General features: G+C 48.6%; 5 protein-coding genes and 1 long non-coding RNA gene across 11 annotated transcripts; 3 read left to right on the plus strand and 3 right to left on the minus strand.

The window, feature by feature from the left end:
• Positions 1-4329: 4329 nt before the first annotated feature.
• Positions 4330-10712, minus strand: Slc35e4 (solute carrier family 35 member E4). The gene is made up of 2 exons (XM_038309602.1): positions 9790-10712; positions 4330-5288 (listed from the first exon to the last, which is right to left on the minus strand). The coding sequence occupies exons 1-2, from the start codon at positions 10406-10408 to the stop codon at positions 4855-4857; spliced, it is 1053 nt and encodes a 350-aa protein (XP_038165530.1). The 5' UTR covers positions 10409-10712; the 3' UTR covers positions 4330-4854.
• An 8530-nt stretch (positions 10713-19242) lies between these two features.
• Tcn2 (transcobalamin 2) lies at positions 19243-34595 on the minus strand. Of its 2 annotated transcripts, none has more exons than XM_038339474.1 (10): positions 34441-34595; positions 33932-34109; positions 30623-30815; positions 28662-28831; positions 27353-27514; positions 25179-25351; positions 24870-25056; positions 23276-23447; positions 20734-20849; positions 19243-19718 (listed from the first exon to the last, which is right to left on the minus strand). In XM_038339474.1, the coding sequence occupies exons 2-10, from the start codon at positions 33993-33995 to the stop codon at positions 19657-19659; spliced, it is 1299 nt and encodes a 432-aa protein (XP_038195402.1). In that variant the 5' UTR covers positions 33996-34109; positions 34441-34595; the 3' UTR covers positions 19243-19656. The 2 variants fall into 2 exon arrangements, with proteins under 2 accessions (XP_038195402.1, XP_038195409.1); XM_038339481.1 differs by having other exon boundaries at positions 34445-34589.
• A 13490-nt stretch (positions 34596-48085) lies between these two features.
• Pes1 (pescadillo ribosomal biogenesis factor 1) lies at positions 48086-64860 on the plus strand. The gene is made up of 15 exons (XM_038314696.1): positions 48086-48188; positions 53081-53160; positions 54054-54207; positions 55230-55339; positions 57866-58037; positions 58115-58204; positions 61020-61136; positions 61231-61305; positions 61509-61595; positions 61748-61878; positions 62222-62347; positions 62465-62649; positions 62967-63136; positions 63225-63386; positions 64440-64860. The coding sequence occupies exons 1-15, from the start codon at positions 48165-48167 to the stop codon at positions 64521-64523; spliced, it is 1767 nt and encodes a 588-aa protein (XP_038170624.1). The 5' UTR covers positions 48086-48164; the 3' UTR covers positions 64524-64860.
• A 26495-nt stretch (positions 64861-91355) lies between these two features.
• On the plus strand, positions 91356-93393 carry Gal3st1 (galactose-3-O-sulfotransferase 1). Its single transcript, XM_038312597.1, has 2 exons — positions 91356-91486; positions 92195-93393. Exons 1-2 carry the CDS (start codon positions 91356-91358, stop codon positions 93333-93335), a joined length of 1272 nt encoding a protein of 423 aa, XP_038168525.1. The 3' UTR covers positions 93336-93393.
• A 15279-nt stretch (positions 93394-108672) lies between these two features.
• On the minus strand, positions 108673-123678 carry LOC119827605. 5 transcript variants are annotated; one of them, XR_005287701.1, is made up of 6 exons: positions 123383-123678; positions 118027-118116; positions 114402-114503; positions 113758-113854; positions 113007-113080; positions 108673-109130 (listed from the first exon to the last, which is right to left on the minus strand). It is a non-coding gene; the product is annotated as an uncharacterized LOC119827605 (long non-coding RNA). The 5 variants fall into 5 exon arrangements; XR_005287700.1 differs by having other exon boundaries at positions 113007-113083; positions 123383-123677; XR_005287695.1 differs by lacking the exon at positions 113758-113854 and having other exon boundaries at positions 113007-113083; positions 123383-123661.
• On the plus strand, positions 123180-136625 carry LOC119827597 (SEC14-like protein 4). Its single transcript, XM_038349414.2, has 12 exons — positions 123180-123334; positions 125610-125685; positions 129449-129492; positions 129781-129840; positions 129954-130142; positions 131638-131733; positions 132036-132096; positions 132980-133063; positions 133356-133462; positions 133541-133680; positions 133759-133928; positions 134698-136625. The coding sequence occupies exons 1-12, from the start codon at positions 123281-123283 to the stop codon at positions 134853-134855; spliced, it is 1239 nt and encodes a 412-aa protein (XP_038205342.1). The 5' UTR covers positions 123180-123280; the 3' UTR covers positions 134856-136625.
• Positions 136626-140705: the final 4080 nt, after the last annotated feature.

A 140705-nucleotide genomic window follows, 5' to 3' on the forward strand; every position in this document is an offset into this window, starting at 1 on the left:
CTCTGTGTAGCCCTGGCTGTCCTAGAACTCACTCTGTCGACCAGGCTGGCCTACACTTGCTCAGAGATCACCTGCCTCTGCCTCCTGAGGCAGAGGATTAAAGGTGTGTGCCACCACACAAACTTCCAACAATTTTTAAACAATGTACTACTCTATTCTGGCCCTAACTCTTTCCCCATTGTCTTCTGGCACTGGGCCATAAGGCTCAGCTCCTCCAGTTAACTGGCAAGATGGCTCAGCGGGGAAGGAGGCTCGCAGTGCCTCCTGGGGGAAGGACACACAAAGGAAGAGTCCTTGCTTTGTTTTGTTTCTACTGTTGGTTTGATTTAGATTTTGTTCCCATGTATCCCAGCCTGGTCTCAAAATCACTATGTAGCTGAAGATGACTGACTTTCTGAACCTCCTGCCTCCACCTCCTGAGTGCTTGGATTACAGACATAAACCTAATACTTTGTATGTGCATTCTACCAATGGATCCATAGCCTCAATCCCAAGCCCTCTTGTAGGATTAGAAGGAGAAAGCCTGCCTAACAGGCACACGACCCTTGGGTTCAGTTCCTAGCACTGAAAAAAAGGAGTCCTTGTTTGCCCCAACCTTCTCGAATGACAACCCAAGGGTACCAGGGCAGGATGGGAGGGGAAGCCTGGTAGCTAAGGCTGAAACAAGGCTTTGCCTGAAGTCCACAATGGCAGGATGCCCAGCACAGCTCCAACTTCCTGGCTTCCCCCAAGACCTGGCAGGAAGCCTGGGGGCCTGGGCTACACCCTGTTCTGTCCAGTAGGAGCAGGCCTGCCCTGAGGTGGTCAGTGTGCAGGTGGCCACAGAGGAAGTGGAGAGACCAACTCCCTAGCATCTGTGACAGTGACTCAAGACACGTGGGCTAAGCATTTCCCAGGCAGCTCCCCGGAGCTGCAGGGTTAGGTTTCACTGCCCCATTTACAGCACAGAGGCAGGGGAAAGGAAGGCCCTGGTTCCAAGTCACAGCATGTGAGAGCCAGGATTCAAACCCAGTTCCCACTCCAGAGCTCCTGTTTGTCAGTAGTGCAATAGCACACCACTGTCCCCACTTTCCAGGATTTCTGGTACTGATCTTCGTGAAGGGTAGTCTCAGTTGTCACCCTGGGGCCTCTGGCCTTGCCTGTGGTGTGTTCATTATATCTTGACTAAGCTAACTGAGGTGGGAAGCTCTGCCCACTGTGAATAGCACCATTCCCTGAGCTGGGTCCTGGGCTGTCTGAAAAAGGAGAAACTGCCCTGAACACGGGTCCATCGCTCTCTTGATTCTTGACTGTGGATGTGAGGTGACCAAGTGCTTCAGGCTCCTGCGCTGGACTTGCCTGACCCAAGGGACTATAACCTCAACCTCTGAACCAATGTAACCCTTTCTTCCTTCAATGTTGCTTTGGTCAGGGTGTTAGCAACAGTAAAAGTGACTAATGCCACTGTCAACTACAGTCTGAAAATATCAAATGGTAAATTCCAGACTTCTGGGGGTGCACCATTGTGATGTCGCACATGTCCTGCTTCTGCGCACCCCAGCTATTGGTCTTTGTTACAGTTATATGTGGGGTCACCATGGTTGTATGTAGGTGACTTATCTTACTTACTAATAAACACAAGGATAGCAGAGTGAAGTCTGCATTTTGGATATGCCAAAAAGAAGCCTTAAAGCGCTTGCTTTACGTGGAAAGGTGAAAGGCATCGTGCAGTAATTGCTAAGATCAAGACTCGGAAGCTCGAGTCTGTGACACTGTGACACAAGAAAGTTATCAGTGCTGGCTTGGTGCTGTGCTTCAGACCGCAGAAGCTCAGGCCAAGTGTGTGGTAAGGGCTCAGTTAAGATAGAAATCACAAAAAGCACACGCCTAAAAGAACATGGCAGTAGAGGGCTGTTTCCGCGTCGCTGGGTGTCTTGCTCCCTCCTGCCACACCCTTACTCCTCCCCCCATGCTGGAGGCAGGTCTGGTGAGGAAGACGAGAAAGGCTGACCTAGATCTCAGGTGGAGTGTGACTGTGTGACCAGGGCCCCATCTGGAATGGTCACATTCAGTTGGGGCTTCAGACTTGCTGCGGTGGAGAGAGGCAGGCAGTGGAGAGGGAGAAAAGAGCTTCCACACACACACACAGAAGACAACATTTGTTATCCTGGGCAAACCAACCAGCAGTGACTGGATACAAAAATCATGAAGCCTCAGAGAGGTGAGACACTTGCCCAGGACAACAGAGTCCCAGAGGGACGGTGGCCTTGCAATGGGATTCCTGCTGCTGTGGTCATCATTAGCAGTAACCGTGGGGTCAGGCAAGACTAGCTAGATTTCCTGCTGTGAGTAGTGTCTTTCTGCTGCTGGTCTCTCTGCATCTGCTGGAAACTGATTGGAGGGCCTTGGGGACATCAATTCAGTTACTGGTGATAAGCCAGCACCTAAGTCCAGCACAGAGCCATCTAACCTGTCCCCACACCACCAGGCTTTGATGTGTGTGTGTGTGTGTGTGTGTGTGTGTGTGTGTGTGTAGGGTCAGGGAATGACTCCCCAGGCAGCAGGCATCTCCTGAGGCCAAAGAGCCTGGGTGAGGGCCAGTCAGGGACACTCCTAGAGTGGTGTGGAGTGCCTCCAATAAGGAAGACAAGAGTCACCAAGGCGGCTTTCCCCAGCCAGAGCATCTTTTCTCTCCTGCCCAGCTCAGCCTGAGCTTGGAATCCAGAGATGGGCAAGCTGCTAAGGGTGGGACAGACCAAACCAGTGGCATCTCTGAGTCATAGAGAGGTGGGTGGCAGTGACTCAGCAAGGTCCTCTATAAGGCCAGCCTGGGTGAAGGCTGAGGCTAGGAAACCCTATGTCAGTGTTCCTTGCCATTCACCACCCGTCTCTCTCCCACCCAGCCTCAGGTCACCCTCCACATGCCCTGGCACAGGAGCGCTTTATGAACAAATAAGTAGTTCCTCTCTTGATCCCAGCCCCTCCGCCCCGCACCTGCTCTAACTCTGTCCTCACTCAGAAGGACCCTATTTCCAGGTGGATTTGCAACTGTGGTGGGGAGCAGGATGTGCATGACTAGCCATCTGAGATAATGATGGTCATTTGGTACTGGTTACCCCTCCTTCCTCGCCACTGGGCTCCCTATCCAAATCCGCCCCGCAGGGACCATTACAACCCTGAGCATCACTTACTGGTGCTCAGAAAGGGAAGGGAAGGGGAGGGGCTAGAGATGTAGCTCAATTGGTAGGATGCTCTTTGCCTGGCATGCTTGAAGCCCCAGTACTGCATAAGCCCAAGTGTTGTGATAAACACACCTGTATCCCCAGCCCTCTGGAGGAGAGATGGGAGGATCAAGAGTCCTGAGTCACCCTCAGTACATGGTGGTTTTCCAGCCAGACTAGGCTACATGAAACCCTATCTCAAAACAACAGCAGAAAGAGAGAGAAGGGAGGAAGGAAGGAAGGAAGGAAGAAGAGGAGAGAGAGAGAGAGAGAGAGAGAGAGAGAGAGAGAGAGAGAGAGAGAGAGAGAGAGATAGAGAGAGAGGAAGAAAAAAGAAAAATGCAGTCTAAACAGGGAGAGCAGTTAGGGTGATAGAGCAGGGTCCAGTTCCAGGGCCTTGTGCCCCAGGCTAGGTTCTTATTCATTGTAATAGGTATAGGGACTTAGCTGTCTATCACCAAAGACTGAGAGATGGATAGACAAAGCTGGGGCCAACCAACTGGGGCGCTCTTGGCTAGCTCGAAGGTAGGGATCTTGCCCTAAGTTCACGGCATGAAAGGCCTACTCCCTAGGCCCTAGGCTAGCCTGGGTGCTTCCTTGGTGCCTGCTCCTCCATGAAGCTGTCCTTATGACTGATGCTGTGTACCCACAACCCTAGACTCAACCCCTCTCACCGGGCCTCCTTGACGGGAGGGTAGCATGCCGGGGTCTTTCTCTTACAGGTGAGGATGTGTCCGGGAGAAGGGAGGAGGGCATACAGGAAAAGGGATAGCACAAGTGAAGGTTCTGGTGGGTGAGCTGGCATTGTACTCAGCGAGACTGGTGCCCAAGAGAAGTAAGATAGGTACCTGGTAAGGACACAGAATAAGGGGGACTTGTGGTATATAGCAGGAAGCCCTGACTTTGTCCTCAGAGCAGAGTGGGACTCCAGAGCACTCTGGGAGGGGAGAGGAGCAGAGCCACTACCACCATCCTGACGCTGGACAATGGTAGCCTGGCCAGTAGAGGGCCTCGTAGAGAGCAGTGTTAGGCTGGAGGCTAACACAGAGTCAAAGGAGTCAGAACCATGCGGTAGCCAACCACTCCCTTTATGTTCCCTTGACTGTAGCCCCAAGGAATGACACACATGTCCAAGCAAAAATAGTTTATTTGAGGATGGAAGACCTAAATCCGGAGGAGGAGGAGGCACTGGAGTGAGGCTACGGAAGCTACCTGAAGTTGGCACAGGCTACCCCAAGTCTTTAGAGGAGCCCAGCAATGAAGAAGCCTTCTGTGGTGTGCCTCACGGCCTCCCCCACCGGAGGAAGGATTGTGCAACCGCCGGGCATCGTCTTCATAACACACTGAGGTTTTCTAAGTTTACCCAGCAATTTTCATCGTAATACTTGACCCTAATCATAATGACTCATCTGACAGGCACACATGCCAGCCTTGGACCCGCCATCCAGTGGCAGGCCTTGCTGTAACAGGTGAGGCTGTCAGGGGCGGGGGAGGGGTGGCTCTCTGAAGGTCCCTGGCCTTCCAGGCAGCCCTTCTAGAAGGCATCTCCTTTCCCCGGCCTGGCAGACTTAGTACCTCTCCACCTAACCTCATTTTCCATGGTTAAGAGTCAGGCTAGGGCTATCCAGGAATGGCTCATGTGCTCCCCCAAGTCTCAAAGACCTTTGCCAGGCTGGTCCCTATGCCACAATCCCCGACGGGTAGCCCAGGAGGCCACGAACTCACAGTTGTGGTAAAGAAACATTCCTGAAAGGGTGAGCGCGATGCCCAAATAGCTGAGCGCGCTGAGGTGACTGCCGAACAGGAGCCGGGACAGGATGAGGTTGCCCACAACTGTGAGGTTGCCCAGTACGTGGACGGTGAGGGCGGACGTGAGTGCCAGCAAGGAGAAGCTGGCCAGGTTGTAGACCACAGACAAGAAGCAGCTGAGCAGGACACAGGCCCAGAGGCGACAATCAGTGGGAGCCAGCGGTGGGGCCACTCCAGCCTCCATCACCAGAGCAGCACCTGCCAGCAGGCAGAAACTGGGCATAGAGGTGGCATACAGCAGAGTCACCGCGTCCAGCCTCTCTTCCTGAAGCAGAGCACCTGCAACCAGGAAAGTGGCTGTCATCACTGGGATCGAGGCAGCACCCAGAGCCAGCCCTGAACACCCAATCCTCATGATCCAGCCTCCTGGAAGCCGGCCCTCACTCAGCAGGGTTAGTGGCTCCTGATGTGAGATGTCACTTGCAAGGCCAGCTGGGCTTGTGACCTGTGCCCACTCCTCCTTTATAGGTAACAGCTCACAAAGGTAACATGTACAAAAGCCTTAATGTGGTGAGTGCATAGGAGATGTAGAAAATAAAACTTATCCCTACCACTCCAGCCGGGAAGCAGGGACTGAGCACGGAGCGCCCGGCTCTACCACTTACAGCTACAAACGAAAGAAAGGGCGAAGGAGCTGGGGGCTGGGCGGGGAGGGAGAGTGTGCTGAGGAGGAGGGGGAAGGAAGAAGGAAAGAAGTTCGATAAAATAGTTTTGAGTCGAAATGGTGAGACTAGTCATCAGCCCATTTGCTTATGACCGCAGGGTGACAAAGGACCAACAAGACAGTCATTGTTGGCTCTTGGCAGCCACTCACTGTTTACGATTTCAAATCAGGGTGTTTGGTTGCCTTCTTTTTTTTTTTTTTTTTAAATGATTTTATGATCTCATGCAGCCAAGGCTGGCCTTGAGCTCTCCATGTGGCTGAGGCTTGCCTTGAATTCTTCATCCTCTTGTCTAACACTGTATTTTCTACCCCACCACTTCCAAATGCTGGGATTACAGGGGTGCACCACCATGTCTGGCTTGATAATCTGTGTATAATCTAAACAAACAAACAAAAAAAACCCAAAAAACTACCAACAGTGGGGCCTGTCAAGATGAGTCCAGAAGCCTTTTAGGTTTCCAAGGAAAAGAAGGGCTCCCGCTGCCCGCATGGTTGTACGTGCCTATGTCCATACCACTGCGACCATCAAAGACCGACCCAGGGTGAAATGGCCGTGTGTACCCAAGGACAGAGACCAGACAGAGCCTTCTCCAAGTCTTAGCGGAGGAGAGATGACAACTGGGTACTGGCGTCCTCCTGGGCCCCTAGAGCTCTGTTTCCTGACACACACTTTCCAAAGAGCCCCACAGTGCTTACTCACAGCCCATGTTTAGAACAGGAAATGGCATTTATTCCCCTCTCCGTTCATCCTGCTGTTTGGGCTGGGTTCTCTAGGCAACAGTCTCTCCAGCTCAAGCCTTTTTCTAGAAAGGAGCAGAGTGCCTCTGCTCATTCACTCCAAAGTTAGTACCTGAGGAGCTGTTTGAGGCTTGGGCCTGAAAGACACCAGGACAGGAAGGGTCTGGTTTCAGGTGGACTTCACCCTCTGGGGTAGCCCCTGCACCTGTCCTGCATCCTGCCAAACCTCCCCTTCCCTGCAGCCCACAGAAGGGCAGTGATTGCCGTGGCAGAAGTGACTAACTCGCAAAACGTTAGCCTGTTGTGCTGACTCCTCAGTAACCCCACCCTTGCCAGCCCATCTACACCATCCTCTGCTTTTCCAGAGACCTTTCGTTGTTTCCTTCTGGTGCTGGGACCCAGCCCAGGGCCTCCCTCCCTAAGAAAGCTCTCTAGCGCTGAGCTACCCAGTCCCAGCAACCCCACCAAAGGCATTTTTATTTATGGGGTTTTTTGAGGGGGGAGAGGTTGAAACAGGATCAAGGTTTAAGGAGGGTCTTTAACATTAAAAAAATACATCATGTGTATGTACGATGTGTGTATATGTAGATCACACATACACAATTTGTGTGATGTATGTGTGTGTATATGTGGAATATGTGGAGGTCACAGAACAACTTTCAGGAGTTGGTTCTTTCCTTCCACTGTGGGTTCTAAGCATCAAGCTCAGATCATCTGTGCAGCAAAAAAACCGCCTCACCAGCCCTGAGCCAATGGCCTTCCAGGTAACTCATGCAGGCCCAGAACACTCTACAGATCCCAGGCTGGTCCATACTAACCTAGCCCTGAGGCACTCCTACCTCAGTTTCTAAAGTTAATGGGATTACAGGCATGTGCCACCATGCCGGGCTGAAAGGTATTTTATTTTTCTGCTTCTAGACAGAGTTTGACTTTGTGGCGCCAGCTGGCTTTGAACTCATGATCCTCCCAGGGTACTGGGATTGCAGTATGCACTTCCACGCCTGCTTCAAAGGCACTTTCACGTCAGCATCTGAACACACGTCACCCCTGCTGCAAATACACAGCAGTGATCTATTTGTAAACCCTCACCTCCTGTCCTGTTTCCACTTTGTCTCTTCCCTGGATGTGTGACACAGTCAGCTCCCTGTCTCGGTCTCCTCGTGGATAGCATGGGGAGGAACAGCATACACACCCGGTGTACATTATCCAGCACCGGAGCTGACCCCCCAGCTCTCCTCCCGATGACTGACAGCTCTGCTACAGCCTGTGTCCCATCTCAGGATGCCCTTCCCTGCTCTGTTGCCATGGTGGTGGCTGCACAGCTCCCTCCGCAGCCTTCTCGAGCCCACACCACACCTGTGCCCACCTTGCTCTACAGCTTCCCTCCTGCAAAGTGTCTTCCCTCTGCGGGCTCAAAGGATGAGGACCAAGTGAGGTTCTGAAACACAGGTGGGTACAGATGACAACAGGCTTGGCAGGCTGGCACCTCACGTCCTTGCCTGTCTAGGTATGAGGGTAGCATTTCTTCACTGAGCCTGTAGCTGGCCCACATAGGAGAGAAGGGGCTGTCTGGCTGCCTGCGCTCACTCTCTGGATTCCCTAGCCCTTGTTCTCGTGGCATCTGCTCTCAGGGAAGGATCCAGCACCAGGGAACACCTGTATCCTCTAGTCTGAATCTGGCCCAAGAGTCTCTAGCAAAGAGAAACTTCCTCTTTTTAAAAATCCATTCCAAGCCCTGGATGCAGCCCACTCTCCCATCTCAGCGAGGCTCCCGTTTCTGTTAGTGGAACCGTTAGCTTTCTTTAGCACCTGGCCCAAATGCATGCAGCCTAATCTGTTTACCCATCTGATGTCAACTGATAGCAAAACCACCAATTAAAGACATCGTTTTCTTCTCTATGCCAGACCCCAGGTCAGGTGCTGAAGACACAAATGCCCCAAAGCCTATCGGGTTGGGAAGCAGATGGGTGACCAATAGCTCTGAATAGCCCATAGCTGGCGAAGAAGAGGGCACCCAACACACTCACTGTAAGAAACTGAGCCTTGAAAGGGAAGAAGGGAGCTGGCACAAGCCAAGAGGAGGCTGGGTGTCAATAACATGCCTCTGTGAACACGCCTGAATGCCCTGATGCCTGGCTAGTCACAGCCCTTCCTACCGACAGGAGCTGCCCAGAGCCCAGCATGAAGAGTTCTTGGCTCTGACAGGTGCAATGTGGGCCTAGAAGCTGGGGCCTTTTCTGCTTGGTGTCCCTGACCAGGAAGGCCCTACAGGGTCGGATTTCCCAGAACCAACTCAAGGCCCAGCTCAGGCCTCAGCTCATGTAACCTGAGGGCTAAAATAGACTGCGCTTTCACCCTGCCCATGGGGGTAGGGTGAAGATGGGGATAGGACCTTTGGGTCCCGGCTGAAGATGCCAGGCAGGACAGAGTCCACACTTCACCATTCCTCAGCTGGAGGCTGCCCCAACCATACTTGGCGCCCCGGAAACCCCTTACTTTCCGTTCTTGACTCTCCTACTTCTTCCTTATGTTAAGGTGGAGGGAGGGTAGGGCTATGACTCAAACGCCCCTCAGCTGCCCAGACAGGAAGTCAGCCTCCACCCCAGGCATACTGGAGCTGGGCAGACAATTGCACCTTACTTCGACTCTGAGTCCTGCTGCCCACTCCCGATAGCCACCACCCAGTCACACAAACCAGACGTGGGAGTCCGGGGAGCCATGTGACCCTGGGACAACCATACACCTCTTTGGCAGCAGTTGGAAGGCTGAGACAGGAGGATCACAAGTTTGAGGCCAGCCTGAGCTCTCCCCCTCCCACTGTAAAACACTCTCTTATCAGTACTGTCCCTTGTACCGTGAAGATGGAGGTGGAAATGGTTGTGACAACTGATGATCAACACGCAGTATCAGACTGTCCCACCGTGGCCACTAGTAAACGCTTCCCTGGCTTGGATAAACTGGTGTTCCCATCAGCTCACAGCCTGGCTGCTTTCCCTTTCCTTCCCTAGGTCACACTGGCCTTCTGGGTTCATAATCTTATGACGTACAGCTTAGGCAGCATAGACTCTGAATGCCATGTTCAAATATTGCCTTTGCTGTTCACTGGCGCAAGGCCCAGGCTGAGACTCCACAGCTGTCAAGTGGGGATAATAAAGGACCTGACTAACTCAAGGAGAGGCTGTAGGAGGACCCAGTGGGACAAAAGGCTTGCCAAGTTATAGAGCACACTTCACCAACAACTGTTATTAACTATGCCTCTAAGGCTTAAGTTTGAGGCCTGAACTCCCTGAATTCCGTCAGAGAGGATCACTGCCACCCCCTTGACAAGAACATCCCAGCCACACACCCCACCTCCTCAGATGGAGACCAGGCACTTACTCTGTTGAACGGACTTGAAGCCTCGGAGACAGGTGGCCACCAGCAAGAAGCCACAGCCAGCTGAGGGTGCCCGGATCTCTCCAGCTAGGCTGCATGCAGCTCCCAGGCAGAGCGGGCCCATGGCAGCAAACTGTAAGGGATGGTGTCTTCGGCCAAGTAGCAGCGCAGACAAGGCCAACGTGAACAGCGGTGTGGTGGTGGTGGCCAGCTGTGCTAGGTCCAAGGGTACAGTGCTCAGGCCCACATTGCCGCAGGCCATGGAGGTACCAAAGGTGAGGCTGAGCAGTAACACTCTGCCTTGGATGCTGCGGGGCATGGGCCGCCGGGCCCCCCAGTGGCATGCCAGGGCAGCTGCCAGCATGTGCAGTGCTGAGAGAAGCAGGGGCCGTCCGAAGCCATGCACTGTGAAGATCCACTTGTTGAGACTTGACATGCTGGCCCCTGCCAATAACCACACCAGGGCTGCCATAACCACTCTGACCCGAGCAGGCTGCCCAAGGACCTGAGGGCTGTCAGGAGGCCACTTGGGGCGGCCATGCTCCCGGGCACTTCCAGCCACAGCCACTGCTTCGGCTGAGGTCATCCTGCCTTCATGGCGCTCCAGTGGGCAGCGGCACATCCGCACCAGAAGGGCTGGGGCAGGAGGCAAGCTTTCCAGGGACTCGCTGGGCCAGGTCCTGATTCCTCAGACAAGAGAAGGCACCGCACCGCTTCAAGAGCTAGACCTAGGGCCACCCGATTATTCTAGCTCCCTGAGGGCAGAACGGAGGTCGTGGCTGCTGGGATGCCGAACTGCCTGGTACCCTCCCAGTAAGCCCTGGCACCTCCCGTACCAGGGGAAATTTTCACTCTCCTCCACGCTCCAAGCTCACGCGATGCTCTTACATGGAATCCTCTTGGTTTTTTTCCTCTTCGGCCCCCAGACCGTCAGAATGGCCCCGACCTACGTATTTGGTGCTCAGGCCACGACCAGACAGGACAGGGGCGATCGCGCTCCGAGCTTGGAAGCAAAGGTGGCAGCCGCCGCTCCCCCAGTCCCCCTCGCCTCCGACACCGCGAGGAATAGGGGAGAACAGACCGGTGGTCGCGGATCTGCGAGCTCGGCCTGGCTGCAGCTGCTCTAGCTGCTCTGGCTGCTCTGGCTGCGACTCGGCTCCGGATCTGGCAGCGTAGAGCGCGGGGCTCCAGTCCGGCCCTGCGCGCCCGCCGCTCGGCACTCCCGACCCCGCCCTCCCCGCGGCTACCGAAGCAGCGCTCCACCCGGAAAGTTGGGCTCAGTCGGCCCCGCCCCACGAGGCCCCGCCCCAGAGCCCAGAGGACGTCTAGCCCCTCCCACAGCCTTTGCGCCTTCTGGCTCCGCTTGCGCAGCTGCGGGCAAAGTCCCTTAGTGGGGAGTGTCGGCCGTACCCGCCACCAACGGGAATCCGTGCCGTCACCAGCACCAACAAGAGTCTCCTTTAAAGACCAGTATCCAGCGCTGGAAACCCTGGTGTATCCTTCAGAGATGTCCCAAAGCTGTCGTCAAGGCCGGGCGGTAGTGGCGCACGCCTTTAATCCCAGCACTCGGGAGGCAGAGGCAGGCGGATCTCTGTGAGTTCGAACCCAGCCTGGTCTACAAGAGCTAGTTCCAGGACAGGCTCCAAAGCCGCAGAGAAACCCTGTCTCGAAAAACAAAAAAACAAAACAACAACAACAACAAAAAAAGCTGTCGTCAAGAAGCAGGGCGATGAAGAGGGACTCCTGATCCCAGACCACAAATGTCTCCAAGAGACCTTGGAATTTAGCAGAGCTGGACCACGTGGTCCCTTAAGACTGCCTCATCTTGTTATCTCTCCACTCCCCTCTAAATCTTTTCTCCCCTGCGAGGCCAGGGCGGCGCCCCCTCTGGGCCAGCAAAAGGGGAAATGAATCACCAGGGCTAACCACAGCTACAAGAAGCAGGGTACCGCGGGCTGACATCCATCCCGGGCTAGCCGACCCCGTATGCTGCTCTCTGGGCACTCTGGGGTGACTCACAGCTGGACTTCCTGGGGCTCACACGACAGAATCCTGGGCCAAGAAGCAGAGCAGCACTAAAATCTTGTTCCTGGATGGGTCTCGGATTTCCCAACAGGAAAAGAGATGTTCTCTGAATTCAGTCAGGATAGCTTAAGCCCCTCACCCCAGAGGCCAATTCCAAGCACAGCTTGCTCCAGGTGATTAAGAATCAAGGCTCATCCTGGAACCTAGCTTCTTTCCAGACATTGGATTTCTGGGGAAGCTCCCGCCCACCTGAACAGGCATCACCTGGCTCTGTCAGCTGACTAACAAGTCCTGGACGTCAACCTGCCTAGAAAAACAAGATCGCAAAGCAGGACCAATAGCTCGGCCCGCAGCACCCTCTGGTGGTCATAACCCCGCATGGCCGTAAGTGTTCCAGATCCCTTCACAACCATCAAAGGTGAAAATAAACCAGTCCCACTGGAGACCTGAATCAGACCTCTGTCCCGGATGAACCAGGAATCTACATTGTCACACTTGCCTCTGATGACTCTGATGCCGTGGGAGCTCATAGATCGCTGCTGAGTAGCCCAAGTTGAAGGACAGGGACTGTAGAAAGGGGACTTCCAGGCAGAGGACCAAAATCTGAGACATTTAGATAATTTCTCCAAAAAGAGTTATGGGAGGGAAACTGAATCAAGCACACATTCTCTCTCTCTCTCTCTCTCTCTCTCTCTCTCTCTCTCTCTCTCTCTCTCTCTCTCTCTCTCTCTCTCTCTCTCTCTCTCGGAGGAATTTGGGCTTCTTGTGAGTTATATTCCTCTGGGATTTTTAAAAACCTATTATCCACCAAGCTTCTTTCAATTAAAAAGTATTACTTCCAATTTTAAATTTGTTATGGGATAATCTTTTTGTATGCTGTAAAGATGTGTCTCTGCCTAAGTCACCTTCTGATTGGTTTAATAAAAGCTGAAAGGCCAATGACTAGGCAGGAGAGAATAGGTGGGACTTCCTGGCAGAGAGAGGAACTGGGAGGAGGAATCTAGACCCATGGATTTCACCAGCAGACTCTAAGCAAGTCAGATGTGCCACACTGGGGAAAAGTAAAGAGCCACGAGGCAGAATGTAGATTTAAAAATATGTGTTAATTAGATAAGAGCTAGTTGGAAATAAGCCTAAGCTAAAAGCCAAGTGTTCACAATAAGAAGCCTCCGTGTCATTATTCAGGGGCTGATGGTCCTGACAAGAAAGTTTATTGTTTGTGGTGTGTGTGCATGTACAGGAGCACTGAGATTCCAAGCATGTGCCACTGCCCACTTTTGAAGCCCATTTTAACCTGTCTCAACAGCATAGACAGCAGGGCTCTCAGTAGGAGGGTGTTTGCATGCGGGAGAATGGGGGGCCAAGAAGCCCAGATTCAAAGAGCACATCGCTGCAGCGGAGGGCTTTCTCATTCCTTCAGGTCTGCTCAAAATTTCACAGCGGCCTTCACTTCCCACTCACATGCAGGGTTCCACAAATCTGAACCCTGCTGTTTGAGGGGCCCAGCAGCTCTTCTATGAAGCAGGTGGTGCCAAAAACACTTCTGAGGGAGGCTGGAAAGGAAAAAGGAACTCATCCCTGGTGACTGGGCTGCAGATGTGGAGATCTGAGCTTTTTTTCTTATGGTCGCAACCCTGACCAGATCATTTCTCTACCGAAGCTCTAGTGTCCTATATGGTCACAAACACCATGAACCAGAGAACACCCTCCAACAGTGACACAGACTGGTCCCCTTGAACTGGAAAAGGGGCTTCTTAAAGCTCATGGTGAGACCCTGTACCAAATATGACTTTCTTCTCATCCCTGGCTTCTCTGGGTCCCTGCTGAGTGTGACAGACTTGACACCTGCTTTAGGTCATAAACTCAGAAAGAGAAACCTGGGGTCTGGAATTGGAGGTGGCAGCCATCGTGGCTGGCCACACCCGGAAGAGGAAGAGATGCAGAGCCCTAGTGTGGAGATGAGGCAGGCTGCCGCGAACCCCCCTGGCCAGCAGGGAAGAACGACCACCAGTCGATGATTCTTCTCAAATCACGCTTTATTGGAGCCTCTTGGTTAAAAGGAGAGCAGGAAGCGAGGGGCCCCGAGAATTAAATGGCAGCCGCTTATATAGGGAGAGCGGACACGGGTCATGCCTGCGGGAGGTTCTGTCTAGAGCCTTGCCTAATATGGAGTTGTTTACTCGGCACTGCAGGGGCTTGGCGCCATCTTGTGATGGCAACCGGCAAATCGGCTCCCTGCAGTTCCCCCTTTTTGTTTTTGTAGCAAAGTAGGCAACAAGGGGTCTTATTCCCGTTCTGGCTCCCACCTCATGATGTGGGGGCCGATCAAGGGAAGCCCAGGCTTGTGGTACTCCTTCTGTGCAATGGGCCAAACCCCTAGGAGGTGCAAAGGCAGTATCTCAAGCGTTGTCTCAGCATACCTTCCCTGGTGCAATGGGAACAAGCCCTACAGGGGTGCAAAGGCTATGCAGGACAAATGCCTACTGGTTCTTAAGAACCGATAACCATATTTGGGGAGAGTCACCACACTCCAAGGTGGCTAAGGCCTGTAGGACAGCAACCTTATCTCTATTTGTTTGAGCTCGAAGATGGTAAATCAGCCACAGCAGACCATGCATCCTCCCAGACAGCATGCCAGAAATATCCCAACACCCACCCATTCTTTAAAAAAGGAGAGAGTGGAATATAGCCAATCAGAAAACTGTTTAAGGGTAATGGGCTGGACATGAGTATTATTCAGGATAGTGATCTGGAACAATTGATTCTGGAGTAACAGCTCCGCTTCCCGCGAACAGTTCCCTACCAGATACTCCCCAGTTCTTCGTGACTCATTCCTGGAATTGTTAAAGACAAGAGAAGTAATGCACACATGTTTCTGATAGGAGACACATCCGATCTGGACCAGACGGGTCAATTCATCCACCTGGGTCTGCACATAATCTATCCTCTGGTTGGCAGCTATTATGCCAGAAAGGATATGATTGTTGATTTTATTCTGGGTTTCTAATGCATCGGCTGTTTTTGAAACCACGTCGTTAATTGTGGTCGCCATTTGCACCTGATTAGCCATGGCTATGAACTCTTATATTTTTGGTTGTGAGCCTAGCCTTTAACGGCTGAGCCATCTCTCCAGCCCCAGTGACTCTGATATACTACCAGAAACATTAAGGAGCCAAGTCCTAGTTAATTGTAGCGTAGCCAGGGCTGAGATATCTGCAGTGACTCCCATCTCATTAGAGAGCTTTTGATTGTTGTTTGACACTGTTGCAGCTTGCTTGCTGGCAGGGACCTTGAAACGCCATAGAGTTGTGGCAATAAAAATGGCTACAAGTGGTTGGCCGTGAGGTTGGAAAGCTAAGGAATGGGCTGGATCTAGCCGGCAAAGCCGCGGCTTGAATTCTACTCATATTGCTCAGTAATTTAAAGGCTCATATGGTCAGAAAAAGAGAGATACAGTAAAGAGAGATTCAAAAACAAAGCAAACCTCTAAATGATTTACACTGTGTTAAAAATATGTGCATGCTAAAGGTTAAAGTTCTTAAAAGTAAAAAAGAAAAAAGGAAGTAGCTAGGGTGTGGTGGTACACACCTTTAATCCCAACACTTGGGAGGCAAGGTAGATTGACTTCTGTGACTTCAAGGGGCAGAGGTGGATTGACCTCTGTGAGTTCAAGGTGTGGTAGCACACACCTTTAATCCCAATGCCTGGGAGGCAGAGACAGACAGATCTCTGTGAGTTCAAGGTGTGGTAGCATACACCTTTAATCCCAGCACGTGGGAAGCAAAGGCAAGTGGATCTCTGAGAGTTCAAGGACAGCCTGGTCTGCAGAGTTATTCCAGGTCAAAGATATACAGAGAACTTGTCAAAAAATAAAAGTAAAAATAAATGAAATAGAGGTTAAAGTAAAGTTGTATAAAGATGGAAAATACACAGAAAATCTTGATACTTTATGCTATTATGATCTCTTTGAATTGTTTGAATGCTGAGGAAGAAGCAACAGATGCTAAAAGATATTTGTTTATAAATGCTGCTGAACTAATCAAAGATAGACATTTTGAAAATACCTTGACTTCAGAATTTGGATCTAAGGATATGATACTTTGGAAAAGAGATTTTTCTTTTGTTTTTACAGAAAATGAGACCCGTTGGATTGCTTCTATCCCAATATGGTATGATAGACCACGCCCTCCTAAAAGGTTGCTGTGAGCAACTTCAGAAAATTACTTCACCCAACTGATGACTGAGATGAACCTGGCACACAGGTTACACCATGAAAGATCTGATTAACAGCGTCCCCATTCAGCAGGAAGCAGTTTGGAGAGAGATAACTGTGCCCATATTCCCAAATATTGTTTATAAATGTTCTTTTACATTTAAAGGGGGATATGATATAGATATGAATAATTTGCATTGATATGTATTTTGTTTTAGTGATTTAAATTTAAGGTCAATTTTGTTATATGTATATGTATGTCTGATCTTGATTAAGGTATCGTGATTGTATAGTTCATTTAAAAATGTAATGTATAATTAGGAAATATAGGTTGTTAATGGATAATCATTGATAATAGTTAAGCTTGTAGTCGTGTTAGTTAGATTTCTAGATATATAGAGATATATTTCAGTTAGATAGGCATTCCTAATATCTTTCAAAGACTTCAGAATATTCCACTTAAATGTTTTAATAACTTAGGGCTTTTTATGACAATGAGACACGTCTGCTCCTGGCAGCACCAATCTACTTCAAGAAGAAGATGGGCATCGAAGAGGATCCTTATGGAGTTTGATAGCCATTTGGGCAAGAAACTGCTCTTGCCTGGACTATTGCATAAACTGGACATAGAGAACCCTCAGAGAGAGGACTGCTGAACTTGCCTAAAAGTGAGATGATCTTTCGGGGTTCCTGCTTCATGAAAGAGTCTGTAAGACATTCTGCAGGACACAGCAGATACTGACTGAACTGCCTTTGAAATTTCCTGCTTCATGGAAAAGTCTGCTGGATACTATGGGCCTATAGGCCGAAGATGGATGCCCCAACACTACAAAAGAACTTTGGGTGACTGTTCAGGCAGTGAGATGTCTCTATCATTTCTAGAGTTTGGAAGTTGCAGATATATTGTATCATATATTATATATATTATATTATATTATATTTCTCTGCTCAAGGGCTCTCTTTGGCCCTTTTCCCTGGGCTTAACTTTTGGATCCTTTTTCTTTTCCTTTTTCTTTTTCTTTTAGGCCTATCCAAGTCTCCCCCTTTTGATTCTGATTCTGATAAGCTGTCCTGGTGTGCCATTAATGTCTCTCTACCTTTTTTAATTAGATGTGTATTATCATCCTCCCATAAGCAGTTCCTCACTAGTCACCATAGTGGCATAGTGCCGCGGCCTATTTTGTCCTCATGTTTGGCTCCTTTTAAGTCCCGTCCTAATTTTTCCCATGAGGGCAAGGTGAAATCCCCAGAGACCGAGAACCACAGTGCGTTTTGGTCAATGTCCTTCACGACCGTCAATCAATCGTGCTCCGAGAGACCTTCAGGCCACACTGTTTAAGCAGTGCCTGCAAGGGACTAATCAGGCTGATGGTACCAGGATCAGCGCCATGAGTGTTGCCCATAATGCGCACTTATGTACGAGCGCCCTACCAGGGAGCCACTTAATTTACAGCGGTCTTATCCCCCTCTTAGAGAAAAGCCTCTTTACCTACAACGGACTTACTTTCAATTCTAACTAGGCGCGGTCGCAACAACAAAGGCACTCTTGACCAGGCTTATGGCAGCGCGACCAAAAACAACACAGGAACACACAGATCACAATCACCACAAAAGCGAGGCAGAACACTCCAGGGCTCAACTCCAGCAATCATTATATCTGGGAGACTTGCTTACCAACGCCACCGCTCCGCGTGTCGAGTTCTGAATACTCTTATGGCCCCTCGCCTGGTGACCGAAAGGTGTCCCGGCGTCCCAGGGTTCCGGCACCAGTTGCGGTGAACCCCCCTGGCCAGCAGGGAAGAACGACCACCAGTCGAGGATTCTTTTCAAATCACGCTTTATTGGAGCCTCTTGGTTAAAGGGAGAGCAGGAAGCGAGGCCCCCCCCAAGAACTAAACTGGCAGCCGCTTATATAGGGAGAGTGGACACGGGTCATGCCTGCAGGAGGTTCTGTCTAGAGCCTTGCCTAATATGGAGTTGTTTACTCGGCACTGCAGGGGCTTGGCGCCATCTTGTGATGGCGACCGGCAAATCGGCTCCCTGCAGCAGGCAAGTCCCAACTTCAAGTTTTTGATTGCCCTTAGCTATCTCCAGGTTGGTGGGTGGGATCTTTTGGGCAAATATGGCTTCATGGATTTGGGGATTTAGCTCAGTGTTTGCAGAGTGCTGGCCCAGCAAGCGTAAGGCCCTGGGTTCGGTCCTCAGCTCAGAAATGTGTGTGTGTGTGTGTGTGTGTGTGTGTGTGTGTGTGTGTGTGTATACATGTGTATATGTATGTGTATATGTACACCACACACACACACACACACACACACACACACACACACACACCTTTGTTTTAGTTTTTTGTTTTGTGACAGAGTTATATTCCAGGCTGGCTTCAAATTCCTAATGCAGATGAAGATGACCTTAAACTTCTGATACCTCTGCCTCCCATGCACTCAAATTTCAGGTGCTTCACCAAGCATGGCTTAATGTGATGCTAAACTCAGGGCGTTGTGCATGCCAGGCAGAGACCGTAACAAAGGAGCACTATTCCCACCCCATCAAATATCACTTAGTTCTCATTTCATGCAGTTCTGGGATGCAGCCCTCTCTCTTGACAGCTGAGATTACAGGTGTACAGGTTCCTTTTAAACAAGCATGTTTTGGTATGACTGTGTGTCCCCCAAAATCCATGTGCTTAAATCTAACCTCAAAGTGATAGTATTAGAAGGTGACTGGGCAGTGATTAGGTCTTCAAAGCCAGGTATGGTGGGGAATCCTAGGAGGCTGAGACATGAAGACTCTGAGTTCAACGCTAGCCTAGGCTACATGCATAAGGCTTTGTGCCTGATAAGCGAGTGCTCTACTACTCAGCTACAGCCCAGTCCGCAGCAAATATCTTCTGTCCATCAGGAGTCAGTAGCTGCCTCTGTCTCCTAAGTCATGTCTCCTGCCTGACACTGCCTCCTACAGTGTGACTGCCTCGCTGTGACTGTCGTGAGTCACTTTTACTTTTTTACCACCGGTTCCCTCGTCTTCCTAGTGAGAGATGAAAAGGATGAACAACCCCGCAGGGCTGTTTCATGTGATATTTATAAAGGTGTGTGTAGTCAGCTCTGTTTGTGCCACTTCATGCCTGATACACGGGAGAGCGCTCACAAGTCCTGCTGGACTCCCAGACACCTCTGCTCCTCACCCCAGGCGATGATTATGAGACGTCAGAACACTGCAGCTAGGAAAGGGAAATCAAGGCTTTAATTATTTTGGAAGGCCCCGCTGAAGGCTGGAGGCTGGCCAGCAGCTGCCTTATGACCAGCTCTGGGAACACCACCCTGACAATAGAGAGCAAAAGTTGTGGGGGAGGGGGTCAGAACCACAGCCCCTGGGCTGTGGAGGCCTCCTTGCAGGACTCCAGTCCCAGAGCCCTGAGTGGTTCGCAACACCTACAGACAGCAGACTTCTTGTGCGGAGGAAGTCAAGGGCAGCCTGTACTTTAGACTGCTGCAACCTTCATGAAAGGCCTCTGGGTTAGGCAGGGCTAGCTTAGGATTCTCTTTGCTGAGATAGTGGAAGTGATCTGAGGGACATTGCTCCAAATGCACTTGAGGTGGCAGCAGGGTACAAGGACATCAGGAGGGAGCCCAAGACTACCAGCTAACTAGGCGAAGCTCAATGGTTTCCCCATCCTGGGGTTTGTAGTCAGCAATGCCTGCAGAAACAAATGGAACGAAGAGAATTAGCAAGACAACGTTCCACTCCCAACCACATCAAGTGACCACTACCCTGAAGCCACATCTGTAAGACCCACTCCAGATTTGGTGGCCGGAAGCTGGCTGCTGTACAGAACCAGTTGGTGACTCTTATCCAGCCTTTGCCACAGGCTCATACAGCAGAGAGAGCCCCCAGTGGGTAAAGGTGGAACTAACAGGCTCATAGAGCAGAAAGGGCGCCTCCAGTGAGTAGACATGGGAGTAATAAGCTCACAGCAGAGAGAGCGCCCTCAGTGGGTAGATGTGGGACTAACAGCATGAAAGAAACTAGCAGCATGAAAGAAACTGGGACAGGATCACCATCTTCAAAATAGAGTTGTCAGACAGAGGGGCTATCTCAGTGTAGTCCAGGGACTATCACTAATGAATGTCCCAGAAGTGACCTTTGAGTCCAGCAGAGACCTGGCTTCAAGTCCCAACTCTGTCTCTCACTAGCATGGGGAACACCAGATTCTCATTAGAGAAAACTGGAAGATAATAAAATCAGCCTTCAGGCTGGGTGTGGCTCAGGGGAAGATCATTTGCATAGTGTAAGATCATCAGGTGGCCCAAATCATTCCTTGATCTACAAAATTAACCATTTAGAAACAATATCACAAACTTGGAGGAATTAAAAGGGTCCCTTGAGAACCCAGGTGTCCAGAGTCAGTTCTATTTGTGACTAATTTTGATTTGGTAGGGCCAGTGGCTGAGACAGGGTCTGGCTGTACAGACCAGGCTAGCCTCAAACTCACAGCAATCCTCCTGCCCCAATATCCTGAGGGTTGGGATTACAGGTGTGCATCACCAGTAGAGATTTTCTTTTAAATACGCATGCTTTGGGTGCATCTCTGAAGCTGCAGCCCAGGAAGGCTCAGGGGAAAGGCTGGGCTGGGTTGGGTTGACACAGCCTTATCTCAAAGTGGGTGAGGATCGGGGTGGGAGGTATCCAGGGCGGCAGGCCACCAGACTCACCTTGCTGCAGGGGGGTGTCAGGGTCTCGGAGGAGCTGCCAGAATTCTCGATCCCCAACTTCTTTCCCCAGTACGGATGTCAGGTAGGGGCCTGACAAAGAGGGCTGTGTCCCATACCTAGAAAATAGAAAAGTAGAGAGGAAGAGACTGCTGTCTCCAAGGAGGAAAGCAGGGGGCTCACCCACTCCAGCAGAAACCTGCCTGCCCTCAGGCGTCGTTCTCCTAGCCCTTCCGGTGCTGGTTAGTTTAAATTAGCTTGAAACAAACTAGAGACCCCTGGGAAGAGGAAATTGAGAGATCGCTTCCATCGGATTGCCCAGTGGGTGTTCCTTGGGCAGATTGGCCAGTGGGTGTTCCTTGGGCTATGTCTTGATTGACAATTGACCCCCACAACACACCCTACCAGAGTGCAGGTGTTCTGGGTTCCTGTCTCCAAGTTTCTGTCTCACCTTTACTCAGTGATGGTCTATAACCTGCAAATCGTATAAACCCTGTCCACCTCCAAGTTGCTTTTGACTGTGGGGTTTTTCACAGCAACAGAAGGCCAACCAGGCCACTTTCTAGGCCATCTCACTGTAGGTCGTGGCTCCCCCCCATAGCTCTACTGACGCTGCCCACCTGGGTTTTATCCTCCACCATCCCTCAGCAGTTACTGGCCTCTTGGCATGGGTGTGGGTGTTTGGGACTCATGGAACTGAGCTACCAGAGTGTGAGACCAGAGCTCAGAGATACGGGGACAGAGGCAGAGAGCAGTGGCACTGGGTCTCATTCCAGTTTCCTCACTTGGTAGTGTTCCCTTCTTTGAGGGCGCAGGCTGCCTACTCTGCTATCTGGTTCTTCTCTCTACTCTGCCCTTTTCTGGAGAGAATGGAGTTAGATTCAGGGTGCTGGCACGGAGAGGCGCTTTTCTCACTCACCATGTGGCCTTCTCTGAGCCTCCTGCCTCCAACTTCACATTTTCCAACCCTCCTAGACACCATTCATCAGTGACCCAACCAGCACTCCATGAATGTGCGCTCCTAGACACCACCACCAGCCGCCTGGCCAGCACTCAGTGGATCGTGTGCTCCTAGACACCACCACCAGCTGCCCGGCCAGCTCTCCATGGATCATACACTCTGTCCCTCCAAAGGGCTCATCAGCAAATTCCATCTTAATCAGGGAGGGAGTGCCTCCATTCCAAGAAATATAAGCCAGCCAGGTTTGTAACTCCTGCCTGTCATCCAAGCTACTTGGGAGGTTGAGGCAGAGCACTGTGAGTTTGAGGCCTGCCTGGACTATAGAACAAGGCCAACCTGGGCAATTTATATAACCCTGACTCAAACTTAAAAACACAATAAAACAACAAAATACTTCTGTCTCAGATTTTTTTTTTAAATATGGGGACCAGAGATGTAGCTCAGTTATCCACCACGATGAACTATTTTCCCCAGAACTCTGAGCCCACACCGGTCCTTCCCTCCTCAGTTTGCCAATGTTCGGCCTTTTGTCATAGCAATGAGGTTTGTGACTAGTACAGACTTTGTTTCCAAATGAGGAGCAAAAATCTAATGGTTCAGTGGTAGATCTCCGCTTAGCCTGTCAAAGCTCCAGATTCAGTCCTCAGAGGGGATGTGGGGAGGAGAAGTCACTTAAACTGAAAACTGGGACCATTTTTCTCAGATGCATGCCTTTAGCCCCAACACTCGGGCAGCAGAGGCAGGTGGATCTCTGAGTTTTAGACCAGCCTGGTCTACAGAGCAAGTTCCAGAACGATCAGTGCTGCACTGAGAAACCCTGCTTTGAAAAACCAAACTAATTAATAATGGTGGTGGTGTTGACGCAGCTCTGGTCTCAGAGTTGCTGACCCAAATAACCAAATGGTCCCCATTGTCAGCCTTCCCTGGAACCCTTGTTGGGAACAGAAAGCACGGATTTCTCAAGATGAAGCAAGAATCCAGGGGTGAGCAGGCCAGCAGGAAGAACTCAACCTCTCTGAGCCAGAGGTGTCCCCCCCATGAGCTATGTCCACCTCCAGGTATAGCCAGGGCCCAGCAAGGAGCAGCAATTGAGATATGCTCGTTCCCAGGCCCATCAAATCTCAAGGGGACAAACACGTTGTCTAGCTTTTTAGGGTTATTAATGGCAAAATTCTATCAAGATGAATTGATACTATTAGTCTTCCTAGAGTACTCACTGCTGCCAGGCGTTAGACCTACTCAGAGCATGTCACCAGTGACCGTAGGCTCCTCACACTGGCCTATGAGGAGGCGGGATATCTCAAGTCCAAACTAAACAACTGTCCTGGCTCGATAGCTGGGGTGGGGGTAGAAGAACTGGAATTCCTAGGCTGGGTCTCTGCTTCTAGAGCAAACTCTCGATGACAGTGGTCCATAGCTCACACCACAGGTTCAAAACACTGGCCGAAAAGGAGTGTAGATGGCAGAAGCAGAGATTAAGCCAGAACTTCTCCCAAGAAACCTGTCTGTTCCCATCCTTCCCGTGATTCCATTCCAAGCATGGAGGGCTGAGGGGAGTGAGGGCTGGAAAGTGGAAAGTCTCACGTGAATCCTCCTATGTTTTGAGCCATCTTCAGGACATCTTCCAACGAGGACCCCGAAAGGATAAAAAATGTTTGTTTGTATGGTGGCAGGACACTGGAGACCTTCAGCGTGACACTGATGACCCCTGGGAAATGGGCTGGTGAAGGGTCCTCAACAGCTGGTACCAACATGACTGTGCCAGGGAGACAGGAAGAGCAGCGGTCACGAAGATGGGGAGCCAAGTTCTCCTTTCCTCCCCTGCACACCGCAGCCCATGTGGTCATGGCCTTCCCCCATAGTGACTCAGTCAATGAGCATCCACCTGGGGAATTCTGCCTCTTAACCCAGTCCCCCTGGCCCTTGCTGGTGTCTCTGCTTCTTGCCTCCCACCTATCTGCTACACCGCACCTCAGAGGACCTTCTCCCTTTGTTCATGCCACTTCCTGGTGACCTCTAATGGACGAGCTGATCTTTCTGTGCAGTATTCTCCTTCTCCTGCTCACTCTCCCAGACCCACTCAGTTCCAAGATGATGCCCCTACCTCTGCATCACCGGTCTCTGCGCATTTGCCTTTGCCCTCTCCTCCCGCTGCTCTGGCAAATCCCACTCACTCCTTCAAGTTCTTCACTAAGATGGTGCCCAGTGATTCAGCGCTGGGAATTAAGCTCCTTGGGTATCAAATTGAAGCAAACGTGTCTCTGTCTACTCATTCATTCACACATCTCTGATGACCCCATCTTACTGGTCAACCTGACTGGATCTAGAATCAACTAAAATGAGAATCTCTGGGTATTCTTTGGAGAGATTTTTCTTTTTCTTTTCTTTTTTTTTTTGGTTTTTCGAGACAGGGTTTCTCTGTAGCTTTGGAACCTGTCCTGGAACTAGCTCTTGTAGACCAGGCTGGTCTCGAACTCACAGAGATCTGCCTGCCTCTGCCTCCCGAGTGCTGGGATTAAAGGCGTGCGCCACCGCCGCCCGGCTGGAGAGATTTTTCTTGATCAGATTATTCAAAGTGGGGAAGACCCTCTGTAAATGTGGGTGGCACCTTCTGATGGCAGCCCAGTTGAGGGACATGAAAAAAGCAGCCTCTGTTTGTCCTCACTCTCAAGTTCCTCTATCCTGCCACTACAGCATTCTTTGTCAATACTGGAACCATCTTCTTTAGACTTCCAGTGTAAACAGAAGGCCAGAAGCTGTCCAGAATCCTTTGGGCCTTCTGTACCACGATGGGACTGCCGAGACATCCCATCACAGACTGCAACACTCTGGGATTTCCAACCTCTCCAAAGTGAGACGGATGCTGTCAGACTATCTGGACCATATGCTATAGGTCAGTCTAATAAATCATTCTATAAACTTTGCTCCTTTAGAAAACCTTGGCTAATACATCTCTCCTTCCATTCACTTAAAACATTTCCACAGTGGGTACCACTCAGAGGGCTTATTTGGTATCTGTCTCCACACCATGAGCATCAAAAAGCTGTGACCTCATTTAAGCTGCCGTGTCCTATGCAGACCCACACACTCCTGTTGGCTCAGCAAAGCAGGACCAACTGACTGCCCATTACTGGGACCCACAGATAGCAGATTACTCAGAAAACAAGGGTTCAGCTACCCCTGGGTGCTTGGCAGTCTGGGAAGATAAGATCCAGGTAGGTCTTGTGGTTCAGCACCGGAAGCAGCTGTGAAATCATCAGAGGATTCTGGAAGGCCCCGCCCTGGATACTGGCCTGCAGAGATGCCCTTGCCTTGAGGCATGCTGCACCCAGTCCTACCCCAGAAGCAGGGGAGGTCATCAGAAACTGTGGGGAAGAGGAGGAGGCAGTAGGTCAATCACTGGGGAGGAGCCAAGTCTTCCAGCCTCTGACCAGCCCACCCTCCATTGACTTGTTGAGTGGTCATGGTTCCAGGATCTCTTTCCCACCTGTAGTGCCAGTGGGGTGCTGTAGACATTCCCAAAGTTGCCGTCAGGGGTCTGGGCCTTCAGGATCTTCTCTCGCACTGTCTCAATAGCCATGGTGATTCGTGGTCTCAAATCAGGATTGAAAAAGAAACGCTCCAAACAGGTGAAGGCCAAGCCAGCCATGGCTTCTGTGTCTGGGGGGTAGAGCCTAGGATGAACTGGATAGCTTGATGGAAACAGGCTAGGTGAGTTTTGGGGTTCAGGAACATCTGGGGTACCAATCCAGGACTCCTCAATCCAAACATTGGACATACTAAGCCCCAGGAAACCTCTCAAGTCTAGACAAACAGATTTGCTTGGTCACTGAGTATCTTGAGAGCAGCAAGTCAGACAGACAGACTGAAGAAGAGAATACAGGGCTGGAGAGATGGCTCAGTGGTTAAGAGCACTGGCTGCTCTTTCAAAGGTCCTGAGTTCAATTCCCAGCAACCACATGGTGGCTCACAACCATCCGTAATGAGATCTGGTGCCCTCTTCTGGCATGCGGGCGTACAAGGAGGCCGGATGTTGTATACATAATAAATATATAAATAAGCCTTTTTTAAAAATATTTATTTATTTATTTATTATGTATACAATATTCTGTCTGTGTGTATGCCTGCACGCCAGAAGAGGGCACCAGACCCCATTAGAGATGATTGTGAGCCACCATGTGGTTGCTGGGAATCAAACTCAGGACCTTTGGAAGAGCAGGCAATGCTCTTAACCTCTGAGCCATCTCTCCAGCCCCTAAATAAACCTTTTTTAAAAAATAGAAGAGAATACAAGAGGATGGATCCTAAAGTACCTGCTCCCCAACCAGGATTCACAGAGGGAGCTTTATTTTATTAATTAATTGATAATTTTTTTTTTTTTGTAGTGCTGGATATTGGATTTAGGGCCTCAGACATGCTTGGTGCTGTGCTACTGGGCTAAATCTCCTGCCTCGCAGAGAATTGGACAGTAACAGCTGCCTTATCTACCTTCAGGCAGTCTGATTTAATTGATAGGAGGAGCAGCCAGGGCCTGGGAGGGAATCTTTAAGTTCTTCTCCTCCTACAGGTAATTTGTTCACTGTTTCTCTGCAAGCCTTTGAGACAATTAAAGCATCTTATTGACAAAGGGCCCTGTGCCCTTTTCTCTCTGGGCAATCATCTACCAAACACCACCACCACCACACGGCCCTCCTGCTTCCTATCCTCCCCCAAAGAAGCCCTACTGTGCGGACCTGACTTTGCAAACTCCATCTTAAAGAAGGGGATTCATCTTAAGCAATATAATGAGCTGGAAGGTGGGGTGGGTGGGCGTTCTCAGCTCCATAAATGTGCTGCCATAGCAGAAATTTGAACAGATACCCAAAAAATGGCCAATTAAGGAGATAGGTAGCAAGGCCATAAAATTTAATGAGGTCCAAATATTCTTGGGAGGCATCCTGTCCTTGAAGATACCTTGTCAGTAATTTATGGATCTTTGTTAGGTTTTCACACCCCAAAACTGACCAGTACTCTATGCCTTCCTTACCCAATCTCAAGACGACAGGATATGAACTCCCCTGATCATAGCATTTCCCCTTTAAAAGTTCTCCCCTCCCAGGGCCCCTGCCACATTTTCTGCACCCACCATGCTGGGTGCTGGAAAGGTGTTGGTCCAAACTTAAGTTTGAATATTATTAAAACCCTCATGTAATTTGCATTGGAAATCGGGCTCCGTGGATTTATTTGGGGACCAGAAATTGGGCATAACACTACCCGCTCACTCCTAGAGCCCAGACCTAGCAGAGACCTTGAAGCATGATGATAAAAACTGGCTGTGGAGGCCCCAGGTCATACAACGTACAACAATCGGATCAGAATCCAGGTATCAGGATCCCCAGGCTGAATGGGGTCAAGAACACCCAGTGTGTGCTCAGACCTTTGTTTGTAATGCACCTTTTAGTGAGAGGCTGCTGGGAGGCCATTTTCTAGGAAAAGCCTGACTGGCAGAGTAAGAGACGCCCTGCAGTGAACACGTGATGGAGCTGGGGTCAAAGCCTGGTTTCAGAGCTGGCTCTCAGCCCCCAACATTTCAATTCTAAGGGGTCTAATGAAAGGTGAGCACAAGAGAAAGTCATAGAGGCCTTCCCTGGGGCTGGAGGGAGGCTAGGTTTGTCCACTCACCCACAGAGAGGTGGCCCTGGCGGACATGGTGGCCATGTTCAATAGCATACAAGAGCTTGCCCACCACACTGTCATGGACCCGCTTCTGGTGGACGCACAGTGCCAGGATGCTGAGGCTGTACTGGTAATAGCTGGTATGGGGGTGACCTTCATGGTTTTGCCCTGAGATGAGAAAGACAAGGAGTAAAGAGACATGTCAGGTTTCGGGGTTTCCCTCTCAGCCTCTTCCCAGAAAGAAGCCCCATAGCTCACGGGACCCCACAGTCTGCATGCTCCAACACATCCCATGGAGACCACAGCATCATATACTCCTTCAGTGCCTAGCTGAGGTCCCAGTGTAGGCCAGGTTCTGTGCTTGGAGGTCAGAATAGAAGATGACGGCCCAACAGATACTCGTGAGACAGCACAATTATAACAGAAATATGGCCCAAGGTCCCTGGAGCTACACAAGTCTTCAAATGGCTGGGAAATTGAGGATTCTTCACAATAGTGATTCAGGAGTGGAGAGAAGAGAGCACAGAGCTAGGAGTCATCTAGAAGGGGATGGAGGAGCGCACATGAATACCCAAACTTGTGAGGAAAGGTCAGTGTGGCTGGAGCACACAGAGAAGTAACCAAACCAATGCAAGCCAGGCTGGGCCCAGGGCTGTGAATAGAACAGTGAGGGGCCCTGTAGGGCTTAAGCTGCATGAAGAACAGATTCATATTGAAAAGCCTTGCTTCAGCTGTTGGGACTGGGTCCAAGTCAGGAGGCTGGACAGTTGACAGAGAGGCTAAGGGTAAGTGGAAAGGAGGCTGGACAGGTGTCTCAAGAGGTAGACAACAGGTCAGCATTGGTGATTGAGCAGCCCCTCAGCTTGTTCCTGGGTCCAGCCTGAGCCGCTACATCGGTGCTTCTCAACCCGTGGGTCTTGACCCCTTTGTGGCTTAGATGATCTTTTCACAGGGGTCGCCTAAGACCATTGGGGAACACAGTTATTTACATTACGATTCATAATAGTAGCATAATTACAGTTATGAAGTAGCAATGACAGTTTTATGGTTGGTGTCACCACAGCATGAGGCACTGTCTCATTAGGGCCTCGTTAGGAAGACTGAGCACCACTGTTCTAGGAGGACTTGATGTGGACCGGGGTGGGGGTGGGGGAGTGAGAAGAGGCCTGGAAAGAAAACCAAAGATCTGATTCTCACCCAGAACACCATTTACTGAGAGCAATTACAAATCTGAGGCCTGCCTCGAAACTACAAACAGAGCGAATTGATGAACCCTCCCAGAGTTCCCTAACCACTCAGATGGCATCTTTCTCACCAATGGCGTTTTTCTCATCTTCCAAGAACCACTTGAGCTGTGAGACCAGCCGGTCCCCCTTGCGGCTCCCAATGAACTCGCAGTTGGCCCTGAGGGCAAGCAGGTAGAGGGCCAGGTGGCCTGCTGAAGGCTTGGTCTGGCAACCACTGTTGTCATCCCTGGAGACAGACCTAGGACCAGGCAAGTCAATATGCTTTTATGAGAAACTGTCCCCTTGGTAAGCCCGACTTGGGATCACTTCTGAAAAGCCCAAGAATAAGAATATAGAAATGTAGATTCCAGAAATAGGAATGTAGAAATAAGCAAATATAAAGTTGTAAGCCTAGGAAAAGGGGAGCAGGCTGTCAGCTGCTTTCTCAGCAGTTTAGGGATTAACTATTAACAGTGAGTTACTCCGCTTTGCAACCCTTAGCTCTGTTTGTGACCCTCTGTAAACTGAGGCTCAGCTTTTAGATAACCCCCTGGCCACTCGTGACTAGCAATTGATCTGAGCTGAGTTAACTTTTAAATGATGGGATGTACGTGACTTTTGATTTTTAGTTTTATATTGTCCCATACCCTTCCTGGCTTTAGGGAACTGGCAGTGGCAGGGGAGGTGCAAAGCCTTGGTAAACGCTATCCAGGAATGCCAGGGAAAGCAAGGGACTAAATACAAACACTAGTTTAACGGAAAAACTCTGCTAATGGAAATTGCAAAGAAGGGCAACTTGTATCTGAGTTTTACCTTGAGATTGTAAAAATTCTTTTGTTATTGCCTAATGCTTGCTATAAAAGGAGGAGTTTGAAAACCAGCCTTTGCCACAGCCTTACGAGTCCATCTCCGGCTGTGGTCTCAGATAGCTGATAAGTTTTTTGTGCCCCATGAAGATTTATTTTTTTTAATTTTTTTATTTTACCTGGAATAAAGTTTGCTTCTGGTCTAAGAACCTTTGGTGGTCTGCCCCCCATCTTTGTGCAACCCCTGTGAACCCAACAACCTCCACTAGGGTCACAAAGAAGAACTGGCAGTCAGCTGTGCTGGTAGGGACACATGTTGCAGATACTTAGAAAGAAGGAAGGTTAAATTCCAGGAAGAACCATAAGGGTACCAGATCGCCTGGCTTGACCTCCAATCAGGCCATGCACTCTCCCCTGCATTTCCTCTCCCTTCCCTGCAGCTACTTCTTGAGAAGGAATGAAATCAGGAAGGTATTTCATGGCTTTCCCCCCCACCCCTTTTTCTTTTTGTTTTTTTGTTTTTGTTTTTGAAGACGGATCTCTCTACGTAGCCCTGACAGCCCAGGAACTCACTCTGTAGACCAGGCTGATTTTGAACTCACAGAGATCTGCCTGTTTCTGCCTCCCAAGTGCTAGGATTAAAACATGAACCACTACATCTGGTGACTCATGACTTTTTCTTATTCTTCACCTCTCACTCACACCCCAGAGCAGGCCTCTCTTTCATGGCCACTCCTTGGAGAAAGAGCACAGAAATATGTTGCTTCTAGGTTCTGCATGAAAGAACATAGCTGTGGATTAGTAGTGTCTGTTTTTAGCACATGAATAAACTACAGAATGAGTTAGATACTACTTCTTTGTATCAATATACAATCGCATATCTGGTTATGGATTAGTGATGTCTGCCTTGGGTACAGGTAGGGAGCACAGAAAGAGTTAAGTGCTGCTTTAGGACTCATGGATTAGTGATGTCTGTCTCAGGCACAAGTCAGGAGCACACGAAGAATTAGGTGTTGCTTCAAGAATCAGGGGGATGCAGTTTCAGGACAAAGGACACATGTCAGCATCTCTGGCCTAGTACCACCACTTACCCCTTCACTCTGCAGATGGAGGAAGGCCCAAGGAAGACAAAATATGCCTAGAGTTTGTCAAAAAGCCACAAACACCCAGATGAGAGAACCCAGTCTCCTATCTCTTATGACATGGATCAAGTCATGGGGAAAGAGGAGAGAGAGTAGCAATACCCTAGGAGGCACTGCTGATAATCGAGCTTGAGGCTGTGCAGGTAGAGGTCCTCCTTGGTCCCAGCCTGCATATTGGAAAGGCGCAGACCAACATAGACGCTGGGGTTCAATTGCTCTGAGGAGATCCGGTCCATCCAAGGTAAGAGCTGCTGGCCCAGCTTCTCTACCAGCTGGCTGTCCACCTGTGGTATTACTGAGGAAAGAAAACGGTGTGAGGGAGGACTCAGGGCTATGCCACTAGCAAGCAACTATTCTGACCGCCTTACCAGATAAAACCTTCTCCGGGAAATACACGTCCCAGTTTCCATTACCACACAGCCCACACCCACTGTGTAGAGAAATGTCTGCTATGACAAAAGGCAGCACCTACACAGGCATCCCCTACGAGGAGTTAGTGTGGGCCAAGGAGAGGTGATGGAGTGAGATCAAAGGATGTTATTGCCAGGCGACCACCCCACCTATCAGTAGTCAGTCCAGGCTCCCAGGCCCTCAAGCAAGCTCTGTGGTGTCGATAGGTTTCATTGTTGTTTTGCATGGGAGAGAAATCACAAGTTCAAAGTCAGTCTGTCTTTCATGGTGCTTCAGAGCCAAGCCTGTGTCAGGCTGCAATCCCCTCCCCTTGCTCTGATTGAAACTCCAACCCTCATGCTGGGAATGTTCCACAACAAATCTTCACATGCTGTACCCTGTCAGCTGATTCCCCAGCTGCCTGAGGAAACTCCTCCACTCAAACCTTGAAAGGCCACTTTTTCTGCCATTCCTATTTCAGTGAAAGGGGTCTCTGACTGGGAGACCAGTCACTAACAACCTGTCACAACTGGGGATTAGGCTGAAAATCTGTAGCCAGATACAGAAATACCCTGGTAGCAGAAATCTCAGGGCCATGCCTGGATTCCAGCTGATGGCTGCCTTCCTTCCTTGGGAAGGGCCCCAGACTCAGAGTGGGGAAGACTGGATTGTCTTGGAGGTCCTGCCCATGATAGGAGCTGGAAACCACAACTTACTCTTTTATTTTACATTTTATTCATTGTATATGCCAACCACAGTTCCCCTCCCTCCCCTCCTTCCGCTCCCCTGCGTGCACATGCACACACACACACACACACACACATACACACACACACACACACACACACACACACACACATACACACACACATACACACACACACACACACACACACACACACCCTAAGAGGGACTCACAATGGCCCTGGGAAGGGGAAATGACACAGTTTACAGGAAGGAGACAGGCAGATTCACTCAAGCTAGAAAAAGTGGCCTTTGTCAAGGTTCCTATGATAGTTAATCTCAGTTGTCAACTTGACTGCATCTGGAATCAACTAAACCCGAAGCTGCTGGGCGCTCTATAAAGGGGTTTTCTTAGTGAAATTACAATTTAAAGCAGGAAGATGATGCACTCGAAATCTGGGCCAAACTTCCTGATGGCAAATAAGAGATAGGGGAAGGGCTGGAGAGATGGCTCAGAGGTTAAGAGCACTGGCTGCTCTTCCAGAGGTCCTGAGTTCAATTCCCAGCAACCACATGGTGGCTCACAACCATCTGTAATGAGATCTGGTGCCCTCTTCTGGCCTGCAGATGTACATGCAGGCAGAACACTGTATACATAATAAATAAATAATTTTTAAAAAACGAGAGAGATGGGGGAACTTAGCTTTTTGCCTGCTTGCCCTCACTCTCACTGGCAAATTCATCTACTCCATTGCTGGGGCTGGTATTAAATCCACCTTCTTCACGATTCCAACATACTCCCGAGGACCAACAATCTCCAGGAATCCTCCAGAACTCCGGCAGAGATTAGGTCACAGAGATCAGTACCCTCATCAACTGGACAACTTTGAGATTCTCAGACTTTCCATCAAGAGACAGCCATTGTTGAACTACCAAGACCACACCTTGCAAGCCAATCTAAATTCTTTTAAAATACATGTTCATTCCATCAGTTCTGTTCCTGTAGAGAACCCTGACAGGTCTCCTACCCCCCACACTAGGGCGTGCCATTCTCACCTGAGGACTGACCAACGGGCACACAGAAGCCCAGGAGCCCTCTTTATGTAGATTTTAGTGAATGGTCCTGTCCACTTCATTGCATACAGAGCCTGAAGCTGAACAGGCAGGGTGTGGTGTCCTCACTGGGCACCGAGGAGGAAGGCAGGAGGGACAGCCTCTGCTCACTTTACAAGACACAGGGGCCAAGAGTATTGAAGGGACTGCACCCCAAGTCCCCAGTGTTCTCAGGATGGTGAAGGAAGGGGCTTTGTGGCTGAGGCGGGCAAGAAGGGAATCTCTGGCTTGCTGGCGGAATCCCTGAGGACTGTCTGGACAGTAATCCGGGGCCCAGGGATGAGGTGCTTTAGTAGGATATGGTCAGAGATTTCAGGTGTCTAGAAACAAGACTGGCCTGAAATCCCAAGAACTGAGTCCAGGAAAGTTCTGCTGGAGCTGGGGCCCCTTGAGTAGGCCATTTAGTCTCTCTGCTCCTGACTTCTTCATCTGACACCTGTAGCTCAGGGTTTGCCCAGGGTCACCTGAGAACGCATTTGCAGGGTATGTGGAGGGAAGGGGAGAAGTGAGCCATATAGCCTTACGCTTCCTGCCTGGTCCCAGGGCATGAATGTGCCTAAACCTGGAACCTGAGGCTCACAATCATGAATCCACAAGAGATTTCTTGGGGACTACAGCCTGGGACAAATAGCCGGAGCAGGCAGGGCCTCCAAGCACCATCCTCAGCCTGGGATGCTTGCCCCCTACTCCCTCCTTGGCTTCTTATCCTGCTTTAGGTCTAGTGTCTGTACATCCTTTCCAACCTCTCTCCCTGAGTGGATGGGCCCCTCCCTGTGGCTTTCTCTTGTTGCCCCAGGTTGACTCTGCATCACTCACGGTAACCCAGTTTGGCAACCCATGCCTTTGCCAACACCTTCTCTAGAACATAAACTCTAGGAGGGCTGGGATCAGACCAATGTACTCCCCATTCTTTCTCCAAACGAAATATTGGCCTGCCCCAGAGAGGTTTCCTTTGTGCCGAGTGAGTGAAAGAAGGATTGCTGGATATGGGGGGGGGGGGGGGGGGGGGTAATCCTGAGGGGGCGGGGACGTCCATTCAGCATGCCCAAGCACTAACATCCAGTTAAGCCTAAACATCTGTAGGAGACCTGAGGGACAAGTAAGTTCCCCCATCCCCACCCGGAGCTTCTGATTCCCCCAAATATAGCAAGGGGACGGGAGAGGCAGCCATCCCTCCTCGAGACTGAGGAAGCAGCAGGCTCCAGTCCGTGGCTGGTTACTCACCACAGAGCTCAGCAAGAGCCCCCAGAACTCCCGACAGGAGCAGCAGCACCTTCAGTGGCGCCATGGCAGGCACAGGTGGGAGACCGGAGACTCCTGGGACCGGCCTTGAGGCTTGTCTGACTGCAGCTGGGCTTCCTGTCACTGATTAATTGTCTCTCCAACGCCCCGAAGCACACAGCTAAGTCAGCAGAGAGAAAAGGGGAAAGGTCTGTTATGGGGCAAGAGGCCGAAGCTCAGAGGAAGGAAGGGCAGAGCCGCTGTCCCCCAGGTGGGGAACGAGAAGGGGAAAGACCAGTAGGACCCTGGGAGACAACTTGAAGCCAACCGTAGGTGTTCCCGCAACTTTAAGAGCCCGGAAGGGACACAGAGAGCCTGTCCCAAGTCTATCTGATAGTGCTTGCTGCGTCTCCACTTCTCACTGCTCCGCCCCTCCCTCCAGTCATCCCCTCCAAACCCCCTCCCGCACCCCGCGGCGCCCTGCTGCAGACTTTCGGGATTAGGATACCTACCTACCTGGTGCACGCCACAGGAGTCCCTGGAAGTGCCCACTCTGACTCTCGGGGACAAGGAATGGAGTAGGGAGCTGCGGTGATCACGTGAGGAAATCTCTGGCGTCAGCTGTTGTCTGCCACCAGTCTGCCAAGGAGGTGGGGCGACTGCTGGACCTGGCCCAAACGAGCTAGTCTCCTCAAACAACCGGACACAGCTGGAGCTTCCGAGAAAAAAAACAAAAGTTGAAGAATGAGGATGAATCAAGCAAGTTATAACACCGATGGGGAACAGGGCTGCGGGGCTGCTTGCCCTGAGCTAGAAAAATTGCTTAAAAACATTTCAGTAGCGAGAACGAAAGATCCTTTATCTGCCCGGCCCGCTAGAGACTCAAAGTACAAACTTAGCAAAGCTGTGTGACCTTGGTTAGAATGTTTAAACTCTGTGAGTTTCAAGTTGGTCCCCATATATATGAGTGTTGAACAAGATTATCCTAACTGCATTTGTTCAATTCTCCTTGTGAGGATGTTGGGGGGGGGGGGAATCATAAAATGCCCCTAATAATCTCCAGATGAGGTGTTTGTTACAATTATTTTTATGGCAAATTGCTATAGGTCATACTTTCCAGAGAACTTATTTTGTACCAGGCTAATTATCACCAGCCAAGCCCTCAACAGGTATAAACATGGGCCTGTATTAATTAGCAGTACTCATTAATGTAATGTCTGTTTTATTGCCACTGGGCTGGGCAAGGTCATGTCAAAGAAAGTGAGAAAGACCAAGGACCCCATCATAATGGAGGGTTGCTATTTGAAGGGTTGCAGCCAGAAAGTCAAACCATGGGGGATATCGGGTGCACACCCTAGCCCCAGCTACCTAGGAGGCTGAAGTAGGACAGCTTGAGCCCAGAAATTCCAGCCAGCCTGGGCATGAGAGGAAGAAATGATGGAAGAGGAGGGGGTGGGAAGCTGAGCATGGTTCTTGGTGCACATCTATATCACAGAAGAAACTGAGGCAGGAGAATCACTGCAAGTTCTAAGCCAGACTCTGGGCTTCATAGAGAGACCTCAAAACCTGAGGAGAAGTAAGGTGGAGAGGAAGAAAGGAAGGGAGGAGGGAGGGGAGGAGGAAGAGGAAAAGGGGAGGGAGGAGTGAGCAGCGAGCGAGCAGCTTGGAGTAAAGAGAATCTGCACACGCATTCATTTTGCGAGGATAAGAGGTACAATGTGAACCAGCAAACTATTTCTACCAAGGCCGTGCATCTGGGTGTAAAGTGTCCCAATAACCAGTAATCTTTGAGGGTCTACTACTTGTTTAATGGAGATTTCTTTTTCTTCCCCTCACATAACAAGCTCTCAAGCTTTTGCTGTTCATAAGTGTTTTTGTTTTTGTTTTTGTTTTTTTGTGTTTTTTTTTTGTTGTTGTTTTTTTTCGAGACAGGGTTTCCCTGTAGTTTCTAGAGCCCGTCCTGGAACTAGCTCTTGTAGACCAGGCTGGCCTCGAACTCAGAGATCCACCTGCCTCTGCCTCCCGAGTGCTGGGATTAAAGGTATGCGCCACCACCGCCCAGCTCATAAGTGTTTTTGAACACTCCCCTACTCCAGCCTGGGCCGCGACACTTCGGCCAAGATCAGGAGCCACAGGGAAGAAATCTCTGGACTTCACATTCCACACCTGCCTTAACTTTGTCGTTTCTAAGAAAATAGACCCCAGAGTCCCTGTGCTGTCCAGACCTGAGTGAACCCTCCCACACAGCCCTGTTGTCTTGAATGCCTATCAAAACCTGCTTGGTTGGCCCTTCACTCAACCCCACCTTCCCTCCGGCCTGTGGGGACCTTGGTCTGTGAAGAGTCCACAGTTCCTCTATGGGAGCCTCCCCTATAGCAAAAGGTCAGCACGCCCTGCTGCTCCTGGGTGAACAGGCTAGAACTCAGAGACATGACCCCAGAGAGGCCAGATGGCATGAGAAGAATGGACCCGTGTGGGTACACAGAGAACATGCATTGTGTAATAAAATGCACATGTTACAGTCTCTGCTTACATGGGTGAATGAGAAATCGAGGACATGATAGCTCCTAGGTGTGGGTGAGGGGAGGTTTTTTTATTGTAGATATGAGGGCGAGCACAGCCAGAGGCATCTGGAAGGGCCCCGACTGAACCAGGCCACGAGAAAAGAGAGCTGAGGGGAGAGCACTAGAAAGAGGGGGCAGGGAGAGTAGCGAAGGACCCAGAGCACCAAGAGAACGGGGAGCCAGAATGGCTGGGTTATATAGGAGAGGTTTAGGGTAGGGGGCGGGGCATGCCCGCCAGGAGGACTCTGCAACAGGTACTTGTGAGCAGGGAATGAGGGGGCCTAGAGGGTACATAGACCTTGATACCTGATAGGCACCATGGGCATAGGTTAATGGAGGAGCCATGTGTCCCTTTTGCCAGAGATCAGGAGGACTCCTTTGAGCACTTAGGAACTTAAGTCCCTGAGGGAATGCTGGTGTTTGTCTAAATGCCAGACTTTGGGGAAAGGAATTTCTTGGGACCTAATAACAGAAAAGATTTGAAGGGGAGAAAGTGAAGGAAATCAGGAGGGGAGGTCTTGGGAGTTGGGGACCAACAAGGAGTGGGGGATAAGAGAATAACGGGGGAGGGGATGAATAAGAACACAATATAATGGCGTACATGTATGAAAATAACAGCAAACGTCACTATTCTGTAATGCTAACTTAAATGCTAGTAGGGGCTGTAGCTTAGTAGGTAGGAGGCTTGCCTAGCAGCACACATGAGGCCCTGAGTTCAAACCCCAGCACCTCATAAATTGGGCATGGTAATCCAAGTGCTCCAGAGGCCGAGGCAGAAGCACTGCTGAGAGTTCAAAACCATCTTGGGCTAGATAGTGAGTTCTAGGTCAGTCTGGGCTATAGTTGAGAAGTTGTGAGACCTTGCCCCCTCCAAAAAAAGAAGAAGAAGAAGAAGAAGAAGAAGAAGAAAAGGAGAAGGAGAAGGAGAAGGAGAAGGAGAAGAAGAAGAAGAAGAAGAAGAAGAAGAAGAAGAAGAAGAAGAAGAAGAAGAAGAAGAAGGAAAGAAAAAGAAAGGAAGAAAGGAAGGAAAAGAAAAACTTTCTTTTGCCATGGTTTGGTTTGGTTTTAGAGGCAAGGTCTCACTGTGTGAGTCAGGCTAGCCTCAAACTGTTCATCATCCTGCCCTCAGCCCAAGAGTGCCATTACCATCGTAGCTAGCTTAGGATGTCCTGGATAAAGTGACAACAGGAACAACTGATTACATCTCAAAAAGCAAAGTTAGATTGTCTGAAGGACTCAGGCTCCAGCTGTGCACCGCACACACACGCACACACACATACGCACACGCACATGCACACATGCACACACACAGGCTGCACCTTCCCTGAGTTGCTTCTCTATGAACTGAGGATGTAGCACCTTCCTGTAGAAGTCTTTGTAGTTTTCAGTTTTATTTGGATCTATTTAACAAAAGCTGTGCATATTTAAGGTATCCAGCAGGACGGTTTGATAATCATGGGCACTGTAAAAAGCTTCTGTTATAGAAAACATTTAACATGTTTTGGAGCCTGTCCTCAGAGCACACCACCATCTGTACCAGAAGCAGCTCTCTTGAGACAGAGCCTGCCGACTCTCTCGCAGAAGGAGGAGAGGTCCAGCAGACCCTCCCTGGAGATGGTGGCCTCTTCCTACACCTCCTCTCAGTTATGTTTAGTGCCACCCTAGTTGCAGGTCAGCTCTGGTCTCTGAGGTACCATGGAGAGTGTGAAGTCTAGACTCCACCGAGACAGCTATTGGGAAGTCATCCTCCCTGCTGAGTCAGACTTTTCTGGGTCACTCATGCTCTGTAAGTCCAGTAAACTCCCAGGTTTGTCAACGTCTGTCACTGGTGCCCCATCTTGGGGGAATAGACACTTATTCTCATCTCCCTAGGAAAAGTTCACATAATATCCATCAGCTCCTTAGTCACCAGTGCGTGTGTGTGTGTGTGCGCGCATGAGTGCACATGTGTGTGTGTTTGTGTGTGTGTGTGTGTTTGTGTGTGGGGGAGTGTAGATTGAAAACACTTTTCTGTTTACTTAACAATTTTCAAGTATACAATAGAACATTAACTCCCGTCACTGTAGTATGACTAATAAAAACCCAGAGACAGATATTGGGGTTCAACCTGAAGGTCAGAAAAGCAGAACAGCCAGCTACTGGCTCTTACCTCTACCTCAGTCCAAAATGGAGATCCTGCCTCCAGAAATCCTCAGAATGAGACTGAGCTGGAGAGCTGTCTCCTCCCATCTTATTTTCTTCTCTAGTGCAATATTATAATGCTAAGGGATAATTCTTTTGTACACTATACAGATTTGTCACCCATATTGATTTAAGAAAATGCTGATTGGCCAGTAGCCAGGCAGAAAGTATAGACAGGGAGGGGGGAACCACACTAAGAGAATTCTGGGTAGAAGAAAGGCAAAGACATAGTCACAAGTCAGATGCAGAGGAAGCAAGATGAGAATGGCTTACTGAGAAAAGTAACCAAGCCACGTGGCTAACCATAGATAAGAATTATGGGTTAATTTAAGTTGTAAGAGCAGTTAATAATAAGCCTGAGCAATAGGCCAAACAGTTTGTAGTTAATATAAGCCTCTGTGTGTTTATTTAGGACTGAATGGCTGTGGGCTCAGGCAGGACAGAAACTTTCATCTGCAAGTCACCAGGATGTACACCAACTCCTCAGAACTTTCTCACAGTTACAGGTTTGAATCTTGGCAACATCTTTGTTTCCCCTACAGTATCCTACTCCTAGGCCCCTGGCAGCCATCCTAGTACTATCTGCTTTTGTAATCTCACAATTTCTAAGTTCTGCTGGAAATGGAGGAAACATTGTAAAATACCACAGAGTCTGGTAGGTGGTTCAAGATTGTCCCATGCCAGCTCTTCCCAGCAACCACCACAGTTCAGGAAAGAGTATGAATAACAAGCAGTTAGTGTCCAGACAACAAGTTTCCAGAGCCTACAATTTGGAGCAGAACTGAGAAAGAAGAAACCTCAGAGCATGTGGCACAAGATTTAGAACATTCTGCCAGGCAGTGGTGGCACACGCCTTTAATCCCAGCACTTGGGAGGCAGAGGCAGGCGGATCTCTGTGAGTTCGAGATCAGCCTGGTCTACAGAGTGAGTTCCAGGACAGCTAGGACTGTTACACAGAGAAACCCTATCTCAAAAAACAAAAACAAAAACAAAGAAAAAACCTAAAACCAAAAAAGACTTAGAACATTCTAAGTTGTGGTGAGGAACAACTGGTAAGAATGTAGTGACTCAAACTCTGAATTACCATGTGTGTGATGGGCTTCATAATAGCCACAGCACCTCGTCTCTTCCAATGGATCACCTGGCCATTTAAGAACTCTTAAAGGAGAGGCCCTGGGTTCCTGCTGACAAAGCCCAGGAGAACTTTCTGTCCCTGGCCTTGACACTGGTTTGTATCTCCCACCAGGAACTCTGAAGGCACTGCCAAAGCAGACACACAATCTACTTTACTTGCTTTGACCACGTCTCTGGCCAAGAAGGGGGGGCGGTCAGAGATGGCCCAGGAAAGGGAGCTGGCAGGGGATGTGTGAGAGATGATGCCTCCAGGTCCTATGTGACTCTGAAGGCTTAGACTTAGATAAGCTGCTCACCTCTGAGTGGACTTAACTCTGTCACCTTTTCTCTCTGCTGTGGCTTCCCTTATTTCTAGTGGAACAAGAGCAGTGCCCAAGGCTGGGATTACAGTTATGTAACCCACCATTTCTAGTTTGCTTTATTTTGATGGCTATGTGGCAGTGGCTAGCCTGGTACTTGCCAAGTTGCTAAGATTATAGATGAAGGGGACTGACCCCCTACGATCCACAGGGTTTTTGTTAGATAGCTCAGGCTTTTCCTCCATGCCTGATGACCTGAGTTTGTCCTTCAGGACCTATATGGCAAAAAGAAAGAACCAGTTCCCACAGATTTTCTGCTTATTAAATAAATAAATGGATGAGTAAATGAATAAATAAATTTAATTTTAAATATTTAAATAAATAGATATAATTTAATTTTTTAATCACCTAGGGCTGGGGGGATGTAGCTCAGAGGTAGTGTGCTTATCTAGCGTACTCAAGGCCCTGGCTTCAATATCTGCAACACAGAGAGGGAGAGAAAGAGAAGAGGAGGAGGAGGAAGAAGGAGCAATAAACCTTAATTATCAGAAATTAATACTGACTCATCAAAACTGAAGAAAACTGTGACAGCTGGTTTTAATTGCCAACTTGACACAACCTAGGAAGAGTTCTCAATGAAGGGCTGTCTAGATCAGGCTGGCCTGTGGGCATGTCTGTGTGGGTTGTTTTGATCACGTTAGCTGAGGTGGGAAGACCTGCCCGTTGTGGGCGGCACCATTCCCTAGGAATGGGTCCAGCCGTGTGGAGAGCGGAGAACATGAGCTGAGCACTAGCAAGCATAAATTCATTGCTCTCTGTTCCTGACCATGATGCCATGTGACTAACTGCTTTAAGTCCCCTGTGCCTTGACTTTCCCAAAATGATGGACTGTACCCTGGAATTATGAGAAAAATAAACCCTTTATCCATTAAGTTGCTTTTGTTGAGGTATTTAGCCACTGGAACAGGAAACAAAACTAAAACAGAAATTAATGCTGAAGAAAACACTCCTCCCTTGAGGGAGTGTGCTTGAACATCCCATAAGGAAGGTACCTTCAATAGCAAACGTCAACACTGACCATTGCTTCACACACACTTGTGGTGTACACATGAACGAGTTCCATTATGAAATCTCACCCATTTATATCGTGTGTTCTGTTCATGGTCTCCCTGTTACAGTCTCTTGAAACTCGCCCCTGCTAGTCCCTTTCTTCCCAAATGATTCTTATTCCACTTGCTTGTCACATCTAGACAGATGGATATATAGATATAGGCTCTGCTCGTGGGCGTGTCCAAATGATTCCTATTCCACTTGCTTGTCACATCTAGACAGATGGATATATAGATATAGGCTCTGCTCGTGGGCGTGTCCAAATGATTCCTATTCCACTTGCTTGTCACATCTAGACAGATGGATATATAGATATAGGTTCTGCTCGTGGGTGTGTACTGCTCTGTCTCTGAGTTTAGCCCATTTCATTCACCAGGATGGTCTCTGGTTCCACCTATCTCCCTGAATCCTTTAGGACTGAGTCCACTCCACTGTGTATGTACCACATAGTTTTTTTTCAGGATTTTTAGTGTGTGTCCTAGTTTGCTTTACATTAATGTCATAAACACTATGGCAAGAAGTAACTTCTGGAGAAAAGGGTCTATTTGATTTATGTGTCCCAACAGCAGCCCACCATAGCGGCAAGTCAGACAGGAGCAGAATCAGGACCCGGAGCAGGAAGGACCACGGATTAATGCTGCTGACTGGTTTGCTCTCCAGGCTCACATTCAGCTACCTGTTTCTTTTCATAATTTTCCCTCTTATTCTTTTTTTTTAAATATTTATTTATTTATTATGTATACAATATTCTGTCTGTGTGTATGCCTGAAGGCCAGAAGAGGGCGCCAGACCTCTTTACAGATGGTTGTGAGCCACCATGTGGGTGCTGGGAATTGAACTCAGGACCTCTGGAAGAGCAGGCAATGCTCTTAACCTCTGAGCCATCTCTCCAGCCCCCCTCTTATTCTTATTTTATATTTCCGGGTATTTTGCCTACCATGTGCATGCAATGTTTTTAGAGGCTGTCTGGAGTTGTAGATGATTGTGAGCCTCCATGTGGGTGATGGGAATCAAGCCCAGGTCCTCCGGAAGAACAGCCAGTGCTTTTAACTGCTAAACTATCTCTCCAGCCATCCGCCATCTTTCCTATACCTCCCAGAATCAGCTCTGTTGGGACGGCACATCGTTCCCAGTGTTCTGGACCCTCCCACATCAATCATCAATCAAGAAAATACCCCTCATAGACTCGCCTACATGCTATTATGATGGAGGCCTTTTCTCAGCTGAGGTCTGTCTTCCAAGATGACCCTAGTTTGTGTCAAGTTGACAAAACAACAACAACAATAAAATAACAACAACAAATAAACCTAAAACCTAACCAGCACAGTGTACAAAATGGGCTTAAGGGGCCAGTGAGATGGCTCAGTGAGTAACAGCACCTTCTGCCAAGCCTGACAACCTGGTTCAAACCCTAGGTGGGAGAGGTTGTCCTCTGACCTCCACACACATGCCATGGAATGTACATGCACACATCATGACTAAAATGTAATAAAAATTGGTTTCACGATAACACTTTGATACATATCTGTCACTGTGCTTTGCTAATATTTACCGCCATTACCGTCCCTTATCCCCACCCACTTTCATGACTTTCTGTGTTACATTTTTGTAATCCATTCCTCCGTGGTTGAGCATCTAGCCTGATTCCATAGCTTGTAGACATAGGTGTGCAGGTATGTCTGTGGCATGCGTTTGCTATGTACCCAAGAATAGGATAGGAAGCTTATATAGTGGTTGTTTCATCTTTCTGAGGCACCCCCATGTTTTCATAGTGGCTCCACTAATGTACATTCTCACCACCAGTGTATAGGGACTCGTGGCCTACTTTCTTGTCAGCGGTTGTTTGATTTCCTGATGGCAACCAATGCAGAGATTCCTGGGTCCCTCGTTCTGTAGCCATGCATGTAGATCTGAAGTAGCTGCTGATAGCCCTTCACCTGCAGACGCTGTATACCTACTGCCAAGAGGTCGGTCGTAGACAGTGTTCCCTTAAATTCTTCGTGTTGTTTTAAGTATTTATTTATCTTATGTGTGCATGTGTGTATCTGAGTGTATGTAAGTGTGTATGTGTGTACCTGAGTGTATGTAAGTGTGTATGTGTGTACCTGAGTGTACGTTAAGTGTGTATGTGTGTGCCTGAGTGTACGTGTGTGTGTGTGCCTGAGTGTACGTGTGTATGTGTGTGTCTGAGTGTACGTGTGTATGTGTGTGTCTGAGTGTACCATATGTAAGACCCATCAAAGGTCAGAAGAGGGCATTGGATCCTGTTGAGGAATATTATTTTTAGGTGTGTGACTTTTGTTTACCCTGCATTTGTTTAACTCTGTGAAGCTGTGTTACTGTGCTTGTCTAAAACACCTGATGGTCTAATAAAGAGATGGACAGCCAATAGTGAGACAGGAGCAAGGATAGGTGGGGCTGGCAGGTAGAGAGTATAAATAGAAGGAGACCGAGGCGTAGCAAGGAGAGAATGAGGAGAGGAGAGCTTCAGAGGCCAGCCACCCAGCTACACAGCCAGCCACGGAGAAAGAAGTAAAAACAGATATACAGAAGTGGGGCTGGAGAGATGGCTTAGAGGTTAAGAGCACTGGCTGCTCTTCCTGAGGTCTTGAGTTCAATTCCCAGCAACCACAAGGTGGCTCACAACCATCTGTACTGAGATCTGGCGCCCTCCTCTGGCATGCGGGCATGCATCGAAGCAGAATGTTGTATACATAATAAATAAATAATTTAAAAAAAGATATACAGAAGCAAGAAAGATAAAAGCCCAGAGACAAAAAGTAAATGGGATAATTTAGGATAAGAAAATTTGGCAAGAAACAAGCAAAGCTAAGGCCAGGCATTCATAGCTAAGAATAAACCTCTGTGTGTGGTTTATTTGGGAGCTGGGTGGTGGGCCCCCCAAAAAACCAAAAAAGTAAAACATCATACAACAGGGATCCTTTGAAACTGGAGTTACAGGTTGTTGTGAGGTGCCCTATGGGTGCTAGAAACTGAACCTAGATCCTCTGCAAGAGAAGTAAGTGCTTTTAATCGCTGAGCCATCTCTCCAGCTTCCTTAAATTCATTTTGTTTGTTTGCTTGTTTGTTTGTTTGGTGGGTTGGTTGGTTGGTTTTTCAAAACAGTGTTTCTCTGTGTAACCTTGGCTGTTCTGGAACTCGCTCTGTGGACCAGGCTGGCCTCAACCTCTTAGCGATCCCCCTACTTCTTCCTTCCGAGTACTGGGATTAAAGGTTAAATTTATTTTAAGCTTAAACTTCTCTTTTTTTACTTTTTCTTGCAGGTGGTAGATGCTGTCAATTACCACATACTGATGACCACTGTATGCTTGTGGTCCCTGTGATCCCTACAGGGCAAGGCCATCATAGCTACCGTGGTGCCTCTGCCTCATCTGCTTCTTGAAGGGCCTTTGCCTTTGCAGCCCCACAGTTTATTCTCTTGTCTAATGTAACATTAAAATAGCAAGTATAGGCACTTATCTTTTAAAAAGTTCCACCTAACTAAACACATACAGATTATGTCTCTCTCTGTGTGTGTATGTGTGTGTGTGTATGTGTGTTTGCATGTGTTTGCGCATGCATGTGCATGCAGTTCTGGAGATTAAAGCCAGGGCCTCACTTGTGGTAGGCAAAGCCCTACCAGTGTGCCCTTTATTTTATATTATTTTCATTTGAGATGTTTCTTGATAGGTTTTCCAGGTTGACTTTGAACTCAACATCTTCCTGACTCAGCCTCAAGCACTTGTGATTTCAGGCCTGGCTAAAACTGTTTTTATCAGTACTTTTTAAAAACTTTTTATTGATTCTTTGTGGATTTCACATCACACACCCCATTCCTACCCATCTCCCCAACCCTTCATATCCACCCTCTGCCCATGAAACCTCCCCTCCATAATAAAATTAAATTAAAAACCATTTCATTGTGGAAACTGTAGTGTGCCACTGTGAGTCACATAATCCATACATCTTATAAGTGTTTATTGCAATGAGTCTTTGGTCTGGTTAGAGGCCTCTGGTTTCTGCTCCACCATCAATATTGAATCCTCACTAGGACTCCTCTCAGATGTCCTGCTGTTGCCTTGTGTCATGAGATCCTGTAGCTTTGCATCTGCAGGACTGGACCCTTCACAAGCTCCAGCAGTTCATAGATGGGGTGGATGTTGGGATGGGTCAACTCAGAGCCCTGGAGCTAGACCTGGGTGGTAGCCTGCCAACTCTCCCACATCCTCACCACGAGGGAGAGCTCTTCATCACTGCCCCAGCTAATTCATCCAGTGCTGAAAGCAGCAAGGGGCGGGGCCAGTTCTCCTGCTCTCACACCCTCAGGGCCACCTCACCTGCATCCCCACCAAGTGATGCCCAAGTATGATGCTGGGACCGCATACTCTCTCGAGTGCTACAGCAGGTGAGGGGCGGGCAAGCTCTCCCGAGTGCTGTAGCCATAGCTAATCTCACTTCTTCTTCTTCTTCTTCTTCTTCTTCTTCTTCTTCTTCTTCTTCTTCTTCTTCTTCTTCTTCTTCTTCTTCTCCTTCTCCTCCTTCTCCTCCTCCCCCTCCTCCTCCTCCTCCTCTTCTCCTTCTCCTTTTCTTCTTTTTCTTTTTTAAAAAGTGCTTCTCTTTTAATGAAACAGATCCAAAAGATGTACAGTTAAGAGTTAAGCACACGTTGTGCAGTTCACAGGTGTGGAAAAACAGGACAGAGTTCCAACAGAAGAAGATAACCCAAGACTAGACTGAACTTGCTGCCAGAGGTTTCTCCTGAATGGTGCTGGGGCCAAAAACACTGGGATGGGGTCAGGAGCAACGGTAAAACAACACGCATATTGACTAGAAATCACATGCTCAAGGGCTATGTTGGATTAGGTATTAGATGTTCTCCACAGATTATCTAAAAGACCCTGTAGATCTTGATGGTGTGATTCAATGGTGTAGCTAAACCCTCATTCCTGAGGGTCCTAGACCCTTGTTTTTCTGACCACTTACAAGACAGGGACATTTTATGTGTCTGTTCACAGTCTAAGTGGACAACAAAGTGGCAAGAAATGTGGGATGTTCATACAAAGATTTATTGCATTTTCCAGAATGTGGTAAATTGGAAATAAATTATAACTAGTAATATTTGTCTGGGTGTGGTGTACCTTGTCTGCCTAAGGCACCTGATTGGTCTAATAAAAAGATGAACAGTCAGTAGCTAGTCAATAGAGGAATAGGCAGGACAAGCAGGCAAAGAGAGGAAGGAGTAGGAGAAGGAATCTAGGCTCAAGAGAGAGAAGAGAGAATGAGGGAGAAAAAGAGGGAGATGCCCAAGGCCAGTCAGCTAGCCAGCTGCCAGCCAGTCAGACATGGAGTAGGACATACAGGATGAATTATCTCACTCTGCTCAACTTTAGGTGTGTATGTGTGTTGTATGCCCGTGTAGTGTTTGTAAGCCCCGTGAGGTACAACTGGCAAGGCACTACCCCCTAGACTACTCTAACAGCCCTACAAGAGGCAAATGTCCAAGCTCCACCTACAAAAAAAAAAAAAAAAAAAAAAAAAAGATCAGGCTACAGAATCTCATCAACCCCACTCTGGAAAGCTCTAGCTCCCCTCCAAGAAACCCTGTATAAAGCCTGCCTCCTGCTCAGTGCTTTGCTGCTTCTCTTCCAAGCAGAAGCATCCACTCTCTCTCTTGTTCTGTAAATGTTTGTTGTGTGGTGTGACTTTGTGGTGTTCCTTGGCTCCCCACTGCCAGGATCCTTTCCCCCCAGAGATGTACCACTTAGTGTGTTCATCTGGGTGTGTGCACCTATAAGTTCAGGTGTGTCTTAACGTTGAATGTTTGGGTGTTTTCTTGTTTTTTTTTTCCAGACAAGGTTTCCCTGTGTAGCTCTGGTTGTCCTGGAACTCATTCTGTAGACCAGGCTGGCTTCGAACTCACAGAGATTCACCGGCCTCTGTCTCCTAAGTGCTGGGATTAAAGGTGTGCCCCACCACTGCCCGGCTGTCACTGCAACTTTTATGTGTGTGTTGTAGATCTGAGTGCAGGTCCTAATTGCATGTCAGGAATTCTGTCCACTGGTCATCACGCTAGCCCTGCTTTGTGAACTTTACTTGGCTTCGTTGTTTTGAGACTATCTCCAGCCCAACCTGGACTGGAACTTGTGATTTCCTAGCCTCAGACTCCTGTGTGCTGGGATTACAGGCTTCCACTGTCACGCTGAGCCTTCCATTATTGTTCTTTTTGTTGTTTTTCTGGTTTGTTTGTTTGTTTGTTTTTTAGATAAAGTCGCTTTCTGTAGCCTTCGCTCTACTGGAACCTCGAACTCAGTGGTCTACCTCTTCTGACTTAACCCATTCCCCCAAATTTAAGTGGTTCCTCAAATCTCTCTGCTGTATGTAGCTAAAACAAAAAAAAGTAGGCCTTTGTTTTTATCTTATCCTAACATGAACAAGCAAACTAGGAGCAGCTGAACTTCTTCAGGCAAACAAGGTAAAGCCTGACCAGCCCGGTTTTACAACGCCTAGCAACCGTTGCCACGACAATTCAACTCTACTCTGGCCTAATAAAAGCGGTTCCCTCCGCAACCCAGAAGGCTCCGGGGCGGTCACCCAGCCTTCGGTCCTGCTCTATCCCGAAATGCAATGCGGCTCTCACGTTGTCAAGCAACCGTATTTAGGGTGGTCATAAAACTGCCTAAATTTCCACGCTGGTTTAAAGCTTGTCTACATAGAGTTGTCAAGTAAGAAAAGTACAGAAAGAACAACCCCAATGATTGAGCTTTAGAAAGTTTTGTCGTAAATAAAGAGGTCGTCAGAAGCCTTACGTTCTCTGCACTCGCACAGGCATATTTTCGGGCAGCCCTAAACCGGCGGCGTGGGGTCCTTCGGGGTCCTAGGTGGGGCACGTGCGCGAGGAAGTGGCTCTGCCTTTGCGCGCGGCTTTCGGGGGTCTTTCAACGTGGAGCTATGGGAGGTCTGGAGAAGAAGAAGGTGAGTGGTTCCCTGGATGGTAGGACCTCGGACTTGTTACTGTCCCTGGCCGCTGGGGACCGAGAGGTCAGGAGACGGCGCCGGGTGGGACTGCTGCGCGCAGGCCCCTGGAGGCCGGAGAAACGTGTGCTCTCTGGAAGGAGTTGTGGAGACGCAGAGCCGCCAAACGGCAGTTAAAAGAGTGAGCCACGGGACGTGAAGTTCATCATTACGACTTGGGACTTTTTCATTTGGGCCAAGCCCGGTTCTGGGCACTGGGGACTGAGAAGTAAGCAATCAGCTGGGGCCCCCGCTTTCCCGGAGTCACTTCCCGTTGGACAAAAATAAAGTGGCCAAGGATTGTTAAGTGCGCGCTAAAGGAAACTAACGAGGTGCTAGCAGTAAGATAGAGAGTAACAACAGATTCAATCCGATTAGTGTTGTTTCCTAGGTTCTCTTCTGACAGAGCATTTCAGTGGAAATCTGGACTGTCAGAGCACTTAAGGTGGGTGTGAAGCATGGAAGTGCTGGCTTGGGGTGCCCTCCACCTTTCCCGACGAGAAGTTCTCGGCACTCAGATAAACAGTAAACTTAAGTCAGCGTGCAGCTGTGACACACACGCCCCCGCTTCCCTGCAGCCGTAGCTTAAAGAGGCCCAGGCTCCGGCAGAAGTGTTTCATTGTTTATAGGGTTAGGCATTGTCACAATCTCTATTTTAGGGTGACTTCTTACTCCAGAGGAGACTTCAGAGCTAAGCAAGTTTATAGAAAATAAAATTTGCAGGTTTCTGGTTAAGACAATTTTACCTTTAGCAGACAGATTTTGCTGTCCGAGAGAGTATTGGTGAAAAGCAGTTGTGTGTGTGTGTGTGTGTGTGTTTTTGTTTTTTTCAGAAAAGAGGGAAGTGGTGAGCAGGTTTACAAAATAGTTCAGTTTTAGCTTTGTTTCAGATCAGAGATAGTTTTTTGTTTTGTTTATTCAAGACACGGCTTCTCTGTGTAGCTCTGGCTGTCCTGGAACTTGCTCTGTAGACCAGGCTGGAACTCAAAGGGATCCGCTTGCCTCTGCCTTCCGAGTGCTGGGATTAAAGGCCTGCATCACCACAACCTAGCCAAGACAGAGTTTCTTATTTCTGTGTAACCTGTGTTTCCTAAGTAAGCTTGCCAATCATAATGCGACAGCCTGCTATTTCCCTTTTCTCCTTCAGACATACTTAGTGAGGGAAGCCGCAGTGGAAACTAAATGCCAAGGCCGGTAGGCAGGAAAGGCTGGCTGTGTGCAGGGTTTTGGAAGACATCAAACATGGCTGTGAGACAGTGAATAAGTGAGTTCCCCATCCAGGTGATGTGGGGGCTGTGTCATGTGTGGCTTAGCGGAGAAGACAACTAAAGAAAGTGACTTGATCTGAGTATTCTTGCTCTGTGCGGAGAATACCTGGGCTGTGAAGGGACTCCAGGATGGGGAAGGGAAGATGAGGTGGGCTCAAGTCTTTCCTTGGCTTGCAAGTTTCTGAAACCAATCTGGTTTGTTGTGATTTTTTTTTTTAAGATTTATTTATTTATTATGTATACAACAACATTCCTTCCATGTATGCTTGCATGCCAGAAGAGGGCACCAGATCTCATTATAGGTGGCTGTGAACCACCATGTGGTTGCTGGGAATTGAACTCAGGACCTCTGGAAGAGCAGTCAGTGCTCTTAACCTCTGAGCCATCTCTCTAGCCCTGTGATTTTTAATTATTCTTGAGGCTGTAATATATTGCATTATGTCTCCCTTCCCTTTCTTGCCCTCCAAAGCTTCCCATATACTCCCACTTGCTCTTTCAAAATCATGCCCCCCCTCCCATTTTAAGTAAATGTTGGTACATACATACGTGTCTGCTTGTATATTTTCAGGGCTGACCTAGCTAACTGGTGTGCTCTTCCCACTCAGCATTCCTTGGTTGCCTGCAGTTCTTTGTATAGGGCTGAGGTCTCTTGGGTTGTCTTCTATCCATATTGGCAAGTCTGCTGTCCGTGTTCTGCTCCTTTGGGCATGTTGGTGAGGCTTATATGGGTATAGCTTCTGACATCCCTAGGAGACACAGGCTCAACAAACGCACTGATCCTCTAGCTCTTAGAATTTTTCCATCACTTCTTCCACAATGATCCCTGAGCCTTAGGTGTGGGGGTTGTTTTGTAGTTGTAGTTAGGGATTATGCTGGTTTAGAAAATCAACTTTAGTATTGCAGTTGTAGGTTATTCTTCAGGATTGGTGGCTTTACAAGCCCCAAGTAGTTGGCGAGGTTTCCAGTACCGGGCATGATTTCCCTGTGTTAGAGGGTCTGAGATCGTTAGAAAAGTGTTTATTACGCCGTGGTGTTCATACCACCTCTGCACCTTCAGGTTGTCATGCCATGCTGGTTGTTATTGTGGCTCCTGGAGAGCACAGCTGGGTGGGACTGCTGGTTGCTTCCCTCCTGTAGAAGCTTGCATGGCTCCTGCTAGATGGTCAGGTCAGTTTCAGCTGAGTGATGTCTGATCCCTGCATCTGAAGTGGGCGGGGTTTTCAGCAGTGGGGACTTATTTCCATCTCATGTATGTAACCAAGGACAGCAAAAGCCTGTCGTGTTTTGGAAGTCACTTGAACAATGTGACCAACAACTCCCAAAAAGGCTTCTCGTGCCTGGGGTTGGGGTTTTGTTGGGTGGTTTTTGACTCTTGGAGGGAGAATTGTCAGCCCAGATGAGAGAATTTCATTTAAATGATATGTGCATATTTATGAACAGGCTTAATCTGTATTATTTTGTGTTGTTTGTAAAGAGTGCCTCAGGACTTCATCAGACATCCTTAACTGTTATTTTACCCTCCTCTCCCTCTGCATCTATCTCCCCAGTCCCTAATTTAGAGCCCTCTCCCCATTTGTTCCATTTATCTTTATCTGATCACTTGTTCCCTGATATTCCCTTCTCTGTTGTGTACCCCCAACTCCCCATCTCTCTGGTCCCTTTTTAAATTTCCTGGTTTCCGCAGTTACTGCAGGATATGTACTCATATCTGAAGATGTAGGTCCAGTGAGAGAGAACATGTGATGTTTGTCTTTCTGGGTCTGGTTTACCTCCTTTAAGTATGTTTGGGTTTTTTGTTTGTTTGTTTTGTTTTGTTTTTTGTTTAAGTTCCATCCATTTCCCAGGCTAGACCCTGAAGAAAGATCCCAATTTGTTTTAACCTAACACTTTCTTAAACATCCAGCAAGTGCTAGCCATTTGGAGCTATAAACTATAAGAAGGAAAACTTGACTCTGGAGGCAAAGGCAGGCAAATCTCCATGAGTTTGAGGCTAGCCTGGTCTACATTGCAAATTCTAGGCCAGCCAGGCCTACATAGTGGGACCTTGTCTCAAAATAAAAAGGGAAACCTGTACTTAAGATGCAGGTAGAGATGTCTCAGCAAGCTGTAACATCCTACACTGGGTTCCAGAACAGTTTTGACTCTTGAGGCCAAATTATCTGTTGTGGGAATGGTTTGTCTTATTCATTGTAAGGTATTTAGAAAAATGTTGTACTGTCCAACACACACACCCTAATCCAAAAAGTTAAATCACCGTGTGAACCAGGTTTAATGTTTAAAATGGCAGTGCACAGTAACAAGAGATCCATGTGGCACGGTAAAATGGGAAACTTTTTGTTTTCTAGCACTGGAGTTAGTAGTGAGACAGGCTCTCACTGTATACCACAGGCTGGTATACATATATACCATATATGAGCTAGTGTGCTTATTTTCTTCCTGTTTCTTTCTGAGTACTTGAATTTAGGTGTTTACCACCATGGCTGGCTCAGTGGAAATACTTTTCCTTTTTACATATACCTACTTTGTGTGTATGTATGTGTGTGCCCCCAAGAAACACGGTGCACATACGGAAGTCAGAGGACAACTTGTAGGAGACCGTTCTCTTCTTCCACTGTGTGCTCATCGGGATTGGTGGCAAGTGCTTTACCTGCTGAGCCATCTCACTGGCCTCCGTGGAAAACATTTTTGAGTGGACACGGGTGGTTAGTGCTTCAGGCTGTTTGGAATAGGATGCCGCTTCTCTTTAGCACTGATATGTATGAGAGGCAGCTTCTTAACACAGATAACCCAGATGATTTGACAAGACCACCTGCTGCTTGGAGGCAAGTAGAAGCCAGGCCTATTGTCTTCTTACTCTCATAGCATCCAGCTTAATGCTTTGAACTTGGTTGCTTTCTGGTGAATGAAGGGGGGGGCGGTGAGGGTGCTGGGCAATGGTGTGTGGCTTAAAACAGGCATTTCCAGTTAGAGTAGTGTCACCCCTGAGGGAGGAAAAAATGGTTGGGGGATATCTTACATGTTACAGTGGTTTTCGTCTACCTCCCGAGGAACATACTCTGTTAGTCTGTAGTAACATTTTATGTCGTTGTGGGGGGAGGGTATGAATGGTTGCCTGTGGTCCGTATGAAAAGGTTGGTGATTAAAAAGGGACAAATAGATAATGAACAGAGGATTAGTTAGGCATGCAGGCTCTGGACTCAGACCTGGGTTTGGAGACCTAACCCAAGCTTGTAAGCTGTGTGGCTTGAATGGGCAGTTGCACAGTTTGTTTCTTAGCTGGAAATGGGCGTTCCGATGGCCCTTACCCCACAGACTTGTGGGGACTGAGTGAAATAAACTGTGGAATCACCGTATGTTAGACAGGACGTAGAGCTGTGCTGGGTAAGTCAAGACCCCAGCATCACATGGATGCAGGTATCCAAGGACAGCTCCTTTGTGCGGGCCATTTCACTCCTACAGCAGTCCTCATCCCGGAAATCTGTCCCTGTCACCTACCCACTTAGCTGTCTCTAGAATTCCCTTTTCCCAGAGTTGGGTGTCACTCACTGCTGATGCACTAACAGAATTTTTTTTTTCCTCCCTAAGTATGAACGAGGCTCTGCCACCAACTATATCACCCGAAATAAAGCCCGGAAGAAGCTGCAACTGAGCCTGCCTGATTTCAGGTGAGGTTGGAGAGGAGCATACTAGGGTTGGGAGCCTGGGTAATGACATAAATGTGCAGGGAAAACTCCTGGCCTTACTTGAGCCATCCCAGCTGTCCTATAATATTCCTCCTCTTCCTCACCTCGCTTTGCTAGGGAGCTGTGCTTTGTCAGCTGCAGTCTGAGAATTAGCTCTTCAGATCCGGCTGCCTGGTCATTGCCCTTTACCATTTCCCTTCTGACAGAAGGCTTCCTGAGTCCAAAACTGGGGGCTCTCCCTGTAGAATCAAGTCCAGATGTCTCTGCAGGGTCCTCCCATCAGGCTAATCTTGACCACTGCAACCTCCACTCTCTGTGTGCATTCTGTTGTGGGGAGGGGTGTGATAGTTACAGGCTTTTGTTACTGATTTGAAGAGTTTTTGTTTTTGCTTTGGTTTTGTTTGTTTTCTGCAGTACTGGTCATTGAACCAAGGGCCTCACACATGCTACTCAAGCACTCTGCCACTGAGCTATATCCCCAAGCCAGTTTTTTCTTCTTGTTTGAGACAAACGCCCATAGTCTGGACTAGCCTCAACCATATGCTCCTCCTGCCTCAGTCTCCTGGCTGCCAGGAGAACAAGTGTTCTTACTTGGCTGTCTCTCTTAGAATGCACAGCCTTCTGCCTTCTGTATGTTTGAAATGTTGATTTCTTAGTATGCCATCCTGGTTTAGGTGCTTGCCAGCCTTTGTTCTGTCTGCTCCCACTGAAACGCCTCTGACAGTCTGCTTGCACTGTGTGTTTAGGAACTTGTGACTACCAGACTCACTTGAGAGGGAAGCACAGACTCCCGTGCTTCCTGGTCACGCTTGCTTTCTAGCGAGCTGTGGCCAGTGTTCTGCCCTTTGCTGGTTTAACAGTGGCTTGTCTTCCAGGCGGCTGTGCATCCTGAAAGGCATTTATCCCCATGAACCCAAGCATAAGAAGAAAGTAAACAAGGGCTCCACAGCAGCCCGAACATTTTACCTCATCAAAGATATTAAATTCCTCCTCCATGAGCCCATCGTCAACAAGTTCCGAGAGTATAAGGTGAGGCCTTGGTTCTTTCTTGTGTTTGCAGCTTTGTAACTCACTGAGCTTGGACAGGTTGCTGATCCACTTAGGGCCAGTCCTATAGAGAACGGGAGGTCTTTCTACCTCAAAAGGATGTCTCAGATGGCCTGCCTAAAAATCTTTTGTACCGGACCTGCATATAATTGTTAACCAATTCTGCTCCCCACCAAGATTATGACTATTTGCCCCCAAGGCAGAAATGGTACCATGTCAGGGGCTTTTGGTGCCTTCTCTGCTCCCAAGCCCTCCTATTCTCTGTGGGATTGCTCCCAGGGCACCTGGGCTTCAGTTCCATACATAGAGAAACATTAATACTAAATGCCTCAGGGACAGCAGAAACCTATTTCCATCATGTGCAGAGGGTGGAAAGACTAATTGAAATTAAACTGCTGCCTCTGGCTGGAAACAGGGTTTTTTGAGGAGTGGGCGCCACCTAGTGGCCAGCAGGAGACTGGGCAGCAGCTACATCAAACAATTCTGGAAGTGGGCAAGTGGTGGGAAGTGTGTCCAAGACCTGCTGTTTATAATCCCACATACTGTTTGGGCTTCTCAGGAGCCCTGGAGCTGGTTTTGAGCATCTGTTGGTTTGGAAGATGTGGCCTTAACGTTTATCTCAGTTGGTTTTTTGGGGGGTAGCTTGTTTTCCATAGAGGTCAACAACTAACTTTGGGTGCTGTCTAAAGGAGTTGGTGACAAAAGCGAGCCCTTCCAGCCATGATCTACCTCCGTGCAAAACAGGGCTCTTCCTAGGTGGACATGTGGTGTCAGCACATCTGTGCATCATCAGAGGGGCCCTGGGCTGCCTCTGGTCATTATCATGGATCTGGAGCTCCATGGACTTGGCTATTTGGCAAAGCTTGGTCTGAGGGCCCTGATGGCACGGGCAGTAGCTGTGCTGGTTTCAGAAGACACTGAGAACCTGTCCAGTGTATTCACTCTCCACGGAGGAGCTGCTCAGAGCCCATGCCTCAGCATCATGGCTCCTGCTCCCCTTCCAGGTGTTTGTTCGGAAGCTGCGCAAAGCCTATGGGAAGAGCGAGTGGAGTGCTGTGGAGCGCCTGAAGGACAACAAACCCAACTACAAACTTGACCACATCGTCAAGGAGCGGTGAGTCACAGTCCTCAGCGTGCTACGGTTGCTGTTGAGTGCTGTCCTAGTGCTGGGGATGCAGTGCAGCAAGGAAAGACTTGACTGGCAGAGGCATGTCCTTTCAGAGGCGTTAGACCGAAAACCAAGCTGGCACATGAGTATCGTGATTATAAGTTGCACTGGGTACAGTAAAGGCTGTAAGGCAGTGTACTGGGTACATTGATTACATGCCCAGAGAGACCTCTGGAAAAGGACCTGTTTGAGCCAGCCAGGAGAGTACATGAACAGAGATAGCAGCAGCAAGTTCAAAGGCCCCATGGTAAGAAAGCCAGAGCCATGAGTTCCCACACTACAGACTTAGAAGGCATGGTAACATACTTCTGGTCTTGACTGTTCCTCACTCAACCTTCTCAAAAAGCCCCTCCCCTTCATTGCCTCTTCAGGAGAATTGGTAAATGCCTGAAGACCCTTGTAGCTTCTACAGTTTGGATGGAATGTGTTTGGTATCTAATGACTAAAAGCCAGCATTGCTGCTGAGTAGTCTGCAGTGTTCATAATAGTTACTGCATCGCAGGACACTTTTGCCTGGAACTGATCAAGTGTAGAACCCTATGCTAGTGTCCGTTTTATAGAATGAAGGCCTAGGCATGCTCAGTTCCAAAATGCTGATGGGTCATTACTTCCTGGGATAGGGAGGAGCCTTGACCTTGATTTTCATTCATAAAGGAAATAGCATCTGGTCTCCTCAGCCAGAACCAGAAAAGGTGTGTGCTTGTCCTCCAGATTAGAAAGTTAGGAAACTGAGGCACCAAGGAGACTGGGGAAGGTTCCTGACCTCTGTTTCAGGACAGTTGGCTCATCACTTGCTAAGTTCATGCTAGGCTTCCCTTCATCTTAGCCTGTTTTTGCTGACCTGAGACCTCTCAACTCAATTGCAGTAAGCAGTTCTGTTTGGGGCGTGGGACCTCAACCATTTGTAGTCGTGTGCCCTACAGAGCTCTTTATGACAAGGCAGATAGATCATCATCATTGTCATCCTTTTTGTTTTGTATTTGTGCGGGACAAACAAGTTTTCTCTGTGTATCCTGGCTGTTCCAGAACTCGCTCTGTAGACCATGCTGGCCTCAAAGTCACTGAGATCTGCCTGCCTCTGCTTCCTAAGTGTTGGGATTAAAGGTGTGCGCTACCACTGCTCAGATTTTTTTATAATTTTTAAGAGACAAGCTCTCACCATGGCTATTCACTATGTAGTCCTGAAATTCACTATCTAGACCAGGCTAACCTCAGACTCGCAGAGGTCCTCCTTCTGCCTCCCAAATGCTGGGATTAAAGGTGTGCACCACACTCCTGGCAGACCCTTTTCTTCAAATGAATGTGGTTCAGATGTCCTGCAGCTCTAGGGCAGCCTGGCTGGAGGAGGGGAACTGAAACCCCTGCAGATGCAGCCATAATCAGGATGTTTTTAGAGCCATAAGACGTAGTTGGATGGGTAGCTTGGTTTGGTTGATTTTTTTTTTTTTTTTTTTTTTTTTTTTTTTTGAGATAAGGTCAGCCTCCCAAGTGCTGGCTAGGATTACAGGTATGTACCACTAGATCTGTTAAAGATAAGCTTTTTTTTTTTTTTTTTTTTTTTTTTTTTTTTTTTTTTTTTTTTTTTTTTTTTTTGGCCCCAGACTGTTTCTCTGTGTAGCTTTGGAGCCTGTCCTGGAACTCACTTTGTAGACCAGGCTGGCCTTGAACTAAAGAGATCCACCTGCCTCTATCTCCCAAGTGCTGGGATTAAAGGCATGTGCCACCACTGCCCAGCTAAAGGTACACTATTTTAAGTCAGCATTTTGTCCAGCGGTGTCATTTTCTAGATAAAGTTGGAGCTAGAAGAGGCCTAGTTACCCAGTTAGGGCCGCAGCTCAGAATGGGACTAGAATCCACGTATCAAGACTTGTGGCTCAGTGTCTTCACTTTGTCCTACACTCTGTCCCCTCTGGAAACTGTCAAAGACCGTGGTGACTCTTAACCCAAGTGACACTTTGACCACTTCCTCATTTACCATGGGGTTCCTGGAAATTATTGTAACTGGACATAGTCCCTGTGCCAGCATTTTACATTGGTTCTGTCAATTACACAGATCTGGGTGCTGAGAAATAGGAAGACAAGGCCCACTCAGGTGATCTGTTGCTATGCCCAGATGCAGGTGCTGCTGGGAAAACAACCCTACTCTTCGTGGCCCACTAGTCCAGATTCCCATTTTCCCCTTTTTCTCGTGGGTCTTTGAAGATTCCACTTTCAAAGAGAATCATAGAACCACAGTTTGGTGTCCCCTCGTTCACAAAAAGGTCAAGGGTTCTGTGCTATGTCTGAAGTGATCAGAGTTCCCTGGTCAACTTGGGGAAGTTGTTGCTACCACTGGGTCAGGGAAGAGCTGTGGCAGTGCCTGGCTTGGGTGTCAGGGCCTCTGGGGTAGCTGCTGGGGTGAGGCAGAGTGGGTAGAGACCCTTGGAGCCCATCAGAATGGGCTCATGCGCACTGCTCACCACCACCTTACAGGTACCCCACATTTATCGATGCTCTGAGGGACCTTGATGATGCCCTGTCAATGTGCTTCCTCTTCTCCACCTTCCCACGGACAGGGAAGTGCCATGTGCAGACCATTCAACTGTGTCGCCGACTCACTGTAGAGTTCCTGCACTATGTCATTGCTGCCCGAGCCCTGCGCAAGGTGAGCTAAGGCTCTCCTGGGATTCCTGGTCCTCCCGTTAGCCCTTGGTTTTCATACTGTCTTCCCCCACTCCCCAGGTCTTCCTGTCCATCAAAGGCATTTACTATCAGGCTGAGGTACTGGGCCAACCCATCGTATGGATTGCACCCTATGCTTTCTCCCATGATGTAAGTGTGCCTTGAGGGGAGTGGGGGTGCCTTGTGCTTGTTCCTAAGATGTGGGTGGGTGCTGTCTTTGGAGTCCAGCCCTTGCTGGGTTCTTGGTTGTTGGCTGCTGTGCAGGGGTAGGGGAGTAGGGGGGACAGGGCAGGATATGTGCTTTACAGCTCAGTCAGTCAGTAGTACTGGATCAGTCATAGGATTCTCAGTGTCAGATGTACACTCCAACCCACTGGCTAATCCTAAATAAGCTTACCCCACTTGGAGCACTTCTGCTAGAGTGTGGTTCTCAGCCTTCCTAATGCTGCAGCCCCTTGATACAGTTCCTCATGTTGTGTGGCTCCCAGCCATAAAGTTATTTTTGTTGCTACTTCATGAATAATTTTGCTACTATTATGAATCAAAATGTAAATATCTGATGTGCAGATGACCTTAATCGAGCCAGATTGAGAACCACTGAGCTAGGTGATCTTGAACATGGTCCTTCACCCTTCTGCCCCAGTTAATAGCATTCTCATCTTCTTAGGGGAAAGAAGTCTTGAAAGGACCTGGCACTGAATGGGTAGCTGCCTTTGTGATTGAATAGGCAGTGAGGATAGCTCTGGGGGCTGTGTATAACTAGTGTTGTAGAAGGAGCGGCGGACTGTGTCCCGCCACCCGGCTAGCTTTACCCAAAATAATTACATGGAAACTGTATTCATTTAAATACTGCCTGGCCCCTGGCCCATTATCTGTAGCTTCTTATTGGTTGATTCTCATATCTTGCTTTAACCCATATTTAGTAATTTATATAGCACCACGAGGGGTGGCTTACCAGGAGAGATCTTAACCTGCGTCCATCTCAGAGAGGAGAAGCATGGCGACTCACTATGGCAACTGCCTGAAGCGTCTGCCCCACTGCCTTCTACCTAGCATTCTGTTCTGTTTACTCCACCTACCTAATTTTCTGTCTCTTAAAGGGCCAAGGCAGTTTCTTTATTAATAATGAAAGTAACACATAAACACTCCTCCATCACAGTGTTTCGTACAGATACCACCTGGATCAGGTGGCAGAGCCCAGCCCTCCTCTCAGACCCACTGGTGTCTTTGTTCCCACTCGGCCTTTGACACACCACAACAAAAATGCTTCGCTCCTGTGTCCTCTCTGCCCGTCCCGCCACAGCCTGGAGCCCTGCTGACTCCAGGGAAGGGAAGAAAGTACAAGAGAGGCACATGGCACTGACTTTTATTGGCTTATCTGTAAGTGCTTAGGGTTGTTCCTAGGCCTCTGCTGAGAGGAGTCTGGTTTTGCTTTCTATGGAAGCCTTGCTGGCTCCCAGTCCCCCAGAAGGTCAGTCCTAGCTGGGCTTGCCGCCAGAATTGTCAGTCTGTGGGCTGTACTTGATCTCCCTTCCCTCATTCCCTCCTGTTCATTAAGCAGGGATTCGTACCTTCCATAGAGAAACTGTCGGAGAGAGCTGGGGCTCTTTGCTCAGCGGGCTGCAGGGGTGCCTGAGACTGGAACCAGAACAGTGTTTGGGTGCACTGGTAGTGGGGCTTCTGTCTGTGAACAAGAGGTGGCCTTGGAGTTCATTTGTCCCTTTTCTAGTTCCTTGAGACAAGCTTGGGGAGCCAGTGTACATGGCCCTGCTCCTCCTTCTTCCTGCCTAACTTCTTTGGCCCTTTCTGTCTTTCCTTCCTTCTGATGTCGAACCCCCATGCTTCTCAGACTGCTCTTTGTGTGTTCTTGGGTGGTGAATAGGGCCCTGTGAGGGCCATCCTCCACACAGCTGGCCCTGGGGAAAGGGCGTGGTCTGTCCATGCCTCCTTCCTCTCAGCTTGCTGCCAACTGCTTCCTCTCGGCAGAGGGTAGTTGTAGCAAAGACCCTCATGTGCCCTCCCCTGGGCAGCTGATGCTGGGCATACAGCAGTGGGTCTTGAGGTAATGGCGGTGATGAGGGCAGAATGTACCTACCCAGTGCCTATCAGGAAAAGCCTGGTGGCATAGACTGCTGCCTGGTAGCAAGATGGAAAACTAGCTCAGAGTTCTGGGTGCCCCGAGCTGAGGGGATGTTGAGATTATTATCAATTTTGACATGCCTTAGAAGTGTTTCCTGGTGGTTAGCAGGGTTGGTGGGGCTCTTGGGTAGGCCTTTCTGACTTTAGAGATGGGACCATTCCAGAGTTGAGACACTTGGTCCGGTCTGTAGATCAGCACCTTGTGGTAATGGCAGAGGGAAGCCATTCACTTTTGCCTGCTGGATGGAGCTTGGAGGTGGTCCACCTCTGCTTCAACATAGTGTTAGGTCTAGGCTGGGTCTGAGACGGAAATGCTAAACTCTGAGCTTCACACACACTCTGCAGGGTGTGGGTGGACTGAGTCCTGTTTACCACACCTGGCTTTCCAGGGCACCTCGGCCAGTAGAAGTCATCACCTCTTCTGGGCTATGGACAGTGAGCTACACATAGGCCTTGCTGGGCTCTGGGAAGGCTGCCTCAGTGCTCCCAGTTGCCCTGAAGCAAAATTTAGGCTCATGCTGGGATGGGTAATGGACAAGGTGTGTGCTCTGTCTAGGTCCCACTGATAATTGAAGGAGAAATAGGAGAGCCGGGGCCAGAAAGAGGCAGGGCCAAGTGCAATGGCGCATTGCGGACCAGTTCCCCATGTCTGTGTCCTGGCGCCCCTTTACCACATGGGAACCTGGCACTGGTCTCCATGGACCCATAGCCTTTGGGGCCTCTGTCCAGAGCCTCCCTTGTGCTCAAGATGCCTGTGGGTTTGTGGGCATAATATCTACCTCCACCCCTGTGCTAATACTGCTGATGTGTCTCCTTATTCCCCCAGCATCCTACAGACGTGGACTACAGGGTCATGGCCACCTTCACTGAGTTCTACACAACTCTCCTGGGCTTTGTCAACTTCCGCCTCTACCAGTCACTCAACCTTCACTACCCACCCAAGGTAGAGCCCTAACACCTTCTCACCGAGTTTGGATCTAACCCTCCTGTCCTACACTGAGGCAAGGGGCTGTAGGTGTACTCTTCCCTCTTCCCAGCTTGAAGGTCAGGCCCAGGCAGAGACAAAGATCAGCGAGGACACATATGCCCTGGACTCCGAGAGCTCTATGGAGGTAAGATGGGCTTCAGCAGCACTGGCCCTACACCATTCTATCCCATGACTAGCAAGTGATTTGGTTAGGTAGGTGGTTCTAGGACTTTTATGACTGACCCAGATGTGGCCTGGAGCTGTTTTTGCTCTCTAGCCTATCCCACGCCCAGATGAGGTTCCCCACCTGCAAGCAGGCCACCCTCCAGCTCTGCTTCCCACCTACAGAAACTAGCAGCCCTCAGTGCCAGCCTGGCCCGAGTGGTGGTGCCTACTACAGAGGAGGCTGAGGCCGATGAGTTTCCTATTGATGGGGTGAGTAAGCACGGTGCTGCCTTCCAGGAATACATGGGATGAGACTGGGCGGGGTGGGGGGGGGCATCACCTAGAATCTGAGATCTGCCAGTCACTTCTTTCTGGTGGAGCTGGTTGGCCTGGTGGTGTGACACTTGGCCCCTTCCCTGTAGGAGATGACAGCACAGGAGGAAGGTCGCAGGAAAGAGCTGGAGGCACAGGAAAAGCACAAGAAACTCTTCGAAGGCCTAAAGTTCTTCCTGAACCGAGAGGTGCCCCGTGAAGCATTGGCCTTCATCATCAGGTGGGGAGGCCTTTAACTAGCCACAGTTCTGACTGTACAGTAGTCCAGTCTCCATCCTAGCCTAGCGGTGTGTTGGTAACATCATGAGGGTGTCTCCACTCCTCACAAAGTAGTGTGTGCAGAGTGTACAGGCAGACACCTCCAGAGCACTCAGCTAAGGGGAGAGTTGTTCTGTCACTAGCTGAGTTCTTTCTGGACCAGGACTACAGAGGTCATCCCAGACAGGCGGCTCTGGGGTAAGGCTCTTCCTGGAAGGGTAGGTTTGTGGCTAATAGGTCCAGGGATGCTTCCAGGGCAGGCAGCTCATGCCTAAAAGGCTTACGGGTTTTCCGCGTACCTGTAGGAGTTTTGGTGGGGATGTATCCTGGGACAAGTCTTTGTGCATTGGAGCCACCTATGACATCACAGACTCCTGCATCACCCACCAGATTGTTGATCGGCCTGGGCAGCAAACCCCCGTCATTGGCAGGTAGACTCTGAAAGCCCTCATACACCCTCTGGGGGTGGGGGTTCCTAGGCCCTGGTGATGCAGTGGTACCTCTGGTTGTTCCCTTATGACCTGACTTTGCTGGCCACTCTGCATCAGGTACTACATACAGCCCCAGTGGGTGTTTGACTGTGTGAATGCCCGGCTCCTCCTCCCTGTGGCAGAGTACTTCCCTGGGGTGCAGCTGCCACCACACCTTTCACCCTTCGTATCTGAGAAGGAAGGAGATTACATTCCCCCTGAGAAGCTGAAGCTGCTGGCTCTGCAGCGGGGAGAAGACCCAGGTGAGCTGGGCAAGGATGGGTAGCAGTATGGACAGGCTCCTCTGGTGGCCCTGGCTCCTGTGCCCAAGCTGGCCATTTCCCTTGGCTACAGAGTTGGCAGGCTCCAGAGGAAAGGACAGCTGGAACAGAAAGCCCTCAGCCTTTCAAGCATTTGCAATGTTAGTCTGCTATTGATGTTTGGAGTAGCTGAGCAGAATGGCCCAGTGTTGTCAGTGTTTGCACGGGTAGCAAGGGTGTTTTATTTGAAGACAGCTCAGCTGGGGCCATTGGGGGAGCATCCTTGAGCTGCCTTGGAATGTACAAGTTACTGTCTGTAGGAGACTTGAAAGAGGAAGAGGAGGATGAGGATGAGGACGATGAAGATGATAACAATGAAGGTGATGGTGATGCGGGGGAAAATGAGGAGGAGGAAGATGTGGAAGCTGATTCAGAGAAGGAGGAGGAGGCACACCTGTCAGCCTTGGAGCAGCAGCGTCTGGAAGGGAAGGTAGGGAAGCACTGGACAAAGCTCTGCCTGGGAAGCAGCCCAATTACCCACAAGGCCAAGTGCTCATGCAGCTGCGTTGTTTCCCCAGAAGCCCCAGGTGGTGGCCGGCACCGTGAAACTGGAAGACAAGCAGCGACTGGCCCAGGAGGAGGAAAGTGAGGCCAAGCGCCTGGCCATCATGATGATGAAAAAGCGGGAGAAGTACCTCTACCAAAAGATCATGTTTGGCAAACGGCGCAAAATCCGAGAGGTAGGTTTCTGCTCTCTGACAAGGCCTCCACACATCTGCACGGTTAAGCTAACCTGGCCCATTTGGCCAAGGTCTGTTTTCTTTGGAGTTTTGTGCGTTTGGTTTGGATTTACACAGCTGGGAATAGAAGCCAAGGCCTCGCTCATCTTAGAGAGTCCCCACCACTAAGCAGCATAGCTAGTTCCCCATGCTTACCCATAGCTGTCCTGAGGATGGGCCTAGCCCAGCAGACACGGGAAGTCTTTCTTAAGCTCCTGTGTGCTTGTTCAATGTGTTAGCTGGGGGTTTATTTGGTGCTTGAGCACTTGCTTTGATCACAGAATTGACGAGGAGCAGGCAGGAGAAGAAAAAAACAAAGCAATTGTGTACTGAGGCCTCCAGAGTGGCTGGCAGCCTTGCCTTAAGGCGGGGGGGGGGAGGGGGGCACCAGGTTCATCTTAAATAACAGCATAGCCAGGTGATGGTGGCGCACACCTTTAATCCCAACACTCAGGAGGCAGAGCCAGGTGGATCTCTATGAGTTCGAGGCCATCCTGGTCTACAGCATGAGTTCCAGGACAGCTAGGACTGTTTCACAGAGAAACCCTGTCTTAAAACACACACACACACACACACAAAATCACAGCAGCTTATCAGGTCTTCCCATGCCATTGTGACCTGTTCCCTGCTGATGGTCATGCTCAGGAAATGGAGAGCAGACCCTGCCCTCCTCTGAATGGTTCTCAGGAGCATTACCTGTGGTCCTGGAAGGAGTCTCCTTCTTGTGCACTCTCTGCTAGCTTTCAGTAAAGGTTTGCGTGGTATTCATCTTTCCCTCAGAGCTAGTGCAAGAGGATCTAGAATCTCCAGGCTGGAGATTTGTGGCCATAAAATGTGCTGTATGGGCGATGGTAGGGCTTCTGTTCTCTCACTCCGAGGTACAAGTCGGGGTCTCTGGCTGTTTGCTTGTTAGCTTTTCTAGAAACTCTGCTAAGGGAAACCCCCGTAAGAGAAGAGATCCATCCCTCTCTGCTTCCTCTTTATCATATCCTGAGTTCTCCTTCTTTCTCACAGGCCAACAAGCTGGCGGAGAAAAGGAAAGCCCATGATGACGCTGTGAGGTCTGAGAAAAAGGCCAAGAGGACAAGGCCTGTGTGAGCTCCAGCCGTTCCTCCCTGGGAGTTGGACATCCTCACTGGGAGCTGGACATGGCAGCAGCTAGTGGGATGCACATGCACCTCAGCACCAGCCCAGCACCCTCATACTTTGGTCGTGTGTGGCCAGTCCTAGCCTCCCATGAAGTTCATGCCGGTGTCTGGACAAAGAGGCCTCTACCCAGCCTAGTTCTTCCTCCAGGAGTCTGACTGGCATCCTCATTTTGTTTGGCTTTCCACAGCCTCCTACACAGCTGTGCCCATAATTCTCGGGGTTCTGTTGTGGAATAAGGGTGGGGAGCTCTTGTTATTAAATGGCTGAACTTTTGCAGCCAGTTGGATTCTGTGTTCAGAAGCCTCCCTGGGTTGGAAAGGAGTCACCTGGACAGACCCAGATGGGTCCAGGGATCCGAGGAGGGACACAGACTCTGCGTTTGGGTTTCATAGTCGCCCTGGCCTGGTTCCTGTTTCAGCTGGCGTTCTGAAACCTTCCCACAAGCAGCATGCTGAAGGTTCACTTGTCTAGTCACGGTCTATAAACATCAGCTGGCTTGTATTTCCTGCTGGAGCTCATCAGAAGGGGAAAGGTGTCAGGTATTCTATTGCTGTGATAGAACATGATCAAAAGCAAGTTGAGGAGGAAGGGGTTTATTTGACTTATACTTCCATATTCCTGTTCATTATTGAAGTCAGGACAGAAACTCAAAACAGGAAGGATCCTGGAGACAGGAGCTGATGCAGAGGCCATGGAGGGTGCTGCTTGCTGACTTGCTTCCATGACTTGCCCAACCCATGTTATAGAACCCAGGACCAGCGGCCCAGGCATGGCACCACCCTCCATCTGTTGGGCCCTTCCCCACTGATCACTAATTGAGAAAATGCCTTACAGCTGGGTCTGATGGAGGCCATTCCCCAACTGAGGCTCCTTCTTTGGTGACTTTAGCTTGTGTCAGTTTGACACACAAAACCAGCCAGTACGCCGGGCGGCGGTGGCGCACGCCTTTAATCCCAGCACTCGGGAGGCAGAGGCAGGCGGATCTCTGTGAGTTCGAGACCAGCCTGGTCTACAAGAGCTAGTTCCAGGACAGGCTCCAAAGCCACAGAGAAACCCTGTCTCGAAAAACAAACAAACAAAAAAAAAAAATAGCCTATCTCTTTTAAAAGTCACTCAACTGTGCATTCCAGTAAAGTACTTTTCTTCAAGAGAGAAAAAAAAAAAAAGAGCACAAATAATGCAAAGCAAATCCAAATTTCAACCGCCCAGTGTCTGGGATGCACTCATGATCTGATCTTTTGGACTCATCCAGAGGACTGGAGTCTTCTCAGCTCCACCCTTGTAGCACAGTTTGTCTTCTAGGCTCCGGCTGCTGTTGGCGGTTTTCCCCTTGCTACTGGCATCTCTCCTTGCAACTGGGCTGCACTTTCACCAATAGCATCTTATAGGCTGTCTCCGTGGTGCCAAAATTCAACTTCTTTGCATGGCCCCTTTAGTCTGGGCCTTCAAATGCTAGTGAGACCTCACCTTCATCAGTGACCTCTCACAGTGCCAAACCTCAGCTCCTTTCCATGACCCTCATGCCTTCAAGTCCAGCTGCCAACATGAGGTACAACCATGGGCACCCCTGGAACAGCTTCTCTGTGCTGTCAGGAAACACTTTGAGAAGCCTTCATGAGAGATGCTGATCTCTGCCTTTGTGTGTATATGTGTGTATGTTTTTGAGATAGGGTTTCTCTAGCCTTGGCTGCCCTGAAACTCAAGAGATCCACCTGCCTCTGCCTCCTAAGTGCTGGGATTAAAGGCGTGCGCCACAGCCACCTGGCTTTGGTCTCTTAATCACTGCTAATTCCTTAGCTCCAGCTAACCAGCATTGATTGTCCTAGTAGTATCAAGGTTTCTCTTCTGTGGTGCTGGTCCCTACTTAATTGTGGCTGACTCTTCAGCTCTAGCTGGCCAGAACAAGTCTCAATTCAAAACAGCAAATAACCCTGATAAAGTCTGTTATAGTCAGGGTTTCTATTACTGTGCAGTGACAACATGGCCATAGCAGCTCTTTGTTTTTTAAAGATTTATTATGTATACAAAACTCCCATCTGCGTGTATGGCAGCATTCCAGAAGAGGGTTGCTGGGAATTGAACTCAGGACCTCTGGAAGAGCAGCCAGTGCTCTGAGCCATCTCTCTAGCCCACGGCAGCTCTTAGAAAACATTGAGGTGGTGGCTTACAGTTCAGAGGTTCACTCCATTAACATCATGGTAGGGAATATGGCAGTGTGCAGGTAGACGTGCTGGAGAAGTAACTAGGCGCCGTACCTCTAGCAGGCAACAGGAAGTTGGCTGACACACTGGATGGTATTCTGAGCATACCAAACCTCAGATCCCACCCCCACAGTGACAGGGTTCCTCTAACAAGGCCATGCCCACTCCCAACAAAGCCACACCTAATAGTGCTGTTCCCTATGAGATTATGGGGGCCAATTACATTCAAATTAACACAGGTTTCTATTGCTGTGAAGAGACAACCATGACCACAGCAGATCATAAAGGGAAACATTTAATTGGGTGGCCTACAGTCTCAAAAATTTAGTCGATATTATCTTGATGGGACATGGTGGCATACAGGCAGACATGGTACTAGAGGAGGAGCTACATCTTGATCCTACAGGCAACAGGAAGTGGGTGTGACTTGAGCATATATAAGACCTAAAAGCCCGCCTCCACAGTGATACACTTCTCCAACAGTACCACACTCCCTAATAGTGTCACTCCCTTTGGAGGGCATTCTTTCTTCAAACTGTCAGATTCCACTTCCTGGCCCCTAAAGGCTTGTAGCCATATCAAAATGCATTCAGTCCAAGTTCAAAAGTCCCCATAGTTTTATAAGTTTTATTACTTAAGTCTAAAGTCTTCTGAGATTCATGCAATCTCTTAACTGTAATTCTCTGTAAAGTCAAAAATCAAAAAGCAAATCACATACATCCAACATATAATGAATGGCACAGGATATACATTACCATTCCAAAACATGAGGAAGGAGCATAGTGAGGAAACACTGGAAAAAAGACCGGAAACACGCTGGACAAACTCTAAACTCTGCATCTTCATGTCTGATGTCAAAATGTTCTTCAGATCTCCAACTCCTTTCAGCTTTGTTGACTGCAACACACCTCCTCTTGGGCTGGTTCCATTCCCTGTTAGCAGCTCTCCTTGGTAGGTGTCCCACAGCTCTGATATCTCCAAAATCTTGGGGTCTCCAAGGTAATCTAGACTTCACAGTTTCACACAATGTCTTCATGCAATGAATGGCCTCTCTGCTGTGGTCATGGTGTCTCTTCATTTTGATTCAGGGACACCCCAACACATACTTGGCCTCAGCAGCTTTCCTTAGTCTCTGATGCAAATTCCATAGCCCCTTTCTGAAGCACAATTAATAAAAACTCAGGGTCAAATTGGGATTAAATCTGAAGATCTGAAAAGCAAAACAGCCAGTCACTTGCTCTTACCTGGACCTCAGTCTGAAATGGTGATCCTGCCTCCCAGAGTCTCAGGAGACTGTGTGAGAACTGTCTCGCCCTGTCTTGTATTCCTCTCTAGGGCTGGGATTAAAGGCATGCACCACTGGGATTAAAGGTGTGTGTTACTGTGGCTACTGGGATTAAAGGTATGTTACCATAACTGATGTATAAAGCTGACTAATAAGACTGTTTTACTCTCAGATCTTCAGGCAGTCTTTATTAAAATATATTTGAAATGCCACTACACCTTTCTTCTATCCTTAACTTCAGAACCATGTGACTGAAGCTACCAAATTCTGCTGCTTAGTGGGCTTGGAACATGGCCCCTCATTCACTTACACCTTCACCAGCTTTCTGGTTTTGGTAGTTTCCTCCACTGCCAAAGCTTGACTGTCCTGAAACTGGATCTATGAACCAGGCTGGCCTCAATATTAGAGATCAGCCAGCCTCTCCCTTCTGAGTGCTGGTATTAAAACTATCTACCACCATGCCCTGCTTCAGGTTTTTTTTTTTAATTCCTTTTTGCAAATTGGAAACTTAGCTGGGTGGGATCTTCCCCTAAAGTCACCATTCCCTTCACTCATTTTTTTTTTTTTTTTTTTTGGTTTTTTTTTTTTTTTTGGTTTTTCGAGACAGGGTTTCCCTGTAGTTTCTAGAGCCTGTCCTGGAACTAGCTCTTGTAGACCAGGCTGGCCTCGAACTCAGAGATCCGCCTGCCTCTGCCTCCCTAGTGCTGGGATTAAAGGCGTGCGCCACCACCGCCCGGTTTTTTTTTTTTTTTTTTTTTTTTTTGGTTTTTCGAGACAGGGTTTCTCTGTGGCTTTGGAGCCTGTCCTGGAACTAGCTCTTGTAGACCAGGCTGGTCTCGAACTCACAGAGATCCGCCTGCCTCTGCCTCTCGAGTGCTGGGATTAAAGGCGTACGCCACCACCGCCCGGCTTCACTCATTTCTTAATCTGTTTATTTCCTTGAACACAGAATTTAGCTCTGTTCCACTTCCTGGTGCCCCCTTTCTCCTCAATCTGTACATTTTTGTATTTTTTCTTGCTCAGCTTGTTCATTTTCATTATAAATTTTTATAAGCATGAATGTTGTAGGAATTTAGCAGAATCACTGTATGGGGTAGATATGAACAACTGTTTTCTAGAAGTATTTTGACCTTGAAGAATCCTTGTGGAGCAGTGATTATTTTGCTGAAGGGGTTTTGCAATCATCCCACGACTTTGGTCACAAGATGCCTCAGGCACACCTGAGGTTCTTGTATTATTGTGTATTGCAAATGATACATAATGAAGGACTAGAGTCATGGGGCATGTGATGTTCCCCTTCAGTAAGACATGTGATGATCTCCTTCGGTAAAATTAGGGACCTTGGTATGAGAAAATACTTTGTGTAACTTCCAATAAATACACCTTTGTATAGCTATTTGGGGTTCGGTCCATCTGAAGAGGCCGGACCTTCCTACTGCCACATAGGTCTTAAAATTTCATCTTAAAGTCCCTTCTTCGACTGCCCTGTACTACATGGTGCACTCTGACATGTGAACACTAACCACCACATGACAGTCTATGCTTGGTTGTTTTGAGATTTCCTTTGCCAACGGAATTAATCTAAATCTCTTCACTTTAGCCTCAGGCAGACTCTTTAGACAAGGGCAAAAGGCAGCCACTTTCTTCATTAAAATGTCACAAGAACAGTCTCTAGGCAACATATTAACATTCTTCTCCTCTTGAAACCTCTTGATCCAGACACCCACAGTTCAAATCACACTCAGCACCACTGCCTTCCATGCTTCTACTAGGATGACCCATTAAGCAACACTTAAAGTGTTCAACTGCTTTGCTAAACCACAGTCCCAGGGTCCATATTCCTTCAAACAAAAAGACACTAAGGCCTAACGCAACAATACCCAAGTCCCTGGTACCATCCATCCTAGTGTTTCGATTGCTATAAGAGACACCACAACCACAGCAACTTTAAAAAAAAAGATTTATTTATTATGTAAACAGTGTTCTGCCTGCGTGTAACCTACATGCCAAAAGTGCATCAGATCTCAGTACAGATGGTTGTGAGCCATCATGTGGTTTCTGGGAACCGAACTCAGGACCTCTGGAAGAGCAGACAGTGCTCTCAACCTCTGAGCCATCGCTCCAGCCCCACAGCAACTCTTGTAAAGGAAAACATTTAATTGGGGCTGGCTTACAATTTCAGAGGTTTGTTCTGTTACCTTTGTAATGGTTTACATAAAATGCTGTAGGTCCCCAAGTGGTGCCAGTGGGCAGTGGGCCATGAGACCACATTGCAGGTCCCTGAGCAGTGGCAGGCAGCGGGCAGTGGGTTCTGAGACAAGGCAGGCCACAAGATCACGGTGGGCCACAAAGGCAGCTGGGTCCCAGGCAAGGAGCCCATAGCAGGTGAGAGACCAAGACAGGCACGCCATGCAGAATGAAGTTGGATATTTATTTAGTGGATTATGGAAGGGAAGGGGAGAAGAGGGAAGGGGGGAGGGGAAAGTGGGGAGAAGGGAGAGACAGAAGCTGCCTCTGAGAAAGAGAGACAGAAAGGGAAAGGACTCAGGATGGTGGAAGCTGAAGATCAGCTTGCCTTGTCAGACAGGAGAGGGAATGGGTATGGCTTATCTCTTAAAGGCTCAGGACAGACCATTACAGTCATCATGGTGGGACATGGCAGAGGCAGACATGGTGCTGGAGAGGGAACTGAGAATGGAGAATCCTGTAGGCAACAGAGTGGTCTGTCTCGTTGGGTGTGACTTGAGCACATATGAGACCTCAGAGCACACTCACAATGATACACTTCCTCCAACAAGGCCATACCCCCTAATAGTGCCGCCCCGTTTAGGGGCTATTTTCTTTCAAGTCACCAGAGTCAATTTCCCTCTAAGACTTCATAAGGGCAAGCCTCCATCTGCACTGCTCTCAACATTTTTCTCCTCGAAGCTCCTCAAGAACTTCCCACTGACCTCTCAATGCAAAATGACTTTTCTAGCCCAAAATTCCAAAGTCTTTCCATTGTCCTCCCCAAACCATGGTCGTGTCTCTCATAGCAACACCCACTCCTGGTATCAACTTGTCTTAGGGTTTCTATTGCTGTGATGAAACACCAGACCAAAAAGCTAGTTAGGAAGTAAGGTTTGTCTTACACTGCCATATTGCTATTCATCACTGAGGGTAGTCAGGACAGGAACTCAGGCAGGGCAGGATCCTGGAGGCAGGAGCTGATGCAGAAGCCATGGAGGAGTCCTGCTTACTGGCGTGTTCCTCATAGCTTACTTAGCCTGCTTTCTTGTAGAATTCAGGACTACTCAAGACCACCCAGGTAGTGTCCAAGGATGGTGGCACCCACCATGGGCTGGACCCTCCCCATAGATCACTAAATGAGAAAATGCCTTCCAGCTGGATCTCATGGAGACATTTCCTCACCTGAGGCTCCTTCTCTGATGACTCTAGCTTGTGTCAAGTTGACACACAAAACCAATACAGAAGGCTAAAGGTGAGAAATGAGGTCTAAGGGCAGGTAAAGCCTAACTTTTTGTCGGGGACCAGCCTCGACAAAATACCTCTTTCTAGGGGTAGAGGCATGGGGATTTAGAAATATAGTAAAGAATATGAAGACACTAATGAAAATAATAAAAACAGAAACATATAGGATGGTATCGGGAGGGAGTTCCAGTGAGCACTGGAATTCACTCGCATTTAATTTCCAATTGCTTTAAATGCCGCTGACCCCAAAAGGTAGGAGTAAGACAAAAAAAAACTGCATTAACATGATACAAGGAAATGAACATACACCAATTGAAGGTTGCAGGCTACATCCATAATTAAACATTCTGTTGCTAGAACAAAACAAGTCACACTCACACCCTAGACCAAAACATTTGTAGGCAAACCACTCCCTGAGTGGAATCCAAAGTTATCTTCATAAAGGAACTGGACCCTTAGTTGGATCCTTAGACTTTTGTTTGAGGTAGAAACGTATCTACTTCTCTATTCCTGAAGTATAAGGTCTGGCTATTAGCCACACCTATTGACAATAACTTTGCTGTTAGAGCAGAACTCTCTGATCTAAATCTAGGTGGAACCTTTGTTCAAGGTAGAAGCACAATAACTTTGAAGGAACTAGAGATAAGTCCCAACTCTATGACCTTTGGTCAACATGGCTGACATTTTTGGGCCTCTACAACTTTCCATTCAGGTGTACTGGTATCCCAGCTGGTAACCTGTTGGGGAATATTATGTTAAGGTGTGTTACTTTTATGATGCATTTATTTAACTCTGTGAAGCTGTGATACTTTAACTGTCTAGAATACCTGATGGTCTGATAAAGCTTTCAACATCCAATAGTGAGGCAGGAGAAAGGATAGGTGGTGCTGGCAGGTAGAGAAAATATATAGTAGGAGAACTCTGAGAGGAGACGTGTGGCTTGTGAACTCGAGAATCCAGTTCAAGGCCTCCCCCAAACTGATGGTCCCACTATAGATGTGGGATGAGAGGGTTCTGTCTGAAGCCAGCTCTGACATGGCAGTTGGGGGAGGCAGGAACCAAAGGGTTGGGACTTTTGGAGCCCAGGAGATGACTCAGGCCTGCATGGGTATATGTGTATCTAGGGTTCACATGGACAAAGTAAAGCCCATCAGATATGGAAGAATGCCTGGCAGCCAGGCTGATGTGGAATTTTCCCCATTCCAGAGTTGCTTAGAAATGTCGGGGGCAGTGGGGCTCTGACGTGGCCTATGCTCAACTGGATGGTCAGCTGGTTTTGTTCTGCCTAAACTGGGTCTAACTCCAGACTAGTTCCCGTCCTTGGTTCTGCTTTGGGAAAAAGGACAGCCTGAATCTAGACAGGCACCCACTTCCTATTTGCACAGTGGTCTTGAGGATGGGCATCCTTAAAAGGGAAGTTAGCGGAACCGAAATCTTTGAAGTGACAGCCTTTGGAGCCAAGCACCTTCCCTGGATAGGCCCAGGGATCCTGGCTCTTCTACCAGTTTTTCTTGGGTACCAAAATGTGTTTTTGGCCTCCACAGGGGGAGCTAGGAAGACCTATGTTCCACTGGATCCCGAGGAGTTCCAGCACTCTCAATAAAAGGCTGGCAACTAGTTCTGCCGCCTTTTTCCTGAGCCCAGGCTCCCCTCCCCAACACTACCACCAAGCCCCAGGCACCCTCTATTCCCTTCTGGGACTGGCGGCAGGACAATGGTCTCCTTGGCCCTTGGGAGACAAATGAGCCTTGTTGGGCCGGCGGCGGGGGCGCGATATTGCGCCCCAGGGAGTTGAATACAGCTTCTGTGCCTCTCGGGCAGGCGCGCTGGGGACAGGATGGGGGAAGGGGCCGTGTCGCCCATTGGCCGTGAAGCCAGGGGCCGGGCCAGGCTGCTGGCCTCACCTGGCCGAGAGTGGCGAGAGCGGGTGCGGCAGCCGCTGAGGCGGCGGGGCGGGGGCATGGACCAGGCCTGGCAGAGCACGGGGCCCCGGCGAGTGCGCCCCGCCGCCCAGTGAGCGCCCCGGCGGCGGCGGCGGCGCGGGCCGGGGCGACCCTGCCACCCCGAGCCCAAGGAGAACCGGGCCAAGGTATGTCGGGAGGTCCAGCACTCACGCTGGCTGTTCCCTGCCTCATTCTCCTACCTGAGCACCCCGCCTAAATTGCATCCTTAGCCAAAATGGGATCGCATGCTCGCCCAGCGAAGGGTATAGGAGTGTTGCAGGGCATACTTCACCGGCACTGTGTCCTGCAGGCTCTGGCTGGTTGCTTGCCTGGGTGCCCCTCCCCATCAGACCCCCGAAATCCTGAAAGTGGGGTGGGTGGGGCTTGAGTGCCCGCTGCTGCACTCTGCTGAAACTGTGAGTCCATCAATGATTAATCCTCTCGGACATCGTGGCCTGGGCCCGGCCGTAATCTCCCTTTACCTGCCTTTCCCAGGAGGGGCTGTCAAAGCCGAGACTGGGGACCGTGGGCGGTGACAGACTCTGGTGCTTGGGGAAGGTCCCTTGCGTACGTGCTCCTGAGGAGATGAGGCCACCAAGGAGAGACTCTTCAGATAGGACAGGAAAGCTCCTATATGCAGTTGCACAGTTCCGGAGTCCTGAGCCAGTGCTCCACGAAGGGTTCTGCAGGTTGGTCTAATCCCTTAGCGGAAGGGCAGCACAGAGCATAATCGTTGCTTCCCAATGGAGCCCCTCCTTGATCCCTAGCTGTCTATAGTGACAGGCACACATCTGGCTGCAGCCATTCACGTTAGGATGGGCAGCAGGCCTGATACCTGACACCTGAGGTTACTGTGGTGATGGTGCCATGGAAATCGTCTAGAGGAAAAAGGTGTGGAGGGAGATCCAATCAGAAGAACTCAACCTCCTCTTCTGAGGGGGTGACCAGTGGGTCCTGCGGTCAGTGCAGCCACCCCAACCTTCCCTGCACTGTGCCCTGCGAGGCACCATTGCTACTTATCTAGAGGGAATTCCAGAACCAAACAGGTCGGTTGCTTGGGGAAAATTAGAGACTAAGGTCACACAGTTCAGAAGTGGCAGAGTTCACTCCAAGTCACAGGAATTTTTGTCGTCCTCATTTCAGGACCCCAGCCCTACTCAGGACTCCCCTGCCCAACTGGGGTCCTACTTGTTTGATCTTCCTAGGCTTCACCTACCCTCCCCCTTGCCTGACATTGGTGAGTGAGCTGGTACTGCAAAAGCAGAAACAGCCGCTCCCAGCCCTTAGCCTCAGGCTGCTTCACAGTCTGTTTGGGAACAGCTCTGCCCAAAGGAAGCTCCCCCAGACATGGAGTGCCTGCTTCCTCCACATCTCCCTTACTGGGTTCTGTGCCCACTTGTCATCCAGCAACAGATAGGTCTGTCTCCTACACTGTCTCCAGGCAAGAGTAAGCTGTCGCGTGCAGAAGGGCAGTGAGTCACCTGGGAGAGTGGCCCACAAATAAAGGGACTCTGGACCTAGTGTTATCATTTATAAAGACATGGTGGACCGGAGGCCAGTCCCATGAGGGGCAGCAGTCCTACAAGGGGCAGTGACGGGCCACCCAGGGCCTTAGTGTGTCCCCTTGGTGGGTGGGAAACCACGGCAGGTGAGAGACAGACAGATACATCATGCAGAGAGAGAGTTTGGGTATAGAGTTTATTTTAGTGGGTTATGGAGGGGAATGGAAGGGGAGAAAGGGGGAGGGGAGAAAATGGGGAGAAGGGGAAGGGGCAGAAGCTGCCTCTCTAGAAGAAGGGCAGAGAGAGAGAGGGTGAGAGAGAGGGTCCTCTTGCCTCAGCAGGAAGAGGGGGGTTGGGAGTGGGCAGGACTTGTCTCTTAAAGGGACAGGGTACCAGGCCAGTAGATTATAACAGTCCCATCTTTTTCTTATAATAAAAAGGCGGGAAGTTAGGCAGCAGGTTGAGGGAATTGAGATGGCAGAATTGTCAGAATGACTATGGCAGATGTTTTTGCATGATGAAGAATATCTTTAAGACTATGAAAGGCAATGTGAGAGAGAAATTTGATAACTTGTATTTGTCTTCATACCTTTATAACTTGCAGATACACACTTTAATAATTGCATTTGTATATGTTAAAACACCTTTTATTAAGAACATGTTAAGAAGTTGTACTGAAATTTGTTCTTTTTAAACTGACAAAACCTCTCAGCTGTCAAATTGTATCAGAGTTCTTTGGATAAAATTTTAGTTGAATTATTGATTAAAAATGACAGAGAACTTACTCAGTTGGTTACCTCGAGCCACTCTCAGGATCCTCCATGATCGTTGAGGGCAGGGGTATCAGGACTGTATTTGCCTTCTGTTGTTAGAAGCAGGGCCTGGTTCAGAGCCCCAGGCTATCTCACCTCCATATAGTTGGCAAAGGTCTGAACCTTGAGGAAAGAGTTTTGTGCCAGTGGCCGAATGTCCTTTTTCTTCACTGCCTGAAGTTGTTCTTTTCTTTCTTTAAAAATAAAGTTTATTTCCTAAGAACTGTAAAATGATGACGTGCAGGAAATTGGAGCCAAGACCACAAAAAGGAACCCTTAAGTTGCTCCAACTCCTCATAACTTCTCGTCCTTTCTCTTTTTTCTTTTCTTTCTTTTCTATGTCACTTCCCCTTTCCCTCCTCTCTCTTTTTCCTTTCTTTCCTGGATTTTCTTTTTTTATTTTTTATATGGTTTATTTTTTTATATTTAAAAATTTCCATCTCTTCCCCTCCTCCTCCCCCTTCCCTCCTCTCCCCTCCACCCATACCCCCCACCCTCCCTCTCCAGGCCATGAGTTTAGAAAGCTGTTTCTCTCAACATTTGCTAAAGGAAGAGATCATTTCTTAGTCATTCCTGTTCACACAGAAGCAATCAGAGGCTCCTGAATATTGTAGTGGTTCATGCACAATGATGCATGTTATGTCAGTGAAAGACCAGCCATCAGAAAGAAGAAGGAAGCAAAATAATATAGGATAGGAAAATCAAATCCTTATGAAATCTTGGGGCAATTTTACAGAAGAATGTAAAATGTTTCTAATAAGAATCAGAATGATTATAATAAAAATGGCCTATGATAAAAAAAAAAAGAAGAAGCAGGGCCTGCCAGACTCCAGAAGATCCTGTGGGCTAAGGAATCTATAGAAAGACAAGTCTACCTTGACCTGAGCAGCTGTCAATTCCAGTGATTCTGTCACTGTCTGGAGATCTTCAGTTTAGATGAAGGGCAGTTTCGTCCAGTAGTTAGTGCTTCGTTTGATGAAGCGGATTGTAGATGGACATTGTTCTGTCTTCTTTGGAGGAAGTAGGGTGCTGCTGCTAGGAGCCAACCTGTCTCTCTGTTATGAAAAGCCTTCTAATAATTAAACATTTAAATGCCATATTCCCCAGATATCTGAGCAGTTGAGGGCTGTTTATTGGGTATAGATAAGTTATAATTACAGCATAGGATCTGCCTGGAGAACTGAGTCCAAGTTTAACTGTACTGGCTCTCAACTTAACAGGTGAGACTTGTACTTTTGAAAGACAAAGAAGAAAAAAACTGTAATAGAAGCTGAATGGTGGAACTGACAATAGTGGAGAGCAACTTAATATATTTTAAAGCAGGGTTGGATTACATATACAGTATTTTTGTCAAAGACAAATTTTGCCAAAGACCAATTTAAAATACATGACTTATTGCTTTCTCAGTCTGGAATAAGATGTGATGAACTTAAAACATTTAACAGTAAGTATACATACATTTACACACAGTTGAATTTAAGTTCTGCATAAAGTTAAATGAAAAGTGAGTGAGAGGAAACTGGCGAGGAGGGGGGAGACCGTGATCACATGGAGAGCCTGCTGCCAGCATTCTTTGGCTAGGGGCAGAACCTCTGGCTCCTCCCTTTGTTAAGATCAAAGAAAATGGCAGCAGCCATGGCTGTCCATGTGGTGTAACTCACTCTTTAAATTTAGCCATGCACTGGTAGAAGTTAGAAATGTCAGCCCATTTCCCACGGGTGAGGCAGAAAAATAAACAACTGACTCAGGCCATTATCCATTAGTCCACAAGATAACGGGAACGAGAAAGGGTAGTCGCCTGAGAGGCACTAGGCTGGAAGGAACAGTATCCCTGACGGGATCCATAGATCCCAGGAGCTGTGGACCCGAATAATGAATGCACTGCTCAGTGAGGCAGTGCTAGGGCAGAGTAAGGGAAAGGGCAGTCGTGCGTGCAAGAGGCACTAGGCCTAAAAGGGAGCAGTCTTACCAATTGTCCCAGCGGACTGACAAAGGTGGGAAGTGAGCTGCTAGAAGGTCCAGGTTTAGGATTTTCACCCACAGTGCAGCAGTGGTAGAAACAGGGCTGTGTGGATGAAAGAGAGACAGATTCCAACATGAGGTGGGAGGCAGCATGGGGGAGGCAATGGTGCGATAGAGTGCCCATTACCCCGCCAAGTAGGAAACCAGAGCCCAGCTCACGAGCTGAGAGGGACAGTTTAAGGTGTGATTACATGCTGGAAATAGAAAGCAGAGAGAAAAACATAAAAAAGCAAGCTGCATTTCCAACTATCAATCACTGGCAGAATATAAGCTGATAATAGGCAGATATGTAGCTTGATATCTGAGGATGGATTGGTGCAGTCTCCATGAGTAAGGCGGGAAGATTCAGAGACCAAACTCCAGTGTCCCAGAAGTTCAGCATGGACCTTGGCTCAAGCTGAACTTTGGGTCAGCACTCAAAGTCCAGGGGCCATGAGAACAGGTGGGCACAAACCAAACCCCTACATTGTCATGTGGAGTCAAAGGCTGGAGTGAGGGGCTTTAAGCTCAATGGGCCAGTGGTTGACCAGTACTGAGCTGGTTTTACGTGGAGGAACCTCTGCTGAGTGGTTGCATACTCATGGAGGCATGGCCAGATATGTGCAAGGAACCTACTGTTTGATGTTGAGTGTAGAATTCCAGCAATTTTGCCAGGCGGTGGTGGCACGCGCCTTTAATCCTAGCACTCAGGAGGCAGAGGCAGGCAGATCTCTGGGTTCGAGGCCAGCCTAGTCTACAAGAGCTAGTTCCAGGACAGGCTCCAAAGCCACAGAGAAACCCTGTCTCGAAAAAAAAAATTCCAGCAACTTTAAGTTGGAAAAAAGACTATATAGAAAAAGAGTTAGAAGATTATAGGATCCCTAGTAGTCCTCAGCTGCAAAAGATAGCCTGCCAAGTGTTGGAAAATGGTCCTGAGTCCAGGGTCCTCACATGTCCTCAGCCAGCTCACCCACAGATGGGAGAGAATGTGGAGAGAGCCTGGCTGAGTCACAGCACCAATGTTATCATTAATAAACATATGTCCCATGAGGGGCAGTGGTCCCACAAGGGGCAGTGGCCACCCAAAGCCTCAGAGGGTTCCCTTGGTGGATAGGAGACCACAGCAGGTGAGAAACAGATACATAATGCAGAAAGAGAGTTTGGGTATAGAGTTTATTTAGTGGGTTATGGAGGGGGAAGGAAAGGGGAGAAGGAGGAAGGAGAGAAAAGGGAAAGGAGGGACAGGCAGAAGAAGGACAGAGAGAGTAAGAGATAGAGTGAGAGAAAGAGGGTCCATTTGCCTCAGCAGAAAAGGGGGATTAAGAGTAGGTAGGGCTTCTCTCTTAAAGGGACAGGGTACCTGGGTGACAAACCAGGCCAGCAGATTATAACATCCAGTCTGCGGCTTGTGACAAATTTGTTTTCGTTATTTTGGGATAGGTTTTCTCTGTATAGCCCTGGTGGTTCTGAAATTCACTCTGTAGATCAGGCTGAGTCTCAAAATCAGAGATCCGCCTACCTCCCAAGTGCCGGGATCAAAGGTGTGTGCCACCACCGCCCAGTCTGACAAGCTTCCTGCTTTGCTTTGACTCTGTAAGAAATGTAAATGACTGTAGAGAGGACGAGGCAGGATGGAATGGAAGTGTCCCCAAGGGTCACCTGACTGGAGCCCTCTGGAGTCATGAGGTGGGAACTAAAAGAATTTTCCAGGAGTTACCTGCCTTCCCACACGCTATCCTCTGGGGCAGAGAGATTCGGCCCTCCATAATACCCTGACTGGGACACTGGGTAAGCCCTCCCTGTCTGCCTTAATTTTGTCGGGCATGGAATGTGAGTGTTGAGGGAAGCTGGGTATAAAACATGGGAAGCATAGGTCACTGGAAGTGTAGGGTGGTATGAATATTGATCAGAAGGATCTAAGGGCCCATGATCATAACTAGACCCACTGCAGTGTGCCAGGCACTGAGTCGAGGACCTTGCATGCCTCAGTTTTTGATCTTCCCAACAAGAGACAGCATGGCTGCACCTCTGTCAGGAAAGAGGGAGCCTCTTGACAGAGACCACCCTACTGGGGAACTCTGGAGCAGGTTGTACTGAGGGCATCCTGAGTGCAGGAATGGAGCAATGGGTGTGCTTATCCTGGGCATGGTGTGTGGCATCAACAACGCCTCTGTAAGACTTTTTCTCCATGCCATGTGTTTATGCAAACAAGTGTATCTTCAGACTGTAAACAATATGGCAGGAATATTATAACGTACTGATATTTATTGCTACCTCCTCCGTGCTCAGTCCTGGGAATCTATGTGTTTAGAGGACTAAGGTAGTGTCTGGACTTCTGACTGGCACCTGTGACTTGCCACTTCCTGCCAAGCTGCTTTGTGCTTGGATCTGCTATCAGGAAAGGTGGTGATTTTGCATGGACAGGGGAGTGTCTCAAAAAGAACTATGAATGTGTTCTGTCTTTGCCGTGGTTACTGGACCTGTTTCTCCACCTGATACATGGGGCTGCATATAATACTGAGAGGTTCTGGTGTGTGCGTGTGCGTACTGTAATTGTGTGTTTGACTATTGAAACAATAGGTTGCTAGACATGGTGACACATGTCTGTATTTCTAGCATCAGGAAACTGAGGCATGAGGATAGCCAGTTTGAAGTCAATCAGGAACATAGTGAGACCAGACCAGAACAGACCAGTCACAAACATAAACACACACACACACACACACACACACACGCATGCACGCACACATGCACACACGCAAAAAAGAAAGGAAGAAAGGAAAAGAAAAAGGAGGAGGAGACCTGAGGGGAAAGGAAGGAAGGTGCAGGTGATATTGACACTCTGACATTAAGAACTGCGTCTGACAATGGGTGATGGTGGTACACGCCTTTAATCCCAGCACTCGGAAGGCAGAGGCAGGCACATTTCTGTGAGTTCAAGACCAGTTTGGTCTACAAATCAAGCTCCGGGACAGCCAGGGTTACACAGAGAAACGCTGTCTCGAAAAACAAACAAAGAAAAAGGAACTGCATCTGAATCATGAAAGACCACCCCATCTCAGCTGCCAGGCCGAGAAACCATTGGCACCGTGACTCCAGCCAAGGGACAGTAAGGCTGAGAAGATGCCAGGGCTGCCAGCTCGAAGGGATCCTGTGAGCCAGCAAACTAGGGTGCAGACAAAACACCCTGCTGGATGATACACTCCAGAGAGCCTCAAGGTGAAGAAGTTTCTGGATCCTTGCAGGTCCAGAAGGTCTAACCTCTCCCAATCTAACCGTCCATGAGTACCCCACATTTGCTGGTCTATCATTGGCTATGCCTTCCAATTCAGAACGCTCAGATTTGGAAAGAGCAGTATGTCTGCCTCCAAAGCAGGGTGTGGCCTGGCTTCTACTATGGCAATAAACCTATTTTTAGTTTTTATTTGTTGGGTGTGTGTGTGATGTGTACGTCAGAGGGCAACTTTCAGGAATTACCTCTCCCTCCACCATATGGGTTCTGGGCAAATACCTTTATCTGCTGAGCTATCTTACTGTCCCATTATTTATAAATTTTTACTTTTACCCAAAGTAATACAGACTATGATAAAATGTGAATGCATATATAGTCACATTATATTTACCAAGTCAAATGTGTTATTGATGGCAAGTGACCCCATTCCTTGGGGAAATAAATTTTACATTTGGTATCATTTCAGACCCCTTAACCTTAGTACAAATTACAGTTTTGCCCTTATGATTACATTCATTCTTTCTTTTAAATTTATTTATTTATACAGTATCCTGCCTGTAGGCCAGAAGAGGGCACCAGATCTCATTATAGGTGGTTGTGAGCCACCATGTGGTTGCTGGGAATTGAACTCAGGACCTCTGGAAAAGCAGTCAGTGTTCTTAACCACTGAGCCATCTCTCCAGCCCATACATTCATTCTTTACAGTGTGTACTAAGGCAGCTCTTTTAACCTCTGGACCTAAGTTTTCTTGTTTGTGAAATGGACATAAAAGATCTATTCTAGTTTTCTTTATTCCTAGGGATGGTACTGCCCAGAGTGGGTTGAGCCCTCTTATATGATAAAAAAAAAATACCCCATAGATACTTGGCTATCAGCTTGAGATGCAATATTGGCCTCCATGGACCACAGCTTCTGTGTGCTGACCCTGAGGAAGTACTTTCAGAAGAGTTTGCCTCAATGCTGCTGGTCCCTTCTTTTTTTTTTTTTTTGGTTTTTCGAGACAGGGTTTCTCTGTGGCTTTGGAGCCTGTCCTGGAACTAGCTCTTGTAGACCAGGCTGGTCTCGAACTCACAGAGATCCGCCTGCCTCTGCCTCCCGAGTGCTGGGATTAAAGGCGTGCGCCACCACCGCCCGGCTGCTGGTCCCTTCTTAATCACACCTAATTTCTCAACCCTGGTTAACAAGCATCAACTGTCCCAGTAAAGACTTTGCTTCCACAGATCCTTAATCTGAACATCACATGACCAGCCGTGATGAACCGTCATAACTCAGGCTTCCACTGTCTGCATTTCTCTCAGCATTGCCTTACCTTCCAGCTTCCCACAAACCAGCCCGTCAATCTCTGAGCACTCCGTGGCTTTCCAGCCAATCGCTGAGTACTCTGTGGCTTTTCCAACCAATCTCTGAGTACTCTGGCTTTTCCAGCCAATCTCTGAGCACTCTGTGGCTTTCCAGCCAATCGCTGAGTACTCCGTGGCTTTCCCAGCCAGTCATTCTCTGAGCACTCCGTGGCTTTTCCAGCTCGAAGTTCCAAACCCTTCCACAATTCTCCCTGCCAAAAATGCCACGGTAAGGTCTGTCATAGCAACAGCCCTGTTTTCCGGCACCACTTTCTGTTCTAGTTAGGTTTCTGTTGCTGTGGTAAACACCAGAACCAAAAACAACGTGTGGAGGAAAGGGTTTCTTTTAGCTTACGGGTTACAGTCCATCGTTGGGAGAGCTGAGGAAGGAACGTGCTCAGGGCAGGAGCAGTGAAGCAGGGACCACTGTTTGGTGGTTCATTCCCAGGCTCAAGTTCAGCAACCTTCCCAAGCCCACCCTCTTAAGCATGCTATTTCCCACTTTGGGCGGGACCTTCTCCATCAATTAGCAATGAAGAAAATGCTAGCCCTCTGCACCCAGAAGTGACCACAGATCAGTCAGGTGGAGAGATTCTTCAATTGAGGGTTCCTCTCCCCAGGTGTGTCTAAGGTTTGTGTCAGACTGACAACAGAAGCTACCCAACCATGGCTTTAGTTCCAGTGGGAGGCGGAGGCATACGATCTCTATGAGTTCAAGGCCAGTTTAGTCTAAACAGTGAGTTCTAGACCAGCAAGGGCTACACAGTGAGACCCTGTCAAAGACACAACAACAACAAAGGTAGCTTGTACAGGATCTGTAAGCCTCTGGAAAGAAACCACTTTTACCAAAGATCCACCCCCTAACCTCATTTGCTGTCTTAACGCTCGTATTTCATTGGCTTTGATTCAGTACATGGGTCCCGCTCAACTGTAAGGGAGGATGGGATTTATAGGCTGTGTTACCATGGAGAAAAGAAAGCTATCTTTGGAAACTGGAGAGCCTCCTGAGGGCGCCCCTTTCTAACCCCTTCCCCTACTGGATCAGATGTCCTCGCTGCTGCCGCGAACTCAGGCTGTTTTCTCTACCACACCTTCCCCCCACCCCACCCCAGGAGCCCTCACTCTGGGCAGGAGATGCACCCTCTGTAACATTTATGGGGCACATCAGCTTAAAGTCTATGGTGATCGCAAGAAGATAGTAACGATTTATCAGTAGAGAATGAGAAAACAAGTTAAAAACAAAGTATGCTGGCTGGTGAGATGGCTTCCCCTTATTTTAAGTTTTGGACAAGGTTCCAGTATGCTGTCCAGGCTGGCCTCAATCTCATGACCCTCCCCACCTGCAACAATGGATGCTGATAGTATCCATTGTTTTCTCTCTCTCTCTCTCTCTCTCTCTCTCTGTCTATATATATATATATATGTATATATGTATATATATACATATATATATATATATTATATAATCTCCAGGTCTAAGCTCCTGGCGAGTGTGTATTTGGCCTGTGACTTTGTTGTTCCCTATTCTGCCTAACTTTCTTTTTTGTGATGGACCCACAGAGCAGCCAAGAGGCTTGAATGAGCTGCCCTCAGGTGGATCAGTTCATCTTCCAGTCCGGCGCCCCCCCCACCCCTCGCCCCAGCCTCCAAGCATGCAGTAGCTGTGCCCTTGGCCCAAGGGCATCTAGAATTGAATTAGTAGCTGAGCCCTTGGGTAAAGGAACTACCTGGCTGTTGGGGTCTAGAGAGGGGCGGGGCCAGTCAGAGGACAGTAAGAAGAGGGCACCACCTGGGCATTCCATTCATTATCCCCAGGGAGGGCGCTCATAAATATTCATATGCACTGGAGGCTGGAGGGGGATGGAAGGAGCCAACCAGCCGCCGGCTGGGTATCATTAGAGCATTCTTGTCTCTGACTGCAGAGGCAGCCTGAGTGTTGGAAGAGGAAAGGGGCGGCTAGTCGCAGCCCAAGGTGAGTGTGTCCCCTCCGCCCCAGCACGGAGAGTAGGGGATCTGCGCAGTGGTAACACCCTCTGGCAGCCTTACCATCTCGGGCAAGTTTCACAGTGTGCAGGTTGTAGTTGGTGAGTCCTGCTTCTCCCTCTGTCCTGCAGGGTCCTAGCTGAACTGGAGGATGTGGAGTCTGGCTTGCTACCAGTTATCACGCAGCTGTGGCTGGGGTCACCCACGAGAGCAGGGATAGGTGAGGAAAATGACAAGAGAACCACCATGGGCAGAGGAGGTAGGGAACCCAGATTCTAGCCATGCTTCCTACTTCCCCTGTGCTGTGTGACCTTGAGGATACTCTTGCCTGCTCTGAGGTTTGACCTCCCTGCTTCTCTGGAAACCGAGTTGTCAGGGCCGCTAGTTATCTGTAAGACTCTGTTTCCGGACTGGCGGGTACACAGCTGGATGGACCAGGCCAGGACTCTGGAGGGTCATGATAACTCAGTTCAGTGAATGTCTGCCCTGTGCCAGCCCCGTGCCTGCATGTTCCATCTGAAACATAGGGACAGAACATTGGTATTATTTTGGAGGAGAAATTAAGACCCAGAGAAGGAAACAGCCTTGCTTAGGGCATACAGTAAGCTGGAGTGTGTGTGTGTGTGTGAGAGAGAGAGAGAGAGAGAGAGAGAGAGAGAGAGAGAGAGAGAGAGAGAGAGAGAGAGAGAGAGAAAGCGTGTGAGTGTGTGTCAACACTTAAAAATTATATTTAGTTATTATGGGGAAGAGGAGGTCAGAAGACAACTTCAGTCTTGGTAGCAAGCACCTTTGCCTGCTGAGCCATCTTGCTTGCCTCATATTTAATTTCTTGGAACAGGGTCTCCCTGTATAGCCCAGTTTGTCCTCAATCTGGCCACCCTCCTGCCTCTGCCTCTTGAGTTGTTGGGATTACAGGTATGTGCCGCTATACCTGGCTCCAGAGCTGGGCTTTAAATAAAACTAGATCCCCAGCCTGGTTGCTGGCTCTTTCCGGCTCTCTTGTGTGGTTCTCACATGCATGTTCATGATCCTCACATATGACTTACATGTGTGGCTCACTCATGGCAGAGCATGGGAAGTTTATTCATTGGCTCTTTGAGACAAGGTCTTGATCAGAAGCCCACTCTCTCTGTCCTCCAACTCAAAATCCTCAGCGTTCTGAGTCCTTGGATCATAGGCACGCACCACCTCACCCAGTGAAGGATCAGTATAAATATATTTAGTCATTATCATCGCCATTCTTGGTACTGGAGACAGAGCCCAGGGACTTGTGCGTGCCAAGCAAACTCTTTACCACAGAGCTACACAACTAAACAAACCTTCATGGGCCCTTTGACATACATGTCATGTATGACCCTCACAGAAAGTCTGTCTCACCCATAAGCTCTCTCCTCGTGTGGCTGTCACTGAGGTGGTAGCTGCCTGACCAAGGGTCTTATCCATGTTCTCCCCCGAGATGCCCAGGCCACGGGGCATTTTCTGTTAAACATCTACCAAGTGCTAGGCTCAAGCATCTCTGGGATGACTCACCTGTTCCTGATTATGGGGGCAGGTACCTCTCCTGCGAGGCAGGATTGGGCCCTTGTCAACAGAGATGACAATGGCTAATCGGCAATGCTATTAATAATTAATACTCGGATTAATCACCTGGCTTTGGAGTAGGGTGGCTTTGGGGTTGTTCTAGCCAACCCATTTGCTTTCCTCAGTTTGCTCAGAGAAGGGCCTGCCTTCCCTGACTTGGCCACTGGGGATCCACCATCTGCAGCAGGAGACAGTCTCAGAGAGGAGGTTTGTTGCTCAGTTCACAGAGGCCAGGCAGCTAGGGGGTGAGGAACCTTGAGCACATCAGGAAAGGCTGGCCCAGGAGAACCAGCCACCAGGGTTCCTTCTACTTCCCATGCCTGCATATTGACGGTCAGCTAGCTCTGCCCACCAGCGTCAGACACCTCCTAGGACAGAGGCCCCGGTGATGCCTTGATCTGCCTTGCACCCCAGATACTTCCTTTCCCCCAGGCTTCATATACCTCAGACAGGAGCTGCTATTTATAAAGCAGGACGCTGCATGTAGGAGATCCACAGACACGGGCTCAAAATCCTGCCTTGCGTATACCTGCTGAGTGACCCTGAGCAAGCCCTGTCACCTCTTGAAGCCTCTTTTTCCCCAACTACAAAACGGGGTGGTGGTACCCACTGAGTGGAGTCAGTTGCTGGCAGAGATTCTAGTGGTCCCATCAGGGCTCAGTATACGCAGGGATCTGGTGAGGTTTGGGAAAACCCAAACAGGAGAATGAGTGAATGAGTGACGTTACGTGTGTGGGGGAACACACTGCCCGGAGTGGGCCAGAAAGCCCCTGATTGGCAGCTTAGGATGCTAGTCTGCCCCCTACTGCCAGTCCTCCACCACTGCAGCTTCTCGGAGTTCCGGAGGAGTACCCTGGTGAGTGGGGCTGCGGGGCAGGGTGGGCCCTCAGGCCTTATGGAGAGCCAACTAAGAGAATCTCGATCCTTCTAACGCCAGAGCAACTAAGCCTCCGTGCTCACTGTCTGTTCTGGGCACGAGCCTTGGTCTGTGAGCCGGCTTTCTCCTGGAGCAGAGAGCTGGTGACTGACCAGAACTCACCTGGCGGTTTTGTGGTTCGTGGGCAGCTACCCCAAGCCCCGCATCACCACTCCTTGCCCAGACCTCAGGAAGGTTGCAGCCAGTGATACAGAGTACCGACCGCTCAGGAGGTTCCTCAGCTAGACTCTTCTCTCCAGTTTATAACCGAGAAAGCATCCCCGGCTTGTTTGCAGTCGTTGTCAAAGCCCAGCCCAGCCCAGCCTTGAGGGATTCTGATGCCGAGGTCCAGCCTGGCGGTGGTGGCGCCACCTGTTGCCCCAGTACTCGGGAGGCAGAGGCAGACAGATCTCAGAGACTTCGAGGCCAGCCTGGTTGGTCCACATAATGAGTTTCAGGACTGCCAGAACTACATAGTGAGGTCCTGTCTCTAAATAAACAAAGCAGTTGTTGAGGTCCACACCTTCCCCACCTGACTGGTTTTTGGTTTAGCTTGTTTTTGTGGTACTGTCTCACACTGTAGCCCAGGCTGACCTGAACTCTTGATCCACAGCTTTCCCCTGGGATTACAGTCATGTGTCATCACATCTGGTTTGCACTTTGTAAACTTTAAAGAGTGAGCGCGTGCCTAGCTCAGTGGTAGAGTTCTTGCCTGGAATGCTGGAGACCCTAGGTTAACTCCACACTGCTTAGGGAAAAAATCTTCTTCTTCTTCTTCTTCTTCTTCTTCTTCTTCTTCTTCTTCTTCTTCTTCTTCTTCTTCTTCTTCTTTTCTTCTTCTTCTTCTCCTTCTCCTTCTCCTCCTCATCCTCATTATTATTATTATTATTATTATTATTATTATTATTATTATTGGTTTTTGGAGACAGGGTTTCTCTTTGTAACAGCCCTGTCTATCCTGGAACTAGCTCTTGTAGACCAGGCTGGCCTCAAACTCACGAAGATCTGCCTGCCTCTGCCTCCTGAGTGCTGGGATTTAAGGCATGCACCACCACCACCTGGCATGTCCCCTTTTTTATTAAATTGTCTGTGATTCTTTTTAAAATGCAACTATTGTAAAAATGAGTAATGTAGAGAAATATCTATACCTCTCCCAGATAGGCTCAGAGGGTTAGACTGTAGAAATGTAGAACACAGGCTGCGTGTCCTTAACCCAGAATCTGATACTGAAGATGATCTAAAATCTGAAACTTCTTGAATATCAACATGATGCCACAAGTGGAAAATCCCGTATCTCACCTCATGTAATAAGTCACAATCAAACAGGTGCATTTCAAATACCGTATAAAATTCTTTCTGCCTATGCATTTTAGGCATATAGCAAATGAATTTCATGTTTACATTTTGGCTGTTACCAAGATATCTCATATGTGTATATACATGTTCATGTGAATATGTGCATGTATATATGTATGCACATGCATGTGGAGTCCAGAGGCCAGCATGAAGTCTCTTCCTTGATAATGCTCCACTTTACATGTTTTCGTTTGTTTGTTTCTTGAGACAGGTTTTCTCTGTATAGCCTGGGCTGTCCTAGAACTCGCTCTATAGACCAGACTGGCCTCAAACTCAGAGACCCACCTGCCTCTGCCTCCTGAGTGCTGGATTAAAGGCGTGCGCCACCATTGCCAAGCTCCATCCGCCTTACTTTTTTAGGCGAGGACTCTCACCAAACCTGCACTTGCTGACTGGCTAAGCAGTCACTGAGCCCCAGGGCCCCCCTGTCTCTGCCTCCCCAACACTAGGATAACAAGAGTCCTGGCTTTTGTTTCTCAGTGTGGGTGGTAGAGAAATTGAGCTCATCTTCATGTTTGATTGGTAAGCACTTTGCCAGCTATACCGTCTCCCCAGCCCCACCAAGAGAGTTCTTTAGGCATACACAAATATTCCAAAATAAAAAGTACAAAATCAGAAACATCTCTAGTTCTGAGCAATTTTGGTAACATACACCCGCATTCCACGCCCATCACTGCATTTTGCTTTTGTCCGGACTTTCACCTAGGGACATATGTGGACCAGGAGGAGTGGTGCATATCACTCTAGAATATTCTTTCTTTTAAAAAAATATTTATTTATTTATTTATTTATTTATTTATTTTGTGCACTTCTGTTTTGCCTGTGTGAAAGAGGAACTGGAACCGGAGTTACAGACAGTTGTGAGCCACCATGTGGGCGCTGGGAATTGAACCCTGGTCCTCTGAAAGAGCAGTCAGTGCTCTTAACCGTTGAGCCATCTCTCCAGCCCCCACTCTAGAATTTTCTATATTTTTTGTTTGTTTGTATGTTTTGATTTTGATTTTTAGGATTTTGGTTTTTAAGGCAGAGTGTCACTATGCAGCCCAGGTTGGCCTGGAATTAGTTATATAGATCAGGCTGCCTTGAACTCAGAGATCTGCCTGCCTCTGCCTGCCTACTGCTGGTATTAAAGGTGTACGCCACCTTATCTGGCTAAGATTTATTTATTGTAAAGTGTGTGTGTGTGTGTGTGAGAGAGAGAGAGAGAGAGAGAGAGAGAGAGAGAGAGAGAGAGAGAGAGCGCACAGTGTCTAGAAGGGGACATGATCCCCTGGAAGCGGGAGTTACAGGCAGTCGTGAGCCACCCAGTATGGGTGCTGGGAACTGAACTCCAGTCCGTCAAGTATTCCTATAGGCCTGGTTATGAGCCTAAAGGTTAATGGCCAAGCCATCTCTCCAACCTTCTGTTATGTGTTGAGCGAGACAGGACCTCATGTAGTTCAGGTTGCTCTCAAACTGGACATGTAGCTAAGACTGGCCCAGTCTCCCAGATGCCAGGCTTTTTTTCTTTTTCTCCTTTTTCTTTGCTGGGGAATTGGCCAAGGGCCTCGAGCATGTTAGCGAGCAGCTAGCTCGTGTTGCTTTTTGGTTAACTCACTTCCCTTTTCATCATGACTTCTGGGAACGGGCCTGGTAGACACGAGGTCCCTTTTGTCCTTGGCGGATGCTCATGGAAGTTCTTTCTCTTTCTAATCAAGTTGCCATTGGCACAATGCCTTTGTACACTTTACACACTTATCTATAGTGACAGGTGGGTGACCCTCCTTTGACATCCCTGCCCTCTGGAAACACTCTCCCCAGCCTTTACCCAGCTTCACAGAGTGAGCGATGCTTCTCCATTGTCATAGGAAGAAAAGTTCCCTCTTGTGTGGGTTCTTCCTCTGACAACTGCTTCTCTCTATCCTTTTCTAGTTGACGAGCCACAGGCTCAGCAAGTGCTGCCACCTTTTCTGGAGGTGGGCCCGGAGGGCTCCTTTCAGCAAGCAGCCATGGGCACCTTAGGTAACTTTCCCATGGAGGCTACCTGGCGGTGCTGCCTCCAGATGCATTTGGTAGCATGCCATGCGTGCGGTCACAGGGCGGCGTGTATGACCTCCTGCCGCCTCGGGGGCTTGGGAGCATCGGCTGGGAGAGAAGTGGAAAGTTCCAGACCTTGGCTTTACACCTACGGGGAGGTGGGAAAGTCCCCCACTCGAGCCTCCACTCTCTCCTGGATTCCAGTTCTGAAGCCTCTCCCATTACCACTCACATCTCTGTCTGCTGTGGGCAAGGCCACTGTATCCAGGTCAAACTGCTCCCCAAACAAGCATACCACAGCAAAAAATCACTGAGACACCTGTTACAGTGAGTTAGCGGTTTTGTCTGTTTGTTTCTCTGTGTAGCCCTGGTTGTCCTGGAACTCACTCTGTAGACCAGGCTGGCCTCGAACTCAGAAACATCCACCTGCCTCTGACTCCCAAGGGCTGAGATTAAAGAAGGGCCTAGGACACCACTGCCCAGCTGAGATAGCAGGTTTATTTTTTTCAAGATAGGGTTTCTGTGTAGCTTTGGAGCCTGTCCTGGAACTAGCTCCTGTAGACCAGGCTGGCCTCGAACTCACAGAGATCTGCCTGCCTCTGCCTCCCGAGTGCTGGGATTAAAGGTGTGCGCCACCACCACCCTGCTGAGTTAGCAGTTTTTAATATAACTACTTTCCATGCAGTATTTTGAACATAGCTATAAACTAGATATCTTTTTCTTTTCTTTTCTTTTCTTCACCAGGGAGGGTGGTGCAGGAGACAGGGATGGCTGGCTATGCCTTCTGAAACAGTAAAGATTCTAGACTTTCCTATGAGCAGGGCCTGGGGCACAGGACTAAGAGGGTTCTTCTTTTGTCCCTTGGATTGCATTCATTATAAAGCCCAAAAGGCCTACTCCTATGGCCTTGCCAGTCAGTCAGGAGTTAGAACCGTGCTCAGCAGGACCTTCTCTCTGCCCATTTGCCTCCTCTCCTCGAGCCTGCTATCTTCTATCTCTCTACCCTGTCAGGATCCTGCCAGGGAGTCCGCAGAGCTGGCAAAAGCAGGCCCCTACTGTGAGCCCTGGCAGCTGTGGAGACTCCATGAGACTAACCTCTTGACCCTTCTGCCCTTCTGTACTGTCCCTAGCAGTTCTCTGAGATGCCTCTGCTGTCGAAGAAGCCCTGGGAGTCCAAGGCCAAGGGGCTGGTGCTGGGCGCTCTCTTTACCAGCTTCCTGTTGCTGCTCTACTCCTATGTGGTACCGCCTCTCCACCCCAACGTGGCCTTCACGTGAGTGCCATCCAACAGAGGGAGCAGGGCAGGGCACCGGTCATGGTCCACCTGCACCGTGCTGCGTGGGGCAGACATTCTGGCAGAACTCTTCGGTGCCACCCAGGCCTCACTGTGTGCCTCAGTGAAGTGGAGTTAAGGGCAGAGCCTGCCCCACAGAGCACGCTAGTGTCGCCTAACACTGTGTCCAATCTGAGGCTCCCACAAGGCCACAGTGGGGGCCAGGATAGAGATGGAGTGTGATTTATCCCCAAACACTCATCTGGCCTAGGGCTCGGATTTAAACTTTTCAAATTTGGGCTTATGTGACTGTGTCCCTCTTCCTAAGCAGCCAGACTATCCCATCTCCCCATGCGGCTGCTCAGCATATATCTGGTGCAGCCTGTGCCACAGTTAGTGGTATTAAGGTAATGCGAAAAATATTGGTAATAACTGACTAACCCCCTCCCCCGCCGCCAAACACACACACACACACACACACACACACACACACACACACACACACACGAAAACTCCAGCAATCTCGGGCAGGGGGAATTTCAGCTCGGTAGAGTGCTTGCCCAGCACCCACAAAGCAGTTCAAACCTGCAGGCTTGCATTAGTAGGTCCTGGCCGTCAGGCTGGTCCAGATCAAGCCCCTCCCAGGCCCTCCCATGGGACTGTCACCTGCAAGCCCCTGATCGCTTTTCATCCCTCTGTCTCCCCTAGGACCTCGGAGCCCGCAGCGCCCTGCTCCCCTGCTCCCAGTGAGTCAGAGGTGGCCACTCCCGGCAACGGCTCTGCCGGAAGGTGCCAACCTCGGCAAGACATCGTGTTCATGAAGACGCACAAGACCGCCAGCAGCACGCTGCTCAACATCCTCTTCCGCTTCGGCCAGAAGCATGGGCTCAAGTTCGCCTTCCCCAATGGCCGCAACGACTTCCACTACCCGTCCTACTTCACACGCAGCCTGGTGCAGGACTACCGACCCGGGGCCTGCTTCAACATCATCTGCAACCACATGCGCTTCCACTACGAAGAGGTGCGCGGGCTGGTGCGGCCCGGCGCCGCCTTCATTACCGTCATCCGCGACCCCGCGCGTCTCTTCGAGTCTTCCTTCCATTATTTTGGGTCTGTGGTGCCGCTCACCTGGAAGCTGTCGAGCCACGACAAGCTGGCAGAGTTCCTGCAGGACCCTGATCGCTACTACGACCCGAGCGGCTACAACGCGCACTACCTCCGCAACCTACTCTTCTTCGACCTAGGCTACGACAGCGGCCTGGACCCGGGCAGCCCGCGCGTGCAGGAGCACATCCTGGAGGTGGAGCGCCGCTTCCACCTGGTGCTGCTGCAGGAGTACTTCGACGAGTCCCTGGTGCTGCTCCGGGAGCTGCTCTGCTGGGACCTGGAGGACGTGCTGTACTTCAAGCTCAACGCGCGGCGCGACTCGCCGGTGCCGCGGCTCTCGGGCGAGCTGTACCGCCGTGCCACCGCCTGGAACCTGCTAGATGCGCGCCTCTACCGCCACTTCAATGCCAGCTTCTGGCGAAAGGTGGAGGCCTTTGGGCGCGAGCGCATGGTGCGCGAGGTGGCCGAGCTACGCCAAGCCAACGAGCGCATGCGCCGCATCTGCATCGATGGCGGCCAAGCGGTGGATGCCGAGGCCATCCAGGACTCGGCTATGCAGCCCTGGCAGCCCCTGGGCGTCAAGTCCATCCTAGGTTACAACCTCAAGAAGAGCATCGGGCCGCATCACGAGCAGCTCTGCCGGCGCATGCTCACGCCCGAGATCCAGTACCTGTCTGACCTCGGTGCCAATCTCTGGGTCACCAAGCTCTGGAAGTTCCTTAGGGACTTCTTAAGGTGGTGACATACCCTGCCCACTTTCCGGTCTGGCTCCCTGCTGCAGAAGGGCTGGCCAGGGTGCCTCTGGCCCCTAGCCTTCCCCAGTCATGCCTGGTGCCACCCTGGGGTCCCCTGGGGTTATTAGCTGGCCGGGACTAGTCTCTCTGCACAAGAGAGCCTAACCGAGAAGTATTTGACTAATTATGTAATTTTTTTATTAAATCTCCTTTATTTCCAGACCCCTCTTACAAGGGGAGACTCAGAAATAAAGGAATTTTATGTGTTTTTGTTAATCGGCCTCACTGTGCTCTGGAATGGGACCCTTGGGAGGGTGTCTGTAGACCGGAATACAGCAGCGGGCAGGGGCCTAGTGTGTCTGTTACTTGCTGAGGTCGTGTGTGGTTCAAGGTCTTCCACAAGCTGCCAAAACATGGGAAAATTACGTGTGTGACTGAGCACTGATTAAGTCCCTGGTACTAGTGGATGAGCGCTTTCTGGGCATTATCCCAACACAAAAATTTAGTGACCTGGGGATTATAATTTTTCTCATGTGACACACCAAGGAGGAGGGGATATTACTGCCAGCGTTATACTGCAAATAATGACTGACCTGGTAGGCAGAAGTGGTGACCAGATTAGAGCAGAGATTAGGAATGAATGTGTGCATGCAGTGTGTGCATGTGCCTCCATGTGGGAGCATTCCGCAGGGCATGGGGCAGCAGGCCCCGAGTCACGTCAACACTCACAGTGACTCTCTGAGCAACACAATTACTGTCTCTTTACAGATGTGGGAACTGATATCCCAAGAGGGGAAGGGACCATGTGCCAAGGACCCCCCGATGCTTTTCCATTTTCAGTACCCATTCACTCTGTACTCAATGGCTTCTTCCTGGCCTCCAACTGGCAGCCTCTATCTCCAATGCCCCTTTCACACACTGCCACCCCAGACTGCCTCACATGGCTGTTCTTCAATCTCAGAAACACCGGATCCACCCAGTAGCCCCCATTTCCCTGAAACTGCTTGTAGATTACGTCCAGAGATAAAATGGCTGCCAAGTCACTTGAGCATGGTGAAATGTCACCAGGATAAAAAGTCCCATGCCCCCACGTAGCTCCAGCTAGGAGCTGAGTAGCCTAAGTCACAGACAATTGTGGACTCTCTTGCCAAGTTCAATCTAAGTGTTGACATACCAAACCTAAATGTCCAACAACTTCCTGGTTTTATAAAACAAGGTTCAGAAAGGTGAACTTTGCTCCAGCTTCAGGGGATTCCCCACACCCTCTCCTGACCTCTGCAGGCACACACACACAGACACACAGACACACACACACACACACACACAAGTTTTTAAAAATTGATGAAAAAGAAAATTATTCCTAGGAAAATATATTTTACCCCAAATCTATATACTGGAGATATGATAGTGTAATATGATAGTATCCTTGGATTAAGAAACCTCATAATTACATTTCTCTAGGCCTCAAAGAGCCCAGAAATGCCAATTAATTATTAGTGTATGTTCTGATATTATTAACTATTATTATGACTGACATAGGCTGGGCCCTTGAAGATCCAAGGAGAACAACTTGGGCACATAGCAGGTTCCAGAAGTATAATTCACATGCACTTATTGTTCTCTGGTCCTCAGAGCTTTGCAGTCAGTCACACACTTATTAATATAATTAATATTTGAATGAGTGGTTGCTGGGTAGGGAGCAGTGTGGGAACATGGGTATCCTCGCTGCTTCCCTAAGGCAGTGACGGAGACTCAGATGGAGACTGAGAAACTATCTCAGGCTCACAGAGCAAGACTGACAGAGAGGAACCAGTTTGGAAACCTAGATTCATTTGACACTAAAGCAGTGATGTCCAGGGCCTGAGAACTGATGTCGCAACACAGCTGGGGAGGTTCAGGCCCCCCAAGCATTTGAATAATGGCTCCGTGGACTCCAGTGTGCTTTTCCCACCCATGGACAGCAGAGGGCAGGAGGTGTTGAGTTTGTTCAGGAAGGAGCACACTTGCAGAAACCAGGCATCTGCTGACCTGATTTGTATGTGATCTCAAAGTAGGGCCACAGTTGCTCGACTCAGAAGCGCCCACAAACCCACCTTTCTTTGATTAGTGCAGTTGTATCCTGCCCATATATATGTTGAGTTCCCTTCTGACAGGACCTTACTTGGAAATAAGGTCTTTATAGATGCCATCAAATTAGGATGAGGTAATTCCGTGGTAATATCTCTGTTGTCCTTATTAAAAGTTTAGAAGGGAGACAGGCATGGCAGTGTGTGCCTGTAACCCCAGCACTCAGGAGCCTAAGGCAGAGGCTGGAGAGAAGGATCAGCAGTTAAGGTTGCTTTTCCAGAGAGCCCAGATTTAGTTTCCAGGACACACATGATGGCTCATAACCACCTCTAACTCTAACTCAAGGGGTTACAACACCCTCTCCTTGACTCCACGTGCACCTGGCATACATGCAGGCAAAATATTCGTACACAGAAAATTAAAATAAATAAATATTTTAAACAATAAGATATAAATAAATAAACCAGAAAGGAATGTAGCTTAGTTGCTACAGTGCCCACCTGGCATGCAGAAAATGCTGGGCTCAATTGCTAGGCCCATATAAAAGCATTCATGGTGATGCATAGGCTCCCGTAATCCTAGCAAGGGGAGCGAAGAGGAGAGAGGACTGTGAGTTTGAGACCAGCCTGGATACACAGGGAGTTCGAGGCCCACCTAGGCTACATGAGACTCTCAAAAACAGACAACAGGAGAAGAGGAAATGCCATGTGACTACAGGCAGGAGTCAGAGGGGTGCTGAATGACAAGGGACCTGGAGGAGCAAGGGGAAATGACAGCAGGTAGAAAGAGACAAGGAAAGTTCCACCCCTCATCTCGGGAAGAAAATAGTTCACAACCTGACTTCAGACTTCTGTCATCCAGGGCTTGTGACATCCAGAACAGGAAAGCTCTCTCCATGGGCTAGCACTGACTGTATGAGACCCACACCCCTTCCTCCCCTCCTCCCCAGTACACCATCCTCCTACAACTCAAGGCCATGCTTGGGGAGAAGCCCGCACAGCCATGCTGTGGCATGGAACACGTTCCCTCTTCCCTATGCAGACAGCTATAGGCTGGTTTCTTTTTTCTTTTTCTTTTTTTTTTTTTTTTTTTTTTTTTTTTTTTTTTTTTTTTTTTGGTTTTTTGAGACAGGGTTTCCCTGTAGTTTCTAGAGCCTGTCCTGGAGCTAGCTCTTGTAGACCAGGCTGGCCTCGAACTCAGAGATCCGCCTGCCTCTGCCTCCCGAGTGCTGGGATTAAAGGCGTGCGCCACCCATACATGCCTGTGAGAGCCTCATGCTCTCATCACCTGGTGGAAAGTGGAACGGCACGAGGCAGGTCATGCCTACCAACAGACTACTCTGGCGAGAGCTAACCCCATCTCATGAACACAACAAGAACAAAAAATACAAAACAACCCTACTGTGCGCAGGCACGGGTCTGGGCATGGCAATCAACTGTGCCTATCAGACTGGGTCCCTGTCCTGTGGGAGCCCACAGATGGAGCTTTCCAGACGGGCACATCAACAGTAGTATCCTGGGAGCGCAGAGCTTGTACCGATCCAAGCGTGGAGCGGGCTCCTACAACCTCCTCACCCACACAGACCCCCTCAGAATTCTTACATGGGGAACTAAATTCCCACGTGAGCTGCAGAGAACCAGCCACGGTGACACGGAGCTCAGCTTCAGGATTGCCTGGCTTTTAGAAATATCTCTGCTTCCTGCGAGCTCCCCGACACCTAGCCTGCAGGTTACTGCAGTCTCCATGTTCAAACGTCTGCTAGGGCTCCCGCCGCCAAGCTCCGTACATATGAGATGTCAGACCCCCACCCCCCTGAAGCTGTCATGTGTTGTTGTTGGGAAGCAATTTATGGTCCTCTGCAAGAGCAGCACACGTTCTTAACCCCTGAGCTCCTTCTCCAGCCCTCCTCAGTTTTTTTTTGTTTGTTTGTTTTTTTTGTTTTTCGAGACAGGGTTTCTCTGTGGCTTTGGAGCCTGTCCTGGAACTAGCTCTTGTAGACCAGGCTGGTCTCGAACTCACAGAGATCCGCCTGCCTCTGCCTCCCTAGTGCTGGGATTAAAGGCGTCCGCCACCACCGCCCGGCAGTTTTGTTTGTTTTTATGGATGGTGTTTTTTACCTGCAGGTCTGTGCGCCAGTGCCTGTAAAAGTCAGAAGAGGGCGCCAGAGCCCATGGAACGAGAGTGAGAGTCTGCGGCAAGCTGCCATGTGGGCATTAGAAATTAAACCCAGGTTCTCTGGAAGAGCAACTTAACTGCAAGCCATCTTTCTAGCCACGGCCCAAAGTTTTTAATAACAGATGAAAAACAGGAAAAAAGAAAGAAGCAGGGAGGAAGAGATGTGTAGGCGAAGATGAAAGAGTTTACTCTTTTTCCAGGTATAGCAAGGAATCACAGGAGATGCCTGAGCAGGTAGGACAGATTTAGACGGGCCACCATGAAGTTGTTAAGATGATGGAGTTGGTGGTTGTGCTCAGTTGAGATAATGGAGTGGTCTGGGAAGAGTGCTGGGGTTTCCCGCAGAGTTCTGTGCACAGCGGAGCAAACAGCCTCTGGGGGTCTCCAGACTATCCAAGTTGATGCGTCAACACTCCAGCTGCCTCCTCTGGTCTCCCCTGCAGTTATCAGGTCACCTGACATGGCTTGGACAGAGTCCTGTTACCTGCCATCTCAGCCCAGAGAGAAGAGATAGGCTCCCAACCACCTTGAGCCCTCCCTTATCCTTCTCCAAGGCTTGTGCCCTGGTTCATTAACATCCCATTTCTCAGAGGGAGAAAAGGAGTCAGCAGCACAGCCCTGGGGCTCTCAGCGGCAGTGGATCTTCCCTTGGACAGCCCCCTCTCTAGGGAGGCCTGAGGGGACTGGCCAATTACCTGCCAGCATCAAAGGCAATTAGGGAACCCCTCTGACCCCAGCTTGTCCCCGCCTTGTCCTCAGTTCTGCCTACTCTGTCAAATCCTGGGGCCATTTTCTACTGACCTAGGTCTTAGGTAAGGCTATGGGTGGGTTGGGATGAGAGTCAGACACAAAGGAGACAAGCGTCTTAGCTAGCTGCTGCTCTGCAAAAAATAACACTCAGCAAGACTGCTCAGTGGGCAAAGGTGTTTGATGAATTGCGTTAGGTCCCCAGATCCACGTACAGGTGGAGGGAAGACTGCACAAAGCTGTTCTCTGGCTTCCATTTACAAACCATGGCATACACATGTCCAAACACACAACGCACTGTTGTCATGACTGAATGTCCTCCAAGCCAAGCAACTGCCATGTTGGGGCATTCAACTGTATGTGCTATTAACCGGCTATCCCGGTTGTGCTTGTCGACTGCTTAAACACCTACCCCGTATTCAAGTGCTTTCTACTAACCAGCAGTTCTTCCTGTAACACACACACACACACACACACACACACACAGAGAGAGAGAGAGAGAGAGAGGAGAGAGAGAGAGAGAGAGAGAGAGAGAGAGAGAACAACTAGAGTAGGAGATCTACCCATGCAGTTATTGGAAGCTCTTATCCCAGCTGCATAAGGCTTTCCAGGTGCGACCTTTTGGGGAGAAACACCCACACCCCTGTTAGTATGCCTCGCCTCTGCTCTGTAAGGAAATCCTACACGGCCGTTGGCACCCCAGAGTGAACTGTGGCAGAACTGAACCTAGGTGTGTTGTGGAGACCAAAGAGAAGGGGTAAACATTGCTTACTCTTCCCCTGCAATGAAATTTTAACAACATGAAATAATAATAATAATAATGATGATAATATGATAATAAAAAAATAAAATATCCATCTTTTGGTATTCCCAGTGGGTTGGTTTTAGGACACTCCCCAGAAAATATAAAAATCTGTGGTGCTCTAGTGTCTCACTCTCTAATACAGCCTAATACACCCTCTCTGCCCATCTGAGAGCAGGTATGGTTACTCATAATACACTTAAAATGCCCTGTAAGCAACTGTTACACTACTGTCTGCAGAACAGTCCAAGAAGAATGTCTGTGCATGCCAACAGATGCAATCTTTTTGTTTTGTTTTGTTTTTCAAGACAGGGTTTCTCTGTGTAATAGCCCTAGCTGACCTGAACTCGCTCTGTAGACCAGGCTGGCCTCAAACTCACAGAGAACCTCCTGCTTCTGCCTCCTGAGTGCTGGGATTAAGGCGTGCAGCAGGTGTGAGGTACCGTGCCTAGCTCTATGGAATCTTTTTATTGTTATTTTATGTGTATGGTGTAATGCTGGAATGTGCACCATGTGTGTGATGGTGTTTGAGGAGGTCAAAAGTTGGCATCGGATCCCCTGGGTCTGAAGTTACAGGTAGTCGTGAGTCACTCTGTGTGCCATGTTTCCATACCCCCAACAGACATAATCTTTAAAGAATTATGATCCAGTCCATTGCACCCTGGAATCCAACAGGACTATATACAGGACTATACGCCAGACATAGCTGATGTTTCTGTATTGTATTGTATTTGAAGTAGGGTCTTATTATCTTTCCCAGATTGATTTTGAACTTCTGATTTCAAAAAATCCTTCTGCCTCCACCTCCCAGGTAGCTGCACCCAGCCCAGCCTTGAGTTAGTATGTGAGCGTTCAGGGCACACACGCTATGGTGTTGTGGAGTTCAGTGCACAGTCCGTGTCTTGGTCTTCATCTTTGCCTTTGTTTGAGGCAGGGTCTCTCACAGTTCTTTAGTAACTACACAGCAGGCCCATGTGCTCCTGGGAATGCTCCCATCTCTACTTTCCATTTCTCTACAAGAGTCCTGGCGCTACAGCTGCTGCCCCCAGGAGTTCTGTGGCTCCATCTTCAGGTTCTCACACTTGTGCAGTAAGCAAGCCAGCGCCTCTTCGTTGAGTCAATTCCTCCAGCCTGTGCTGTGTGCTTTTACAAAACCCTGTGCATGTATAAAACAGGCATGTAAATCAAACGCTACCTGGTTATAAATACTGAAGATTTAAAGACTGAGCCCTGTGTATTGGTACATGTGTTTAATCCCAGCACTCAAGAGGCAAGAGGATCTCTGTGAGTTTGAAGCCAGCCTAGTCTACATATGGAGTTCCAGTTCAGCCAGAGTTAATGATGAGAGCTTGCCTCAAACAAACAATGGAACATGTATGCACAGTAAAAACACTGCATGTCATATGACTCCAACCTGAGCAGCACGGTTCAAGAAGCATCCGTTAGCACTGTAGCGGACGGCACACAAACTGCAACGTGTCTGGATTGTGTGGTCAGAACCAAGACCACAGTGAAGTTTTGAGACACGCAACCAGTGTTCCGGATGAGCACTGCCGGAAATACTTCGGATTCATTACACATCTGACAGTGGGGATTGATGTTACTGGTTTATTTTAGACAACAGCGTCTCTAATCAACCAGATTAGCCTTCCACTTGCTATGTAGAGGAGACTGACCTCCATTTTCTGATCCTCCTGACTTCACTACCCAAGTGCTAGGATTACAGGCACGAACCACAGCCAGTTTGCGAATTTGATTTTCAATTTCATCATTGTGAATCCAGAAATAATTAGCAAATAGCTCATGGCCCTGACAGATGTCTGTGACAGCCCACTCCCGTGTGGGTTTGCCCCCCAGCATCAGAAGCTAGGGCTTAAAGAAGCAAGGCTCATCTTTTCGGAAGGCTAGTCCGCAGTTGCTTAGCCCTGCTGCCTTAGAGCCCATGCTGAGGAGACCTCAGTGGAGAGAGGGCAAGACAAACAGAGCGTCTCACTCCGTGGTGGGCAGGACCCCAGTGAGACAAGCTTGCTGTCAGCCTCATTTGTGCCCTGGAAGGGTGGAGAGACCCTGATTTCTTCCCACCAGTCCCCTCCTCCTGCCAATAGCACCAGAGACTGGGAACAAGTCTTCAGTATTTGGGTCTCAGGGTGCAGGGAGCCAATTTGCTGGCCGCCATTACAAGATGGCGCCGAGCCCCTGCACCACCGAGTAAACAACTCCATATTAGGCAAGGCTGTAGACGGAACCTCTCGCATGCGCAGTAGTGCGCAGTAATCTTGGCCAATCCCGTGGCCGGGGGCATCGAAAGACGAGCGAGTAGCCAATCCAGGCATGACCCGTGTCCGCTCTCCCTATATAAGCGGCTGCCGTTTAGTGCTCTGGGCCCTTCACTTCCTGCTCTCCCTACAACCAAGAGGCTCCAATAAAGCGTGATTTGAGAAGAATCCTCGACTCGGTGGTCGTTCTTCCCTGCTGGCCAGGGGGGTTCGCCGCATCAGGGGGCACATTTAAGAAATGAACCATAGCGTCTCATGAGGTGTATCCATCCCTTATTCTACTGACCATACCACCCAGGTATTCTCAGTGTGAGAGGGAACTCAACAGGTGTGCACATGCCAGGGGTGAGGGCACTGGCGGCCATCTTAAAGGTGGTACTGCAGAGGGCCGTGGTGGAAGCAACTGGAATTTGAACACTGATTGTGATCCAGCAGTATGTAGAGGGAAAGCTGGTCATTCTCACTCCCTCACCCTTCTTCACTTCTCCCCCTCTTTCGCCTTCTCTTTCCATAATAACCCAATCAGATTAGTGTGGTCCAATGTCTCATTTCTCCATTGGAAGAAATTGTGGTTTAGGAAGTTTATGCCACTTGACCAAGTCGATGAAACTCGCAGATGGCAGAGCCAGGTCAGTACAACTGTAGAGGGGCCGTTACCTAATATCTTCCCGGCAAAGCGTTGAGGCACCAGGAGAGGGAAGAGGAGGGTTTTGAAGACATGTTGACATCCCGAGACGCCAATGTGAAAGTGTGTGTGTGTGTGTGTGTGTGTGTGTGTGTGTAGATTTGGAGCAGAGCCCCTAACATTGTGGTGGTTCAGAGGCAGAGCAAGAACACCCGTGGTGGGCTCCTCCTTCCCTGACTTCCCCTAGTCACGCTCCCAGCCTGTGGGAGAGAGCCAAAATTTCACAGCAGGTCTTCCTGCCTTGGCGTTTGCTTTACTAACCTAGGTGCTTCTAAATCCTGTCGAACACACAACCAGAGTTGACCTTCAGAACTAACCAGATGCTCTCCGCTCTCCTTGCAAACAGATAAGGAAATTGGGTCTGGAGCATGGTAGGGTGGGGATCCTATGGAGCCCTTGAGAGGTAGGGCCTAGGGGAGTTCTTGGCAAATGTGTTGGCTGCTTTTCCTTGTAGCTGTGACGAAATGCCTGATGGCAACAACTTACGGGGAAAGAGGTCAATCTGGGCTGTGTGTTCGGAGCCCTGTCCATCATGGTAGGGAAGGCACCGCATCTGGGTTCCATCATGGCATCAGGAGCTTTCTGAGTCCCATGGGAGGTCTCTCTGATCAGACAAAGAGCCAGACAAGAACATGAGGCAGATAGCACATGTAAGGTGACCCCAGCATCAAATTTCAGCTAGCTAGACCTTCAAAGGGGGCCACCAGCTGGGTACCAAGTGTTCAAAAACGTGAGTCTAGGGCGATGTTTCACATTCAAATCATAACACAGGGACTGCTGTTCTGGTCATTTCTCTCTTTTATTCTGGTTATGGTGAAAGGCTTTGCCCGGCACCTGCTCTGCTGTGGTGGGCTGCCTGCTCACAAAAGATATAAAGATGTAAAGCCACAGGTCCATGCAGATCACGAACGTGTGTGTGTACGTGTGTGTGTGTACACCAGTGTGGAGGCCAGAGACGATACTGAATGTTTTCCTCAATCACTGCACCTTATTTTCAAAGCAGTGTCTCTCGCTGTTTTGACCATACGTACGACTGGACAGCCAGTCCCGGGGACCCTCCTGTCTCCATGTCCTAGCACTGGACTTACAGATGGGGAGTCGGGAGTTCAAACCCAGGTTTTCATGCTTGCACAGGATGCTCTTCACTGACCAAGCTAGTCCCCATCCCCAGAATCCTTCTCCTCTCGTAAAACAGAATCTCTGTCTCCAGTAAGATCTAACCCAAGGCAGCTTATAAAAGAAAGTGTTTAATTGGGGACTTACATTTCCAGAGGGCTGGAGAGTCTATACCATTGTGGTAGGGACCATGGCAGCCAGCGGGCAGCTGTGGTGCTGAAGCAGTAAAAAGCTTACATCTGGTCTACAAGCAGGAGGCAGGGAGAGGAAGAGGGGAAAGGGGAGGGGGACGGCATAGCTTTTTGAAATCTCAAGGTCTAACCCAGTGACACACCTCTTCCAACACAGATCACACCTCCTAATCCTTCCCAAATAGTTTGTCCAGCTAGGGTCCAAGCATTCAAATGTGTGAGCCTGTAAGGGACTTTCTCCTCCAAACCACTACAAGGTGCAAATGTTGACAGTGTGTGCAGAAAATGGCCACCATGGTTTCTTCCCCTAGAAGTTTACCACGTGGCGACTGCTCTCCAACAGAGCCTACTGCTGCGGAGATTTTCTAAACCCGCCTCCTTGTTCAGCTGTATATAAGAACCCCACCTGCCTGTGTATAATACGCACACTGAGTTTCCAGGGAGCTGTGGCTTCTCCATCAGAGAGGCCAATTCACACGACCCCAGCTTTTCTGTGTGTGTGTCTGTTGTTTCTTCAGTGCCCGTCATTCCTTCTTTCCCTCACAGCCTCACTATGTCAGTCCTCAAGCCATGCAGAGGGAGGCATGTGACAAAATGTCACGCTTTACTGGGAGTGGCAAATGTGTCATTAATCTCAGCACTTGGAAAACCGGAGCAGGAGGGTTGCATATACTGATGGGAGTTCAGCCTCATCTGTATATGTCTGGCCAGCCGAGACTACATAGTGAAACCCTATCTCAAAAATATAAATAAAGAAATAGTAATAACAACCATCTTTTCCAGGCTGAATAATATTCTATTGTATGCATATGTCACAGGTTCTATAACCACTCACCTGAGAACAGACATGTGGGTGGCTTCTGCATACTCCTTACGAATAATGCCACTGGGTATACAGGTATTGCTTCCAGACTTACCTTGCAAACTTTTAGGGAGAAGACAAGGGAGGAATGACACAGAGTCTTAGAATGTACCCAAGGGTGGCCTTGATCTCTGAGTCTTCGCATCTCCATTTCCTGAATCCTGGGATTACAGGTGTGTGCCATCAAACCTGCCTACCTCATTGAGTCTTTCCAATGGGTTTTCATGTACATGCAGTGAAACATAAAAGAGCATATGTAATATGTATAAATATACTACACATATGTAAATATACTTCATATTATATAACACATATTCATGTTAAAAATCTGATTAAAATAAATGTCAGCCTTGCATCATTCAGTGCACTGCAGTGTGATTCTGCAACCCTCTGTTCTTTACACAGTGTGTGTGGTTTGGAGAGCTCTCTGTCCAATCAGGCTTTGGTCCATCCCACCCTTGAGAAAGGTTGCATAGTATTCCACAGAATAGACAGTCTCATCACTTTTTGAACCAGTCACCTCAGGAAATATTTTTGGGGGGATCTTAAGAGGTAATTCTGTGGGATGGTCTTAATTAGAGCTAAGGAGACTGCACCCTAAGGCTCCAAAAGAGAAGAGAGTGACCCCAAATTACACACTGATGACAATGCTTGGAAATGAGTTTTGTTTTGCATTGTTTTAACTAATATTTCCATATGTGTGAATGCAAGTGTACCAGGGTGCACGTGTGGAAGTCAGAGGGCAGCTCGGTTCTCTCCTTTCACCAGTGGGTTCCGAGGCGTAAACTCAGGTCTTCAGGTTTGGTGAACAAGAACTTTTACCAAAGTCATCTCACCAGCCACTGTTTTGGTCTTTGAGGCAGGATCTCATGTTGCCCAGGCTGGCCTAAAGTTCACTTGGTGTTTTTCTATCAGTTTAGTGACTGCGATGGATCTACTGATAATTTAATTATTGTTTTCAGCCCTATTTCCCCCTGAGTCAGCACCCTACTGGCCACTCAGTCCATAGCCTAGAGGACCTTCTGATTCCACAGTCCCAAAAACATGTAAGTTTAAATTAAGTCTCTATTATTCTATTTGCCAATAAAGACTCAGAAGTCAGATGTTGATCAGAGAAACTGAGAAGCAACTAGCTGACCTTGCTTTTTGGCCAGAGACACAAGGGACACATCTCTTCATTTGTCCCTGAACCAAAAGAAACACCAAAATCTAATCCCACCCTTTTTATCTTCTTTATCCAAATTCCTGGCTTCTCTATGACTAATTCTGGTCAGTTAGTCACTGGTTCTGCCCCATGATTGAAGATTAACTTTATTAAAAATCTTAGAGTGTTATAGTGTGATCAAATGTCCTGCAACATTTCCCCTTTTTGTCTAAATGAAAAGAAAAGGTTTTAACTCTAATGCCATATCTTGTGTCTGGCCAACAACATCATCTGGGTCCCTCCCGGCTTATTTGTCCATGCTTGGAGGGGAGCATGATGATTAAGAAATAGTAGGTAGAAAAAACAGAGATACAAAAGAAATAGACAGAATTACAGGATAGAGTCATGATGGCAACTCAGTGAATGCTGAATCTATCTATGTTTATTTTTTTATATGCTTTATATACCCCAATCCAAAAGGGAGGAAGAAGGCAAAAGACTGCTTTACCATGATACAAAGAACAAACAGAGTAATTACCTCTTCAATAACCAAAACATCAAGTAACTACATCCTGAGTTAAGTATTTTGTTGTTTAGGCAGGACACGCAGCAACCACACCTTAGGCCAAGCATCCTGTAGGCAGCCACACCCTGGGTCAAACCTCCTGTCATAACCTTGAAGGAGCAAGAATAGGCCTGAACTTTCTGACCCTTGATCAAGGTGGAAGGGATGCATTTTTGTGGTCTCCAACACTCTAACACAGTAAAACTATATACAACAAGAACAATTATCTGGTAAGAATTACATTCACACTGGGCAGTGATGGTGCATGTTTTTAATCCTAGCACTTGGGAAGCAGAGCACATGGGTCTCTGTGAGTTTGAAGCCTGCCTGGTCTACAAGAGCTAGTTCTAGAACTGCTAGGACTGTTACACAGAGAAACCCTACTCAAAAAACAAAACAAAACAAAGAATTACATTCACAATGTCCAGTCCATTTGTATTTGGCAAATTTAGAGAAAATACTCTAATATCTATCTTGATGAATCCAATTTTTTTATTTAAACCACTTTCTATTATATCTTCTATTACCAGCCTAAAATATCATCGAAATATTTTATTAAACAAACAACTTAAACTTTTATTTCTCTCAGCCTCTATAAACTTTACATCTCTTTTGGAAGTTTCTTTTTTAAAAAAAAAAATTTGGTAACAAAGAAAATGGTAAAACTTAAATAGCTAGTCTTCAATTCTATCAGAGACCTGAGAAGGATAAAATACTACCTGAGTAATCAGGAAAGGCAGAGCAAACAGCTTCCAAAACTACAGATATGATGGAGACATCTGGGCTGCCTGGACAGTCACCCAGTTCCTCTGCAATGTTGGAGTATCCATCTCAGTTTACAGGCCTAGCATAGCTGAAGGGCTTTCCTGTGAAGCAGGAATATTTAAAGGATTGTCCTACTTTGTTCTGACAAAATTTGGCAATTGCCTTCTGTGTCTTGTTTGTCCAGTTTGGACAGCATACTATCAGCAGTCGAGGCAAGGACAGTTTCTTGCCCAGTGGCTAACTTTGCCGTAATGAAAGAAAACTCCATATGGAGGTTCTTCAATGCCCATCATCTTCTCTGAAGTAAATATGCTGCCAAGAGCAGACATATCTCACTGTCATGAAAACTCTTATGTTATTAAAACATCTTACATGCCATATTCTGTAGGTCTCTGAAGTATTTGAAGATCATCTACCTATCTAAACTATATCTCTGTTTGACCTTGAAAACATACTTAATATAACTTCAAGTTTGATTGCTATATATAACTAACTACTAACCTGTATTTCTTAATTATCCTAAATAATTTAGAATAATAGCTTTCAAGGACTAGAACTTTACATTACATTTTAAAATGAGCTACATAGTTCCAATACCTTACAGACTATTATAACAAAAATAATCTTATATCTGTGTCAATATACAAAATTCCATACCAATGCAAATATTTGAGATTAATAGTTGTTTTTTAGTTTAAAATAGATTCAATAACATACCCCTTTATGTTATCATTCCTTTATCTTGCTTTTTTTCTTTTCAGAAAGAGATCCTTGAATCCAACCTCCCGTACTATGACCAATTTGTAATTAACTCCTCTAAATATTGATAAATATCCATAACCCACTCAATAATCAAAATCACCAACCCCACATCTTGGGAATGTGGGCATTATGTTCTTAAACTTACTTCCCGATGCCTGGGGATGACAGAAATTTTAGGGAACCCTGAGAAAATTGAGAAATTGGACAAGTCCTGGGAAAGCTAGCTGTATCACTTGTTGTCCAGTCTTTGTGTAATGGGAAAGGGCAGGGCTTGTCTTAAAAGAGTAGTCTGTAAGGCAGGACCCTCTCAGCTAGCAGCTTTGAAGTTGTCCTGAACAGTTTGTAGTTTGAAACTGATCTTTGGGTGGTGTTTGCCACAGTCCAGGTGAATCTGTCATTGCAGGACCCCATCATCCTTTTGGAAATCACAAAGGTCTCTGTTAGGAATGGTCACAGTTGACTACAGAAAACTGAAACATTTTAAATGCCATAGACAGCTGCCAGAAGCAAAGACCTGTATTTTGAGACCTATATTTTGTTTATGCCATCTTAAATTCACAAGTTAAGTAAAATATTCACCTCTATCACCTCTGCAGGGTAAGTTCCAGGCCCAGGAAATTAATCTGGTATCTTATCTCCTAGTGAGACAACAAGCTCCATGCTTTAGAAGCAATTAGCACCTCCTTTGTTAGTTAACATCTCTTTCTCTCAACCAGAGACCTTTCAGACCTGAATTCCAGCAGACCAGACTTTCCTGACACCCTCCCCTCCCCGCTGCCTGTTTGCTATATAACAGCTTCTGAGAAAAAAAATTGCAGCTTGATCAGAAAGCCTAATTTGCTGTCATTTCTCATGTCTCTTGCCCTTCCATTCTTCCCCTCCAAGTTTATCAGGGACCCTTCGTTCATGTCCCGCTGGAAGGGATAGACAGCAGATCTCTGAAAGCCTATAGGGCCACAATCTACTAAGTAATCTGGGGTACACAAACTTAGTTTCTAGATACCTGCTTCAGACTCAAACCTAAAAACACACACAGGAAGCTAAATAAAACTTATTTATAAAATTAGTTAGTATTCTGTATGAATACTAATATTCCAGCAGAATGTTTATATATATGTGTGTGTGTGTGTGTGTATACATATATATATATATATATAAACTAGGTAGCTATATATATAAACAGTTTCATCTATTTTGAGATAATATTTATTTATTAAGGAAGGTGTTTTAAGAGAGTCAAAATAAAACTAAAGGGTTATGAGATTAGTGGCAATAGAATTAGCCCTTAACTTTGGTTTTCTTCTGATCCATACCAGGTGGCTCTTCTAACATGAGACAGAGATTTTGGATTGTCCTTTAACAAGAATGCTTGGGTTTAGAGGAGAGAGTCACATTTCAACATCAAATCCATCTTTGATTTTTAACTAAATTGGGACTAAAAAAAATCTGCCTTTTATTATTTTAGAGAGCAGCAAAAACAGTGTTTGGGAAGGTTTATGAAATTCAACCCTGTTGGGAGTGTGCTATGCCATTAGGCCAATTTACTCTTTTTCTTGGGACATTTTCTCTTAACGATTTGTCTTCTCCTTTAGATGTCTCATTTGTCCAGTGGTCTCCAGATTCCTTAGGTGGATGTTTTTATTCTCCTGGAAAAACAAAAACAGAACCCTGCTGAAATGGTTTAAGTAAAATGTTGCAGGTCCCCCAAGTGGCTGCAGTGGGCAGTGGTCCAGGAGACCACACAGCAGGTCCCCAAGCAGCGGCAGGCAGCAGGCAGCGGGTCTCAAGAGCAGCCAGACCCAGGCAGGGACAGTGCAGTTTCCCAAGTGGCTGCAGTGGGCCATGATGGGCAGCAAGTCCCAGGCAGGGAGCTGTGGTGGGTGAGAGACCTCAACGGGGCAGCCAGTCCCACAAGGAGAGACAGACAGATAGGTATACCGCAAGACCACACCACAGGTCTCTGAAGGTGGCTGGTCCCGGGCAGGAAGCCATGAGGTGGACAAGAGACAGACAATAGGCACACCATGCAGAGTGAGGTTGGATATTTATTTAGTGGGTTATGGAGGGGAAAGGAGAGAAGGGGAAAAGAACAGAGAGATAGAGGCAGAGGGGGAGGGGGGAAAAGAGCGACAGCAGCAACCTCCCTGGGAGAGAGACAGAAAAGGGAGGGACTCAGACTGGAAGCTGAAAATCAGCTTGCCTTGGTGGAAGGGGGGAGGGAGTAGGTGTGGCTTATCTCTTAAAGGGATAGGACAGATTATTACACCTGCCCCCAACCCTAACTTTGGGTAGTTTCTTTTTTAGTAGGTTATATTTTTATTAAGGCAAACTATGTTTTTTTGCCAACAGAAAAAATTATTTTAATTAAAATTTTTTTGAAATTTTGAAATTAAATGTATCTTGATATGTGTGGATAAATAATATACCTATTCCCCACTCTATCTATCTATCTATCTATCTATCTATCTATCTATCTATCTATCTATCTATATGTATGTATATATTCAAGATTAAGGTGTATTTAATTTTATATCTCAAAGAACCATAATTTTGAATTTTAGCCTGTCTTTTTTAGTAACCTTTTAAATTTACTTAAAACATTTTACATCTTTTAACTGGGCTTTTAACACCATACAGCAAAAATGCCCTTTTTATTTGAGAAGAAAACTTAAAAGCTGTTGTGTCCAAGATGGTATAGGCCACATGGCAATGTGTAGTTTAACATTCTAATGTGGAATTAAGACATGTGGTTTAAGAAATCTCATTTTTTCCTTTCATGCCAATAAGGCAATTGTGCCTTTGGTAAATTATCATTCAAATATATATATATATATATATATATATATATATATATATATATTTCATACTTGTTCAAGTGAAAGGCATTCCTTAGTCTTACACCTCAGCTTAGACTGAATGACAAAGCTGTTTGATGAACTATCACCTCTCCTTAATCAAGAGGTCTCTCCTATTCGAATCTAATCTTTATCAATCTTGATGGCCTCTATCACTTTTATTCTATGTAAATGAAAGAAGAACCTCTTCCTCAATGTAACACATATCCTGGTTTCTATTCTGAGGTTAGCACATCTTTAAAATATATAGGCTGATTTAATCTACTGTTTCTCTCTCCACAGCCATTGTTCCTTTTTCATTAGCATTTTAAAAGTTTAAAGTTAATAAAGCACTGTGCACTCTAGCTCTGGGGGTTTTATTACCCTTTCTGTTTATTAAGCATATCTTTTAAAGTATGATTAGATTTTTCTATAACTGCTTGTCTTGTAAGACTGTGTGATAGACCTATAATATCCTTCATGTTGTAATATGCAAAAAACGATTTCATTTTACTAGAGACATGCTGAAGCACTGTCAGTCTTAATATGTATAGGTATCATCATAATGGCTATGACTTCTAATAAATGTGTAATTACAGAATCAGCCTTTTCAGAACTTAAGGCAGTTGCCCATTGAAATCCTGAATGTGTATCTATGGTAAGGTGCACATAGCTTAATTTTCCAAATTTTGCAAGATAGAACATATTATCCGTTTGCTAAATTTTATCTCTTTGCATTCCTGTTATTTCCTGTAGGGAACGGAATTTGGCTACACAAAGAACAAGCAGGACATTTCCCTCTACTTTCTTGGTTTGTTGCCAAGAGATAGAAAAATCTTTTTTCAAACTTTGCTATTAATAGTCTTGGAGTGTCACAGTGTGATCAGATTTCCCACGGCACTCACTGTGTAGCCAAGAATGACCTCCATCGTGATCCACCTGCCTCTAGTTACCAAGAGCAGGGATTACAGGCGTGCAACATGCACAGTGGGAAGACCTTTTTATTATCCTCCTATGTATTCACAATCAAGACTAGTGTGCCCAGTACTGGGGAGATGACTCAGTGGGCAAAGTTCTTGCTGCACAAGCATGAGGACCTTAGTTCAAATCCTAGTGCCCACATAAAAGCCAAACACTGTGTAAACCTAACAGAGACAGGAGGATTCTTCAGGCTGGCTGGCCAGTCAGTCTGGTGGAACTGGAGAGCCCCAGGATCATCCAGTGAGAGGCCCTGTCTCAAATAATAAGGTGGAGTGAATGAGGAAGACACTCAACACTAATCTCTGGCCTCCACATGGGCATACAATACACTTGGACTGATGGACACACACACACACACACACACACACACAGGTGTGGTATCTTGGTGATTCCAAATCTGGTCAAGTTGGCAATGGGGGTGTTGAATTTCTGCTAACAAGATAGGCTCACCCTGAGAAATGTATCCTTAGGTGACTGTAGTACTGTAGTACAGTTGTCACTGTGGTATCATCAATGGCACTGTCCTTATATATGTAATAAATTGAATTTTTAGACAAAGTCTCCCTATGTTGAAACACAATTAATAAAAACTCAGGGTCAGAAATTAGGGTTCAACCTGAAGATCCAAAAAGCAAAACAGCCAGCCACTGGCTCTTACCTCAACCTCAGTCTGAAAATGGAGATCCTGCCTCCAGGAATCTCAGAATGAGACTGTGTGTTAAGAACTGTTTCCTCCCATTTTATAATCCTCTCTAGGGCTGGGATTAAAGGCGTGCACCACCCAGTTTCTGTGGCAACTAGTGTGGTTACTGGTCTTAAAGGTGTGTGTCATTATGGCTACTGGGATTAAAGGTGTGTGTTACCATAACCTGGTCTGTAAGGCTGAGCAGTGGGACTGTTTTACTCTCAGATCTTCAGGCAGTCTTTATTTATTAAAATACAGTTGAAATGCCACTACACTATGTATCACAGCTCATCATAGGTCTTACAATCCTCCTGTTTTGAGGTATTATGCACTTGTATTTGACATTGTGTTGGGTCGTTTTATGTCAAATTGGCACAAGCTGGGGTTATCTGAGAGGAGGGAACCTCAATTAAGAAAATGCCTCCATAAAATGCAGCTGCAGGGCATTTTCTTAATTAGTGATTAATGGGGAAGGCACAATCCATGGTGAGTGGTATCATCCCTGGGTCTGTGGTCCTGGGTTCTATAAAAAAGCAGGCTGAGCAAGCCATGGAGAGCAAGCCATAAGCAGCACCCCTCCATGGCCTCTGCATCAGCTCCTGCCTCCAGGTTCCTGCCCTGTGTGAGCTCCTGTCCTGACTCCTTCCGTGATGAAGAGTGCTGTGGAAGTGTTAGACAAACAAACCCTCTCCTCCCCAGCTGCTTTGGTCATGGTGTGTCATCACGGCAATAGAAACTCTAGCTAAGACAGACATCCTCAAAAGAATCATCTAGAATGAGTCAATAATTAAATAAATCACTCCCTTTGATCAGATACAATTAATCCCTGGCTTTGTTAGTCCATAATTAAACTTGCCACCAACAGAACTCCGGTGTGGGGTAGAAGTGAGTTGCAATGTGTCCCTGATTCCTGAGGGTTCCTCTGAGGTTCTTTCCCACACCCCCACCATGAATTTTCACAACAACCTCATGGCTTGATTCTCTGCTCTGAACATCCATCACCTCCAGGACATCCTCCTCACCTGGTTATCTTCCCGGTACAGTTAGAATAACATTGGTTGCTTTCTCTGGGAAGGTGTCTTAGTTATGGTTACCACTGCTGTGACAAAACACCATGACCAAAAGTTAGGGAGGAAAGGGTTTAGTAATTTGCCTTAAACTTTCACATTGTAGCTCATCACTGAAGGAAGTCAGGACAGGAACTCAAACAGGGTAGGTGCCTGAAGGCAGGAGCTAATGTGGAAGCCAAGGAGGGGTGCTGCTTATTGACTTGCTGGCTATGGCTTGCTCAGCCTGCTTTCTTTTAGAACCTGGGACCACCACAAAATAGGCTGGACCCTCCTGCATCAATCGTTAATTAAGAAAATACCTACAGCCCAATCTTACAGAGACATTTTCTCAATCGAGGTTCCCTCCCATCTGATAACTCAAGCTTGTGTCAAGCTGACATAGAACTTGCCAGCTCAGAAGAGATGGCCCAATGTCAGGACCTGAAGTTCCTTGGTGACCTTAATCTCTTTGAGCCCTATGACCTCACAGCTCCTCTCCTCTTTCTCGCCTCTGTGACTTTCTTTGAGCTCTCTCATTCACCTAGAATGTGCTCTTACCCTTCCCATCCAAGAGGCTCAACATCATCTCACCCAAGAGCCAGTCTGGGTCTCCCTAGTATAGTGGTCATCCTTTGATCTCAACTAACGAGGTTCTTTCCATAGCCAGGGTAGGTGGTAGTCAAGGAGGTAAGATTTAGGTTACAGATGAGGCAGGAGTTCAAACCTGGACTCATTGCTCCTAGCTTCTGAAGCTCGACCCTCTCCTGCATTAGCACCAGGAGATAAGCTCAGTGCCGATGTCCCTGCTTTCCAAGCCGGACCTTAAGGCAGTGAAACAGCCAAGGAAAGAAATGCCCAATGAGAACAATATCTGAAAAAGGCACAGGAGCCTCTGTCCAAAGAGTCACTGCCTTGGCATGTGTGCAAAGAGGTGAGACGGGCGTTCAAGTGTGAGAGGAGAGTGTGAACAAGGGCCCTGAGCTGGGCAGAAGCAATGGGAATGATCTGTAGTCGCTATATACTCTGCTCGCCAGCACCATGCATCGTGGCGAGGGCTGGAGACCTCTTAGCTTGTTGAAGAAAAAAGTCAAAAGTCCAAAGGTGGTCTCAGGGCCCCAGACTAACCCACTTCTTTTCTGATCCTGGATCCCAAGAGCAGTTGGTCCAGTTCCCCTTGCTCATCCTTTTCCATCTCCCTGCCCCACCTCTACAGTTATCTCCCTTCCTGAAGAGTGGGGTAGGAGGGACGCATCAGGCCACACCTTTCTTTGGGGTCACTCTTAAATGGCTAGGTGTTGAGCCTAACAGCCTAGCAGTCTGAGAGTCAAATTTCAACCTCCCAGCAGGTCCAGATATGAGGCAGCTTACCAGGTTCTGTGCCAGGCAGCATCACAAACTTAGGCTATACATTTGGAGGGACGTCCAGTGGCATCTGTCTGGCCAAGAGTCTGAGGGTCGAGACCGATATACCTATGGTATGGGGGGCAGCAAAAGAGGGCCTGTGGAGCCCCTTGTCATTCATCGTGATGCCAGGGCCCTGATCCAGAAACCTTTTTCCTGTCTTGGCAGGTGACCTGCTTTAGCTAAAGCTGCCAGAGGAACACCTGTGACCCATGAATGAGGCAGAGACTTCAGGAACACCTGCGAGCCTGCCACGGGCATGGGATATAGGCTAGTTACATCATGTCCACACAGTATCGAGCTTCTCCGCTCCTGGGCCAGGCCGACAGGGCACAAGACAGGGAGAGATGAGGATACAATGGAGGATGAAGCACGGTAGCCAGGTTTCTATTTCTGTGGTAGACAACACGAACAAAGCAACTTGGGAGGAGAACATTTCTTTCTGCCTAGCACTCTCGGGTCACACTCTGTCACTGAGGGAAGTCAGCGTGGAAGCTCCAGGCAGAGCTGCGGTGAGGAGAACTGGTATGGGGCCCTGGAGGAGCTCTGCTTACCGGCCTCTCGTTTCCCATGGCTTACTCAGCCTGCTTTCTTTTTTTATATACAATTTATTTAAATTTATTTTATGTGCATTAGTGTTAAGGTGTCAGATTCCCTGGAACTGGAGTTACAGACAGTTGTGAGCTGCCATGTGGGTGCTGGGGATTGAACCCAGGTCCTCTGGAAGACCAATCAGCCCTCTTAACAGCTGAGTCATCTCCCCAGGACTTCCCCCCACCTCATACTGCTTTCTTATAACACCCAGGGCCACCAGCTCAGGGTGACATTGCCCACAGTGATCTGGGCCTTTGCATGTCAAGCATTAATAAGAAAATGCCTCCTATGGGGCTAGAGAGATGGCTTAGCAGTTAAGAGCACTGACTGCTCTTCCAGAGAACCCTGGTTCAATTCCTACCACCCATATGGCAGCTAACAACTGTCTATAACTCCAAGATCTGACAACCTCACAGACATACATGCAGGCAAAACATCAATGTACATAGAATGAAAATGAATAAAGTTTTTAGGGAAGAAAAGTCCCCTCTCCCCATTTTAACATTTTGGATCCAAGTGAAGCAGAGTTAAAAAAAAAAAAAGAAGATGAAGATGAAGAAGGAAAGAAAGAAAAGAAAAAGGCCCACAGATTTGCCTACACCCAACCTGCTGGATGTGTTTTCTCCATTGATACTCCTTTCTTCTAGACAGATCTAGGTTTGTGTCAAGTTGACAACAGAAACAAGCAGGGAAAGAGAACCATCTGCTCTCCAAAACTCTGGCCCAGATGGTAAAATGTCCTCCATGCCAACAGGAGCTAATGTTTGAGGTGCCATGACCTGCAGGTTCAGGGGAGGACTGAGTCCCTGGAACATGGGACTCAGGCAGGCAGAAAGACACAGAATGGCAGCAAAAGCCTGGCCCTGCCCCACTTGCCTGGGTCCAGTCCTGTTTGTGCTACTGGGTGGCCCTGAGAAATGGGAGACCTGAACTCATTTTTTGATTCCTAAGTGGGAAGGGTAAGAGTCAACCTGCAGGATCCAGTATGGCAGCCACTCATCCCTGCGCCAGGTGGGACTTGGTGTACCTCTGCACCAAGGCTGTGGGACAAAACTCCCAACCGGAGTGATTCAAACAACACAAGCTTATTCTCTCGAGGCTAGACTAGAAGTCGAAGATCAAAGAGTCGACAGAGTTAGCTCCTTGAAGGATTAGAAGGGAAGACCCGACCCCCGCCTTTCTATAGCTTCTGCAGTTCACTGTAAGCTTGACTTGTGGAGGCATCACCCCGCTTTAGCCTTCATCTTCATGGGGTGGTGGCTCCCTCTGTGTCCAAACTGTCCCCTTTCTGCAGTGCTGGGCATGGAGCCCAGGGCCTTGTGTATGATAGGCAAACATCCCCACAGAGCTCCATCCCTGGACAAATCGTTCCTTTTCCTAAGGTCGTACTAGATTGGGGGTCCACTCTGCACTCAGCTTCTAATAGGCACCTCCTAGTGGGCTCCCACTCCATGTAACCAGTTACATCTGTGATGACTCTATTAAGGTATTTGGAATCACTGGGTATCAGCATGGTGAAGGCGTAATTTAACCGTAGCACCACCTGTGAGCTACCAAACACCTAGAATGAGTCTAGGAGTCTTGAATTGTGCAGCGTTAAATGTGCACTGATTTAAAAGATTTAGAATCCCCCAAAATACAAGACATCTCGGTATTCCTTAAGTATTAATGAGATTGTTTGCCCCACTTCTTAGTCATATTGGCCATATGTTAAAGTGATAATGTTACGGATTTATACTTGGAGGGTATTTCTGGGAGTTGAACCCAGGGCCTCGGGTGCTATTGTGCTACCACTACGCTGCACCCCAGCCTCTTTCAAAAAATGACTTATTTCTTTACTTATTTCATGTGCATTGGTGTTTCATCTGCACGTGTCCATGTAAGGGTGCCAGAAGCCGTGGAACTGGAGTTACAGAGAGTTGTGAGCTTCCATGTAGGCGCTGGGAATTGAATCTGGGTCCTCTGGAAGAGCAGCCAGTACTGAACCATCTCTCCAGCTACTCCCACCCCTGCCTCTTTTTACATTTTATGAGAGGTCTCACTGTGAAGCCCAGGCTGGACTTAAATTTTCTAGCCACCTGCCTCAGCCTTCTGTGTGCTGAGCTAACAAACAACACAGCTGCTCTGGTTACAGATATAAATTTAAAATTCTTTGTACCATCTATTGCTTCACTGATGTGAAGGGTTCTGTTGTTTCTTTTTCTTTTTCCTTTCCTTTTTTTTTTCTTTTTTGGTTTTCAAGACAGGATTTATCTGTAGCTTTGGGGGCCTGTCCTGGAACTAGCTCTTGTAGACTAGGCTGGCCTTGAACTCACAGAGATCAGCCTGCATCTGGCCTCTTGAGTGCTGGGATTAAAGGCTGAGTTCCATCCCCAGGACCCACACAGTAAGAAGAGTGCTAACTAACACCAGAGAGTTCACCTCTGACCTCCACACTCACATCATGGGATACACACACACACACACACAATCAATCAATCAGTGGGGAAAAATTAAAACCCAGAATATGTTTTCAACTTCTTGATTTTCATTAATGCAGGTTTTTGCTATTGGATTTTTTTTTTGGTTGTTATTGTTTGTGGGGGTTGTTTTTAGGTTTTTTGAGTCAAGGACTTGCTACATAGCCCAAGGCAAGGATGGCTTCATCCTCTCCATTGCCCTCGCCTTCCAGCTGTGTGAGTGTGGCATATAGAGGTCAAAGTTGGCTACCTGGTGTGTTCCTCAGTCTCTGTCTACTTTATTATTCCTTAACAAGTTCTCTCACGGAATCTGGCCCTCACTGATTGGCTAGACCATCTGGTCAGTGAGTCCCCCCCCACACACACACCATCTTCCTTCTGCTCCTCAGGGCCGGGATTACACACGGACACTGTCCACACCCAGCTTGTCTGTGAGTGCCGGAGAACCAAACCAGGTCCTCACTGTTGCAAGCGGCAAGCACTTAACACTGAGCCATTTCTCCAGCCCCTAATGAGTTTTTTAAATCAAGCACACTCACCAGTGTGAGAGAGAAAATTAGGCCTGGGAAGAATTCTCCACTGGTAACAGCTTCAGCTTCAACCATCAGGGGTTTCCCAGTTCCCAGGGACTGTCAAAAAAAAAAAAAAAAGAGGCCCTGCCTCTCTCTCTCTCTTGGTTTTTTGGGGTAGGGTTTCTCTGTGTAGTCCTAGCTGTCCTGGAACTCGTTCTGTAGACCAGGCTAGCCTTGATCACACAGAGATCCTTCTGCCTCTGCCTACTGGCTTCCTTCCTTCCTTCCTTCCTTCCTTCCTTCCTTCCTTCCTTCCTTCCTTCCTTCCTTCCTTCTATCAAGTAATTTTTTTTATTAAAAATTTCCACCTCCTCCCCTCCTCCCATTTCCCTCCCCAGTCAAGTAATTTCTTCCCGCAATGGTCATGGCCAACACTTGATCATCCTGACTGAAGCTCTGATCTGTGGAGCCACCGCCTCCTCATTGGATGCAGACACTGGGAGTTGGAAGTGCTTTTAAATGACTTTCCCCGCCCCCAGCGGCCTGAGGGCTTCGGGTTACTGTGTGCCTTGTATTATTTTTCTGTTAGTCAGCACTGAACTAATATTGACAAAGCCCTTAGAGCAGAACCGGCAAGCATAGCTGGCTAAATACAGGCTTCTCTCCACAGGAGACATGTTACTGCCTTTCTCCTTCCCCGGCAGATGGGAAGGCTGAGCACGTTTCTTTCTGCGTTCAAGCCTTCTTCACTGAGTGGGTGTGCCTCACCTCCCAGAAGTGTGAGGCACACGCCATCTGGTCCCATCATTTTCAAGATGATTCATGGTTATTTTTTCCCATGTATTATAAATTCTTCACCAACTACATCAACCAACATAGTTTACTTAAACTTGTTTCAGATTCTTGTTAACAATGCATAACCATATACATTCTGGGTTTTAATCTTTCCCATTTGTGTGTGTGTGTGTGTGTGTGTGTGTGTGTGTGTGTGTGTGTGTGTGCCTCATGATGTGAGTGTGGAGGTCAGAGGCGAACTTTCTGGAGTTAGCACTCTTCTTCTACTATGTGGACCTCAGGGATGGAACTCCTCAGTCATCAGACTTTATAGAAAGCGTCTTTACCTGCCGAGCCATCTCTCCAGCACTATATATGTGTGTGTCTGTGTGTTCAATGTAATTATATACCTGAACTATTTTCCACCAGAATTATCATTGAGCAAAGTGATAAAATGTTTGGGTGTTGTCAAGTAATTTTTAGAAAAACAGTTGCTGCTCCTGCCAATAATATATGAAAGTCTCAGGGCTGGAGAGATGGCTCAGTGATTAAGAGCATTGGCTGCTCTTCTGGAGGATCTGGGTTTGATTCTCAGCACCCACATGGTGGCTCACAGCCATCTATAACTCCATTCCCAGGACATCTGACACCCTCTTCTAAACGCTGCATGTAAAGGGCACCCAGACATATATGCAGACAAAATACCCATATTCATAAAGTTAAAATTATATATATACATGTGTGTGTGTGTGTGTGTGTCCGTTTCGCCAACTCCTAGCTATCAATCAATACCATCAATTTTCACACAGTGTGTGTGTGTGTGTGTGTGTGTGTGTGTGTTGTTTCTTTCTCTTTCTGATTTCTCAGGGGTCTAAAGCACCTCACTGCCTGAACATCTGTGACTATGGAGACCTGGGGAGGGGGGCAGGGAGCGCCCTGGCAAGAGTGCCTGCACATCTGCTGCTCTGAGAATCGGCGCCTGGGTTCCACTTTCCATCTATGCACTTGCATTTGATCTTTGGGAAGATACCATTTTTTTGTGCATCTGCTTTCCACAAATTCACACCAGCAGATGCCAACAGTATCTTAAATCAGTTTCTTTTAAGCTCATATAGCCCAGACTGGCCTTCAATTGGCTGTGGAGCCAAAGATGACCTTGAATTCCTGTCCACACATCTCAGATTCTATTATTACAGGTGTGAGACTCTGCGCAATGTTTTCTCTTTTCTAATATTTTGTTTATTTATTTTTATTTTATGTGCACATTTATCTGTGTGAGGGTGTCAGATCCCCTAGAACTGGAGTTAAAGACAGTTTTCAGCTGTCATGTGGGTGCTGGGGATTGAACCCGGGTCCTCTGGAAGAGCAGCCAGTGCTCTTAACCACTGAGCCACCTCTCCAGTCATATGCAATGTTTTCTTATGTAACAGATTCTTGGACTGAAGGTATAGATCAGTGGCAAAGCCACTGCTTAACATGCACAAGGCTCTGAGGTCTATTTACTCATTAGTGTGTGCGTGTGTGTGTTGTCTACATGTATGTCTGTGCACCACATATGTGCCTGGTGCCTGAAGAAGTCAGAAGATGATGTCAGCACCCATGGGACTGGAGTTACAGATGGTTGTGAACCACCAGATGGGTGCTGGGAATTGAACCCAGGTCCTCTGGAAGAGAAACTATGTTTTAAACTGCTGGGCCACCTCTCTAGGCCCTGATTTATTTATTTTTATTTTCTGTATATGGATGTTTTGCCTGCATGTATGTATATGCACTATGTGTGTTCAGTGCCCATAGAGCCCAGAAGAGGGCACTGGATTCTTTGGACCCAGAATTACAGAGGGTTAGCAGCTTCCATGCGTGTGCTGGAAACCAAACCCAGGTCCTTTGCAAAAGTAACAGGTACGCTTGACATTTCTTCAAGCCCAACTTGGATCTTTCTTTCAGTTTAAAATTCTCCTAGGGCAAATTCTAGTCAAATGAAAGATTATGCAAACCCAAAATGTGAGCCACAAATATAATTTAAAATTTTGAAAAGGATCCCTTGCTGTGCGGCCCAGGAATTCTCAGTCCCCCTACTTTAGCCCCCAGTTAAGCTGGAACTACAGTAGTATGCCAGCACACACTGCTAGTAGCTGCAATTAAAGATATATATATATATATATATATATATATATATATATATATATATATATGTGTGTGTGTGTGTGTGTGTGTTTATTTGCTGTGTGCTTGTGTGACTGAGCGTATGTGTGTGCACCATGTGGATGCAGGTGCCCCAGAAGGGCAGAAGGGGCATTGGCTCCCCTGGAACTGGAGTTACAGGCATGTGACTGTCTGATGTGGATGCTGGGAACCAGATCTGGGTTTTCTGTGAGAGCAATAAATGCTCTTAACCACCGAGCCATTTCTCCAGGCCCAAGTATCTGCATTTTCAAAAACTAAAAGGAGCAAGCAGAGCATCAAGGGTGTGTAGGGTAGAGAGAGTTTTCCTTCTGAACCCACAGCTGGGGACATGTCATTCATGATACAGGTCTTAACCTTTGCTGACTGTTCACCAATGAGAAGCACAGACTGAGGAACAGCAGAGGGTTCCACCTGGGTCCCAGAAGTGGTGGGAGTGACAGGGGACATACGAAAACTCTATCGATTTCAAGATGTAAAAAGGCCGGCACTCATGAGCCAGAAGCAGGAGGAATTCTGTGAGTTTGATTGAGGTCAGCCTGATCTACATAGTGAGTTCCGGGTTAGTGACACGCTGTCTCAAACAAACAAACAAACAAATAAATAAAACTATGAAAAAAATAAAATCAATGCATTGTGTGCTGGTCCACCCTGAGTCTTTTCACGCAAGGTACAGCTTATTTTGTAGAGCGCTTGTCAGGCGTTCCTTCTCCAGATCCACGCAGACCAGGTGTCCTCGTTAGCGAGACTATCGCTGTGATGACACACCATGACCAGAGCAGCCCAGAGAGGAGGGGGTTTCTTCACCTTACACATCACAGCACTGCTCATCACGGAAGGAGGTCAGGACAGGAGCTCACACAGGGCAGGAACCTGGAGCAGGTGCTGATGCAGAGGCCATGGAGGGGTGCTGCTGACTGACTTGCTCCTCATGGCTTGCTCAGCTGGTTTTCTTCTAGACCCAGGACCACCACCCCAGGGATGGCACCACCCACAGGGCAGGGCCCTTCCTCAACAATCACTAATTAGGAAATGGCCTACAAGTTTGCCTACAGTCCAGTCTGATAGAGGCACTGTCTCAGTTGATGCTCCCTCCTTTTGGATGACTCCAGTGTGTGTGTCAAGTTGATATAAAATTAGCCAGCACTTGGGAAGTGAAAACAGGAAAACCAAGAGTTCAAGACTCTCCTTGATGACACAGAATGTTTGAAACCATCTCGGGCTACATAGGAACCCTGTCTTTTTTTAAAAAAATGTATTCTTTATTTTTTAGTATATCTGAAATAATTGTTATCAATATACAATCGATAGCAAAAATAATGAATAAAATATTAACTGTTTCTGGTCCTGAGTCATTGAGATCTGGTTTGCTGCTTCTCCTTAGCACAGCCCATACTTGCTGACGACCAATCACATCTCCAGTGGGAGTCAGTCTCACATGAGACCATGCTTGGTCATTATATATCTGGAACTTGATTTGACCCATGGGAGGACAGAGGGGAAAGGTCTCAGTGGCCTGTTTTCACTGCCTCCTCCCCCTCTCTCTTGCCACCTGCTGTCCAGAAAATTCATGCCAAGGCAGCCTGTGTTTTCCCGCCCTGTCCAGAGAGGTCGGCTTCCCAGGTGACAGCCACCCCCCACCCACTCCTCGGCTCTCTAGCTGTCCTAACTCCCAGGGATTCAGCACCTGGGCCAAGCTGTAGCTCTGGCTCTACTAAGAGCCTTCACAACAGTTTTGAAACTGTGTCTGTAACAATGAGTGTGGCATGCCAGGCATTCTGCTAACACAGGAGGCACATCTTTCCTAATCGGTCTCAGCGTCTAGAGGGCTGGAGCCATTTGGCACATAAGGGCTCTCTTTCTGGTCAGTGAACATTCAGGGAACCCAGCCTGTGTTCAAGGTCAGGGGAAGGGAGCTGGGTTCCCCTTAGGCAAAATGTCTGGGGAGGGGTGTGTGTGACATCCTCAGCTCCCACTTGGCTCTGAAGAACATGCCCCAATGCATGTGTCCTTAGATGAACACACCCCTAACACTCCCCCACACACACCTGCTTCCCATGGCTACCTGATCATGAGAGGGCCCGGAGGTGGGAGCCACCAGCTACCTCAGGCTCTCAAGACACCTCTTGAGGTCAAGTCACCTCTCTGCCCCATAAGGGTAGGCCTGATGACCTGGGCAGACCAAACAAAACAAAAACCAAAACCAGGGAGCACTGGGTAGGGCGGGGCAGAAACAAGGACTCTCCCTTGGGGCGGGACCTGTATCAGACCTGCTAGGCAAAACCGGGTGAAGGTGGTGGCAGCTGAGGCCAGGCGGAAGAGCATCATGAGCGGACAAGTCGGGGACCTGAGCCCACAGCAACAGGAGGCCCTGGCCAGGGTGAGGGGTGCGGAGGGCGGGAAGGCGTGGGAGCCAAGCTGAACTCACCTCACCAGGCGCACATTGGCTGTAGCCTTGTGTGGGGACTGGATGGCAAAGCCCAGTGTCTCTGGAGCACCGTTCTGAGGCCGCTATATGCTGCACCCCTCTTCTTCCTCCCTCTGGGTGACTTCAGGGTGTGTGTGTGTGTGTGTATAAATTCAGACTTCTAGCTCAGTGGGCCACACCACCCAGTTTTGGCCCCTGTTCCCAGCCTATGACTACGGCCAGGCAGATCCGTAGATCTCTGCCCAGATTGCGACAGTGTTTGGTTTGCTTTGGTTTCAGTTGCCAGGGTTCCCAGTCTTCTTATCAGACGTATTTGTTTACTTTTCATTAGCACAGAGAAATAGAAGGCTAGGGGGGTCTTATTTTGAGAGCATCCTGCAGACTGTACCTGGAGAAAGAAAGGACTATCAGAAAGGAGAGGCCCAGTCCTTAGGAATCCAGCCCAGGCTCACACTCGGCCTTCTTTGAAAGGAAGGCTAAAGTTTTGTGACAGACAGCCAGACACTGGAGGAGAGAGTCCGCAATCCTGCCTTCAGGCTGTGCAGACTGTCACCTAGAGGGGATGAGGAGAGAAGCATTATTGTTTCTTAAGGGACACTGTACCCCTTCACACCCTCCAACCCCCATCAAGACTTCCTCTGACCCCTCAGATCAGGTGTGAATCCTCCCAGTGCCTGCTGGGATTCATGCTTTAATCCTTGTTAGCACCAGAGACTGCACACTGTTGACAGCCACAGGCTAGGTACTCGGAGACTATGAATTACCAAAGAGAAAAAGGCCAAAGAGGAGAATCTGTTCAATGTACAGCCAAGCAGTGACAGCGCGCTCTCCAAGAGAAGACATGACCCAGGGGCTGCTGGGAGCTGGCCTGTCACAGACATACAGACAGTGACAGCCGCACTCTCCCAGAGAAGACATGGTATGACAGAGGAGCTGCTGGGAGCTGGCCTGTCACAGCAGCTGTTTGTGCAGGGTCATTAGCTGCCCCAGAGGCTGACTTTAGGAAAGCTTAGAGCACCACATTTCCAGACAAGCCATTAGGAGTTAGGGCTGTGGATGTTTGTGTACAGCATTGTGGGTTATCAGACCCAAGGACTCATGGTCTGGTTGTTAAAGTGTGGGACTCTCTACCTTCACGCTGGTCATTTGTCTTCACGTGTTTCTTTTTAATTATGTAAGCACAGCAAAATGTATTCTCATCTCATTAGTTTTTTTTTTTTTGGATTATTACTATTGGCCAGGCATGGAGACACACACCTTTAATCCCAATATTTGGGAGGCAGAGGCAGGTCTGTCTCAAAAATAAAACAATTATTGCTACTTCTGAGAGGTTTGGGGTATCTAGCCCTGACTGGCTTCAAACTCATAAGTTCTACCTACCTCTGCTTCTTGGGCACTAGGCCCAGGCTTACAGAGATGTGTGTGTGCACGCGCGCGCGCGCAAGCATGTATGTGTTGTTTTATGAGTATGGGTGTTTTACCTGCACGTATCCCAGTTAATAATAACTGTTGAGCCATCTCTCCATCCCTATAGGTTTTCTTTTTTTTAGACAAGTTCTCCATATGTAGCCCAGGCTAGTCTCAAACTCCTGATCCTCCTGCCTCAGCTTCCTGAGTGCTGGGGTTACAGATATGTGCCACCAAACTTGATTTACATGTTTATTTTAAACACATTGAAGCCTTTGATTGGACACATTTGACATTACCTTCATGTCATAAATGAGGAACTGAAGCTCAGAGGAAGGAGCTCCTCTCTAATCCAAACTATTGGGGTGCAATTCTGGGGCAATGCTTCTAGAACTGTCAGGCTAGCCTTCATCAGCATCGCCCAGAATTGGGGGAGAAAAGGCTGGAGTATGGTATTTTTTTGGGGAAGGGCCAGAAGAGGAACTTGTCTCCCCAGAAAAGAGCCAGACAGTTCTGACAGCTCCTCAGACCACCATGCAGGACAAACTGGAGTCTAAACACTCCGGGCAGTGGCGGACAGAACCACTGGTCAGGACGGCTTAGCTATGCATACCTCTTGCCCTTTGTTTAAACTTCAGCTTCATTCCAGGACCACCTGTGGGCCTCTTTCCTAGTTTCTCTCTCCAAAGTGGCCACACCAAATAACTCTTCTCAGCTTTTCACTGCTGCTTGTCTCTTGATTGGCCATTTGAGCTGTCAGGGCCCAGGCTCAGACAGAGGACTCCAGTAACATTCTATCATGCCCTTCCTTTTCTCTTAGTTCCGGGAGGCCCTCCAGGATGTGCTGCCTGCTTTGCCCAAGGCTGATGACTACTTCCTTCTGCGCTGGCTCCGAGGTGAGGTCACAGGGATCAGGAAAGCAGGGAGCAAGGGAAAGGAGAGAAAGGAGCAAGATGGCAGGACAGTGAGGTGGGCACTCATCCTGCTGAGACACAGGCTTCCTGTTGGCCTGCACTTGGCTAGAAACCAAACTCCACTGCCACCTCACCGCACAGACTCTCTGAGCCCTAGTCTCTCTGTCTTGGAGGGAGCTTGGGTCTCCTGAAAGACAAAGAAAAGAGGAAATGATTGCTCCCGGGTATGAGTTATAATATCAGTGGGAGCACAGCCAGAGCATCTAGAGGCATCCAGACTGAACCAAGCCACGACCTGAGAAGAGAGGGGTGGGGGGGGGGGAAGGGGGGAACATGTGGAGGCCAGAGACTGCGGCCAGATCCTTCCTTAATTACTCTCTTCTTTATTGAGCGGGTCTCTTGACACCTAGAGCTTGCTGGTTAGCTAGCCTAATTAGACAGCTGGCCCCAGGGGATCCCCCTCCCCTCCCGCCCTGTTCTACATCTGTCCTGATCCCCCCCCCAATACTTTCACTCCAGTGCCTTTGGCTTCAACAGAGTAAACGCACGGAGGCCCCAGGGCCTCCCCAGCTTGGCACTGAATCGGGTATTTGTGAACCTTTAGGACTTGGGTCTGCCTTCAGTCCCCGGGGACACCGAGAAGTGATGGAATGGCAGAGAAGGGGCTTCTAGAACTCACAGCAGTCTGGAAGAGTAACACCAGAAATGGCACCTAGGCTGGGGGCAGGAGGCTAGCGTTGAGGGGAGGCTGGGGGAAGATGGGGGGGAAACTGGGGGAAGGCTGGGGGAAAGATCTGTCGGGGTGGGGCTGGGGGGAAGGCTGGGGTGAGAAATCTTTTAACTCAGTCCTTTGCCTGGAATAGGGTGGGCTCTTGAGGTAGGAGGAAGCCAAGACTCATTCCAGAAGTGTACACAAGTCACGTGGGTTAAGTGGTTGTCAACAAGACAGGCTTGTAACCGAGGCCCAGCTCCATGCTGCTAGCAGAGGACCAGCGAGAAGCCCGTCTGTCAGCCTTGCTTTCTTCTGTGCTGTCGTAGGCTTGGTATTGAGCCCTGTCTTCAAAGCGCTGAGTCAAATATAAAGTCTCCAGGCCTACATGAAGGAAACCCCAACCCGAAGGCCACTTTCCCCCTCTTTTTGTTCTTTCTGTTTTTAAATAATTATCTTTAGAAACAGTTTTTAAATTTTATTGTTGCTTGGAAAAAAAACAACCAACAGATTGAACAAAAAACTAGTAGCATTCTTATCTGAAGCAATATCCAATCATAAAATATGATGAGAACTCAGGTACTACTCAAACTAGCAGCTCGGCCTATAAAACTCTTGGAATTAAAACTTGGCGCAGAAAAGATCCAGACACAGCAAATAGACAAACCTTTAAATGGTGCTGTATTTAGAACTGCCATATTCAGTGTGGTAGTCTGTGGACATATTTAACTATCCAAACTACCTTAAATTAAGACTGCGGTCCTCATCTCGCTGGCTACATTTCTGTTCAGTAGCCTCATCCAGCTAGGGACCGCCACGCTGAGCAGTTCAGAGATGGCTGGTCCCATCATCACAGACCACTCAGCGGGCCAACACCGATGCAGGTGACGCTATTACACACAAAGGAGGACCGGGAGAGTGTCATCGCAGAGGCTTGTTCTCGGACACTTGCCATGAAGCCCACCCTGACAAGCAGCTCTGTATTGTTTGGCCTGTGACCGGGGGGGGGGGGGGGGGGGGGGGGGGGGAGGGGCTGCAACCCTTATGAGACGGGTTTGGGCTCCACTGAAGCTGCTGAGGAGTGGCGCGGGCTGCCTGTGTATGCGGCGACCGACTGACTTGTCACAGAGGATGGGGAGGTCAGCTAGTGGCCCTCGTGGTTCCTTCTTGGGGTGATTAACGGACAGGGCAAAAGCTGTCTGGCCGGAATGTCACCTTCCACTTGAAAACCTCTGCTGTTGTGTTCCACTTCAGCTCCCTTGGTGGAAAACTCTGATAGCGAGCTAGTCGCCATACAAAGAAGCTGCCAAGGCATTTCTAAAATAAACTGTACTTGTGGGCTGCCGGCATGCCTGTAGTTCCAGCTGAGATCTTTAAGGTACTTGCTGAGCAAATGTGAGAACCACGCTCCTTCTCCCGGCATTCATACAAGGAGCAAGATCCAGCGTGGTCTATGTGTAACGGCAGGACTGGGGGAGATGAGCCTTTCTGGTCAGCCATTATTCTAGCCAATTGATGAGCTCCAGATTCCCTGAGAAAGTGGTTGAGAAGGGCACCAACAGTAAGCCCTGGCCTCCACACCCACGTGCACACGCATGCACAGGCACAACCAGATACACACATAGATTCCCTGAGAAAGTGGTTGAGAAAGGCACCAACAGTAAGCCCTGGCCTCCACACCCACGTGCACACGCATGCACAGGCACAACCAGATACACACAAAGATTCCCAAACCCCAAGAATCTTTTGAGGGTGTAAGGAAAAGTGAGGACACCCTAATCTTGTCCTCAGGAACCTCTAGGGACCAGTTTATCCTACCGCTCTTACATGGCTTCTGTGTCTGTTTGTCTATTGGGAGGTGGGAGTACTCATGCAACCAACCGATGCACACGGAGGCCGCGGAAGTTTGCTGATTGATTTCTCTCTGTTATGTGAGTTCCAGAGATTAAACTCAGATCGTCAGGCTTGGTGGAGCAGAAAGTTTATCGTAGGTAAAAGAGAGAGCATAGTCAGAGGCAGGGACATCTGGGAGAGTCCAGAGTGGACATGACCCTGAGCCTTGTGAGGAGGCGGGGAGGGGGAGAGGTGAGAGTCAGACCAAGAGGCCAGGAGGGCACAAAGTAGATGAAAGGGGCCAGGTAACCAAAATGTCTGGATTATATAGGGAAGGAAAGGGGAGGGGAGAGGAAGGAGAGTGGAGGGGAGAGGAAGGGGAGGGGAGGGGAGGGGAGAGGAAAGGAAGGGAAGGGGAGGGGAGGGGAAGGGGAGGGGAGGGGAGGGAAAGGGGAGGGGGGGGGGGGGAAGGGAAGGGAAGGGGAGGGGGGGGAAGGGAAGGGAAGGGAAGGGAAGGGAAGGGAAGGGAAGGGAAGGGAAGGGAAGGGAAGAAGGGCAGCACAGCACCTGGACTGAAGACATTTAGGGTAGGGGTGAGGTATACCAGTTATACCCTGTAACTGGTAGGGACTGAGGGATGCTGGGAGAACCTGGCAGCCAGGTCTACTTTGATATGTTAAATAAGCATCTCAGTGTCTTAGGGTGCCTATTGCTGTGAAGAGACACATAGACCATGGTGGATCTTGCTCCTTGTATGAATGACCACGGCGACTCTTATAAAGGAAAACATTTAATTGGGTGACTTACAGTTTAAGGGGTTCAGTCCATTATCATCATGGTGGGACATGGCAACATGCAGGCAGACATGGAGCTGGGGAAGGAGCTGAGATTTCTACATCTTAAGTAGGCAACAGGAAGTGGTCTGTCTCATTGGGCGTGGCTTGAGTATACATCAAAGCTCCCACACATACACAGTGGCACACTTCCTCCAGTAGGACCACACCTACTCTAGCAAGGCTACACCTCCTAATAGTACCACTCCCTTTGGGGACCATTTTCCTTCAAACCACTGCAGTTAGCCATTTATCCCAGATTTAGGACCTAACAGTAACAAGCACCTCACCTTTACCAGCAGAGCTGTCTTGCTAAACCCCCAAGACCAGCTCATTCTAGATCTGGCCTGTCCTTCCCATGTTTCTGCAGCTCGGAACTTTGACCTTAAGAAGTCGGAGGACATGCTCCGGAAGGTAGGACCCTGCTTCCGTGTCCTGGCTCCCCTTGCGCTCACCCAGGCTTCCGGCCAGTAGAGAGAGTCTCTTCTCGTGTTTCTTTTTCCATCTCCTGGGTCCTTTCCTGAACAAAGACAGAGTCCCCCTTCCCTGCATCCTTCTCCTACCTCCTCCCCAGTTCTATGGGGCCTAAAAGTCTGCTGGCACAATCTTGTGCTGTGGGCAGGGATGCCTGGCTTCATGCCCCCAGTACCGCCAGAGGCTTTGGAGACAGGTAGCTTCTGTAGCTTCTGCATATCTCTGCAGCATGTGGAGTTCCGGAATCAGCAGGACCTGAACCACATCCTTACGTGGCAGCCACCAGAGGTGAGCCCTTCGCAGTATCTTGTAGGCCTGCTGATGCCCTCTCTCTCCCCCGTCTAGCCACCCGATGGCACTGCGTGGGCTGGTTTGAGTGAGGACTCTGTCCGTTTGTCCAGGTGATCCAGCTCTATGACTCGGGTGGTCTGTGTGGTTATGACTACGAAGGCTGCCCTGTGTGGTTTGACATCATTGGGACAATGGACCCCAAGGGGCTCCTGATGTCTGCCTCTAAGCAGGACATGATCCGCAAGCGTATCAGAGTCTGTGAGCTGCTTCAGCATGAGTGTGAGCTGCAGAGTCAAAAGGTGAGCAGTGGGATTCAGGCAGCATGTTTGGTGGCCTTAGTGTTCCAAGTGGAAACACTAGGCCCAGGGAAGGACAACATCTTGTCTCTCTAACTCTCGCCAGCTCTCCGTATGATTTTCTCCCACTTTGATTCCTCCGTATCATAGTGAATGTGTGTGTGTGAGAGTATATGTGAGTGTATATGTGTGTGCAAGTATGTATGTGTGTTTGTGTGTATGTGTGTGAGTATGTGTAAGTGTGTGTGTGTGTGTGTGTGTGTGTGAGAGAGAGAGAGAGAGAGAGAGAGAGAGAGAGAGAGAGAGAGACTCTCTGCCAGCCTGAGGTAAGGTCACCAATGCCTTCTCTTCTGGCTGAGTTCATAAAGTGTTTGCAGAGCAAGCACAAAGACCATGTTCAGATTCCAATCACCCACATAAAAAACCAGGCCCTGACACTGACCGTGGGAGTAGTGAGAACCCTTAGCGCTGTTCCTAGGATTTCTTGGAACAGCCAGCCAGCTTCATATGAAATCCTAGGGCCAGTGAGATGGCTCAGAGGTAAAGGCACTTGCAACCATGCCTAACAACCTGAGTCCTGTTCCTGGAACTAACACGATGGGAGGAGAGAATGAATCCCCTGGGTTTCCTTCTGACTTCCAGACAGGCACCATGGTATGCACCTGAACACACACACACGCCACACATGACAGATGATAGATAGGATAGGTGGATAGATGGATGGATGGATAGATAGATCGATCGATAGATAGATAGATAGATAGATAACAGATTACAGATAGATAATAGAAAGATAGATGGTAGATAGATATTTAAATATAAAAAGTACATTTGGAAAGTTGGATGTAGTAATGCATCCCTTTAATCCCAGCTCTTGGGAGGCAGAGACAGTTGGGTCTTTGTGAGTTTGAGGCCAGCCTGGCCTACAGAGAGAGTTCCAGTACTATATAGAGAACCTGTCTTGGAAACCAAACAAACTGTATATGGAGCACTCAAGAGTGAGGCTTCTACTCCAAGAAGACCGTCATATTCACCTGGACAGGGCTCATCTCCTACCCTGAGCTGCCCTCTGACCTCTGCAGCTTTCAGAATGAACCCAATGTGGAAGGCAGCCTTGTTGGTTTTGTGCATCTGACATGCAGAGATCGAGGACAGCTTCTGGGAACCAGCTCTCTTTCCACCAAGTGGGTCCCAGGAATTGAACTCAGGTCAATGGTCTTGGCGGCAAGTGCCTTTACCTGCTGAGCCATCTTGCCAGCCCTGAGTCATGCTTTAATTATACACTAGGCAATAGTGTCGAGCAAACTATGATACCGAAGAGCCTAGAGCTCAGCTTTAACATCTCCTCACACCCTAGAGGGATACCATCTGTTTGGACATGCCGCACGCTTGCCAGGCCTCCCTACCAGGTTGTGGGTATCAAGAAGATAGAGAGAGGGGGCCAGGATCCCCTGCATTAATTATTGATCTAACCAGTGTGCCTGCTCTGTTCCTGCAGTTGGGCAGGAAGATCGAGCGGATGGTGATGGTGTTCGATGTGGAAGGGTTGAGCCTGAGGCACCTGTGGAAGCCAGCGGTGGAGGTCTACCAGCAGGTAAGGCGGGAGACAAGAGCAGTAACAGCTCCAGGCCAAGGGGGACCCATAGCCCACACCAGCTTCCCATCCATAGAAAAGTAGAGACACTCTCCAGGGGACCTGTGGACCAGTCTGGCCTTGAGATGCTGGCCTTAGGGCCACCCTAGAGGGAGGAGGAGGAGAAAGGACGTCCCAGAGGAGGACACACATGTCATGGAGAAGGCTGGGCTGGGCCTCTTGCTTCAGCAGCATCAGAGCTACAGAAGACTGGGCATTCAAGGGCTGGGTACAGCCATGACCGATGTCACTTGACTTTACAGTTTTTCGCCATCTTGGAAGCAAATTATCCTGAGACAGTGAAAAATTTAGTTATTATTCGAGGTGAGTCTGTGACCCCTGCCTGGGGAAGGGAGACTGGGGTAAGGTGACAGTGAATAGGCCTTTGGGTTACAGCTTCTCAAAAACCATCTTTTGTGAAGAATAAAGTTTTTGTTTGTGTTTTTAACTCCATTCCTTTGCAGACCAATATTTTTCTACTATGCAAAATCCTTCCCTGGTGTGTTTCAACCATGTTAGGTTTCTAAATATTTGTGCTATTTTCTTACTCGCTTCAGTGTAGACTTGACCATGAGCCACACTGTTAGCAAGAACGGTCCCTGTCTTCAATGGCTGTCCTATATTCCCTGGACTCAGATGTCCTGGGCTCACATCTAGTTAGCTCTCGCATTTGGAGCAAGTCAGTTTCCTCTCGCTGAGACTCAGCTTTCCCGTGTTGTGGAGTGAGCCCCCCATGACCTCCCCCCCAGATAGTTAGGATATTAAATGAGAGTCTGCTAAATGAGAAGACTGCACACAAAACCTGGCCCACAGGAAGTGCTCAATAAGTAAGCAGGTACCCCTGGGGTGGGACAGGATATTTAAAGCAGGTCCCCTACCTACTCTCACCCCAATGGACTCTGAGGTCACCTAGCAAAACCATGAGTGGCCTCAAGGAATCATCATTGCTGACCATGGGCCCAGCTTGTCCCCAACACCCTACAACTGGTTAAGGGACATCACTGATGGTTGAGAACCAGACACAATACGGTCACTTTACAGCTAATAGCACTAAGACTCAGAAGTACAAGTCTGAGCTAACGCTCACAGAGCAGGGCATAGCAGAATCCAGATCCGCTCAACTACTGCCCAGCATAGGATTGGCTCTGCCTTTATGTACTGCAGTTGTCTCTGGTCCAGCTTCCCAGTGGTGTTCTTTGTGTTTCAGCTCCCAAGCTTTTCCCAGTGGCCTTCAACCTGGTCAAGTCATTCATGGGTGAGGAGACACAAAAGAAGATAGTGATTCTGGGAGGTAAGTGACTTAGCTCTTGGCCCCCAGCTGGCGCTGGCTCTGTGCCTGTCTGGAAAACAGAAAATGTTGCCAGAGGCCCCCTTCTCCTGGGCTATCCTCCTTCCACAGCATTGGCCTTGGTCTGGCCTCGTCAGCGCACAGAACCAGCCTCCAGTTCTGGATCATGGCCTACAAGCCAGAAAGCAAGCTCACAAGCGCTCTGAGGAATAGATTCTCAGGGAAGCAAGTGGCCCTCTCACTGGTCTCTCTGTTGGTCTCCAGAGCTCCTCAGCGTCCCCTTTTCCTCATACAGATAACTGGAAACAGGAGCTCCTCAAGTTCATGAGCCCTGACCAGCTGCCTGTGGAATTTGGGGGAACCATGACTGATCCTGATGGTAACCCCAAGTGCCTGACTAAGGTACAGAGTGCCCAGAGGATGGGGAGGGAGGAGACCAGCCTGTGGCCACCTGTCAGCTTACCCACCGCTAACTCACAGATCAACTATGGCGGCGACGTGCCCAAGCACTATTACCTGTGCAGGCAGGAGAAGCCGAACTATGAACACACAGTAGTGGTAGGCCGAGGCTCCTCCCACCAGGTGGAGAATGAGATCCTGTTCCCAGGCTGTGTGCTCAGGTAGGGACCATGGCTGGGCATCCCTGGAAGAGCCTTGCAGTCCACACAGGAGTTCCTCAGAGGCTCTTTCTGCTGCAGGTGGCAGTTCTCCTCCGAGGGCGGCGACATCGGCTTTGGGATCTTCCTGAAGACCAGGATGGGGGAGAGGCAGAAAGCCGGGGAGATGGCAGAGGTGCTGCCCAACCAGCGCTACAACGCCCACCTGGTGCCTGAGGACGGGAGCTTCACCTGCCTCAAGGCTGGAGTCTGTAAGCATCAGGTTTTCCTGCAGTTGCCTTTGTGGTAGGAAGAGAGACAGCCACCTGGGGCTGGTCCAGCCTCTCTGGAGTCCTCTATGTCCAGCTCTCAGGGAAAGAGCAAGAACTGTACAGGAGGGCTTCAGGGGCGCCATCTTCAGGGTCTTAGATCTGATCCGTGGATGTAAGGCCAGAGGTCCATTGCACAAACTCCTGAGGCTCAGGGCCCAGGAGAATAGCAGCCTAGGCGACAACTAACTAAGTAGCCATGGACTTTGCCAAAGGTCTCTGATCTCCAAATATCCCAAAGAGGTGGCTAGAACTGGTTATCAGTTTCACAGAAACAAAATGGTCTAGTGTCTTAGCTGGCTTCACATACTATAACAATAAGCTTAGGGGATTATTTACCACACAGTTATGGAGGTTCTAGCCCAAGATTCAGTGAGCTTATTGCTTTGAGTCTCTGGCGAGGGTGCACATCATGGCAAGAACACTCAGAGCATAAACTCCTATGTCACAAGCCAGGAGGTCAAAGCGATGGGGTTGACATCCCCTCTTCAGGGGACTGTGAAGTGCTGGTGCAATGTTGGGGTGGTAGAAGGGGCCATACCCCTACTGAAGTCACCACACCCCCAGGAGGAGGTCATGAGCAGTGAGCTTGGGGCAGGGCAGTGGCTGATGCTCACGTCTTACCCATGGGCCTGGTCAACATGTTCCCAACATCACCACCAGGAGTGCGCATGAGCTGGGCTTATGCTGTCTGTCCCCTCTGTCCTTGCAGATGTCCTGCGCTTTGACAACACCTACAGCCTCCTGCACGCCAAGAAAGTCGGCTACACTGCAGAGGTGCTGCTCCCAGACAAGGCCTGTGAGGAGAAGTTGCAGGGCCTCAGGGCAACAAGTCCTCCTAGGGACCAAGAGAACACTGGCCGCCTCTGACCCTGCTCCACCCAACTCCTTCATGCACCCCTGCCCCTCACCCCCCAAGACAGGGTGGTGCTGAAGGTGGCTACAGAGATCTGCAACCCCCATCTCCATCTGAGCCTCCCCATGGGACCCCTTAGACACAGACCAGCACTTTCATTCCCTGGACCTGGAGAATAGGGCCGAGGGTGACAGCGCACGCCCATTAGGAAAGGACCCTGCCCTTGCTCTTGTTCTCTTGAAGACACCCACCCACCCAGGATTCCGCCATGCCTGGTATCCCAGCTGGGATCCAGTACAGGAGAGCCGTATCCTGTTTGCCACAGGAGCACAGCTGAGGGATGGTTTCTCTCCAGCTGGAGGTCAGCAAGGCTGGAAGGGCCAGCTGGAGGCAGCTGGGGAGCCTGGGAAGGAGGAGGGAGGCCCCAGCTCTAGTAGAGCAGCAAGGCCTTTCTAAATCGGGCTGCCTTTGAAAGGAATGGCAGAAGTGGAGAGGCAGGGCTGTTTCCTTTTTCTTCAGGCAGTTGCCCTTGCCAAGCCTTCTTCAAATTCCCCATGTAGCCCAGGCTGGCCTTCTTCAGTGTCCTGAGTCCTGGGATTGCAGGTGTGCACCACTAGGACTGGCCAACTTTAGTTCTTTCTGGCCTGAGTGGAGCTCAGAACAAAAGCTAAGCTGCGGGGAGATACTGGTACTGGGGTGCAGGGTGAATTATTCTGGAGGTTCATCCTGGCTTCTAGCATGCTTCTTGGAGAGCCTTCCAGCTTTCCATACATCTGCATGTCTCTAAGGAGAGAGTTGGAAGGCAGCTGCCAGCATCCCTTCCCCGTGTGACCCAGAAGCTGGCCAGTGACAGTGTCTGCATGTAATATCTCAAAGGCTGGCCCTCCTGGCATCCACAGGTAGCCAGCCAACCTACCATTTCTCTGTTGGATGGACTGAAACTAACCGAGCAGATTTTGCCAAGCTCGATCCAATACACCTCTGTAGATTGGCTCAGAAAAGCCATTACCTGGAGTCTAGGAGCCTGGGCTGTGCGGCACTGCTCTCTCCTGGACCTATGGCTGGGACAGAAGACCTGTGTCCCATGCAGAGTAACCCAGACACTGGCTCAGGATCGCTGATGTTGCCTTCTCTGTCCTCCTGTGCTGCTGGGCAAAATGTCCCTGGACGTGGAATAGTAAGATGTTCCTGGAAAGGGGGCCCTGTTTCAAAGTGCTGTCACACCACCTAGAAGCCTTGGCAGACGCCACTGTCTAGGCACCTTGCAAGCAAGAAGCCGTGCCCCAGCCCCTTTCCAGGTTCCAGATGCCATCATTTGATTTTCTCTGTGTGCTAGATGTCTTCATTATCGAAGACATTTTAATGGGAGAACAATGATAAGCCTTGAGGATGAGGGAGGAGGCTCTTCAGGGCAGCCCCTAGCTACTGTATCTGAACCATTTATAGCCAAGGCTTAGAGGCTTAGGCAGGAATTGCTTATGGCACTGCCTCTTGGCAATTCCTGCCTATGATCAGCCTAAGCAGATTGGCAAGAGGGAAAACATTGTACGGTTCTGCTGGATCCCAAGAGCCTGGAACTGTCAGGCAAGCGTCAGAAGACATTTCCAAGTCCAGGGCTGCCCCTGCACTCTGAGCCCCTCTTGTCTCCCTCCAGCTTCTTGCTGGCAGACCAAAAGGGTTGTCACTGTGGTAAGGACTATCTTGAGTTTGTTCGTCTCACTTCATGTCATGAGTACTCAAAACGATTCAATGTGGCCTTAAAATAAAAGGCTCCCGGACTTTAACCCTGACCCTTGCCCTTCTAACCACCCACAGCCAATTTTCCCCTTCAGTAAAGCCTCACTAGTATTTCTTTGCCGGTAACAGAGACAGATCTGCCCCGGGCCCAAGAACAGCTGATGCTCCCATCACAGAGAACAGGCATACGTTGTTGCTGGGGACAGAGGGGTAGGCACCAGGCACCTAGGAGCGAGCTGTGGATACCAGCAGCTCTGGATCCCAAAGCTGGCACAACATGTCTCATGGTTAAGCAATGATCACAGAGGTCACCTGAGGAGATGATGCAGAACCTGCCTGGCAAGTGGACAGGGCATTGAGAGCTCAGGAAGTCATGTGTCCTCAGCAAACCCTCACTCTTTCAGGGACGTCCAACTCTCTGACATTGCAACACAATGCTGTCATCGACAAAGTTCATAACTGAGAACCATGAACCATGCCAAGAGAGTTACAAAACAATCTAAAAACCCACAGAAAACACCTGCATAACACTTCATGCACTTTGTGAGTTTTATGTTTGGCCAGGTTCATAGAGACCCTGGGTCTCATGCAGCCTGTAGAGTCAGGTGGGACACCCCTTATAGAGTGTGAGATTTTATTTTTTCTTTTGTAGTTCTGGAGCTAGAAGTCACATCCTTGCACATGCTAGACAAGCATCCTGCTTGTGAGCTGCATCCCCAACCAAAAGACTGATGATTACAGGAATAGTGTGTGTCTTCCTTTATGTCTCCACTCATCGTTCTTTGGTGGTTGTTGAGCATCTGTCCAGCACCAGGCCTCTCAGGCCCTGGGGATCCATGAGGATGCTCAGCTGATCTAACTCTACCACACTGAGGGAGGCAGAGTGACCTCGATGATCAGAAGTCAAGTGTGCATAGTGTCTTATGGTGTCTTGTGGGGACAGGAACCAAATTTGTGGGGCACACCCAGAAAAGAATGAGCTTTGACTCAAGGACTTGGGGTGGGATGGTTAGATGAGGACAGGCCTCCAGGGTGAGGAATGGGATATGGTGGCCATAAGGTGTTTGGGGCCAGAGGAGAGTCAGGCGAGTTTAATAGATGTCAATAAGGCCAGGTGGTGGTAGCGCACACCTTTAATCCCAGCACTCGGGAGGCAGAGGCAGGCGGAACTCTGTGAGTTCAAGACCAGCCTGGTCTATAAGAGCTAGCTCCAGGACAGACTCTAAAGTTGCAGAGAAACCCTGTCTCGAAAAAAAAAAAAAAAAAAAAAAAAAAAAAAAAAAGCTAGTTCCAGAACAGGCTCCAAAGCTACAGAGAAACCCTGTCTCAAAAAAAAAAAAAAAAAAAAAGATGTCAATAAAACATGTCAATAAATCATGTTTGACGTAAATGGCTGTAAGAGTGTGTGGTTTGCCGGGGGTGGGGTGGCATTTTTGGCAGGGAGTTGTAAATCCAAGCTCTTCAAATAAGATGCTGAAAGCCTGAGGCCTCCTCTATCTGGGGGATGGAGGCAAGGCTGACTCTTCCCAGTCCACCTCCTAGAGAAAGTCTCGTAGCCTTTGGAAGAAGGTACACAGAGCCGTTATAGGAGTGTTTTCATGGTAGTCGGAAAGACTCCCCTGCCCTCCCACCCCAGCAGAGTTCATGAAGTCGAGAGGGACACAACAATCCCTGGTGTTCAGAGCAGGTTTTCAGCTATGTTCTAGGGCCCACCCTCCACAGTTTACACAGCTCTTTGTGTGCCACCCTGAAGCAGATAGAGATGAAGTCCCATTTTACAGGCCAAGCCTTAGCGAAGTGGGGGTATACCTTGAATAAAGCCTGTGTCTAACGGCAAACTGGGTCAGGTACCCAGATCATCCTCCCACTGTGCCCTCATTGCCTTCTTGAGGGGAGAGGGCCCACTTGACCTGTCCTCTATGAAGGAGGGCTGTGTGGGGGTGGGGCTTCAGTGTGGGCCAGAGGAAAGCATGGAGTCCCAGGGGCTAGAAAAAGCCCAGCTCACAACCAACTTACTGTGTGTCCAGGCCAGTCTGTGAAGTTTTCTGTACAGTTACAGGGGAGGAGATCCAGGGTTGGGGCAGGAAGTAACTTGTCCTGAGATACAGCATAAGAGGAGAAAGCACAGCTGGATGGTAACGCACACCTTTATTCCCAGAACTTGGGAGGCAGGAGCAGGTAGATCTTTTGAGTTCGAGGCCAACCTGGTCTACAGAGCGAGTTCCAGGACAGCCAGGAATACACAGAGAAACTGTGTGTTAAAAAGATAAAGGAGAGAGAGTAAGACAGGGATACAGCTTGCTGGTAGAGCACAAGCGTAGCACATGCAAGGGCCTAGGTTCAATCCCCCAGACCACTGAAACAACCACAAAACCCCATGGACTTGAGTTCAGCTGGCCTGTGTAAGAGGGAGGGAGTAGGCTTGGTGGCCTTGTGACCTCTATCTTCCTCCATCAGGGGGCGGTGTTGGGCCAGACACACCTTGGCTCACCAGGGACTCAATCGAATCCATTTGCCTCCTAAAGGACCTTATCTCACAGGAGGTCCAGGAGGCCAAGCCCACCAGCCCCACCTTCTTGAGGTTGCTCCATGCGGCAGAAAGAGGTGGTCTGATCCTACTTCAGATCCCGCCTTGGTAACTTTTTCTGACTGGACCGCGTCTTCTTCCCATAGGCCCTGCCCCGTCATCTACACCTCCAGCTTAGATGACTTTGCTACCTTCCCACCCAGACTCCAAAGCCATAAACGTCTCTGACTGCTGGCTCACACTTCTCTGTGTAAGTTCTTCCCTGACTCCTCTGTGCTCACACGTCTTACGAAGCCCTCTATGGTCTGCCGCAACCCTTCTTCCTGCCCCGGCTTCACCTGATAACCTGCATCTCCCAAGTCCTGATGATCCCGCCTGCTTGAGCTCTGCCCTCAGCCCAGGACTCCCTCTCCCAGCACAGTTCTGGGGAGCCCCCAGACCTCAGGAATCCTCCACCTTCATCCAGCAGAGTTCAGGTCTCTTTTCCATATGGTAAAGCAGCAGGACAGCACCACTGTCGGCCTCAACCCTCGCTCCTACTCATCCTAGCAGCTGGCCCAGGCTACACGCCCTGTCTGGCCATAGATGAGAGTCACCCACTTACTGAGTCCTGCCTTGCCTAGTGGCCATCTCCCACTAGGGTCTCAGAGACAGTGACAGTTCCGTGATAGTACTCGGACAGAAAGTAGGGCCACCTGACTCCGTAGCCATGGGCCTCTTCGTTAGCTTTCCCTTGCCGTGACAAAATGTCTAACACAATTGACTTATGAAGAGAAAAGTTGTCCCTTGGTCCACAGTTCTGGAGGTCCCATTCTAAAATCAGGTGCCCCGTTGCTGTTTTGGACTCCTTTGGAGGGAAATGCAAGTTCATTAGTATAACCAGACCTATCTTGGGCTTAGCTCTGTTTGAGGTGCCGGGTGGCTGGTCCATTAACACACTGTTTACCTGGGAAGCATGAGGATTGTGTTGGGCCAGTAGGACACATGTTCACAAGCTTCACAGACCTGTAATCCCAACATGGAGGAGAAGACAGGCAGATCCTTGGGGCTGGCCAGCCAGCTAGCCTAGCCTAATTGGTGAGCTACAGGCCTGTGAGAGACTCTGCGTCCATAAAACAAGGTGGATGGCCACTGAAAACAGCACACAAGCAATCCTGACACATGTCTCTTGTTGTTTAGTGGGCAGAGAGTTTCCGTTGTTGACAATAACCGCACGACAATTGGAATGGAGGCAACTGAGGGACAGAGCGGACACAGGACACACCGAGACCACTTCTCAGCATGAAGATTTGTTTGCCCCAGAGGGACAAAGAAAGGGGATAGGACATAAGAGAGAGGGTGGAAGGGGGGCAAGGTGGGGGCGGGGAGAGAGAATATTTGCCCCAGAGGGACAAAGAACTGCCTGTGGATAGAGAGGAGACAGAGGTGGCCCAAAGGCAAAGGGCAGTTTATAAAGAGAAAGGGGAAACCCGTGTTAGAATGAATTGGTATGCTTTGATTGGGCATGTTAATTAGGGTAACCAAAAGGGGGCTTTTGATTGCTGGACTACAATACTTTGATACTAGACCTTAGTGGTCAACCTTAGGAGGAGGAAATGGC

The sequence above is a fragment of the Arvicola amphibius genome, chromosome 1 (genome assembly GCF_903992535.2).
Source record: "Arvicola amphibius chromosome 1, mArvAmp1.2, whole genome shotgun sequence".
Taxonomy (NCBI): domain Eukaryota; kingdom Metazoa; phylum Chordata; class Mammalia; order Rodentia; family Cricetidae; genus Arvicola; species Arvicola amphibius.

Coding starts and splice junctions, on each gene's coding strand:
- Slc35e4 (XM_038309602.1), bottom strand. CDS start 10,408: ATGTGCCGCTGCCCACTGGAGCGCCATGAAGGCAGGATGACCTCAGCC. Junction 5,289..9,789: donor CTTCAAGTCCGTTCAACAGA/GTAAGTGCCTGG, acceptor TCCTGGTTGCAG/GTGCTCTGCTTCAGGAAGAG.
- Tcn2 (XM_038339474.1), bottom strand. CDS start 33,995: ATGGCGCCACTGAAGGTGCTGCTGCTCCTGTCGGGAGTTCTGGGGGCT. Junction 28,832..30,622: donor TATCAGCAGTGCCTCCTAGG/GTATTGCTACTC, acceptor GCCTGGTCCTAG/GTCTGTCTCCAGGGATGACA. Junction 19,719..20,733: donor TGACACCCCCCTGCAGCAAG/GTGAGTCTGGTG, acceptor TTGTTTCTGCAG/GCATTGCTGACTACAAACCC.
- Pes1 (XM_038314696.1), top strand. CDS start 48,165: ATGGGAGGTCTGGAGAAGAAGAAG. Junction 48,189..53,080: donor GAGGTCTGGAGAAGAAGAAG/GTGAGTGGTTCC, acceptor TTCCTCCCTAAG/TATGAACGAGGCTCTGCCAC. Junction 55,340..57,865: donor GACCACATCGTCAAGGAGCG/GTGAGTCACAGT, acceptor ACCACCTTACAG/GTACCCCACATTTATCGATG.
- Gal3st1 (XM_038312597.1), top strand. CDS start 91,356: ATGCCTCTGCTGTCGAAGAAGCCCTGGGAGTCCAAGGCCAAGGGGCTG. Junction 91,487..92,194: donor CACCCCAACGTGGCCTTCAC/GTGAGTGCCATC, acceptor TGTCTCCCCTAG/GACCTCGGAGCCCGCAGCGC.
- LOC119827597 (XM_038349414.2), top strand. CDS start 123,281: ATGAGCGGACAAGTCGGGGACCTGAGCCCACAGCAACAGGAGGCCCTG. Junction 125,686..129,448: donor CCTTCTGCGCTGGCTCCGAG/GTGAGGTCACAG, acceptor ATGTTTCTGCAG/CTCGGAACTTTGACCTTAAG. Junction 133,681..133,758: donor TTCCCAGGCTGTGTGCTCAG/GTAGGGACCATG, acceptor TTTCTGCTGCAG/GTGGCAGTTCTCCTCCGAGG.